Genomic DNA, 134,847 nt, shown 5'->3' with positions numbered 1-134,847 from the left:
GTCCAAGAACGGTACCGGCAACGCCGTGGCCATCGTCATCGGCGGTGCAGCCGAGTCCCTCTCCTGCCGCCCTGGCGTCACCACGCTCATCCTGAAGAACCGCAAGGGCTTTGTCCGCATGGCCCTGCAGCACGGGTGAGTCGCGGGCACCGCTGCCACCATAGAGGGCTGGGGGTCCCAGCACCCTGTCGCCACCCATCCTCTTCTGCCCACAGAGCCTACCTCGTCCCCTCCTTCTCCTTCGGGGAGAACGACCTCTTCCGCCAGGTGGTCTTTGAGGAGGGCAGCTGGATGAGGAGCATCCAGCAGCGCTTCCAGAAGATGATGGGCTTTGCTCCCTGTGTCTTCTACGGCCGGGGTCTCACCTCTGTCCAGTCCCGGGGATTCCTCCCCTACGCCAGACCCATCACCACCGTGGGTGAGCATTACCTGGGGGGGCAGAGGGGACCCACAGAAGGTGGAGGGGAGGACGAGGACACCCCGTGATGGGTGGTGTTGGAAAATGCTCAGCTCACGATCCTGATAAGCCATGCGCATCCCTACACAACCAGCCTCACCTTTTCCTCCTCCTGGCAGTGGGGGAGCCGGTGACGGTGCCCAAGATCGAGGACCCGAGCTGCGAGACGGTGGACATGTACCACGAGATGTACATCCACTCCCTACTAAAGCTCTTCAACGAGAACAAGACAAAGTACGGACTGTCGGAGACGGACGAGCTGCGCATCCTCTGAGCGTGACCGGCGCCGGCGGCCAGATCCTGGCTCACAAGGACGCCTGGCTCTTGTGGGCTGGGATTTCAGCCGGCCCGGGGAACACGTGGGGGACGGTCCCCACTCCAGCCCTTGGCTCCTCTGGCTGAAAAGTCTGTGCAGGAGGTGCGAGGAGAGGAGGAAATGAGGGGTGGGGGAGACTGGGAAAGGATCCCATGCAAAAGGGATTCGAAGGGACTGTGGGTGACACAGCAGTTCCCCCGAGGATGCGGGGCTGATGGGGGGGCTGGTGCAAAGCTGGGGGCCAGCGATGGGCACAGTCCCCCCAAGACAACCAGGAGACCGTGAGTGAGGGGTTGTCACAGGAGGGGGCGATGAGGTGGGCTCTTCAGGGTGGTGTCCAGGCGATGAGCGGGACTGGGCTGGGAAAGGGGAACACTCCTGGACTTGGGGACCTGTGGAAGTGGCCTCAGCTGGGGCCATGTGGCACTGGGCAAGGGGTGGGTGCTGCTCTGGCCCCAGAAGAGCCTTTTCTGAGCCTCTGTACCCAATACAGATTTCCAATCCCCCGCTGCTGCTTGTGTGTGCTTGGGGGCAGGATGGGTGACACCGCAGCCTTACCCCCCGTGCTTCTCATATGGGTGGACCTGCCACCCGCCCGTGTCCCATCTCCAGGGCTGGGACCATGCTTGGTGTGGTCCTTGCACCTCTCAGGTGCAAGCGAGCAGCTCAAGGGTCCACCTGGACCACATCAGGTGTAACGAGAGGTGAGAAACCGTCTCTGCTTTTACTGGTCTATCTGGGCTCGCGAGGGACGTCTCCTCCTGTCTCTGCCTTCAGCTCTGTGGTGAGTCGAGGGGCTCCCTGGGAACCACTATCCCATGGGATGGGGATGTGGGGTCGGGATGCGGCATCCCTGAGGTTTTTTCCCTCTTCAGGTGATGTGGGCAGCTCCTGGTGGGATGTGTGTGGTTGGTGCCCCGTGACCACGGCTGGGGGGACACCTAGATGATGCTATGGGCTTCCCTTCCCTATGCTGCACAGACTCGAGGGGGCAGGGACAGCCCTGTCCCTCCCGTCCCCAGGCTGGTGTTGGGAGAGTTGGCAGCACTGATAACCATCTCTGTCCTGCTCCTCTCTGCGCAGGCACTTGGTCAAACAAACAGGCTGGGTAAACATTTGGAAAGCAAATACCCATAAAAGCAGATTCACGGGGACTCTCCCACCACCCCGGGTGTCGCCGCTCAACCCCCAGCTCTAAACCTGCCCCGGCACCAGTGCTGAGGCAGCGAGGGGCTTTTCTCTGCTCTCAAATGCTTTCTGGGGCGAGGGTGGGTGTCTTGTCCCTCCTCTTTCTACTGGGGGGAGAAACGGGGCTGGGTGTAGAGAGAGAGGAAGGGGCTTTATTAGGGGTGATGGGCAGCAAGTGCCCCGTGCCGTGTCCTTGCTCTCCCAAGTGCAGCAGTGGGACAGGGACATCCCCGAGAGCTGTCACTGGGCACACCGGGACCCCAGCAGCAGCTCCCTGCCCCGATTCCCACACGTCACCGTCGAGCAGGCTGGAAGGGCTGCGTGTGCACCGGGAGGGACGAGTGTCCCTTCTCTTTAGTGTCAGCCCCCACACATCCCCACCATGCCACCAAGTGGGATGCCAGCCTGCTTCCCCAGAACTGGCTTTCTCAGCATCCTTCCCATTCCCCCAGGGAGCCAGTGGCCGTCCTGCCCCGAGTGGCACCGGTATCGCCCTCCCATGGCATCCCGGGACAGCACTGGGACAGCCCTGAGATCTCTGCCCGCCCAGAGGCTGGGCAGGGGGTCAGGTTTGGGGACGTGGGAGTGCCTGCACAGAGCCTGGACAGGCTGCAACTTTTGGAAACCAAGGATGAAGTTACTGGAACCCCTTCTGGCCCCTCAGCAGCCGGCTCTGCTCCGTGCTGTCCCTCGAGTGTCACTGGCAGTGTGGCTGTCACCCAGGCCATCGTCCGTGGAGGGGGACACCAGTGCCAGGTCACACGTGGGCACGGGCCGGAGGCGCTGGGCTGGCCCCCGGCGCATCAGCCCCCGGTACTTGTCCCCAACCAAGAAGTACAAGATGGGGTCGAGGCAGCTGTTGATGCTGGCCAGGGGCCGAGTGATCTTGTAGGAGAAGTTGATGATGTTGAGGGTCTGGCAGTCAGCTTGGAAGTAGCGGGAGGTGTAGTAGATGGTGCGGGTGATGTGGAAGGGCACGAAACAGATGGCAAAGACCGTGAGCACAACGACGATCATCTTGATGGAGCGCTTCTTGTAGGAGGGCATGCGGGGGCCAGGGCTGAAGAAGCTCGACTTGCAGAGTCTCTTGGCCATCAGGCAGTAGCAGAGGACAATCACCAGGAAGGGGACGCCGAAGAGGAGGGCCATGATGGAGGAGCTGTAGTGCACGTAATGGTCGAACTCCTCGGGCTTGGTGGTGTCGTGGCACAGGGTGCTGTTGCCCCTGGAGCTGGTGGTGACAAAGATGAGGTTGGGGATGAGACAGATGATGACGACGAGCCAGGCACCCACACAAATGATGCGGGCGTGCTTGGTTTTCACCCATTTTAGGGAGCGGATGGGGTGGCAGATGCCTACGTAGCGGTGGACGCTGATACAGGTCAGGAAGAGGATGCTGCTGTAGAGGTTCGCGTAGAAGAGGAAGCGCACGATCTTGCAGAGCCATTTCCCAAAGGGCCAGTTGTTGCGGTCAGCGTAATAGTAGACCAGGGTGGGGAGGGAGAGGACATAGAGCGTGTCAGAGACAGCCAGGTTGAACATATAAGTGGTGGTGGCGTTCCACGGCCTCATCCTGCAGGTAAACAACCACAGGGCCCACGAGTTTAGGAGCAGCCCCACCACGAAGACGAAACTGTAAGAGACGGGCAGCAGAATGAACTTGAACTCCTCGTTGAAGACGCACTTTGCCTCCTCCACCGCGGTGGTGTTTCCTCCCAGCCAGGGAGCCGGTGTTGGCGTCCACGAGGCAACTGGGAACGTCCTCACTGAAGTGGCCATGTTCTCCAAGCCAGATCTAGGGGAGCAGTTAATAAAAGCACATTAGTTGTTGACCATGACCATTGTCAGGCACGAAGCGTGGAAGGGAGCCAGAGATGCCAGCTTTTTCCCCCCCTCCAGGAGCTCCGGCCGCTTTGATGGTTCTCTGGCTTTTCTCAGCTGGCGCGTTCGGGCCTCGCGGGGAGTGGAGGGGGGTTTGACAAACCCTCCCCTCGGCAGCCCCCGCAATCGCACCCATTAATCACGGCTTTGAGCCGCGCGCAGTGACACCAGCGCCGCGTGGAGCCGGGAAGCGGGCCTGAGACAGAGGGCCCCGCCGGCCAGCAGCCCCACGGCGCGGCGAACAATGAGACCTTTATGAGCAACAGCAGCCCCCGGCCGGGGCCAGCACAGCCTCTTGGAAGCCGGCTCAGCCTAATTGGCACCATCCCCACGGCGCTGCTCGTCCCGGGGGGCTCCTCGGCCCAAGCAAGGCGGAGGGAGAAGAAAGGCTTGTCTAGGGGAATATTGTGGCCCGGAGAAATCCTCGGGGGGCTGTTAAGGGAGCATCCCTGGGCGGCGAGGGGCCTCCAGCTGCCGGGTATTCTCTGCAGGAGAGGGATGATCTAAGCCCTGCGGAGAGGAGCTGTGCCAGAGCCAAGCCCCAGCCCAAGATGGTGCAAGTTCAGAAGGCAGGCAGGACGTTTTCCCTCGCATCGTTAGGATCAAAGTATGGGAGCCACATCCTCCTGGCAAATCGGGCCCCGAGGTATAAGAGTGAGCTGTTGAATTGTTGCATTTGCTTCTTGGGATGTTTGAAGCTCAAACCTGGCTCCTCCAGAGGGAAGAAGGAGCTTCTGCCACCATCGTGGTGTCCAGCAAAGGACCAGAGAAGGCTGACCACACCTTGGTCCCTCCTCACAACCATCACTGACAGCGATTTTGGAGTGGCTGCTTCTGCTGACCAATTCAGATGCTTGGATGAGGAACCTGGGAGCAGGAGCATCTGCTGTGGGGCCAGCAGAGATGAGGGTGCAGCTGACAACCGAATCTGATGGTGGAAGTGCTGATGTGCCTCCAGTTTCTGTTGGCCCAGGTGATGGGTGCAAGTTCAGGGGAGGACCTGGGGCTCAGGGAGAGGATGCACATTCATGGGATGCTGGTGGTGGTGCGAGGTGGAAAACAGCATGCTCTCAGGTTCCTTCATCTCTTGGCTTCCTCATCATTCCCCTCCTCTTTGCCCCTTGCCTTCATCACTATGATGCGTGGACGTGGGCTGCGGAGGGTGTATCCACACATCAGCTGAGCTGCGATCCATCTTCCCCACTTCTTCCTGCAGAGCCTCACCCAGAGAGACATCCCTGAGTTTACAGAGATGATCGTAAATGAATCAGCAGGCAGATGGGCAGGCGGGTGGCCGCGGGACCGGCCCCTCGGTGCCGCACGCACCTCTGTGCTCTGTTTGAGTTGTGGGCTGAGCTGCAGCTTTGGGCTCCCATCAAACACCCCACAGCTTCCTTCCCACCGTGGCCAGCACGGGCAGGTGCCTGGCTTTATTGCAGGGGTGAGTTCAGAGAGCAACAGGCAGATCCTGATCAAACATTAACAGTGGGAAGAACTCGCTGTTTTCCCAGAATCAGGAGGGAAAACCCTGAGCCCCCGAGCACCAGCAGTGGCCCCACGGGGCTGGCTCTGATGCCAGGAACGCTGTGCTGGTCATACTGGTTCCAGCCTAGCAGCAGCATCTCCCCAGGCTGCAACGCTGCCAAGGGCACGAGGCACCGGCTGATTTATTTTCCTCTTCCAGCCTCTGAAAGCAAGTGTGCATGAAGCCTTCAGCCCAGCCAGAGGTGCTGCAGGATCCAGAGACCAAAGCCAATGATATAGGTCAACAGCAAAGATATGAAGATGCAAACAAATAAAAAGTAATAATCTGGTGTAAGAAATGCATAAGAAAAAGCCTGAGCAGTAGCAAGGTGCTTGGAGAAGATTGCAGGTGTAGGGCTTCTAGTGGCTGATAAAGCCTGAGCAGAGTGATTTAACTATTCCTGGGTGAGCTTCCTTTGGGGAGAACCACGGAAAAGAACCACGGAAAAGAAGGTGGCGTTTGCAAAGGTTTATCTCACCTGGTGTCCTGCTTCCTCATCTTAGTCACGATCAAAATCAGTGCTTTGAATTCCTGATTCACATCAGTTCAACTCAAGGACACGTCACCGCTGGGCCCATTCCTGCTCCTCCCTGATGGCCCCAGCAAGGCTCTCCCTGGCCACAGCCTCTCCAGCTTTTTGAGGAGGGAGCGAGCGCAGCCCCGGTGAGGTCTGAGCCGAGCGCTCGGGCTCGAAGCCGGAGCAGGAGAGGGAAGGCACCGCAGGGAAATGACAGGGAGCTGGGGAGGTGATGCCTGCTCCTGCCCTGCCTGTTTTGTGGATGCACGAGAGATACGGTGCTGGGAAACGCGCATCCCTGTGGGATGGTGCCTGCAGGCTGGTCCCTGCGCACGCCCTGGGAAGCAGCAAGGGAGCTGGTGGATGCCCCCAGCCCAGGCTCAGCTGGCCGAGCCTGCAGACCCTGGGCACTGGTGGCATTGGAAAGGCACCAATGGAATGAATGAGCAGGGCAGCTGAGAGCAGACTCTGCCCTGGAGCCAAAGTCCTGCACTAGCAGGACAGGACGGTGGGTCAGGGACGGTCGTGCAGCAGGCAGGAGCTTCGGAGAGGAGACAGCAGAGCAGATGGCAGAGGGGAGCTCGCAGCCGCCGAGGGACACGGGGCTAGGTGAGCCTGGGACCAGCTATGGCTGGAGCAGAGGGAAAACAGGGCTTTTCTTTTCACTTAAGCTCCTGGAAATTGCAAAACAAGGGGAAATTATGCAAAATATCCTGCAGAAGGACCCTTGGCCCTAATCGCCACGTGGTTCGTGCAGCCAAAGCCCCGGCACAAGGGGAGCGTGACCTAATTTCTTTTCGATCCTTCCCTTCAGCTACAAGAGCAGCCAAGGCACGATCTGCCTGCGCTGCCCGGGCACCGGTGCCTCCTCCCTGGGGATGCCAGCAGGGCTGGGTGCTTCCCTCAGTGCCCATCACACCCCTGCTCTGAGGTGACCCCCTATCTCAGCAGGATGGGGGGTGAGGGTTTCCTTCACCCTTGGGGGCTGTCCCTGTCCCTCCTCCTCTCAGGAAGGGCAGGAGCATGGGGTGAGCTGTGGCAGCCCGAGAGCAGCTTCACCTTGTGAGGACACAGCCATGTGGGAGATGGAGAGGAAGAGAAGAGGTGGCCACGGTGGGAAGGATGAAGGCCCACAGGAATGGAAGAAGCGGTGAATGGTGCGCTAGGGAGGAGGATGCATGGAGGGATTTCAGGATGGTGAAGTGATTTCAGGATGGTGGAGGGATGGGGAGACCTGGCTGACCCTCACTCCGTGCCCACCCACCTCTGGGGATCCCACCTCCATCCCTTGAGCGGCCAAAGCTTCTCCCCACAGGGCTCCGTGGAGCCTGGCTGGCTTCGTATGGTCATGGCACGGCCGTGGTGGGGCTGCCCCACCTGCTGCCCTCCGCCAGGTGCAGGATGCCCAGCTCACCTGCTGTCCTGGGCTGGGGTGGCTCTCAGGAGCGGGGCACCCCTAGGCAGCGCCCGTGCCCCGTGGGGCTGGGGACCATGGTGGCAGCGCTGCCGTGTGCCGTGCCGTGCGCCGAGCCGTCCGTGCCCACTCCTGCCGTCCTGCCGGGAGCAAAGTGCCCCGGAGAGGCAGGGCTGGAGGCGGGCGGAGGCGGGCGCAGCAGCAGAGCTGGCAGTGCCCGTGCCCACCCCCCTGCCCACCCCAGGGGCTGCCCGTGGGGCTCAGCCCTCCACACACCCATCCTGGCCATTGCTCTCCAGGCCTTGGGCCAACGGCAGCCCTCGCAGCCCCTCGGGTGGGAGACGGGTTGGCTTCACCCACACACCGTGGCCCTTTGCCCATGGAGGCCAAGGACCTTCAGCCAAGGGGACCACAGCCCCTCGTCTCGGAGGACCGTGGTCCCTCAACCACAGTGGCCACAGCACCTCGTCTGTGGGCACCGCAGCCCCCTGCCCATGGGGACCACAGCGCATCTCCCTCCCCAGGGCAGCTGCTCTGCCCCTCTGGGGCCACGAGGGTCCTGGCAGTGCCTGCACCCCAGGGGTGCTGCCCTGCTGGCACCCTAACCCTAATCCTGGGGACAAAGGTGGCCACTGCCACCTTGAGGACAGCCTGGGCACAGTGTCCCTGAGATGAGGACAAAACGTTGCTGCAGCCAATGTCTACGTATGCAGACCCTGCTGCCTGGGGAGTTCCAGGGTCTGGGGGCAAGCGGGTGCCCTAATGCCTGCAGAGCTGCTCCTTCTCCAGGGGGTTTAACCCCTTGGGGAGCACGCAGGTGGGTGCAGGGGGTGCTGTGCTCCTGGCAGGGTGTGGGGTGCGTGCTGAGACACGGGGGACGGTGGCCACGAGCAGCCCAGCTCAGGGTTGGGTGGCAGGTGCAGGAGCAGCGCAGGGATGCTCAGCCACGGGCGGAGAGTGCGGGAGACTCCGGGCGTGCAGGGCTGAGAGGGCAGCGCCGGCGCCTTTGCAGGGGAACCGCGGCACCGCAAAAGCTCGCCAAGGCAGAGCCAGCCCAACCCTGTGTGGGAGCCGCACGGGACACTGGGCAAGGGCAGCCTCGAGGGTCAGGGTCATTGCAGCATCCTCAATTAAACAGGGGGAAGGTGGAGGCAATGGGAACTGGTGTTCTCTGCACCCAGCTCACCCATCTCGGCTTGGCAGCTTCCTCCTTGGCCCCGCACAGAGCCAGGCGTCGCACACACCAACCCAGTGTCCCTGAGACTTTATTCCTGGTGGGGACAGCAAGGGGGATCTCGGGAGGAAATAGCGCCGCAGCCTCAGGAGCAGCTGCTGTAGGAGAAGTCTTCTGGGAATGTCATCCAACAGGGTTGAGCCTGGGCAGGAGAGAGCGGCCAGCGAGGCCGAAGGCACGTGGTGTGTGAGGCTGGGCCAGCCGCAGATGCCGCTGCACCCACGCAGGCTGCAAGTCAGCTGCCTCAAGAGGCTGAACCTCAAGGTCCACAGCTCCCAGTGATCTCCACTTTCCAAGTGGCCTCAACATCTCCCATGTCTCCCATCGCTCCTTGCTGGTGAGACTCAGCGTGGTCCTTCCATCGGTTTTGGAATGGAGGATGGAGACAGGCAGCAAGACCCAGAGAATGTCTATCCTGACGGTCACAAGAGCATCCTGAGGCTTTCCAGCTGAGGAACACTAGTCGCTTAGTGGTGAAGCCAGACAGATTGGGAGCGTAGCCAATAGTTCTAGCCCTGGGGTGCCTGGTCCTCCTTGTCAGCTCTGCCCAAGCCGGTCACTCCGCAGAGGAGAGCACAGGCGGGTGCTGGAGCCCCAGCTAAGTGCTGGGTCCAAGGTCAGGTCTCCACGGCTGGCTCACCGCCATGCCCTCGCCGGGCTTGCTGTGGAGGTGCCAGGGATGGGTCAGGTTGAGCACCCCAGCCTCCAGCAGGTCCCGCTCCTTGATGTCTATGTATGCAGGATAAGAGGAGCAGGGAGCCTGCACAGCCCCAGGGCACCCATGGAGATGTAGGTACTTGGTATCCTCCTGGTGTGCCACATACCCATCCCAAGGCTCACTTCTCCTCCCCCCCAGGGTGCAGGGCTCTGCCAGGGACCCTGGGGCCACAAGAGCTGGCTCGCATGGTGCCCCCCTTTCCGAGCTCCAGGGCCTGGGGGTACCTGAAGGTCTCCAGGTGGTCCCAGCCATGCTTCTGCAGCCCTTCCATGTCCTGCCGCAAGCCAAGGTGGCCCAGGCACCCGGCACCGAGGGAGCGCTCACTCCTGTCGCAAGGCCGCTGGGGAAAAAAGAAAACAGACACATGCCAGCAGCATCACACCAGGACCACGAAGTCCTCATCTTTACATCCTTCATGATGTAACTTCACATGAACTGGGTGCATTGCTGCTCCTCTGCCTTCCACCACATCCCACTGCCTGTGCTGTGGTGGTTCCACCGGGCAGTGCACTGCCATGAGGGTGGTGCTTCCCTCTCATCCCTGAGCTACCCAGGCTCCACAGCTGAGCTCCAGAGCCGCATGGTGCCCACAGCCGTACCTCTCGGGGGCGGCCGTGCAGGTGAGAATCCGGCGAGCACCTTGGCACCTCGCGGTAGGGTCGCGGGGGCGGCTCCAGGGCGCTGTGAGTCTGGTGCAGCAGAGTCTTGGGGGTGTCTCCTCTGCGCTCAGGGGATGCCCGGTCCAGCTGGCTCAGGTACGTGGCCATGTGCAGTGCCGTCAGCGAGCAGTCCCCCAGCCCTGGAACATCCCTCGCCACGATGGCCGATTTGGGTCTCTTCTGCTGGCCGATGGCTGGGGGGCTGTGTGGGTGCCCGCGGGACGGAGCCCCTGGCACACAGAGGGGCTGGGCACCGCGCTGCTCCGGGCTCTCCTTTTGGCTGTCGTGGGCTTCGCCGCTGCCAGAGCCCGGTGCCCACATGACGCCCTCAAAGATGAAGTAGGCTGGGTTGGTGTAGCTGGCAGCCGGCTCCGGGAGGCTGCGGGGACGGCTCCTGCGAAGCATGGCAAGGGTGGGTTCAGCATCACCCCACAGCGGCAGCACCCTCAGCCAGGCTCGTGGCAGGGCTGAGCCCCTCCGGGTACCTGAGGCGCTGCAGGGGTGGCTTGGGGCACGGCGGTGCGTCTGCTGCCGGCTCAGCATCCTCCTCTTCAAAACTGATCCACTCTGCAAAGGCACCAAAGTCTACCGTGTCCCCATCGGGCACCGCCAACCCCTGCCCTAGGGCCGCACCATGCCCAAACGTGGCCCTGAGCCCCGTGCCCGGGGCAACGAGGGGGCTGGCGTGTGTCCCCTTTACCGTAGAGCCTCTCGCGGGTGCTGCGCCTGTCCTTGGGGACCCGGACCTTCATCCAGCCCCGCATGGAGCCCGTCTCCTCACCGCGGTGGAAGAGGAAGGTCTCAAACTGCTGAGCCATGCTGCCAATCATGGACCTCATGGCGATACAGCACTCGCCTGTGGGCACAGCACACACCTGCGTTAGCACCTGCGTGGCCCCCGTGTGCAGCGGCTCCTCAGAGCGATGTGGGTGCCAGGCTCCCTTCTGCTGATCTGCAAAGCCTCGTACCCACAGGCTGTTACCCAAGCCCAGTGGGACTATGCTTGGAACCCCAGAGCCACCACCCCACACACACCATAGGACTCGCAGCTCTCCACGCCCTTGATGCTGAGGAGCAGGTGATGGTCCCCCAGGTACTCCAGGTCTGGCAGGATGGGGTTCAGCTGCAGGCAGAGAGGGGTGCTCAGGGGGTGCTGTAGGGCAGGTGGCACAGAGGGGTCTCTGTCCTTGGGGTGACGGTGACAGCCCTGGCACCTCATGGGACTCAGGGTGCAGAACTGGTGGGAGGGATGGGGAGGGAGGAGGATGCTCAAGGGGGACAAAGGGAGGGATGGGGAAGAGGGAAAAGGACAATGCTCGAGGGAGACAGGGAAGGTGAGGAAGAGGAAGGAGGAGGATGCTCCCTGAGTGCATACCACGGGCAGATGCTTTGCGGACCAGCCCAGCTTGAGGAAGCCAGGGATGTCGCAGCTCTGGGAGGTGTTCTCCCCGCTCCGCTGAGCTTCTGCCAAGGGGGAGAGTGGGGGGCACAGCTCCAGACGGGGCCGGCTCATCCCCTTGGTGCAGCCCCGGCACACCAGCACCCCAGCACCCCGGGGCCCCCTCACCCTCCAGGCAGTAGGAGTGGAACTCGATGTAGCACTTGCTGCGACTGGCGGTTTTGACGATCACCTCAATGCTCTCCCACTCGATGCAGGCCAGGGGCTCAGGGCCGGAGCCAGGAGCTGAAGGCACCAGGAGGTCAGCACCCGTGGCCAAGGCTTGCCCCAAACCTAGCACGGGGGCTGACAGACCCCAGCTCCTTACCCTTCTTGGGCACAAACTGAGACGTCACTCCCACCTCAAAGGTGGCGAAGACGGGTGAGTGGTCGCTGGTGACGATGTCGTCGGTGCAACCTAGATAGTGGGAAGGGGCAGCTGAGTGATGTCTCCAAGCCCTGGGGTCCCGAGCAGTGCTGACCACCCCAGCTCCCTCCAGCCCTGGGGTCTCACCATAGGAGTTGCAGACCACATGGGTCTCTGGGTGTGACTTCCATAGGATGCGGTCACACCATGAAGGGACGTTGATCCTCATCTAAAAATGAGGAAAGCATCAGTGCCCTCTCAGGTCTGTCTCCCCGCAGCCCAGAAATGCACCCCAAAAAGAGAGCTGCTTCCGTCCTGGACCTGCTTTGGAGAGGGAATGGACTGGCACAGGAGCTGAGAACCACTACGCAGCCCTCCCACCATCCCTGTTGTCCCTGTCCCCTGGTGATGTCCTGCAGCTTGGTCGGAGGCTCCAGAACTTACCCCAGTGGGCTTGAACTTCTGCCACATGTAGCTGTCCCGGGAGCCCCGCTCATACCGGTACGTGGGTGGGAAGGAGATGTCACCCTCGCCTGGGAACCAAGACACAGAGGTGGTATGTGATCAGCATCCCAGCTTGTCCCCAGAGCTGCACCAGCCGGGGAGAGGCCCCTGGGGTGTCACGGTCCCATCCGGGGCTCACACCAGTGGCTGGCACCAGCCAGCCCGGCAGGGACAGGCTCTGACTGTCCTTGAGCTTGTGTGCTGTCGGGACACAGAGCCCCGGGACTTGCCGCATGGTGCACATCAAGGACTCCCAGGCTTTTGGCCCCCTGTGCCAGGACAGGGCATCGCTGCGTGCCAGAGCTGGATGCCAGGACCCAGAGGGCTGCAGTGCCCTTGCCCTCACACTCACTGAATCGCAGGAACACCTTGTTCTTCTCCCGCTCCAGATTGAGTTGGTCGACAGCCAGGAGGGCTTCAAACTCCTTCTTAGTGATGTGGGCGAGGATGTCCTGCAGCGGGGCAGGGAAATGTGGTGAGCCTTGGCTCCTGGCACCCCTGCGGCTGCACCAGCACTGCCGCCAGCTTCTGCCATCTCCTGCGGGACCTCAACTACCCACCTGCACATCCATGTCGAGGCGGTAGTTGAGGTCTCCGAACCAGAAGAGGTGGTTGAAGCGCAGGGTGAGGTCGAAGGCGCTGAGCCGCTTGTCGCCCAGGACCAGGGAGCGCAGGATATCGCTGTAGTTCTGGTTACGCCTGCGAGGAGGTTGACAGCACAGATTGAACCTCCCTGGGGACACCTCATTCTGCCCCTGCCAGGTGGGGACAGGAGGGGGACAGTCCCCCAGCCCTCCAGGCTCCTCCAGCTCCTTTGGACACCCACCTCCCCCTGGGGCAGCCCCGTCCCACCCAGCCCTCCTTCACCTGTGGGTCTTCTCGCTGCCAGAGGCCAGGTGGCAGTTGACGAAGCCAAACGAGGTCCCGTTGAAAAGGAAGGAGACGCCCACAGCTCCCTTGTTCCCTGCAGGGTTGGGCCGGGCGCTGAGCTCCAGGGAGGCTCAGAGACCCTGAGATGGTCCCCAACTCCCTCTGGATCCAGGGTATCCCCCTCACCCCACCCCTACCCAGCGTGTTGGCGATCCCGGTTTTCACGCTGGAGGTGTGGACGTGGCTGATGCGCCGCTCGTGCTCGGGCTTCACCAGCACCACGATCTTGATGCTCCAGAGGCACTGCAGGGCGATCTGCAGGGGAGCAGGAGGTGAGCCTGTCTGCTCCCCACGTCACCCCGCGGCCGACCCCAGTGCTGACGGACAAACAGCAAGGTCAGCCCACCCATCCCTGAAACGTGGCATCCAGGGAGGGCACCTCCTGCGTGGCACCCACCAGGCATGGGAGGTTCCCTGGGCTGGATTTAGCGTGGGAGAGGACCTGGGTTTGGGGTAAGAGCCCTTTTAGCTGCCCAGCACTGGGTGCCCCCCCTTGGCACAGCCAGGGAGGTCCAGGCTGTGACCCGCCGTTACCACTCGGTAGTCGATGGCCATCAGGGTCTTTAGAGACGCACGAAGGAACTCGACCCACTCGCGGTCGCCCAGGGAGTTCTCCTGGGTGCCGATGACGTAGATGTCGTGGGGGATGCAGGCGGTGGTCTCGTCCTGCGTGCGCCCCAGGCCCCTCGAGGTCAGCCAGGAGGCGAGGGAGCGGGGCGGCGGCGTGCTGCCTGTGGGCAGGGGACAGCGGGCGCTGGAGGGGACAGCAGGGCAGCTCCTCTCTAACCTCAGACCCTGCATATCTCCAGGACCCAGCGGGGACAGGGAGCATCGTGCCAGTTCCATGGCTCACCCGGCTGCATGCAAGATTGATGTGCTGCTACCACCCAGAACCCCCCAGCTCCTCCGACAGCCACAAGGTGAGTGGATCGTGAGTGGAGAGACAAACACAAAAGGAGCCGGGCCAGGAGCTTCTCCAGCCTCCTTCTCCCACCAAGGACCAGCTGTGACCTCAGGTTTCCTCAGGGCAGCTCCCCACAGCCTTCACCTCCCAAAACCCACCTGAGCTCACAACAAGCCATGGCAGCCTCCCAGGAAAACACAAACTTATCGGGGCCCCTTACCCATGTTCCACGTCCCAACGTACACCGAGATGAGGTCGGGCTCATCCAGGTTGGAGTGCTGGATCTTCATCAGCTGCAGCAGCTGGCAGAAGGCCTCTCGCTTCTGCACGATGATGTGGGTGTCTTAGGAGCTGGGTCGGGGGGACGTCAACCCCAGGGGCGGGAGCTGGCTCTCACAGGTGGTCTGATCCCTGAGACCACCCCTTCGCTGCATCCCTACCCGAGGGATCTGTATCCCCTGGGGCACCCAGCAAGCACAGCTGGTGTCGCTCACCCGCGCGCTGGGGAAGATGAAGTCTCTGTTCAGGCTCTTCTGTGGGTCCCGGTCGTACACCAGCCTCACCTTACTCTGCACGCTCTGGTATTTGATCAGCTGCAGGACTGAATGCCAGGTGTGATGGTGGCATCCCCCCTCCTGCCACGGGGCCAGCAGGCAGTGTGGGATGGGGTCTCGGGGTGCGACTGGGTCTGCAGCCCATCACCCTGGCATCAGGCCTGCACCAGGGAATCCCACAGCGCTGCAGGTGGTTGATGGGGGGTTGGCAGCCCCTTACTTTTGTCCTGTGGGATGGTCTCCTCCGGGGCCCCGCTGCCCCGCTTGGTGATGGCGACCGTGCCCGCCTCCACATCCACCATCAGGGTTGCCCGCTGCGACTTGCCCACCTTCACCTGCAGACAGGGACGCGGTTCCCGGCTCGGCCCTGTGCCCTCCCTGCCCAAGCAGCGGCACCGAGGCCCTGCTGCGCCCTCACCTCGAAGCTCTGCACGGCCAGAGGCTTGGTGGCTGGTGGTGGGGCTGCGGCCACGCTGGGCAGCACCAGGTTGTGCCTTGACATCGTCTCCTGCAGCGACTTCAGCACCTGCCAGAGCGATGGGCACTGCTGTGGGGGCACTGGGAGAACTGGGAGCCCTTCCTGCCCCAAGAGGTGCCCCAGGGCTGTGCCACTGCCAGCAGCTTCTTCTGCTGGAGGGTTTAATTTAGATGAGGGGTTTGCTGGAGCAGAGGGAGGTTCTCCCCAGACCACAGTGCTGGCAGAGCCGAGCAGTGGATGTGATTTGCCATGTTCCGCCTGCACCCAGCCAGGCTTCCCCCCCCGGAATGCTGGGGGACAGGCACCTTCTTCTCCAGTGAAGAGAGGAGTTGATTGACAGTAGATATCTTGTTGAGGAGGAGCTCAAGATCGGGATCGCTGGTCAGTGGACCCTGAGGGGAAGGACAGACACTTTTGGAGCAGCACAGTGGCACCAGGCCAGTGGATTCCTCCCCATGGGTGCTGCTGCACCTCTGGGTGCCACCAGATCCGCTGCATCCAGCCTCACATAAGGAGTCAGGCGGCAGGAGGCTTCAGTGGCCCAAGGGGTCTCACCTGCTCCCTGCGTGGGCTGCGAGGAGATGTAGGGGGGTCAAACACCTTGGCCAGTGTCTCTAGGCCTGCCAGCGTGAAGTCAATCTCACTGCAGAGGAGAAGAGGGGGTGAGAGCCCATGAAGGCATCTCCCAAGCCTTGGTGGTGACGCTTGGTCACCACAAAGAGTTTCAAGATGAGGTGGGTGGCTCTGGCGAGGAGCCCCACCACGCCCTGGTGCTCCCAGAGCACTCGCCTGTGCAGCCCCCGGCAGGCTGTGACGAGCGCGGTGCTGAGGTGCCGCAGCTGCGGGTGCCCGTGGCGCAGCGCCTCCAGGTCCAGCTGCACGTGGTGGTTCAGGTACTCTGCCATGAAGCCCATGAAGTCGTTGGCTGGGCTGCAAGGTGGGATGGACATTTTTGGAAAGGTGGTTTTCCCAGGGCATGCCACTCGTGCCATGCCCACCCCACTGCCTCCATCAGCCTGGGGCCAGCAGGGTGCGTTACCTGCTGTGGATCTGCTCCTGCAGCCTCTGGTGAAGCTGCTGTGAGATGTGGGTCCGGCTGGTGACGGGAGCGCTGAGCCACGCGCCCACCCCGGCTCCCCCGGCCGGGACCACGTGCCCGCCACCTCGGCCGTCCTCCCCATCTGTGGGCAGAGGGCAGGTGGCTCAGCAGGACGCCCTCCCTGCTCGCAGCCCCCAGGGTCCCCACCAGCCCCTCCCCAGCTCACCCGAGTCCTCGTCGGCCGCCTGCCGTGCCCGGTGCACGGGGTAGAGCAGGGGCGTCACCAGCCCGTTGTTGGGCTGCTGGTAGGCACCGATCAGGTCAGGGAGGGTGCGAAAGCACTTGGCCTGGATGCCCTGGATGGTCTGGGGATGCAGAGATGGGAGGAACGCATCATGTACCCTCCTCTGCCAGCTCCGTGTGCCAGGGCAGCCCCCCAGCCAGTCTGCAGACCAGTCTGCCATGGACAGCAGGTCTGTCCCCCAAAATGTGCCCAGGGCGAGCTTTGGGGAGCTCAGCCTGGCCCCTGGCAGGGCAGCAGGGCAAGGAGAGGAGTGAGATGTCCATCTCATGCAGCAGACGGGGGCGCTCCCTAGAAACCCTTGGGATGCTCTTTTTAGGGGCTGCAGAGAGCTGGGTACCAGGAGAAGCAGTTGAAGTGACACCAAAGAGGGGAAGCGAGGCTGAGCTGGTGGCCAGGAGAAATATCATGGGGACAGATGTGGCAAGGATCAGGCCTGCGTGACCAAGGGACAGAAGCAGGAGGGGACAAGCATTTTGCTGTGCCACCCTGGGCTGGCTGGTGGCAACCATGGGGCTGGCAAGTAGACAGCCCTCCCAGGTGGCCCCGTGCTGCCGGGGAGGCTGCGAAGCGCTCACATCCTGAGCTGCAGGCAGCTCATGCAAAAACCAAACCGCACTGATTGCTCACAGTGCTGCGAGGCCAGGCACACAACAACTCGTTGGATGCTGCGTGGGGGAAGAGAGCATCCTGGCCCCTTTGCACCTGCATCCTCCCCGAGCCCCAGCTGCAGCCGGTGGCCCCCCCGGCACCGGCACTAGCCAGGGCAGGGAGTGCAGCCCAGCAGCACCCAGGCTTCGGGCACCCACCTGGACAGAGAGCAGCCCCTCGTCATCAGGGAGGATGCGGTAGGTGTGGACGTGCCGCTGAAACCTGGGAGAGAGCAGACGAGGGTCCCCCATCACGCCCCCCACGACACCGCGGGCACGTGGCAGCGATGAGGGATACCCAGCCCTGATATAAACACCCCGTGCCCTCTGCAAAGAAAGGAACTGAGCTCCCACTGCAGGAAATCAAAGCATCACCCTCAGCTCTGCATCTGCACGCGTTTGCAGGAGAGGATGTGTAGGATCCCTCTGCCTCCAAAGAGCACCCTGCACGCACGCTGGGGGCTCAGCCACATCTCCACCAGCATCCCCTTCAGTGAGCCGGTGCCAGGCAGGGCTGCTGGCCCAGGCTTCTGTCTGCTCCAAGGTTTTCCCCTGGTCCAATTCAGGGATCCCCCAAAAAGCCCGTCCAAAGAGAGCTGGCACCCCGCTGGCATCCCCGCGGAAGGCTTTTCACCAGGTTTTGTGACGCCAGGAGCCGCGTGCCCAGAGCAGGGAGAGGGACCCCAGCAGCAACCAGAGAAAGAAGCCACGAGCAGAAGGCAGGCAGGGCACTCACAGGAGGCAGAGGGCATACGCCCCTGCGACCGACTCGCTGTCCCGCACCAGGAAGCAGCCGTCCCTCCCGGCCTTGGCCAGCAGCTCCTCTGCCACCACCCGGCTGATGTCGCGGTGGTACCAGCTTGCCGCCGCCATCCTTTGACCGAGCGGGATGCTGGCAGCGCTGTGCCCCCGTCCCAGCCCTTCATCAGGGCTCAGCAGGGGACGCTGGCCATCGGCCGGCCCGCGGGCTTGGCTGCGGAAGGAGAACGTGGGGGTGGTCTGGGGGTCCAGCCCCCCGGTACCCAAGCGAGCCGGTGGCTGGAGGTCGCAGCGGGTGCTGGGCAGCGGCCGAGGCGATGCTCATGGGGACGAGGCGCCCCACAGCCGGGCAGCGCAGCTGGACACGGGGGGCAGCTGAGGGAGGCTGGGGGTCCTGATGCTCCTCATCACGGGGGGCTCCAGCCTGTGGGGCGCAGAGGGGAAGATCGGCGAACGATCCTTTCGTGAGGGAGGATCTCCCCGAGCTGCAGCCCCAGTGCCGGGGCCACCATCCTGTCCCGCTGCACGGCGAGGACAGGCCACGCTGACGTCCCAGCAGCACACAGGGGCCCAGCCCTCACCCGACACTCACTCACCGTCCCGCGCAGACCCCGTGCGGGGCTCCTGTGGCTCTCGCGGGGTGCCGAGGGCAGCGAGCCGAGCTTTTGGGGTGCAGCCAAGCAGAGGCAGAGCCGCGATGCTGCACGGGCCGCCCTGGGCTTCCTCCCACGGGACGTGGCGGCACTCGTGCCCGCTACACGCTGCCCGTCGGGGCGGCAGCGCGGGCTCAGGCGTCGCCCACCGCGGGGTCCCCACGCCTCGGCTGCGCCAACGGGGCCCACTCGCTCGCTGCTCCCTGCCGCTCGCTTGGCAAAGCAGCAGCCACTGCCTCTTCCTCCTTCGCTGCTCTCCCCGCTGCCAGGACCAGCCTCCTCGCTCCTCCTCCGGCTCCAGCTCCGCTACAAGGGGAAGCCTGCGGCCACGCAAGGCTGAGCGTGGCAGGGCGCAGGCACAAGCAGCCCTGGAGCAGGGGCTCTGCCTGCATCCCGCTGCTCATCACCCCTGGGCAGGGGGCGATGGAGTGGAAAGAGCCCCATCCCTCAGGCAGGACCCCCAGAGAGGGAGCTGCCGGAGGTGTGGGATGGCAGTGAGCCCCCAAAATGAGTTTGGGGTGGGGGACAGTGACTCCTGGGGGCTTTGTCGCCGGCTTTGGGGCTGGGCTCTGCCGTTTGCTGCCGGCTGTACAGACACGGAGATGCTGCAGCCATCAGGGCCCCCACGACGGCACCCGCATCACGCAGTTCAGGGGCTCCCAGGATGGATTTGGGAAGGAGGGAGGCTTTTCCCAGCAGTACAGGGCTGCAAAAAGCAGTGGGGTTCCCTGCAGCTCCTGTGTGCAGACCCAGGGGGTTTGGTCCTCATGGCAAGGAGCAAGCGGGCTTTGTGCATAGAGCTGTGCTAGGGTGATTAGTGCCAATTAATTACAGATGAACATCAGCCACTGAACGCTGCCAGGGTGACCAGGAGCACCAGTGCTGCTCCAGGGGGACGTGGGACAGCGAGTTCCTGCCAGAGGAGAATGGATGAGGATGGGGATGGGGATGGGGATGGGGATGGAATGCCATGCCGAGCCGTGCTCCCAGCCATCCAGCACCCTTGGCATCACAAGCTGACCACTGCAGCCGTGAGGCCAACCCGAAGAGATCATCCCCCCTCTCTGTCTGACCAAGGTTGCTGGCACAGACGTGCCGAAAGCCCCTGCCAAGGCTTCCTGCTGGGTTCCCGGCTGCGAGAGGAACTTCTGGCCAGGGTCATCAAGTCCAGTAGCCTGCTTGGTATCGGGCTCCAAGCCTCAAGAGGAACCTGTGGCCAGGGCCACCAAGAAGTCAGGCAGCCCGTTTGGTTTTGGGCTGGTGGCTCAGGCCACACGGCAGCAGTTTTGTCTTTCACCAGCACCCACCACGGGAACACACGGCAACTGGGGGTCTGGAGACCCCATCCTGCCAGCGCCCCGCTCCCACCGGCGCTGCTCCCTCCCGTTACTTAACGAGGCAGCAGTAATTCCGTGCCGCTGCGGAGGCGCCTGCCTTCCAATTAATGCCATCCGCGACGCCTAATCCGGATCAGGGGAGGAAGACCTGGAGCTCTCAGGGACTTTGAGGAATCAGCTGCCGGCTGTGGGTGTTTACGTAAGGCGGCTGCGGTGCACGGTGCCAGAGGATGCGCCGGGATGGGGACAGAGGCACCAGCACCCAGGGGCTCTGCCAGTACCGGGGATGGGTGTGTTTTGGGAGGGGATATGGGTTCGCCAGAGCCAGCTTGCTGGGCTCCCTTCGGAGGGCAGACCCTGCAGGCAAAGGGCACTGAAGTGGGCAGACACAGGATGACCCATAACCATCCCCAGGGAGGCAGGAGACTGCAGGGCACTGTCCCCCTGGCATTCGGAGCCCCCATATGCTCCACCGGCCCCACATCCTCCAGCATCGTGCCCCACTGGAAGGGGATGATTGTGCCATGCTCCACGCAGCACGTGGACCTGGAGAGACCGGTGGGATGAGGCAGATGAGAGGACCCTGTGGCCCTTTATGAAACAGGAAAAAGGAAGAAGTCCTCTCTCATTTCCCTATTATTTTTAACACCACGCTGCATCCGCAGCTTCCTTCCCCAGCGCTCGGTTCAGAGCGCGGTGCGAGCGCGGGAAGGGATGTGGTCTGTGTGTCTCACCACTGTTTTGGGGGGACAAACATCCAAACCGCAAGCCTGGACAAGACCTGCCTGTCTGAGTCCACCCAGTCACGATTAATCCCAGCTGAAGCCGCCCATTATGAAATCCTCTCCCTATCCTCCCCGCGCTCTGCAGACCCTTCGGTCACAGCCCTTGTGAATGGCACCAGTCTCACAGGCCTTATTAAGCGCCTAACGATGAGCTACAAACAGAGAGCTCAGGATTCGTGCCTCGGGCAGGGTGCCGGGGGCAGCTGCTCCATCATCCCCCCGGCCGGGCAGCGGGTGTCCAGGTGGGGCTGCCACCTCCTCCTCCTCCTCCTTATTCCACCCACCCGCGGGAAGGTCACAGTTCACGTGTCCCCTTGACCTTGGCAGAAATAGCGCTTGCTAATCTGCAAATTAAGCAGCTCTCCTGTGTGCAATTAAAGAGATCACAAGTCCTGGTCTTGGACAACGTGTGCTGACAGCTAAAGCCCTGGGTGGTGGGGCTGGTTCGCCGTGGTGGCTCCCAGTGGCCCGTGGGGCCGGGGCACAGGTGGGCTGCATTTGGGAGGGGTTGGTACCCAGGTGCTGAAGGGTGTTGAGCTGATCCAGGCTGCTGGGAGGATGCTGCTGGCAGCTCTGGGATGGAGGTAGAGCAGCGAGCAGGGGCATCTTGATGTCAGTGCTCTGGGAGGCTGAGCCAGAAGCAAGTGTGTGGTCAGAGAGCAAAGGGTCTGGCTGAGCAAGCAAGAGCTTGAGGGATGCTGGAGGTGTGAAGGTGAGTGGGGCTCACTGGAGCAGTTTGCAGGCTGCCCTGGGCCCCTGGAGTCTGTGTCCTGGCCTCAGGGCCAGCCAGGGGCAGCATTCCCACAAGCATCCTCCAGCCAGCCCTGCCAGAGGGATCCCACCCTGGCAGTGGCAGAGGAAGGGCAGTAGTGGGGGGCCCTTCTCTCCTAGCTGGCCATGAGGCAGATCCACTCTGTGCTTTCAACAGTTTTCTATTTGCAGCGGCAAACTTTGAATTAATGATGTGCTAATCGGGTCAGGTGAGGGCAGCCCGCAGTGTTATGAAATGATGCGGAGCTGAGCCGCTTGCCCGACAGTGCTGGGGGACAGTGACAGTGTCCCACCACCAAGGGGTGGACAGCCTTTCCTTACCACTCTGGCGGAGCGAAGCCTGGTGTGGGAGCTGCTGCTGCGGCCTCGAACCTCGCTTGTGCCTTCACCCCACCTTCTTGTACCCTTTTGTCCCCGTGGCAGGGGTGTCCCGTGCACCCTGGACCACAGCAGGTGACCTCTGGGTGACCAGCAGATGGGTAAGTTGGCCATGCAAGGAGCTGCACCTCCTCTCCATCTGTTACCCATCCAACAAAGTGCGTAAGGGAGGGATAAAACCAGGCAGGTCTCTCCCTCCCCTCTGCCATCTCCACCAGCCCTCGTGCCCAGGGCTGGCCCAGCTCCACTTGCTGTGGCAGAAGTTGTGAAGAGCCTCCGTGGGAACGCTGCCCGTGTCCCTGCCCACCGGGAGCAGAGCTTCCACCTCAATTACCATCACCTTGCTCCTAAGCCCGCTTTGCCAATCTCTGTAAGCTGCTTTCTTGGGGCTCCAGCAGCAGCTGGATTTATAGCCCACTCTTACTCACGAAGCGTCTCCCCCGTTAATAAACTAATAGGATTCTTCCCGAAATCACCTTTCCCACAGTGCGCACACACATGCCCACACAGCCACTGCGCGTCCCCAGCCGGGCGGGTGAGATCAGGTGCCAGGGGAGGGACTGCCGAGAGGGTATAAGAAGCCACAGGACCAGGAGCAGCCCAGAGTGACTGAGTCACGGTGGGACACACTGGGAGAGGAAGAAGAGAGCATCTGTCCGTCCATCCAGCCTCCAGGTGAGTGCTGCCTGCACCACCGCTCTGCTGCCCGGGCCTGCCAGCACTCTGCGCACGGATTCTGCTGTTCCGTAAAGCACTTTGGGGCAGGGAATTTGGTGCCGGGACTTTGGTCTCAGACAGTGGCTGGAAGGAGGGTGGTTTGGGGCTGAAAGTGGAAAAATGTGGCTACAAGGATTTCCGCATGGCCAAGCTAAGGCATGGGTGGGAGGGTTGGGCAGCAGCAAAGGAGAACTTAGCCAAGCCAGGAGGCGTTCGAGTCCCCTTCTCTGTGGCCTGGGAGATGCAGAGGAGGAGTTCAGCTCTTCTCTCCTCTGCTTTTCACCACCTTGTCCCCAGTTCCCGGGCTCTGGAGCAGCTGAGCCCACAGAACTGCTCTGCTCCTGCTCCCTTTGCATCTTCTCTTGCTGCTGGCCAAGAAACCCTGTGGGTGGGGGTACCTGAGCTTCACATCTTGCAGAACCTGAGAGTATCGGAGATCCTGTGTTTGGGACTAATCCCTTGTTTTTCTGTGGGGAAGAGGATCATCTCCTCCCGTCTACATCAATTTCTTCCTTCTCCCCAGCACCCCTGCGGTTGCATAAAGAGGTGACTCTGCCCACGTGCCCCTGGGGCTTAAAATCCTGCCTGGGCTTAAGCTCTGCTAATGTCAGAGCTGCCTAACTTTAAGAAGCTGGGCTCATCCCATATAATCTCCCATCGAATCAGCTGGTGGTCACTGCGATATTTACGGTTTCATTCTGAATGCCAGGCTCGAGCGAGCACTGGGGCAAGGCTGCCAGCGCTGCCCTCCCAGAGCCGGCTCTGGTGCTGCTGGACGGGGATGGGGACAGATGGGCCATGGGGCAGGGCAGGACAGCCCGAGACCCCCTGCCGCGGGGGGATAAGCTGCCCTCGACCTTCCTGCCCAGGTGATGGGACAAAACAAGCCCACTCCGGCTGTTAAGCCAGGACAGCCAATTTCCTGCAGACAAGAAAAATTCATTAAAATAAAAGTCTGTAAGCCCTTTCATTCATTTTCTTGCCTCCCCCAGCCTTGGATTCACTCCCTTGGGAGTCTGCCCCGTGCTTTCTATTTTCTGAAGCCTACCTGCCTGGGCCACGCTCTCCCTTTCCCTCTTCCACCTCCTCTCCACCACCTATTTGGCCAAGGCCAAGGAGCTCCCTTGACTTGAGAGCCCTGTGAGGTCTGTGCTGCTCCCGTGTGCCTTGTGTGCTGCCCCGATGAGTCCCGAGCACCCCAGCTCTGTGAAGGTGAAAGACCCAGCCGCGCCGTAGCCCTGCGGTTTGTTGGGATGTGAAGGATTCTGCCCCTTCCCTGTGGTTTCACCCAGCACCTCCTCTCCATCTCTCCCCACAGATCCCTGCCTGAGAAGCCACTGACTTAAAATGGCAGACGGAGCAAAGTAAGTATCTTTATTTTCCTTTTCTTTATTTTCCTTTTTTATTTTTTTTCAATTGGGATGGAGCTGGTTGCTGTGGGGCAGGAGCAGAGGGTCAAAGTGAGCCCCCCAGTCTCCCCCACGCTCTGCACTGATGGGATGGTACGGGAGCTCACTGCAGAGATGCAGCGACCCATGGTGGAGCCAACAAAGCACCTTCTCTTCTCTGCTGCGTGGTGGTGCTTTCTCACTTACCCTTAGGACACAGGCAGCTCCTGCGCCCTCCCCTCTGCGGTCACGCGCCGAGCTCAGGAGCACGACATCCCCCGGGACAGCCAGACTGGATGGGTTAGGGCTCTAAATCTGCAGAACACTGAATTGCCCAGGGCCGGGACACCCTGTGCATGCTCTGGTGTAGCTCTTGGAGATGCACCACGCTCGCAGGGAAACCCTCTCCTTCCTCACCCCAGGGAGATGAATGGTCATCCCCTCCCTCCCTGCCCCTGAGCAGGCTGTGCCACATCCAGCCTCATCCAGGGCCTTCCCAACCCATCTGTCTTGTGTTTCCTCCGCAGGGTGTTCAAGAAGACCAGCCCCAACAGCAAGGTGAGTCCCTGCACGCAGAGAAGGGTCCGCCCGAGGCGCAGGCTGTGCTGGGGCTCCCTGGGGCAGGACGCAGGCTGGGGTTTCTGTCCTTTGGTGTCTGTTCAGCTCCTGCTGTTGCTGCCACACGGGCACCACAGGGCTCACTTTTCAATTAAAAGATCCCTGTATGAATCCTTTAATGCAATGCCTGGTCCAACCTGCCACCAGCAGGTTAAAGAGCCCCCCGACACCACCCAGGGCTCAAACCCCCAGCTGGTTCAATGGCAAACACTAACCCATTTCCCTCTTTCCTTTCCCCATGTGCTGCCTCCAGTTATCCATCTACCTGGGGAAGAGAGACTTTGTGGATCATGTGGAGTCAGTGGAGTCTGTAGGTGAGCGGGGCTGTTCCCACCATGCAGGGGGAAGCGCGGGCAGCAAGTGCTACAGGGTGACCGGTCCCTGTGCCGGTGGCTGCTCACCTCTGCTTCTCACCTCAGCTCTGGAAGAGCAACATCCCATTATCCTGCAGCTTCCCTTACAGAAAAACAATGGGGAGAGGGACAAAGTCTCTTTGCCAAACAACTTGGCCCTGCTGCTGCTGGAGATGCTGGAGGCAGTGTTGTTGTCTCCCCACCTGGCAGCTCCCCTTGGTCACCTCCTGAGCTGATGAGCAGGATATGTGAACCTAAAAAGCACTGTGGTTTTGCAAGGATCTTCCCAGGCGGCTGAGCTCACCGGCCCTTCTTGTCTGCTTGTTTGCAGATGGTGTCTGCCTGATCGATCCGGAGTACCTAAAGGACAGAAAAGGTATGAGCACAGAAAACTCCCAGTTACACGGGGAGGGGATGGAAAGCGATGCAGAGCTCCCCAGCAGCCTGGGACTGTAGTGAGGTTAAAGCTGCAAGGGGTCATCTGCAGCTCATTGTACGTCCTCCTTGACCTAGAGGGCAAGGCTGCCTCTTCCTTCTCATCTCTTCCGCTTGGGGCACCGGATCTGAAGATGCTTGTGCCTTGCCAGAGAGTGTGATGAATCTCATTAACTTTTGTATTTTGTGTTTGAGGTCCAGGTCCTGATAACAGTCTCATATTTCTGAAATTTTATTAAATAAGTTTTCCTTTGTTTCCTCTTTATTCAACCCCTTTCCCCCATGCCTTCCCTTTATCCTACCTTTCCCCTAACCCTGCTCCTCTCCATTTCCACCTGGTTTCAGTGTACGTGACACTGACTTGCGCATTTCGCTACGGCCGAGATGACCTCGATGTTATTGGATTGACCTTCAGGAAGGACCTCTATGTCCTGACCACCCAGATCTTCCCACCAGTGCCGGACCAGACACCCAAAACCCTCACTCCTTTGCAGGACAAGCTGCTGAAGAAGCTTGGGGAGAACGCCTACCCCTTCACCTTTGAGGTAGGGGCTGCTCAGCCCTCTCTGACCACACACCTCCCTGGGGCACACCAGGGCTCATCTCTGGACACGCTTTTACTTTATGATTTTCACTCTTCCCTTGTTCTGCCTAGATTGCCACCAACCTGCCCTGCTCGGTCACCCTCCAGCCTGGACCAGACGATGTGGGAAAGGTGAGATGCTGTCCCCAACCCATGTTCTCTGGCTCCCTTCTGCCTGGCAAGGGGTTAAGGTCTGGGGTGCCAAAAACAAGAGCTGCTTCTCTTCCTTGGGGATGTGGCCCATGGGGTGAGGGTTGGGGGGGTGGGGAAAGGTGGCTGGAGCTGGGACCAGCATCTCTGGGGATGCAGTGGAGGACGGAAGGGAGTGAACCTAAACCTCAGGCAGCTCTGAGCTCTCCTGCTTAGTGACTGTACCTGCCCCCCCAGGCCTGTGGCGTGGACTTCGAGGTCAAAGGATTTTGTGCTGAAAATCTGGAGGAGAAAATTCACAAGAGGTAATTGCAGGGGACCTTTTCCTTCTGTGTGGCCCCGAAAAGAAACAAGCAGGTGATTTTGGGTGGCCAGCTTGGGCGTCAGGCTGAGGACCTGCTGTCAGCCTGTCCCATGCTTGGGTCAGGTGCTTTACCCAACGGCAGAGCAGTGCTCCTCACATCAGCACCCACCACATCCTGAGAGCAGGCTGCAGCTTGCATCCTTTGGCCAGAGACACTGCCATGTCCCTGAAGACAGCCAGAGTGTCCCCCTTGAAGGCCACATCAACATGTCCCTGCTGGGGGGACTGGGGACAACTGCTTCTCACCCTGCAGGAACTCGGTGCGCCTCATCATCCGCAAGATCCAGTTTGCACCCGAGAAGACAGGGCCAGGCCCGAAGGCGGAGACCACCCGGCAGTTCATGATGTCTGACAAGCCCCTGCACCTCGAAGCCTCCCTGGATAAGGAGGTCAGTACGGGGGAACCCATCCCCTGGCTTGTGCCACCATGTGTTTCCCCAGAGACAGGGACTGGGATGTCCCGTTACGTAACTGAGCCTCTTACCGCTGCAGATCTTCTACCATGGAGATCCCATCAATGTGACCGTCAACATCAACAACACCACCAACAAGATTGTGAAAAAAATTAAGATTTCAGGTGAGAGGGGGAAAGAAGGACACATCCCAGCGCCCACCGCATCCCGGCCCCCCTGTCGGGAACGGGACCGTGCGCCCATGCCTCTGCCGAGTCACCAACGCCGATCCCTCTTGTCTCTCCTCAGTTGATCAGATCACAGACGTGGTCCTCTATTCACTGGATAAATACACAAAGACTGTGTGCAACGAGGAGATAAAGTAAGTAAAAAGGGGCTGGGGTGACGTGGCATCGTGGCCAGAGGGAGAAAGAGAAAGGAGGAGGAGGAGAGAGTGATGGAGAGAGGGGGTGGGGAAGATGGTTTTACACCAGGCAGCAAAAATTAGCAGGGCTAGAAGAGCACTTGAAGAGGAAGCAGTTGCAGAGGAAGAGCCGAGGCGGTGGACACCTTCTCCTCCAGAGCAAGGCGGTGTGGGCTGGGGTGGTCCCTGGGGACGGTGCACAGCTGCCCCGGTAGCTTCCTCTCCTCGCTTTGCATCTCTGAGGCCAGCTGCAGCCTCTGGTCCCCGGGAAGGAGGAGAGGTGCAGCGAAGGTGGAGGGTAGAAAAAAAGAAGTGGCTGTAAAAGGGAACGAAAGGAGGAACCGGGCCCAGGCAGCTGTGTGGGGTGGCACAGGTGGGGGGGTCTGGCCCTGCCCAGGTGCCTGGTGTGACGCTGAGCACCCACCAGGCTGATGCTGGCTCTGAGCTCTCTCTCCCACCCATTCCAGCGAGACCGTGGCAGCCAACTCCACATTCACTAAAACGTACTCGGTCACCCCCACGCTCTCGGCCAACCGCGAGAAGCGAGGGCTTGCTCTGGATGGCAAGCTCAAGCACGAGGACACCAACCTGGCCTCCACCACCATGTAAGAGCTGGTTGGGCTCCCCTTGCTCCCCACCACAGCCCAGACCCGTGCCTTCCCTCAACCCCAACAGTTTCCCACTGCTCAGGATGTTCTGGGCTCCCACCCAGGGTCCCACACACCTCTTGTGCCTGAGCCCACTCCATCCAGCTGGGATTCTGTGACATGAGCACAGACCCGCTTGTCCATCTTGTAGTAGACGTAGCCTCCTAGTCCCAGCTGTCATCCAAAGCCCCTTTATCCCTCTGCAGAGCAGCACTGGGTCTCGTCTCAGGATTAACCCCAGTTCAGACAGCTGGAGTGACCTCCAGAAAGTACTCTGTGGCTTCAGCCAAGTGACATGCTCTCCCCTTTCCTTTCCTGCCACTTTGTGTTGTCTTCTGCTAAGCCCCAGTGCACCCCACACAAAACGGGGCATGGGGACAGCCCTGAGAGCCGCTGTGGGGGGAGCAGATGGGGTCTGCACCAGCACTGCCAGCCTCACCACCCCGCTCTGCCTCTCTCCTAGCCTGAGACCCGGCATGGACAAGGAGGTGCTGGGCATCCTGGTGTCCTACAAAGTGAAGGTCAACCTGGTGGTGTCCCGAGGAGGGTGAGGCTCTGTGGGCACAGGGCGGGGACCGTCCTCCTGGGCTGGGCTGTGGGACCTCATTCCACCAGACGATGACAAAAGGACTCACACCATGGGCCCCCTTGACCCTGCCCTGCGCCCCCAGGCCATGGGGCTGCTCTCTGACTCCCTCCTCACTGGCCCTATCACCACCGCCCTTCACCCCTATTACAAATCACCTTCTACCTCATTATAAAACAAAGCCTAACACCCCCCCTCCTCTGCCTTGGCTGATTTCTGTCCGTTCTCTCCCACCACCGCAGCATCCTGGGGGATCTCACTGCCAGGTAAGAGGGGAGCCACCTGCGGGGCTGAGCACGGTGCAGCGCTGGGCTGCTTTATCAACAGAAATGCTTTTCCTTCCAGCGACGTTGGTGTCGAGCTGCCTGTCATCCTGATGCACCCGAAGCCTGCGGACGGTAAGCAGTGCCTGGGATGCTGCCGAAACACAGGGAAAAGGCAATCCCCGTTTAGAAGGGAGCTGGTAAAAGCAACACTGATGCAGCTGTCTCCATGCTCTGCCCCAGCATCCCTGGCTGTGGGATGGGAAGTGCTGCCACCCATCCTAGCACCTCCCTTTCCAGAAAATCACCCAAGCATTAAGAAGAGATGTTAGTTGAAACGTCCTTTATTAACTCACATGTGTCTCTCTCTCAATCCTTGCCTCCCTGCGCTGTGCTTATCAATGGACTACAGATAAGCCAAGGTAAAGAGATGTTTCAGTACACCTGAAGCCAGAATTTCCTCCAATACATGAGCCATACAGATCCATTGCAGACAGATGTGACAGATCCATCACAGATGGATGTGGTGGCCCATTCCAGTTTGAGATTACATCCTGGGATTAAATTCTCCAGGCTTCAAAGTCCTGAGCCCCCGTGACACAGCAGACAGCATGACAGCCTCCGTGGTGGCGTGGGGGAGCAGGAGCATTAGCCTAGGCTGGGAGGATTCAAATGCTGGGCTTGGCACGTGGTCTGCACATTCCCAGGGCATATTTGGCAACTCTCCTTGCTCCAAACAGAGCAGCCTCTCCAGCTGCCGGCCCAGACCTTGCCCTGGCCCTCGGAAGCAGCCAGCAGTGCTGCACCTCCCAGTCACAAGAGCCACCACCAGACACCACAGCTCTCATGGCTTCAGTCCCCATCACCCTGCGCTGAGGTTCCTCGGTTGCTGGAAGCGGCACCGGTCACAACCCCGTTTGCTCCCCATTGCCAGAGCCCCCATCTCCCCCCACCACATGAGCTTATTCCAGCTGAAGCCACAGCTGGGGTTGCTTCCCCTGGGAAGCCGCAGCGTGCCAAACCCATTCCCGGCAGCCAGAGTTGCCAGCCGGCCCTGGTTTGCCAAGGGCCAAAAGGCTGGGGTTGTGTCTGGTTCCACCCTGCAACGGGACATGAGCGCTGGGCTGTGGAGCCTGGAAACTCGGGCTGCAACGGCAGGGCTTTTGCACCAAAGCCCATCTGTTTCGCTGCTCAGAAAACGCCTTTAAACTTCCAGAGGAGGAAATTTCTTGGCCTGTCCCCACCATCGCTCCCTGTGGACTTCGCCAAGTTTGTTTCACATTCACGAGCTTTTGGAATCACTTTTGCTGACTCTTTTTTTCCATTTGCTTCCCCCGCTTTTCATTTTGCGGCTCTCCTTTCATGTCATCTGCTGCTTGCCTTTCGCAAGAAGGTAACTAATCTCTTTGTCTCCACTTTAATTTCTTTTCCTTCCCCTTTTTCCCTTGACAATGCAAAATATTGTCTTTAACAAAACACCGATCGCTGCAGGCAGGAGCCCAGCTCCTCTGGTCACGCACGCTCGCAGCCGAGCCAGCAATCTGTGCTGGATTTCTGTGCTCAGCTCCGGCTCGCAGTGACCCGACCGTTCCCTGCAGCACGCAGGGTGACAGGGCTGGGCTGAGCCCCAGCAGGATTTGTGCACTGTCCCCTTCAGAGAAACAGGGTCTGGGTGTCAGCAAGGATTCTCCCTCTTCCCTGCGGTGCATTCTGGGCAGCTGGACCCCGGGCACCCCACAGGGCTCACCATGCTCTGCTCTCCCTTCCAGTGAGGAGGACATCGTCATCGAAGAATTTGCTCGCCAAAAACTCAAGGGGGAGAAAGACGATGAAGATGAGAAGGAGGAGGCTGACAAAGAGGAGAGCTAACCTGCTCACACAGACAGCCCCAGATTGGGACGTAGATGCCCGTAGCGTGCTCCCCACTATACCCTACGCAGCGCGGCCACCTCAGCCCTCTCCGCGCGGTGCCATCTGTTCCCTTAGGTACATCCTCATCCCCCGGGCTCCTCGCACCGGCTCCAGGCCTGGGTTGTGGTGGCAGGAGCCCTACTGTCTCCTCCTGGCACACAGCCTGTGCAGGCTGATGCTGTGGTCTCCTTGCATCCATGGGCACCTGCGAGGGAACAGGGGCAGGGAAGCTGCACTGACGCCCGGCCTGAGCGTGTTTGTCCTCTGCTCTGTGACATTGTTATCAATAAACCCGCCCTGGTGGCCCGCTGCAGGCTCTGTGTCATGGTGCCGGGACGACACCAGGGCTGGGGGAGAGTGCGGAGTGGGCAGACGGTGCCTCTGCCTGCGCAGGACGGAGCGGGAGGGTGAGGCACAGGGGAAAGTGGCCGCAGGGACCCCGATACCATGGAATCACTTGGTTGGAAGACACCTTGGAGATCATTGTGTCCAACCATGCCTGTCTTACCCCTGAACCTCATCCTTGAGTACCTCATCCACCCATCTTTTAAACACCTCCAGGGATGGTGGAAACACCAGCTGTGTCATGTAGATGTTCCAGTCCAGTGCCCGATAATTCTTTGGCTGAAGAAATTTTTCCGTATGCCCAATCTGAACCTGTCCTGGGGTAACTCGAGGCCGTTTTCTCTCATCCTGTCAAGGGGCCATGGTGATGGGGCACCCGTACAGCCCGTGATGGTCCGGCCTCGCAGCACCGGGGCTCCCCAGCCCAGGCAGCATTCGTCAACCATGGCGGCCACGGCAGAGGTGGTGACCCTTGTCCAGGCAGTTCCTCTGCTACAGGCAGTGCCCCCAGTACAGGCGGGGATGCCAGTAGAGGCAGTGCTCCCAGTAGACACAGTTCTAGGGCTCCGTGGCCCCAATACAGGTGGTGCCCCTGGTCCAGGCAGTGCCCCCGGTAGACACGGTTTTGGGGCTTGGTGCCACTGGTACAAACGATGCCCCCAGTACAGGCAGTGGTGGTTCTGGGGCTCAGTGCCACTGATACAGGTGGCACCTCTGGTAGGGGTGGTTCTGGGGCTCGGTGCCACCAGTACAGCCAGTGCCCCCAGTACAGGCGGGGATGCTGGTAGAGGCAGTGCCCCCTTGTAGACACAGTTCTGGGGCTCGGTGCCACTGGTACAAGCAGTGCCCTCAGTACAGGGGGCAGTGGTTCTGGCGCTCGGTGCCCCTCGTAGAGGCAGTTCTGGGGCTCGGTGCCACTGATACAGGTGGCAGCCCTGGTAGAGGCGGTTCCGGGCCTTGCTGCCCCCGGTACAGGTGGGGATGCCAGTAGAGGCAGTGCCCCCCGTAGACGCGGTTCCAGGGCTCGGTACCACCAGTGCAGGCAGCGGTGGTTCTGTGGCTTGGTGCCCCTGGTCCAGGCGGTGTCCCCACAGGAGGCGACCCTGGGGTCGATGCCCCCGGTAGAGGCGGCCCTGAGGCTCGGTGCCCCCGCAGGAGGCGGCCCTGGGGCCCGGTGACCCCGGTAGAGGCGGCCCCGGGGCTCGGTGCCCCCACAGGAGGCGGCCCCGGGGCTCGGTGCCCCCGCAGGAGGCGGCCCTGGGGCCCGGTGACCCCGGTAGAGGCGGCCCCGGGGCTCGGTGCCCCCACAGGAGGCGGCCCTGGGGTCGATGCCCCCGGTAGAGGCGGCCCTGGGGCTCGGTGTCCCGGTAGAGGCGGCCCCGGGGCCCGGGGCCCCCGGCAGGGCGGATCGCAGGCCTCGGTGTCCCGGTAGGGGCGGTGCCGGGCTCGCTGCCCCCGCAGGAGGCGGCCCCGGGGCTCGGCTCCTCCCCGGCAGAGGCGGCCCCGGGGCTCGGTGCCGGTGACGCGGTCGGAAGTGACGGGCGGGGCGGTGCCGGTGCGGTCGGTGCCTCTCGTCCTCCCTCAGTCACGGCTCCGGCTCGGCCCCCCCGCGCCGCCATGTCCGGGCCCGGCAGCGGCGGCGAGTTCGGCAACCCCCTGCGCAAGTTCAAGCTCGTCTTCTTGGGCGAGCAGAGCGGTGAGCGGGGCGAGCGGCGGGGGGCAGCGCCCGGGGGTCCCGGGGATGGGGGGGGCAGCGCCCGGGGGCGCCGGGGATGGGGGGGGAAGAGGAGGAGGAGAGCGAGGGGGGAGCACCCGGCGGTCCCGAGGATGGAGGAGAAACTGAGGGGTCGAAGGGGGGGGGGCGCACCCAGGGGATGGTAGGAGGAACGGGGGGGCAGCCAGGGGTTCCGGGGATGGGGGGCAGCGCCCTGGGGTCCCGGGGATGGGGATAGCTGGGGGGGGCAGCACCTAGGGGTCCTGGGGAACGGGGGGGGACACCCAGGGGTCGAGGGGTGGACACCCAGGGTTTATGGGGATGGGAGGGGATCGCCCAGGGGTCCAGGAGGCTTAGTTGGGGTGGGGGGGATGCCATCCAGTGCTCCTGGGGAGCTGGGGGGACACTCAGGGGTCTCAGGGCGGTGGTGGCACCTGGGAGGGTCTGGGGACAGCAGAGGAACCGGTGAGGAGTGGGTATGGTGAGTGCCCCCTGCCCTGTCTGTCACCATCCCAACCCTGTTCCCCCCGAGTTCCCAGGGCCCGACTCTCCACCTTGTTCCATGCCACCCATTTTCTCCCCTCAGCACCTGACCTGGACCTCCTGTCCCTCGCCACCCACTTCTTCTCTCCCTTCCTTCCCTAGTCCCCCTCACCCCATTCCCGATGCCCTGACTCTGCCTCCCATTCCCTGCCCACCCCACCAGCCCTGGGAGAAGCACCTGGTTCCCCCGGTGCCACCCCTTGTTGCATCCCTGGCCGGTCCCATGCGGAATCAGAACCGTTTAGGTTGGAAAAGACCTTTAAGGTCATTGAGTCCAAACCTCACACTGCCAACCCCACTACTGAACCACATCCTGAAGGGCCACACCAGGGATGGAGGGAAGAAAGGGCAAAGCAGGGGTGTTTGTTCTTGCATCTCTTACATCTTCAGTTTATTGTTTTATAATCATGGAATGGTTTGGATTGGAAGGGACCTCAAAGCCCATCCAGTCCCACCCCCTGCCACGGGCAGGGACACCTCCCACTGGATCAGGGCTCCAAGCCCCATCCAACCTGGCCTTGAACCCCTCCAGGGATGGGGCAGCCACCCCTGCTCTGGGCAACCTGGGCCTACTCACCCTCACAAGAAAACGTTTCTTCCTAAGATCTCATCTCCATCTCCCTTCTTTCAGCTGAAAACTGTTCCCCTTGTCCTGTCCCTGCACTCCCTGATCAAGAGCCCCTCCCCAGCTTTCCTGGAGCCCCTTTCAGCACTGGAAGCTGCTCTAAGGTCTCCCAGGAGCCTTCTCTTCTCCAGGCTGAACAACTCCAACTCTCTCAGCCTGTCCTTGTGTGGAGGTTACCTGGAAGATGCCTTCCTTTCCTCATTGCATCTCTTCCCCCCAGTTGTGTCATTTTCTTGAGGCCATGGTTCTTCGTTGTACGGCTCTCACCGCTCACCCTCCCCTCTGCCCCAGAAGTGCAAGTCTGGGAGGAGTTTCCAGAAGTTGTCCAGTTTCCTGGCCTTACCAAAGCGGAATCAGCACTGCTGCTGACAGACTTCTATCTGACCTGTTCTTAAGCCTCTCCAGTGTTCCCAATTTCACAGCCTTTATAAGGCAGTGCATTCCTTTTTCCTCAGCCATCCATGCCCTTTGAAGTTTTCTTGGCTTCCTGAGAGAGAATCAGAGATCTTACCTTGGGTTCCTATTTCTTATCAGTCTTTGTCTCTTGATGGTATTTGGAGACATACATTTAAAGTGTTCAAGCAAGCCACAAACGTTTACCCTGTGTCTAAAATCCTGTTATCCAGGAAGGATGAAAATCTTGAATGCTGCTTTTCTCCTCAGTCAGAGGCAGGTGAGCAGTGTCCAGGCCATCGTCAGGTCCTGAAGTCCAAGACTTGCTGATCGCATAAGTAGCGAGTAACAAAAAAGAATTATTGTTTGCTTAAACTGAATAATTCTTTGTCATCACAGCGCCCTTAGTTTGAGGACCAGGTTTTCATTGCAATTACTTATTGACCTCCTGGGATTGTTTGAGCGTAATGGTTCTGTTACTTTGTGAATGGGTTTCTTAAGCGGTGATTTCACAGGGCTGGTATCTGTAGGTTGGCATCTTCATCCCGATGATCAGTGCTGCCAGCGTCTCACTCCCAAAGTGGTCGTTATTTTTTTCCGCCGCTGCTTGACAGTAATTTTTTTGTTCCTTTGTAGTTGGGAAGACCTCACTGATCACCAGGTTTATGTATGACAGCTTTGATAACACTTACCAGGTATGTGGTCGTCTTTTGATCCTTCTTTTTTAATATCTATATGGCTAAATCTGTTCCCCGCTGTTAAATTATGTGCCTGTGAGAACTGTTGGGGACAAGCACATTTCCCCATGAGGTGTCAGTTCAATATCATATGCGAGGCTGCAGTGTGCCCTGAAATGGAGATGAGGCTTCATGATTAAGCCAAAGCAGCTAGTACAATGCCGGGAATTACAGCATATGACAAAGAGGCAAGCTATAGGTCCTGTCTGGGTATGTGAGAAACCTTGGGGCTGAAACAAAGACTGAGGTCCTTGTGCTGTTGAGAAGTGTTGTAAGAGCGATGTGAAATGAAGATGGTGCAGATATGCAGATTACTTTGTATCAATGATACTGAAGGCAAACGACTTCAACAGCTTAATTCTAAGTTGGTGAACGTTTCTGAGAGTTTGTATGGAACGCTCTGAGTTGCAGATGGCAGAAGGCACGTTGCAGTTACTAATGCTTTCCTTCTTTCCAGGCAACCATTGGAATTGATTTCCTGTCAAAAACAATGTATCTTGAGGATCGCACGGTAAGTGAGGCATCTGTCTGATAGCGTGGCGGCTGCAGTCAGGGCAGCAGCGCTTGCTTTGCCTCCCCTTTTCCCTGGCCCTTCCTTCAGAGGCCACCGAGTCCCACAGCAGCCTTTGCAGGGACAGCTTTTGTTGAATAAATCGCCGTCCCATGCTCCTCTTTCCGAGACTCGTTACTATCTGTTAACTCTAGAATGAAGTAAAAATCTTAGACACACAGCTGGTGCAAGCTAATGCCCGTATCCCAGGCAATGGGCTGTCTATGTGTGCCTCAGGCATAGTTTGCTCCTGGGATTTGCAGCTCTGCCTCTGAGATTGTTGGTAAAAACAGGTCTGAGCAGACCCTGGGTCGTTCCAAGCCTTGCAGTCATTCATGATTTCCAGTGGTGGCAGAGCCTTCTCCTGGAAAGGCTCCCTTTGTCACACAGTTCTGACGTGCTGTTGAAGAAGTCTCTTTGGGTTTAGCTTGCATGAAATTCCTTTTTGCATAAAGATATCCCTACCATCCCTCTCCTGTCTTCGAGTATTTGTCTTTGAATTAGTCCATGTTTTGCTAGCGCTTACCTTTTTGCTGGTTTTACTGCTGGATGGGGAGTACAAAACTGCTGGGGGGAGGAGGGCACTGATAGAGTGATGGGAGCCCTTTGTGTTGGGTGGCTTTGGGCCTGTTGCTGCTGAAGTCTGACTGGGGTGTGTGGTGAGCTTCCTGAGTGCTCTTCTGTTAGAAAACCTAACAGCTCTTCACTGTTAGAAAATAGCTTGGCTAATCCTTGTTCAGGAGAAACTGTTTGGATAACATTCTGAGTGGTGCTGGCAGTAGCAGAAGAAGAAAAAGGTCTTGGAAATGCTGCTTGATGCCAGTGAGAGCAGGTTGGGGTGCCTGTGTGCTGTTCTCGGCAGCGTGTTCTTGATTTGGTGTGGTTCTCTGGGTCAGGATGTCATTTGCCTCCTGCCTGCTATCCAGAAAATAGCATTTTCTTTCCAATCCTGGAAATGCTGTTAGCTTTCCTGATTATGGTCCACAGAGCCCATAAAGCCTGTTTAAATAACAGAGAGGTGATGTGTATAGATAAGAGGAGGGCGAAATACAAGCACACAAGCTAGAGGAATTCAGACATGGAAATGATTTCTCCAATACAGCTAATGCTGTGTTTTGCAATGGGCTTTGGCTGCTGTGCTTTAAATGGAGAGCTCTAAACCTCTGACTGCAGCATGTGCCCTGGCATATTCATATGTCCTTACACCAAATAAGCCATCCTCATATTGGACCTGTGCCAGATCACTCAGCTCTAAGTTCAGCCAGGGTGGCACTGGCCAGCAGAAGGGACAAATACCTGTGGAACTGGGTTCTCCAAAGCCATCCCTTGTAGCCTCCCTCCCACAGCGGGCAGCTGTGAGAAGGCAATTCCCAGCATGGGAGCTGTGGCACTGGGTGAACTGGGACCACGAGAAGACCCATCCTCACTCCCAGCTGTCAGGCCAACAGTTCTATGTTACAGCTCCAGCCTCATCCTTGAAGGACCAAGTACTATTTCCTTTGCTGTGTCTCGGTATCTCCCCAGACCGGCTGGATTTCAGCCAGAGATAAGCTAGTCTAGAGGGTGTTTGCTCTCCTGGCCTGTACCCCGCTGTGGTTCAGTAGTGGCATCGGGCTTTTACACGGATCCATCTGTAGTGGGGCGATGTGGTCCTTGCAGTGAGGAGGGAGCGTGTCACTCGCTGTAGACTGTGCTTGGCTTGTGTGGCTGTTAGAGCCTGGGTGCTGGTATGGTGGGAAATGCTGAGGTAGGTGCGCTCACTTCCCTTGGGAACAGGTGGTGTGAGAAGGTATTTTTCAGGGGTATCTTGATTTTGTGAGTAATTGTTCATTCTGTGTGAGTTACTAATGGGTCTGTGGAGGGGGGCGGTCTCTCAGACAAGCGAGGATGCGGTTGGAAGTGCCCTTGGCTCTTTTCACGTTTCTGTTCCATTTTAACTTTCCTTTTATTGTGTTATTTTTGCCTTGCAATTTTTTTTCCTTTAATTTTCATTTCACTTGAGTTTTGGTTTTGTTTTCCGTTTTCCTGCTCTTCCCCTTCCCTCCTCCCCTACGCTTTTCCATTTCCCAGATCAGGCTGCAGCTGTGGGATACAGCCGGCCAGGAGAGGTTCTGCAGCCTCATTCCCAGCTACATCCGTGACTCTGCTGTGGCTGTCATTGTCTTTGACGTTACAAGTAGGTATTGAGCCGGAGTGTCTGCAGGGACCTTGCTTTGATCTGTACCTTGTCTGCCTTGGAAGTGGTGCTGTTATCCAAAAGGAGCTGAGATAGGCTGTCAGCCCCGGGACTGTGGGTGTTTCATGGGCTGAAGGGAAGTAGGAGAGCATCTTCCCCTACCACCAATGGTAACTCCATCCCATAACACAGACATGGGGAACTGTGAAACTGCTCAAAGCTCAAACAATGGGAGTGAAACACACAGGACTGGCAGGTAGGTGAGCAGGGACTTTGACTTCTTGTGTGCCTGTGCTGATTGGAATGGAAGGTGATGGGTGGCCTTTGGAAAGCTTCACACTTTTCTGCTTTGGAGCGCTTGAGGTTTTTTTAACCTGAGTGATGGGGTTTTTTCTCCTTTCTGGATAATTAGAGAAGTAAAACAAGCAATGACTTTGGATGCCAAAGCAAGGGAACGCTCTCAGAGCAGACAAGACTACAACACATAAAAAACCCCCTACAACTGAAGTGTTCTCTCTGGGGTCTCAGGATCGTGAAGTATATGATGGAACTCATCCTGGTGAGGCAGCATGGCAGGCAGCATAGGCTGGCATCTTCTCTCCCCACTGTTGTGACAGGTAGAGGATGCTGTTTATCCATGCAGGTGGAAAAATCTGGCCAGCCTGGGCTGATCTGAACAAGTTGCAGACGTGTCCAAAATCATTAAGTGGCAGCTGATCTCATCAGACTTCAGTAATGGCCTGATCTTCTCAGATGATTTAGCTTTTTCTCATTACCATTCTTTGTTCTGTTCTTGGTGACTGAGAGGTTTTTTATTTTCTTGTGTTATTGAAGAAACATGCTCATGTGCTTGAGCGGGTGTGATGATGGTGAGCACTAGTGCGATTAGGGAAGCACAGTTCCCTTCGCCTCTCTGAAGAGCTGTGTATTCACGTTGCTTTCGGAGGTGACTCCATTTGGGAACCTCAGTCCCCTGTAGGTAAATGCTGCTCAGGGTAGTGGAAAATAGGGACAATCCCATGGGACACCCTGAAGCATCAGCCAAGGTATTCTTAACTAGTAGGGAAAAAATGTTAACCAGCATGTAGGGAGATGAGAAGAGAGAGAGAAATTTCTTAATTATCACTAGTCTGCTGGGCATCTTGAAATGCAGGCGGCCTGTGGAGAGATCTGGGATGAAAGTCCATACCATAGCGTGGACCCCTTTCCAAGGAGCTTACCTTGTTTCTGACCCTTCACTGCAACCAGCTGACAGGGACCAGCGCTTCCCCAGGTCTGTAGTGATTTTTCAGTCTGAGCGTGAGGGCTGGAGCGTTTAAGCGTTGCCTCTGAGCACTTCTTGGGTGACCAGTGTGGTGTAGCAGCAGTGCCTTGGAGATGCTCTGGAAGCCTGGGACAAGAACCTGAAGCTGTCGCCATCAATCCTGTCTGCCAGCTCTGCCATAACATTGCCCAGGTGTTTGGAGTTTGCCACCTTGAGTTTCCTAGGTTAGTGAAGAGCCCTGATTGCTGCTGCTGTAATCAAGGCTGCCTTCAAAAAGAAGCAGGAGCTGATTGCTTTAATTGTAAGCCCTAAGATTCCTTAAGCTTCAGGGCATCAGATCTACATACCCTGATGCAGGTACAGTGTAGTTTTAAATCTGACACTTTGCAGACCTGTGCTCTATCCAGGTTCTGTTTCTTTTCTAAACAAGCCCATTGCTGGTCCTTCTGAAATGGCTTTGTCCCTTCTAGCTGGTCTCCAGGGAGCTGCCCTGTTAACTACCCTTCTGTGCATAAACAGCCACTCTCCCTCATCACTGAGCAAGCGGCTGTGTGAGCACATGAATCCAACTCACATAACTGAGCTGGGAACCAGTATCTGCTCTTGTGGAACTCAGACCTGTTGAGAGTGCCCAGGGTAATCTTGTTTCCTGGCAGTGTAGCACTACTTGCACAGCTAGCTGTGTCAGGTAATGCTTTGGAAGGAGGTGGTACCTCTCCCAGTTGTGAAAAGCTCTTGCTAGCATTCGCTGTGGGAGCTGTGTGTGGTTTGACCGTCGCTGTTTCAAAGGGGCAGGTCCCAGACCTTGGAGCTCTTGTATGTAATAGGTCAGTTTGTGCTTGAGTATGGTTCTGGAGATCAAACTGTGCCTCTTGTAGCATCTGGGCTTGGTTTTGATTCTTGTGCTTATCTGAAAGGGCAAACCCAATGCTCTTCAAGTCACATGAAGCCTACAGTGTGTGGAATTTGCTTTTGTTTCTGCTGGAATTTAAGCTATTGATTTGCCTTAATCTTCCATGAAAATCCCCATCCCTGTCTTCTGGATGCTTGGTGCTGGAAAGTGGATGCTGTTTTTCTGCGTGGGGTCTGGGCTGCAGGAATTGCATGTCTGACATGTGGGAATTGCCCAAAAGGCTTTGATCTGAGGTGCTGTAGGCCAGGAGCCCTGTGGAACTCCACAGGTTAGATTGGGAAGACCAGCTCTGCATTCCTTGTTAGCTGCCAGTGTCAGCAGTGAGGTAGTAGCCATAGCCAGGAGCCCTTTGGGAGCAGCAGAATCTGGAGACAGGCAGAGGCGGGTAATTAAGGCACATTATCTACAGCCAGAGTCAGGAAAGCCAACTTCTGTGGGGTCTGGAAATGTGGGGCAAGATGACAAGGTCAGCCTCAGCCCCTCAGACTGCACTGCATGTGGTGAATTCCAGCAACGGCCTTTTCTCTAAAGGACAGTTTCCTCCTTTCTTTTCCCTCTCTGTCTCTCTCTCTCTCTCTCTCTCTGTGCTCTCCCTGGCCTGGTACCAGCAGGTTCGGCTGCAGCTTTGGGACACGGCAGGCCAGGAGCGGTTCCGGAGCCTCATTCCCAGCTACATCCGTGACTCCACCATTGCTGTGGTAGTCTATGACATTACAAGTGAGTGATGCTTTGGTCTCTCCTTACTTACAATGCTACCTTTAAGCAGAATAAATACATTACAACCAGAAGTTCTGCTAAAAAGATGATTTGTGACAGCAACGGTTCCCCCCACCCTTTTTTTTTTCCTGTCTTTATGGATTATTTGTACGTGGTGTGGGGAGATGTGCAGAAGCACCTGAGTAGAGGCGTGGTGTTCTTCCTCTCTGAAAAGAAGTGTTATCCTCAGCGCTCCCATTTCCTTCTTCCATACAGACTTGAATTCTTTCCAGCAAACCTCCAAATGGATCGATGATGTCCGGACAGAGAGAGGAAGCGATGTCATCATCATGTTGGTGGGCAACAAAACTGACCTGGCAGACAAGAGGTAATGGAGAGGAGTTGGCGGCCTGGCTGCCCTGACCAGGGGAAGCAGGGAACTGCCCCACTGGTCTGTCCTCAAAACAACTGTTGGTTTTAAATGAAGCAGTAATAGCTTGTTGGGAAATTCACATCTCTGGTGGCACAGTATGGGAAGTTAGTCCATTTTGCTGTTCTACAGACAGTTTTGGTTAGAACAAACTCACCTAAGAAATCCCTTTCTCAATAGTCTGTTTTGTCTGATTTTTCTTCTTTATCTCTATATGAGATAAAGCCAAAAATCTTCCTTTTTTCAGTAATCACATTAACGTGACTCTTCCTGCATTAAGTGCATGGTGAAGCTTCTTCATGTCCTAAGATGTAGCATGAGCTTTCACTGTATCAGTCCAAAAGGTTTCCCTCTAAGCCTAAATTTCATAACATAACTGTGATGTTATGGATGTGTGAGAGGAAACTAGATTAGCAAAAGCAGACTTCTTAAGGGACTTAAAAAGTTAATTAGGCACCTAAAGTCACGTGGACTTGAAGTTTTGGGACACAACATAAAGCATTTTGCTCTTAAAACTAATACTACAACACCTCTTGAAGCAACATAACCATAAAAGAGTGGCTTAGACACACAGGCTTGCGCTTCTGCATTTCTAGTTGAAATTCTTCTCTTGATTGTTGATTTAGCAGTTTTGTTTAATGTCTTCAGAGATTTTCATTCTTTATGGAGACATCAGAAACAGTGTAGATGAGGAAAGATCTTTATTTTAATGCTTGGTGTTGTAGTAATTGATAAAGGGAAGATGAAGGCACTCAGTTCCTTGCAGTACCAGTACTTCAACATCTTCACATACACTGGGTACTCTACAATGCGTGCTTCGTATGTCACAGGAAATACTGGAATGATGGGGGATTTTTATCTGATGTGAAAGAAACACTCAAAAAAAACCAAACTGGGAGAAACCAGGTCTTTGTTAAATCAAACCCTTATCCCTTGGCTGTTCACAAGACACTTGTGACCAAAAGAGAACAGCTTGAAAAGCCTTATAGGTCTCTGTTCTTCCTTCCTGCCTTTCTGCTTGTCTCCGTCTTTGTCCAGGCAAATCACTACAGAAGAAGGGGAACAGAGAGCCAAAGAGCTGAACGTGATGTTCATTGAGACCAGTGCAAAGACTGGATACAACGTGAAACAGGTAGATCAGTGTTCTGTCCTGACAACAGGACATCAGTTTGGCTATTCTGGATTGAATCCCCTTTAGTGTTGGTTCTCACTGCAGCTTTATCTGCCTAGTGGGTGTTTCCAGTGAGAACTTCTGTGATTGAAAGGATGTGAACTGCAGCACCTTGCTGCTACCTCAGTGGCTCAGTTTTTCAGCGTAACGCAGTTGGGAGGGGTGGATAAGAAGCCCTTGCCAAGCTACTGGGAGAAAAATCATCATTAGTTGCCGATTGCTCTGGTTCTTTATGCAGCACTTGTCACCAGACCACCTCGTGGTGGCTGTGCTGTGTTAGCTGCTGCGTTGATGTCAGCAGGAGGAGCTCTAAGCACCGACTTGAAAATCATACAAAGCTATTTTCTGTTTTTATGGGATATGATAGTCCTTCCCTGCTCCAGCACAACCTTGATAGCTCAAACACAGCTCACTTGAGCCAGCTGTTCTGCTCACAAAGGATTGTTTCACAGGAGAACTGAACTGAAAGGATGGGCTTCCAAACCTCAATTATACCATAGGCTTCTTACACCTTTTGATTCTTGTGAGGCTGCTTATCAAAATTCCAGAGTCACGTGCTGTGACATTGCTGGGTGCAAGATCGTTTGAGGCTGGGAGTGGCAGATAACACCTCCTGAGTGCATGAGGGAGCTGTTCTGTGCATCCCTGGAAGAACTGTCATTGATTCCATGTTCTGTTCAGTAGGAACAGATAAAGTTTACCAAACAGGAAAATAAACCTGTCTGGTTTGCAGGCATCGAATAATTCCTTTAATAGCATGTGATACATTTCTTAGGTAAAATTCTCCTGGCATTTGCTGATCATTGCTTTGCTTGCGGAAGCACTCATGGAACAAGTCTGTACAACTCGGACTCTCAGATCTGCTGCAAAGCCATGGTTTTCAATGTGCATTCTTATCTAACTTCAGCTTAACTGTCTTTACTTTTCAGCTTTTCCGTCGTGTGGCTGCTGCCTTACCTGGGATGGACAGCACACCAGAGAAGAGCAAAGAAGACAGTATCCTTGCTTTTCTTACCACTAACTTTCCTGCCCTGTGGAATTTGGCAATTATCTTCCGTTATGCTGGGCTTCCTGGCTTTGTGGCCTGTTTTGAGGATGGGGTTTTGCAGAGGGGTTACTGCAGTGCAGCTTGGTACTCAGCTCTGGGCCTAAGTTGAGGACCCTGCTTGTGGTCTGTACATAAATATTCCTTCTCTGAAAGGGTTGTCATGCACTGGCAGAGGCTGCCCAGGGCAGTGGTGGAGTCACTGGAGGGATATGAAAACCATGTGAATGCAGTGCTTAAGGACATGGTGTAGTGGTGGGGTTAGCGGTGTGAGGTTTATGATTGGACTTGATGATCTTAAAGGTCTTTTCCAACCTGAATGGTTCCGTGATGTACCCAGTCCACTAGTTTTGCAGTTCATCCGCCTCAGGCAGGATATGTTCTCTTCTGCTAAAACACCCACCCATATCAAGGGAATAGCCTTTTCAGATACTGATCCCTCTGCCTGTTCCCTCCTCCTCCTTTTTCCTTGTGCCGGGTGATTTCCTTAACCTGTCTACCGCAGTGATCGACATCAAACTAGAGAAACCTCCTGAGCAGCCAGTAACGGAGAGTGGGTGCTCCTGCTAACAGGCCCGTTCCGTAGCAGCACATTCCCCGACCGGCCAGTCTCGCTGAAGAACATCACCGCTCATTGGCTAGGCAACCCTACTTTGTGGGCTGAAAAACCAATCTACTAAGCGAGCGAACTCCCCGTTTCCTGGTGGGGAGCAGCCCCGGCCGCCCCTCTCACTGCATGGTATGAGCCCCGAGTGCAGAATGAGTGTCCTGTTGTTTGTTTTACTTTTTTATGTTGTTGCACTTTGGCACGGTGGTGCCCTTCACACTCTCTCCCTTTCCTCCTCCTTCCCCACCTTGAGCCTGTCTGCTCAGATGTATTTGTGAATGCGATGGGAAAGCCACCAAGTTAGGGAAGACAAAAATTAAGCTTGGGGTTGGGCTTTCCACCTTCCTTACTGCCTTGCATCTTAACTAGTTCCCTGCCCACTCCAGTCCTCTGTCCTGCATCCCCACTTCCTCTGGTGAAAGGCTGTTTCTTTTAAACCCATCAGTTTGACCTGGCCTTGCCTTGTTGGACAAAAGAAGTTATCCCTTTCTAGGCTTTTGCTTCCTACACAATATTAGCTTCTTCGGTTTCTCCTTTCTGTGGATGGCCATGGCTAACTCTTCCTCAGGACTTCTGAGTTTTGCCCTCCACTCAGCCCCTCGTGTTCCACACAGCACTGGAAATCCCCAACCTCTGATAGCTTTGGCCTTGTTGCTGCCGTTTGTGTAGCAGAGACATCCTGCAGGCTGCTCTCCTCAGCTGGAATATCTTCCTGTCCAGAGGATGCTGGTGCTCGGTGAGTGTTTGCTGTCGGATGTGGAGAAGGAAGAGGGTATAGAGGCTTTTCAGCAAGGCTGGGTGGGGAGAGATCCTCAGAGAGGTTTGGAGAGACCTGCGTCCTGTCTGTCAACAGTGAAAGCACACTGTTACCTGAAATCCATCGCTCCAGGGACAGTACCTGCCCTGGAAGTTACGTGGATGCTTTCCTGGTCTCTGTTCTGTTTGCTGCCAAGTGGGAGCTTCTTCCTGTGGAGCAGGAGAGCTGCCGCAGGTGGAAGGGCAGTTGGTAGCTGTTCTGCTCTCGTACCGAGGCAGCTGCTTGATGAAGTTTGTACGTAGCTGCCTCTGCCTGTGCAGTAGCCATGGGGCTGGTAGCCATTTCCCGTGGAGCAGTGCCAAGCTGTAACATTGCCAAAGCTGAGCTGAGGAGTGGCAGGGATTTGTTGTCAGACCCCAGCAGAGCAATGGAGGAATGTGTGCTGCCAAAGTGAATTTTGGTGTCACTTCTCAACCTTGGAGGTTGGGAAATGCCTCCTCTCCCCCTGCCCTCTCCCTCCAGTCTGTAACTACATTAACAGAGCTCTTCAGAGACTTCTACTGGGGTTGATTTGTCCATCTGTCCTAAACAGAAGTCGGTAGGTTTGTCTAGACAGAGAGAACAAAGCAGTGGGATGGCCCCAAGCCCTTCACTGTTCCTTTCACCACCTGGCCTGTGTCTTGCTAAGGGGCAGGGATGCTAGCGGGCAGGAGAGCGACTGGCCACAGGGTGAGAGGTGGAGACAAAAGTGTCTGGTGACCCTCCCTAGCAGGATGCCCACTGGTGATGTTGAGGGAGGGGAAAGGGCGGCCTTGGAGCAGGAGCTGGCAGTCCCTGCTTGGCTTAGTGGTGGCAAGTCACCTCTGTTTGCTCCCCTCCCCTCTGGGTGAGCCAGCCTGCAGGAGGAAGCTGGGATGTGGTTTCCCATTTCACTCTGGAGTGTCCCCCTTTACCCCCAGTCCCAGCTCCGGCGGGAAGCTCAGCCCCCTCCTCTGTACATACCCCCGTTATGTGGGAATTGCTGATGTTTGTCGGTGTGTCCGTGTCTGCCGTAGAACAGGTTGTGCCGTCCCCTTCTCACAGGCAGGTGTGCGCTGCTCTGCTGTCGTGTTGTTCTGAGTCACGGGCCTGGGGGGAGGGAGGGGGGAGACCCTAAGTAACGGGGGGGTAACTCGTGAGATAAAATAGTTCACTTCCCACTGTCTTCTCTATGGATGTGTATAATATTGAGTGTGTGTCTGGCCCTGCTGTCTCCTAGCTGTTAGCCGAGTAAGTGTGACTATTAATATGAGTATGGACTGTCTGACCACAGCCATGTATCACACTAAATAAAGTTATTTCACCAACACCATCGCTGTCCGCCTGCCAGACTGGGGCCTTCTGCTCCCTCCTGTGCCTCTGACAGGCTGAGAGAGGTGGGGTTCTTCAGCCTGGAGAAGGCTCCGAGGAGTCCTTATAGTGACCTTCCAGTACCTGAAGGGGGTGTTACAAGAAAGCTGGGGAGAGACTTTGTAAAAAGACTTGGAGTGACAGAGCTAGGGCATGTCCACTTTCTTTTTTCCCCTGAACACATTTGCTGCTTCCAGGCCGTGTTACTCTCACACGTTGTGCTCCACGTGTTTTCCTTGTGGGGTGAGGTTCTCTCTTCACTGCAGAAATGCAGCCAGAAGGCAGAGGAGAGGGGGATTTGTGGAGAACGATGACCTCGGGTGACCTCAGGTATCTGTTGATCCGTGGTTTCTGCTGGCCTTAGCCCCACAACTCAAAGTCGGAGGAAAAGGTGAAACCCCAGCCGCGATCTTTGCTTTGTCGGTCTCTGAGGAGCCGCCCCGCCAGCTGTCCCGGCGTGGAGCAGCTTTGCTGTGTGTTGGATGCCGTGGCAGCTGTCCTGGCCCGCAGGGACCTGGCCAAGGGTGGATGGATCCCTGAGCTCCGCTGCAGGCGGCTGGCTCAAAGCTTTGGGCACTTGCAGATGCTTTTGTGGAACATCCAGATCCCTGGCCTGCTTGCTGGGTGAATTTAATGTGGTTTTGTAGGTGCAGCAAAGGCCAGGGGGGTGTCTGTGCCAGGCTGGAGCCTGCGGTGCCTCTGCTGGCGCCCTGCTTGGCTCCAGCCACTCCAGAGCTTGGGCTGGTGAGGTGAGCCGCGTTTAGAGCAGCGAGCTCAGCTTTTCCCTCGTGCTGTGACTCAAAAGTCAGGTTGCTCAGCCTGGAGAAGGCTCAGAGCAGCTTCCAGCGCTGAAAGGGGCTCCAGGAAAGCTGGGGAGGGGCTTTTTTTCCAAGGGCATGGAGTGAGGACGAGGGGAAACGGCTTTAAATTGGAAGGGGGAAGATGTAGACTAGAAATAACTTGTTCCCAGGGAAGGAGGGAGGCACGGGCGCAGCCTGACGCTGCTGGGCGCTGCGCCCCTCACGCGGCAGCCGCGGAAGGTTCCGTGTGGCCGGGGGCGGGGGGGCGGTCTGAGCGGCCCCCCCCGGGGCGAGGCCAGGGGGCGCGCGGCCCAATCAGAGCGCGGAGTGAGCGGGGATGAGGAGGCGTCCGACCAATCAGAGCACGGGGGTGGGCGGGGCTGGGGGCGACCGGTCCAATCAGAGCGCGGGATGGGCGGGGCTAGGAGGCGACCGGTCCAATCAGAGTGGGGGGGGGGGTGAGAAGGTGCAACCAGTGCGAGGGAGGGGAGGGGCAGAGCGGAGCCCTCACGGCTCTCTGCAGGTCCCTGAAAGGAGGTTGGAGCGAGGTGCGTGTTGCTCCCCAGGAATAAGTGAGAGGACAAGAGGAAACGGCCCCAGGCTCCATCAGGGGAGGCTCAGATTGGCTATTAGGGAAATTTCTTTGCTGACAGAGCGGTGAAGCCCTGGCAGAGGCTGCCCGGGGCAGGGGTGTGATCTCCATCTCTGGAGCGGCTCAAAACCCGTGTGGCTGTGGCCCTGCAGGACATGGCGGGGCTGGGCCGACAGTTGGGCTGGATGAGCTTAGAGGTCTTTTCCAACCTTAATCATTCCACGATTCTGTGAAAAATACCCTCAAAAGCAGAGCTGCACCTCATAGAATCATAGAATCACTAGTTTGGAAAAGACCCACTGGATCGAGTCCAACCGTTCCCATCAATCACTAACCCATGTCCCTCAGCGCCTCGTCCACCCGTCCCTTAAACCCCTCCAGGGAAGGTGAATCAACCCCCTCCCTGGGCAGCCTCTGCCAGTGCCCAATGACCCTTTCTGTGAAGAATTTTTTCCTAATGTCCAGCCTAAACCTCCCCTGGTGGAGCCTGAGGCCATTCCCTCTCGTCCTGTCCCCTGTCCCTTGGGAGAAGAGCCCAGCTCCCTCCTCTCCACAACCTCCTTTCAGGTAGTTGGAGAGAGCAATGAGGTCTCCCCTCAGCCTCCTCTTCTCCAGGCTAAACACCCCCAGCTCCCTCTGCTGCTCCTCATAAGACTTGACCTCGTGTTGGTCCCACCCTTTCCTCCCAGAGGCTGCGAGGGCAGCCAGAGCCCCTGTTCCCAGCTGTCCTTTCCTTGGGGTAGTGCCCCACAGACACTCCCCGAGGGGGAATTCAGTGAGGTCAGGTTGCTGTACTTGCTTTATTGTTTTGGTTTTGACAGACAAGCAGGAAGCACTGCACGGAAGGGCAGAGCGAGGGCTGTCCCAGCACCTCTGACACTGGGAAACCACCAGGCGTTCACGCTCTGCTGAGAACTGGCACGTTGTCACCGTTCTCTCCCAGCACAGGGGACAGCGGGCCTCCTCCCCAGCTTGGAGAACAGGGACGGGGAGAAGTTCAGGGAGAGTTCTGATGGAAGCATGTGGCAGGGACAGGGCTGTACCCAGCGAAGGAAGCAGGTTCAGCGAGTGACACCCTCAACCATGCAAGCACCACGCCCGAGCGGACCTGGCTGAGTGCCTGCAGCCCTTGGGAAATGAGCACCAAGCACCTCGGCCCTGCACCGCGACAGGGGGAAGCAGCAGAGAGGTACAAATGTGCCTCGCAGACCAGCACAGCTAGAGACAGACACTGACTTTGACTGGGCTTTACTGCTGTTCCTCGAGTCCCAGGCAAACCCCGTAGCACAGAGCAGAGTTGGACAGTGAAAGAAGGAATGTCAAGTCACCAGAGAAGTGAAGAGGAAAACAAAGGCCATGCCTTCCTCACGCACCCTCCTGACCTTACATCTAGCAACAAGGGTTGAATCCAGAGCCAGCAGAGAACTCTGTTAAGTCCTGCTAGAACAGAAGCACAGATCTTGCCAGAGAAGCTGCCCTCCTGCACCCACTTCTACATCAGTGCCACCCACTTATTTCAACGCCCAGTTCAAGAGTACAGACTAAAGTCCTATCCATCTTCCAGCTAAACAGGACCCTTCCACACAGGAAACAGAGCTGGCGCCTGTGCAGCCAACAGGACAGTTGTACCCTGACACCTGAAACTTGACGTGTTGTCACCCATGGCGAGAAAAAGCAGTGAAGAGATGTTTGCAGGACGGCTGCTCCGCAAACCCAGCTGCCTCCTAGTGAACTGTTCTTTCCTTCTGTCTCTGGTAATCTGGAAGGAAAAGGAAAGGCATGGCTGAAAGGGCAGGAGTAGCTGTTGCTGATGGCAAGGGAGAAAGAACCAAAATGTTTAAGGGAAAGCATTTGTTTCTGTCTCACTAAGGAGAGGCAGCGTTTGCTCCCCGCTCCCAGCACCCTCACACCCAGCCAGCCCTGTCCAGTTATTTCAAGGCACTTAGAACCAAAGTTTGCTTCAAGTCTTTTCCTGCTTCTTTCTTTCTTCCTTTAAAAGTGAGTTCCATTTTATGACGAATCCTTCTCTGTCTTGACTCCGCCTCTATTTTCCCCCACCTTGTAGCTATGATCTTCATGGGTGCAGAAACCAAGAGTTAATCCAGCCTTTTCCCTCACTCGGGATGTAACAGTTCTTGGGGAGGGATGAAAACCACCAGCAGTGCCCACCACTGGCCCAGTCCCACTGCTGACAGAACAGACCCCTCTGTTATTCAAGGATAAGTAGCATCTTTTCCAGTTCTGATGTAAATACCTCCACCCAACCGGCATCCCAGCTTGCAGCACCGGGCTGCCGTGCCCTGCTCCACAAGTTCTATGGGGACAGCTGAAGCCAGTCCTTACTGGTTTGACTTGGAAGCTGCTCTGATCCCCAAATCAAAGCCTGCTCTTCCTTCCGATCTGCAGGCTGCTGACTTAACATCACCTGTGGCCTCAGACTCTGAACCAACCGCTAAGCTCGGCTGGAGCTGCCAGGGCTGCATGGCTGCTGTGCAGCTTGGGTAGGAGCAAGCGGGCACTTACTGTAGGGGAAGTAACGCACGCGCATGCTGATCTCACGGGCCGTCTTCAGGATCTCCACAGCCTGGAAGCAGAAGGGGTTGCTCAGTGACTACGCAGGGATGGAGGATAGGGAAGAGGAATGCGTTGATTATGTGGTGCCAGCTGAGGGGCCGAAGGAGCCGGTGTCTGCACGCCTTGCCCATCCTGTCCCTGCTCCAGCAGCTGGGCCACAGGATCCCTCACCTTGCTGTGCTCAATGTCCTGGAAATCCACATCATTCACCGAGAGCACCTGGTCCCCTTCCTGCAGCCCAGCTCGGTGTGCGTCCGAGTCAGGGATCACCTGGGAAGCAAAGAGCAGGGACAGCAGCAGTGACTGTGGGCACGGCCAGCACCGCAGCTCCCCTCCCACGCAGCCAAGGCGGCCTAGCCCCACCGCTCCCCACCCGGTGAGCTCACACCGGCCTGGGGAGGATGGGGAGAGGGACTGCGGCACTCGCGGGCTGGGGAGAGACCAGGAAATGCCTGGTGCCAGAGCACCTCCCATACAACAACAGAATGAAAGAGTTGGGGTTGTTCAGCCAGGAGAAGAGAAGGTTCCGAGGAGATCTTATAGCGACCTTCCAGTACCTGAAGGGCTGGAAAAGGAAAGCTGGGGAGGGACTTTTTATAAAGGCATGGAGTGATAGGACAAGGGGGATTGGCTTTAAATTGGAGAGGGGAAGATTAAGACTGGACATAAGAGGAAATTCTTCACAGTGAGGGTGGGGAGGTCCTGGCACAGGCTGCCCAGAGCAGGGGTGGCTGCCCCATCCCTGGAGGGGTTCAAGGCCAGGTTGGATGGGGCTTGGAGGCCCTGATCCAGTGGGAGGTGTCCCTGCCCATGGCAGGGGGGTTGGAATTAGATGATCTTTAAGGCCCCTTCCAACTCAAACCATTCTGTGATTCTATGAAATTACACTGATGAGCTCAGAGATGCGTGCACGGCACACAACAGTCTCCATACACACCCCAGGCTCAGCAGCACCCAAGGGAGCAGATAGAACATGGGGCAGGAATAGCAGAGACAGACACACCTTAGAGATGAAGATCCCCAGCTGTGAAGCTTTTCCTCCCCGGATATTGAAGCCCAGCTGTGAGAGAAAGCAGCAGTGAAATGCAGTCACCGCCTCCTCAGACTGGGACCCTTCCTGCTGCTCCTGCATTTCTTCCAGACGGAGCAGGTGTCGGTGTGGCAGCGTGTGGGGAAAGGGGGGGCAGATCCAGGGGATGGGGGAGTGGATCCAGGGCCGGTGCTGGGACAGGGCAGGGGATGCAGGGGGCAGGGGAGGGGGGCCAAGGGATGGAAAAGTGGATCCAGGGCCGGCGCTGGGACAGGGGAGAGGATCCAGGGGGCAGGATCCAGGGGACGGGAGAGCAGATCCAGGGGAGAGAGGGGTGACTCCAGGGCAGGAGCCGGGACAGGGGAGGGGCTGCAGGGGACACGGTGGCACGATCTGGGGAGAGAGGGGGCAGATTCAGGGGACGGGGAAGCGGATCCAGGGCCGATGCTGGGACAGGGGAGGGGATCCAGGGGGCAGGAGAGGGGACGGGAGAGCAGATTCGGGGGACACGGGGGCACAATCTGGAGAGGGGCGGGGGCAGAGCCAGGGGACAGGGGAGCGGATCCAAGGCCGGTGCTGGGGCAGGGGAGGGGATCGGGGGGCGGGATCGGGGGGCAGGGGAGGGGATCCGGGGGGCAGGGGAGGGGAACGGGGGGGCGGGGGGGGGGATCGGGGAGCAGGGGAGGGGATCCGGGGGGCAGGGGGAGGGGATCGGGGGGCAGGGGGAGGGGATCCGGGGGGCAGGGGGAGGGGATCCGGGGGGCAGGGGGAGGGGATCGGGGGGCAGGGGAGGGGAGGGGGGAGCGGACCCAGAGGAAGGAGGGGTGACTCCAGGGCAGGAGCCGGCACAGGGGAGGGGCTGGCGGGGCCGAGGGCTCAGGGCCAGGGCCCGGGGCTCACCTGGGCGCCGGGCGGCTTCCTGAGGAGCACGGTGCGCGGCAGGAAGCGGGTGAGCTCGCTGCTGTACTCGGGGTGGTCGACGCGCTGCGGGGCGAGCGCCGCGCGGTCAGAGCGGCCCGGGCCGGCCCCGCCGCGCCGCCCCCGCCCTGGCCCTCACCTCGTGCGGCGGCACCCAGGCGGGCGGGCTCTCGTACGGCGGCAGGAACACCACCGGGAACTCCTCGTACGGCGGCCGCCCCGCCATGCTGCGCCCCGCGCCCCGCCGGCAGCGAGACCCGCTGCGATTGGACCGGCCGACCCCGCGTCCCGCCCCTCGGGCCCGTACCCGGCTCTGATTGGACCGGCTGGCGCGCCGCCCCGCCCCTCGGCCCGATACTCAGCTCTTATTGGACTGACCATCCCCTAGCCCGGACCCTCTGCAGGATACCCGGCTCTGATTGGATCGACGGGCGATCGTCCCGCCTCTCTTCTCGAAACGCGGCTCTGATTGGGCCGCGCCGCTCTCGCCCCGCCCCCTCTCCGGCTCTCGGCTGTGATTGGCCAGCCCTCGCGGCCCCCTCCCCGGCTCTCGGCTGTGATTGGTCCCCGCGCGGCTGGCCCCGCCCCCTCGCCGCCGGCCCTCGAGCCGCCATTGGCTGCGGCGGCGCGCGGCGCGGTTTGAGCGGGGGCCGTTGCGGCGCCATCGCGGCGGGCCGGGCGGGCGATGTCGCGGGAGGACGAGCGGGCGATCCCGGTGCGGGTGGCGCTGCGATGCCGGCCCCTCGTGCCCAAGGAGCTCAGCGAGGGCTGCCAGATGTGCCTGTCGTTCGTGCCGGGGGAGCCGCAGGTACAGGCCCCCCCCCATTCCTCCCCTTTTCACTCTCGGGTCCCCCCCGCCTTTTCTCTCTTTCCCTTCTCCCCTTCCTCTCCTCCTCCTATTTTTTTTTTGCTTCCCCCTCCCTTTTTTCTTCCTTCCCCCCCTTTCCCCCACCCCCTTTTTTCTTGCCCCACCCTTCTCCCTACTCGTCCCCCTCCCCTTTCAGGTTTTCCCCCTTCTTTCCCTCCTCCCCCCCAGCCCTTCTACCCTCTACCTCTCGGGGTCCTCCCCTCCTTCACCCTCCCCGGCACCTCCCCCGCCCCCTTCTCCCTAGTTACCCACCCCCTCCCTTCTACCCTTTGACCCTCCACTCCCCTCTCACGGTTTCCCCCCTTCTCCCCTCTTCCTCTCGTTGTTCCCTTCCCCTTCTCCCTCTACCCTCCTTATGATCCTCCCTGTCCCTTCACTCTCCTCCCCTCCTGGTCCCTCTTTCCCGCAGGTGGTGGTGGGGAACGACAAGTCCTTCACATATGACTACGTCTTTGACCCATCCGTGGAGCAAGAGGAAGTCTTCACCACAGCCGTTGCCCCCCTCGTACGGGGCATCTTCAAAGGTCTGTGCTCGCCTGGCTGAGCTCTGTGTTAAAACACCATTGGTTTGCTGGGCTCAGCACTGTGGGAGAAGGTGCTGCCCTGATTGATTCTTTATTCCAGCTCAGCTCTTCTTTGATCTTCTCCGAAAGTAAAGCCCTGTGCTGCCTGGACATTGACTTCAGGCTCGGGAGAAGTGCCAGGTCCTGCCTGTTTACAGCCTGTCCTACTCCACAAGGCTTGCGTGTGGCTCATTGTGGTACCTGAAGCTATTTATACATGGCAAAAGAATTTTACTGGCAATGTGCACTCATAGTTCAGAAAGCCAACCATGTCCTGGGCTGCATCCAAAGCAGCACTACCAGCAGGGTGAGGGAGGCAATTCTACCCCTCTACTCTGCTCTCGTGAGACCCCACCTGGAGCCTGGTGTCCAATTCTGGAATCCCCAACATAGGAAGGATATGGAGCTGTAGGAATGGGTCCAGAGGAGGCCACAGAGATGATCCAAGGGCTGGAGCACCTCTGCTATGAGGACAGGGAGACCCTTCAGCAGTCTTCCAGTACTAAAAGGGGCTGCAAGGGAGCTGGGGAGGGACTTTTTACAAGAACATGGAGTGACAGGATGAGAGGGAATGGCTTTAAATTGGAAGGGGGAAGATACAGATTGGACACTAGGAAGAAATTCTTGATGATGAGGATGGGGAGCCCTGGCCCAGGTAGCCCAGAGCAGTGGTGGCTGCGCCATCCCTAGAGGCGTTCAAGGCCAGGCTGGATGGGGCTTGGAGCCCCTGATCCAGTGGGAGGTGTCCCCACACGTGGTGAGAGGGTCAGAATTAGATGATCTTTAAGGTCCCTTCCAACTCAAACCATTCTGTGATCTGCATGTTCTTTGTTCCCTCAGGGTATAACGCTACTGTCTTAGCCTATGGGCAGACAGGATCTGGAAAGACATTTTCCATGGGAGGCACCTACACTGCCAGTCAAGAGGATGATCCAAGCGTAGGTGTCATCCCTCGGGTAATCAACCTGCTCTATAAGGAGAAGGAGCGACGGCAGGACTGGGAATTTGTCCTCAGAGTTTCTTATCTAGAGGTAAAAGTTGGTTAGATTTTCAAACCCTTATGAAGTCATGAATAGCACGTGAAGTGAGTTTTAGCGAGGCCACCTCCTCCAAGGAGTAGGTGTTTATTAAAAGCTAGGACCACATAAAGTATTGTCAGGAACTGGATTCGAAGTCCTGGGCATCTTTTTCTAAAGGCAAAATGAATAGGAGGTCATGCAATGTCAGCTGACTTTCAGCCTATTCTTTTAACATATTGATCCCTTGCGAGGCTGCTAATTCTGAGCTGCTGTTCTGATGCTTTCAGATCTACAATGAGGATATTCTGGACCTGCTGTGCTCATCAAGAGAACGGTCTCCTCAGATCAGTATACGGGAAGATCCCAAGGGAGGCATAAAGGTCTGTTGCCCTGTTACACAGAGGTATATGAGCAGGTGACATGGCCAAAGACCAACATTTTGATTGAGCGTGGCCTCATAGAAATCGAGCAGTTGAGGATCCTTAAATTTACTCAAAGGGAACACCAGTGGGCTTAGAAATTCATGACAAAGCGACTTGCAACTCCTGTTCCGGCTTTTTTTTTGAAGCCAGATTTTTTTGATTCGGGTGACTCTCCGAGAACGTAAGCGAGAGGGTAAATAATGCTTTCTTCCTGGGTACAGATTGTAGGGTTAACAGAAAGAAGAGTCACCTCTGCCCAAGATACTGTGTCCTGCCTAGAGCAAGGGAACAATTCCAGAACGGTGGCCTCCACAGCGATGAATTCCCAGTCTTCACGGTCCCATGCCATCTTCACCATTAGCATTGATCAGACAAAGAAGAATGACAAGTAAGTGTGATTGTGCAGCCACTCCTAGCAGCTGTTAGGAGTCAGACTTACTCCAGATGTCATGGTCTTGTTCTCTTCTGGCCATGGATGAGCTTGGCCGAGCTACTCTTGAGGCAGTTCCTGTATTTCGCTGTCTGATATGGTCTGCTTTTCAGCGCCGTAGCTCAAGAGTAGTAACCACTGGACTGCTGCTTTCCTACCTGCACGTTTCCCTGAGAGAGTAAATTTTTTTTTTCTGCCACAGGAACAGTGTTTTTCACTCCAAGCTGCACCTGGTTGATCTCGCTGGTTCCGAGAGACAGAAGAAGACCAAGGCAGAGGGAGACCGACTCAAGGAAGGTCTGTAGGGAAAGGACTTGGTATGGCTTCGGCTTCTTAGCACTCAGGAAAAGCAAAACAGTTCTCTAATGATTATGATTTACTTTTATAACCTTAAATGTTTTTAAAAGGGCAGGAGAACATTGCGGTTGGGGTGGACATGACACATAGAAGTTGTGAGCGAAAGGACATCTCTATTGGTTTTACCACCAACTTGTTACAGATATACTTTTTATACCTTTTCTGGGACTGTGTGTTCATATATGATTGGTTTAGCCAAAGACCAACAGTTCATAATTGGATGACTCTCTGTTGTAACTTCATAATTGGATGATTCCACCTGCAGCCTGGCAGTTTCGTAATATTGTTTACTCAGCTCTTCTTGGCACTTTCCAGCTTCTTCAAGGATACACGGGTATCTATTCAAGGCCAATGTTACGCTCGCATTCCGATCCCTTGGAGCAGCCGAGTTTCCCACAGGAGAAGAGCGCTTGCTGGCTGTGGAGGCAGCTCTGCTCACTGTCATCTGTTTGTCTGCAGGCATCAACATCAACAGAGGTCTCCTCTGCCTGGGGAATGTCATCAGTGCTCTCGGTGACGAAAACAAAAAGGGTGGGTTTGTCCCCTACAGAGACTCAAAGTTAACAAGGCTGCTGCAAGGTAAGAGCCAGGGGATGATAAAGTCTAGATCTGCAGATGCGCTTGAAATAGTAAAAGAGCAAATAACTGACTTTGGGACTTTGGCTTCCAGAAAAAGCTCTTTGGTCTAAAACTGGCTGAAGTGGAGGACAAAGTAATCTAGCTAGAAAATAACAAGCTATAGTTAACATGCCAGCACCATCTGTTTTGTCTGTCTCCTGCTAGGTATTTCAGTCTGTAGCATGGAGATGCGCTCATGTGGTCGTGGGTACCTCCATGAGGATCTCCCACGGGTCATTCTTGCTCTCCAAGCTCTGATTATGCCTTGTTTTCCTCCTCAGACTCTCTGGGTGGAAACAGCCACACTCTCATGATTGCCTGCGTAAGCCCAGCCGATTCCAATCTAGAAGAAACTCTAAACACTTTGCGTTATGCTGACAGAGCAAGAAAAATAAAAAATAAGCCGATTGTCAACGTTGATCCCCAGGCAGCTGAGATTCATCATCTGAAGCAGCAGGTACTGGGCACTTTCTTCGTGCCAGAGGAGTAGAACTGTCCTTTTGGTGTTAACCTCAGTAAACAGCAAGTAAAGGCACAGGTTGTGTATACGTGCAGCTTTCATGCTGCCTCTCCAAGGGACAACTCAGAAATCTAGTGCCACAGTGGAGTGAGTGGTGGTACTTACGGTGGGAGACCAGCAAGATCTGATGCACAGAACAGTGTGATCTCTGGGGGTGATTTGACATCCTCTGATCCGAGCATTCCTGAGGAAGAGAAGGTGGCCTTTTGAGGAGTAAATTACTTGAAATACTGCAGCCACCTGATTTCTTTCCGCAGAAAATGGTAAAAGGGCAATTGTGAAGCTGGTGACTGGTATGAAGACTAAAGGTCTTAGTAGTGTTTCTTTAATTGTCTAGTTATTGTGCGATTGAGATTAACTAGTGGTAATTGTTTGTCTTTCTAGGTTCAGGAGCTGCAGGTGCTACTGCTGCAGGCCCACGGAGGGACCCTCCCAGTGTCCATCAAGTAAGATCTGTAGATGAATGTTCAGTCTGTCTGATGGCCATCACACACTAGTGAAAGCTGTAGATCTTTGCTTCAGACACTGCTGGAGGGCGAGGGCAAAGCAAAATGGTTTTTTTGCTAACAGCAGCAGGACAATTTTTCCCCTCTCACCTTGTTCTTTTGTCACAGCTGCTGAAACTCCATGCACCTACAGGTCACTCAGTTTTGTAGGAAACCCTTTAAGACTGCAAAATCAGTTGTAGAAAATACAGGAGAACTAGGCTGTATCGCCTCAGTACCTGTTCCTCAGACCCACCCACCCCTCTTTTCTTCCTCGCCCCTCTGCTTCGAATTATTTTGAAGGTGATTTCAGTGCTCTTACAAACCTCTCACAAAGCCACATTCTCAAGCAAATTGGTTCATAATGTTTCAGTAGTATGTCACCTTCGGAGAATCTTCAGTCCCTGATGGAGAAGAACCAGTCGCTAATGGAGGAGAATCAAAAGCTGAGCCGAGGGCTGAGTGAGGCTGCTGGGCAGACAGCACAGATGCTGGAGAGGATGATTTTGGTAAGGTTCAGTTACCCAGGAAGAGCTTTGAGTTGTATGACTTCCCTCTTTTAGCTGAAGACTAATCGATGGCAGCTCCTGTACAACTTCCACGTTAGGAATCTCATTAATATTCCTTTCACATTTATTTCACATATCTAGCTATAAAAAGTCTTTCAGAGCCTAAAGATCTGGTCACTTCATTGGGGAAAAGTAGACTTGAATCTTCCAGCTGTTTTAAATACCAACAGTTGTGCATGTGCTCCTCTTCCCCACCCCACTCTGCGTTGCTTTAATTCATTGCAGCATACATGCCTCTGTAAAAGGGTGTTAAGGCTGAACAAACTAGTGGTGATGATCATGCAAGATCTTTCGGGGCACTGATTTCTCACAGACTGACACCATATCATTTGCTGCCAATAGCTTGGCTGTTTTCTGGCTTCTTATCTTGCTTTTCCAATAATTCTGACTTCTTTTAGGCAGAACAAGAAAATGAGAAGACGAATGCCAAGCTAGAACACCTTCAACATACTGTGTAAGTGTTTTCACACCGTGTTCATGCTGAGGAGGTCTTTCAGCATTAAATGCTTTTGTTGGGATAAGCTGGGTACAGTCAGTTCGTATTTGTTCATCCAGAACTCATTTGTACGATCAGCGGGGAAAGCTGATTCTTACTGTCAAGTGACACAGATATGCCATGTAATCCTCGTGGACTTAAACCCACGTCTGCTTGCAGGTGCACGCTTGATCTGCAGAAGGTGGTAGAGACTGTGGAAGATGAGGAACTCAAAGAGGGGATTCGTGATCTGCAGCAAGCGTTGGCTCAGTTGCAGGTAGGACTAAATTCAGGGAGAGAAGAGTGTGCCAAGCGAGTCAGCTAATGAAACCTAGAGCTTTTCTGCTGAGCACTGGATTCCGCTCTGCAGAAACTGTGCTTCAGGAGCCCAGGCATCAAGAGTATGAAATGACTCTTGATACCCATTTAAATATAAGCTGTCCGGCTAGGCTTTTAATGCTGCAGAAAGGCCACTTGTGCTTGAATAGCTGCAGATCATAGAATCATGGAATGGTCTGGGTTGGAAGGGACCTTAAAGCCCATCCAGTTCCAACCTCCTGCTGTGGGCAGGGACACCTCCAGCTGGAACAGGCTGCTTGTGGGGGGAATAGGAAGAGTCTCCATAAATTAATCTGATAGTGGGAGATTACGGTGGATTTACAATCCAGCTGTTGGAAGTAGGGTTACAAACTTCATCATTGTAACGAGAGACCCAAATTGCTGAAATTGTTAAAAAGGAGCTGGCTGCCAGGGCTGGAATTCAGGGAAGACTGGAAAGAACATCCTGTCCTGCTAGCCTAGGAGTATGTTCGCCTCACTAAAGGAGGAGGGCAACGACATCCTCTTTCCGGAGGCAGCTTTCTGGACAGTGGAGGATAATATTACTCTTTCTCATTGTGGCCCAGCAGAGTGTTATTAGCCTCATTTTATTTCACATTTCACTTTGGTAAAATGTTTTCCTTTTTGTTCTGTATAGAGTGAAAAAGCTGCTGCTATGGAAGCTGCTGCAGAGATGGCAAACTCAGAGCAGAGTGCTACAGCTGTAAGTGAGGGGAGTCCAGCTGTGCAGGCCTTGACAAGGACATCCCTTCATTTCTCTTTTTTTCCTGCATCCTTGTGCTAATTTTCTAATCCAAATGTTTGGCGAATCATATATGTCACTTTTGAATGTGGTGCCTTTCTGGCCCTCATTTGCTCGATGTGATCAATAAGGTGTTTGCATTTGAGAATACCTAATTATTTATGTAAAAAGGGGATTTGTAGCGTTCTGCAAAAAAATGTTGTTGAGGTTAAAGAGCTTTTGACTGGCCTCTCCAGCTTGTTGCTATATCTCCTCCAGGAAGGTGAAATGGGCCAGGATACCAAGAGATCCTCAGACGACTTCACCACTCGGCATGCCCTCCGTCAAGCACAGATGTCCAAAGAGCTGCTGGAATTGAATAAAGCCCTGACTCTGAAAGAGGCACTTGCCAAAAAAATGACACAGAATGATAGTCAGCTGGAGCCCATTCAGTCCCAGTACCAGGTAAACCCTGCCAAAATAGTTCTGGTAAGAAGACGTTCGTTCATTTTTCCCAGTTAATGCAGTTCCTCCATGATGAGGAGGGAAGGGAGGAGATCTGTCCTTTGCTCTCGTTGGGTCTGTTTACTTCAGCTGTGTTGCTGCCCCCTTGGGCATGGAAGGCGGGAGGAGGGTTGTGACAAGCTATCTCTGGCTGTAGCTCTAGTGCCAGAAGACAGTCTTTTTCTCTGAAATAAGCTGTTAGCCACTGGCTGTCTTCTGTGAAAAGGGCTGCTCTGCTTTGTACCTGAAGGTTGGCTTGGCTGCACCAAGCCAGGATCCAAGTTACCATTGTTAACTCGGACAGTACAGCTGATATGCCTTCCCTGTTCAGTAGTTGTGCTGGCCTGTCTCTGAAATGGTTCAGTTATAACTTCTAGTTTGTCACAAGGGTTTTGTGGACCAACTAAGTTTTCAATCTATAGAGGACCTGCCCTTTTGGCACTCTTGCTGCTTTTAGACAAGGTGCTATAAAGCCTGTGGAAAGGAACGTGGTTTCTCAAGGCCTCCTGCCTTAAAGCTTTGTCTCAGACCTGTCTTGAAGTGGTTTTTATTTGGAGGCTTACTACTCTTGTCCTTTCTAGACTAATATCAAGGATCTGGAATTGGAGGTCAGCAATTTGCAAAAAGAAAAGGAGGAGCTGGAACTTGCTCTGCGCATGGCAAAGAAGGATGTTAACCAAGCCAAGTAAGGGTGACCACACAAGCTGTGCGGCTTCTAGCACTGAAAATAGGGATAAAGTGCCTGTGAAAAGTCATTGTCTTGCACTTATTTCAGCTGTTTGCAAAAGTTCTTTTATTTGGATGCAAATGCATCATTTTAATATGACACTCAAATTGTGTAAATTGCTGAGAACCCTGGTAGGATCAGTGGGAAAGATAAGGCACCATTGCTCCGTTTTTCATATGGTGCCTCTAAAGCTGGAGAATTCTTGTTTGGGAAGGACGGGAATCGAGGGGGGCTGTTTTTAAAGTGTGGTTTCTTTACAGACTGAGTGAACGGCGTCGGAAAAGACTTCAGGAGCTGGAAGCGCAAATTAGTGAGCTGAAGAAAAAGCTAATTGAGCAGTCAAAGCTCTTGAAGCTGAAGGAATCCACAGAACGCACTGTCTCCAAACTGAACCAGGAGATCAGGGTAAAGAGCTCGAGCAAGCGGTTCTGGGGTTTCCTCCGGCATAGACAAAGCAGCTTGCTGACAGAAAGCTCTCGTGCTTTTGGTTTTGTTTGTCCTTTGGCTGCTGTTGCTGGTGTAATACAGTCATAAAAGATGAATTCCTGGGGTTTAGCAGTAGAGTGTCCTCAGCATCGACTCTGAGAGCGTAGCACATTGGAATGTTTCCCGTCTGCCCCCACTGACCTTGACAGACAGACCAGGGGAGCATGGGTTGAAACTGCCCAGGAGGCAAATATAGGACAGCTCTTCCAGCCATTTCTCTCTTTCAGGAAATGAAAAATCAAAGGGTCCAGCTGATGCGCCAAATGAAAGAGGATGCTGAGAAATTCAGGCAGTGGAAACAGCAGAAGGATAAGGAAGTGATCCAGCTGAAAGAACGGGTGAGCAAATTATAATCCCCCAATCTGTACTGCCCTCTGAAGAGGGCACACAAATCATTCCAGTGTTTGCTGCAAGGCTTTGTTTAACTAGTAAGTACCTGGAAAACAGAATGATAGAATGGTTTGGGCTGGAAGACACCTTGAAGTTCATCCAGTTCCACCCCTCTGCTGTGGGCAGGGACACCTCCCAGTGGATCCAGTTGCTCCAAGCCCCATCCAACCTGGCTTTGAACCCCTCCAGGGATGGGGCAGCCACCACTGCTCTGGGCAACCTGGGCCAGGGCCTCCTCACCCTCAGTGTGAAGAATTTCTTCCTAATGTCTAGCCTAAATCTTCCCCCTTCCAAGCTGGTCATAACCCCTCATCCTATCACTGCATGCCTTTTCACAAAGTCCCTCCCCAGCTTTATTGTAGCCCCTCAGTACTGGAAGGCTGCTAAAAGTTCTGCCTGGAGCTCTCTTTTCTCTGGTAATACTGACAGCCGTTTGCTCTCAGAGTCCCTGTGTCACTTAAGCCTGTAACAACCCGTGGAATCTTTATCATGAAGTGCTTGCATTGCCGGCAAACGTAATGTTTCTGTTCCAAGTAGTATGAAACCAGCTGTAAGTATTTGTGATGTGATTTTTTACATCTGTCCAAATACTTTTTCCTTGCAGGATCGCAAGAGACAATATGAGCTCCTTAAGATAGAACGAGATTTTCAGAAACAGGCCAATGTACTTCGGCGTAAAACAGAAGAGGTAAGGAGCCAATATCTGCTAGGAGCTCCTGAGCAATTCCTAAAGATCTGCAAAGCGTGATTGGAGGTTGTAACAGGATATGCAGAAACCCCTTAAAAGCAGTTTAGAGGTCTGGAAATGGGTGCTTTTCTTTCTGTAGAGAAATACCGTGTTTCTGTCTTGTAGCCTTTGATGGATTCTGCTCTTTGAAGGGTATATTACCCTTTGAGCATCTGCTGCTGTGGCAAAGCTATTACTGATACCCAAACTAGGAAGTGTAAAATGAGCGTGGGTGGGCCTCCGATTTGGATGCTTCCTTCTACCGTTAGGCCTAGAAGCAGGGGAAACAGAGTCACAGACTCCCATCTTTGATTAATCCTGAAGTTTTATTAGCAGTATGCTCTCTTCTCGCTGTCTCAATGCCTGCTTGCATTGCGGATCTCACGCTTGTAACCATTGTGGATTAAGTGAGGGAACAACTGCTCAACTTGTGTGTAAAATATTTTGCAGGCAGCAGCCGCTAACAAGCGCCTGAAGCTTGCTCTGCAGAAACAACAGGAGGCTGCAGATAAGCGGAAAGCGACTCACAATCGGGAAATGGAAGGAACTGCTGCGCGAGTAAAGGTGTGTGTGAATGTGTTGTGCATTCCAACGAACAACAGGCAAGCTTGGCTTTGTTAACTCAGTAGGTGCTGCTGGGGCTAGAGAGCAGAGGGGAAGGACATGGGGTTCCCGATTAAGAGAGGCAGTGTCATTATTCAGTTGATCTGTGAAGATATTTCAGAGAAGGATTCAGCCCTGAAGCTGAGACTGCAGTGAACAGCTGTAATGGGTGTTGATGGCTTTTCCTCCAGAGCTGGCTTGCAAATGAAGTAGAGGTTCTTGTTAGTACTGAAGAAGCTCGCCGGCACCTTGCAGACCTGCTGGAGGACAGAAAGATCTTGGCACAGGAGCTCCTTCAGCTTAAACAGAAGAAAGAGGCTGGGGAAAGCCTACTTGTAAGCAACCGGGTAAGAGAGGGAAATGCCATTTTCTCTGTCTCAAGTATGGTAACTTACTCACTCCTTTTGACCTTTTCCCTCAGAAGGTAGGGAGGGAGATGGTTCCCTTTCTGGAAGAAAGGGTTAATGTTACTGTTCTCTGGCATGTCAGGGAGCAGAGTTGCTCTGGTAACCTATTAATTAGTGCAGTGCATGCTTTGGAATGTCTACTGTGGAGAGATGCTGGGAGGTCTCTATAATAGCATGGCTCCTCTTTTCTGAGAAGTCTGTAAATGGAAGCCCTATGTCGCGTGCATTCCTTCACCTCCTTCACTTCTGTTCATTGCTGTAATTCTGCAGAGACGCACCTACGCCCTCTCAGATGTGCAGTCATCGGAGATGGATGTTTCCTTGTCAAAGCAGATAGAAAGCCTGGAGACTGAGATGGAGCTCAGGTAGGGCAGTACGACAAGGCTGATTTGCACTGCCTTGCCTCTGTTTTATTCCTCGTCTTGCTCTGCAACTCTTTGGTGAAATGGAAGTAAAATAACTTCTACACAAGTGATGAAATAAGATCATGTGGTTTTCCTGGTTTGAATTTTTCTGAAATGAGGGGATATGAGGATGCTACTTGGTCACTGAGATTGCCTTGTTCTTAGCTGTTTCTGAGCATCTCTGTATGAATGAAACGCTAATTGGAAGCGTGGAAGGGAAGATAAACTCCCTGGTAAAACACTGTAGTCTCCAGCCACTCAGCTAAGCAGCCAAAACTGTAACTTGAATTGTTTTGTCTAATATTCTGGTAGCCCAGACACTAGCCCCAGTTTTCTCCTGTGCTGTAACCCCCAATACGTGTGTCTTTCCAAAGGAGCGCCCAGATAGCAGATCTACAGCAGAAACTCTTAGACGCAGACAGTGGAGATCGTGTGAAACACCGTTGGGACAGTATTGCAACTATTCTAGAGGCAAAATGTGCTTTGAAGTATCTCCTTGGAGAGGTAAAGTATGAATTTTCCTATTGTATCACTAAAACCAAAGGCTCTAAGTGTGTAGGCAGGAACAAAAGGAAGGGACTAACGGGCTGATAGCAGAGGTGAAGTCAAGAGGAGCATCTCTGTAATGAGCGAGTTTTAGTTCTCTCTCAGCTTCTGATTAAAATATTTGGCACTGTAAATACTTCTGGTCAGGGAAGTCCAAAAAGAACAGGGAAGAGGGAAGCAGAATTGAGGCAGTTCTGGAGATCTCTGCTAAATCTCTGCTTACAGAAGGCTTGTGTGGGATTAGTGTAAGAGAAGAGACAAATTTCAGAGTGGAAGAAAAGAGAAAGTGCCTAAACCTTCATGAACAAGGAGGCGATGTGCAGGGAAATGAGGGGGATGCCTCTTTGAGGTTGAAGGGGAAGCAGTGTAATGGATGTTGGGATGGGAGAAGCTTGAACAAGAGTGGGGAGAGGAGAGAGAATGAATTGGGCTAATGTAGAATTGAGCTGGAGCTTGGAAATTAAAAGAAAAGCGTGAAGGAGGTAATACTGAGAGCTCTAGCCTCCTTGTTTCTGATGGCCTGTCCGGTTCTTAGGGTGGTTGGAAGTGAGGTAGAAATGCTTTGCCTTCAGACTGAGGTACTTGTGCCCCAACAGACATGAGGAAATGTGGAATTCCTTGACTCAAGCAATCATCTTGCTTCTGTCTCGCAGCTGGTCTCCTCAAAAGTGGAGAAGGGCAAGCTGGAGAGCAGCCTTCAGCAGAGCGAGGCCGACTGTTCAGACATACAAAAGATGCTGACGGAAGAGCGAAACCACATAACGGAGATGGAGGCCGAGTTCCAAACTCAGCTTTTGGTGCAGGAACAACACCACCAGGAGAAGGTAAAACGTAACTGATGGAAATTCCGAGAGTTTCTGTTGGGGCTCCAATTCTCAGTTCTGCTGAGAGACAAAGGGAAAGGGGATGTGCTGAAAGCAGTCTGTTGCTCTATATCTGATCCGGATGCGCTAGACTCTTGTGGGATAGATAACAGAAGCCCAAGAAATCTCCCTATTCATCTTCTGCCCTGTGTGAGTTAGTTTGTTCAGTAACTATAGTGCTTTAAGAGAGGCTGTCACACCTGAGCACAAGATCACTTTTAAAGTGGATCGGGGCAGAGTCACGCAGAGGTGACAATCTTTTTGGAATTGTCAGGCCTTCGCCTGCACTTCCAGATGGCTCTTGAGGAATTCATGCCTGTTTTGCTACTGTAACATGCTTTTAGGTTCAGTACCTGCTTAGTCAACTTCAGCAAAAGGAAGCAGTGGAGAAGAAACTGGAAGATTCACTGAGTGAGCAAGAGAAACAGCTCCAAGAGCGACTCCAGTTCCAGGTAAAGAGTCTGGATGCAGCTTGGGGGCGGGGAAAGCTGTGCTCATTAGGGCTGCTTGTTACCTGGAAGAGAAGCTGTAGAGTGAGGAAGGTGCAAGAGGACTGAGAGTATTTCCATTTGTGGCTAGGGTGGCTCAGTTTGGTTGGTTACAGGGAATACTTGTTATACAGGTTTTAATAAGCCTGTGCTTTTTGTTCTTGGGCTTCTTCTTCAATTAAATAAATGTAAATGCAGTGACAAGGTTGACCACAATCTGAGCAGCTCATGCAACTTCTGTGCTCAGAGCAGCTTTAGCTGGAATATTCAATGTGCTCTTCCTCATCCTTTCCTGAGCACAGCTCCACTGTGCTCTCAGCAATGGGAGGACTCTAGCTTGATTATACAAACATGTCCTCTTGTTGCTAAGACAATTAAGCAGGCTGCTGCGGGAGGGTGTGTTCAGTGATGAATTAAGGCAAAGTCAGTCCTAGGTGCATCTAAATTGGAGATAAGCCTTGGAAACAGAGGGAGGTTTAGATCCTAAATGGTTACTCTGAAAGGATCCCATTCTCTCAGTGTTGTTGGCAATGTGCTGCGATCCTTTCAGATCAGTGCTAACAGTTTTCCTGATCCCTCGGAACTGATCTCTTGTGGGAGAACACAAAGAAACTCCTCTGGTATTGCAAAAAAGATCCACAAAGAAAAATCTGCCCCAAATAACTCTTTGTGGCACCCACCCCCAGGTAAGCCTGTGGATTTTGTCTTGTCTTGCAAACAGGAGGAAGAGATGGAGAAAATGAGGGAGAAGCAACAAGGTCTTCTCCAAGAAAATGACACCCTTAAACAGGTAGAGAGCTGTACAGGCGAGTCATCAAAGCTGCTTGGTAGTTGGATTAATGTATTTCGTGATGCTAACACTTGTCTCTCTGAATAGAAACTGCTGCTCCTCCAAGTTGCCAGTGGACAGAAGCTCCATCGTGTTCAGCAAAAGCCACCTGAGTCCCCAGATTCTTCTTTTGATTACATTCCACCCAAAGTAAAGATGCTATTTACCAGTTTGAATGCTTGTATCATACTTGGGTTCTTGTCAAAAGTTAATGGTGGCTACTAATAACCTTGATTTCTTTCTCTCAAGCTGCTTTTTACAAAGCATCGTGTTCTGCTTATGGAGGTGGCCCTGCTCTCTACTTCAGGCAGTCCTTAAGGGTGCTGTTTGCAGAACACTTGTGAAACCAGCTGGCACTACGTTGTGATCTTTTCCTTTAAAAAAAAAAAAAAAAGCAAACAAAATGCCAAACCTGCTCCCTCAATCTAATTACGTCTGACTTTGTGTCCCCCTTAGGAGCCCAAATGTTTTCTCTGTGGCATTTTCAGTCTCCGAATCACGGAGCAAGCCACCTGTCCTAGAAAATGTAATCATTGCCTTGCAAAAGAGCCAAATACAGGTGCTGGGAGGAATAAGTGACCTAAAACTGCTCCACTGAGACACAAATCTATTAATGTTCCAAGGATCTATCAGTTTAAATTGACAACTTGACCTTTGTCTCCTCCTTAACCTCCTCTCCTTGTCTGCCTGAGAGGAATGGGGCTCTGGGGGTGGGACTCTGAAGTATCTTCTTAACATGCAAGCCCACTGCTGTTTCTTCTGGGGCATCAACCGTTGTGATTTGTGTGCGTAGCCAAAGACTCGCCGGCAAACAACAGCAAAACGCCGAGCGCCAGCCCCAGAACTGGATGTGGAAGAGCTGTTCTCTGACTCGGAGTCTGGAAGGGAGACGGAGGACGCAGACTGGGTTCCAGTAAAAACAGCAAAAGGAGCAAAGAAAAGCATGATGGGGGTAAGATCCATTTACCTTTGACTTGTTGTCTGTTTGGGAATCGCTTGCCTGTATCCCTAAGGCTCCGCTCTGCAGTGTCTCTGCTGTTGGTCTGAAAGGCCTTGATGCGACAGCACTGCTGGCCCTGGTTAGTCCTCGTCTCCTGACAGAAAGCACAAGTTGCCCATGGCCACTGCAGTGACACCAGCGTCCTTTGGGGAACCTGGAGTTGGGGACAGAGTCACTGACGTTGCTTCTTGGGCTGCTGAAGCAAGAGAGGGCTCTGTAGGTGGAGAGATTCCCTTTCTTTTCCAGGGGAGCAGGATGGGCCATGCAAGGTCCGTGGCTGCTGGGGGCTGCACTGGCCTTTAGGTGGCCTCAGGTAGTGCCAGCTGTGGCAGTCCAGGTGCACTCTTTGAAAGGGCGAAGCTCTTTCCACACCACATTCTCTTCTCTCTCAGTGCTCCTGCAAGGGCCGCTGTGGAAACCGCATGTGTGGCTGCCGCAAGCAGAAGGTGGGCTGCTCCGACGGCTGCAGCTGCGACTCGGCGAAGTGCAGGAACCGGGAGGCTGGCTTTGCGGTGAGTAGCAGCAAGTTTGGGGGCGCGAAAGGGCAGGCACCCAGCATCCAGGCTGCACAGTGCGTTTACGCAAAACTGGATGGAGGGGTAAGCATTTATGCTGTTACCATACGCACACGGTTTGTTGAGCTAAAGCATGTGCACCTTTCTGAAACATATGTAAACACCACTAATTCCTTGTTTATCAGTGGTGAGGGAGTTCAAAGTATTCCACTGCAGTATCAGGCTCTTGCATGACATCTCAAGTCACATCAGTTTACCCCCTGCCAGCCGTCTGCAGCAAATCCAAGGACAAATAATTTAAGTCTTTTTTTTGCACTTGGTAGATAAGCTGTAACTTTTGGCTTCAGATGGCACAAAAGCTTAACTCGGTTTCAGAGTATTTCTTTTTTAAAAAGTGGAAGGGATAACTTGGGAGGAGGCTGTAGCATCAGGAAGGCTTCTGAGCAGCTGATGTTCATTTGAATTCTTGCTAGAAATGTCTGCCTTCCTCTTGGATCTTGGCGATCTCGTAGCACAGACCTGTACTATGAAGTTTTTCCCAACTGGAGAGAAGGTGGCTTGGGGCCCCTTCTCTTCTTCAGCTTTTGGTGGGTAAGGGAGGGATGGATGCTGTAGTAGCGCTTCAAAACAGTACTCACTGCTCCTCAGGGCGCCGCGCTGGGCGAGGACCAGACGAGCAGCTCTGGTTCCTTCAAACTCGAAGATCACAGTGAAGAGGCTGCAGAAGAGACCTTCTTTACACCCCTGCCCGTCACATCATTTGGACAGGTACTGCCTTCAGCTGTGCGAGTGGTTCTGCATATTTGCATGCCTGCTTTAGGGCCAGGGATGGATCTTAAAGAGGAAAAAAAACCCAGATCCCCAAATCCCAGGGTGGCGGGGTTAGCAGGGCCCTCTAGAGCTCCCCGAGTCCAACCCCTCTGCTAAAGCAGGGTCACCTCCAGCCATTGCACAGCAGAGCATCGAGGCGGCTTTGGATTATCCAGAGAAGGAGACTCCACGTCTCCTGGCAGCCAGTCCAGGGCTCTGGCAACCACATAGGAAAGCTTTTCCCCATGTTGAGGCAGAAGAAGCCTCTTCAGGCTGAGATGATTGGCTGCTGCTAGAAAATAGTGAAGAGCCTACAGCTGTCAAGCAGCTTATATTTAAGCACAGAAACTGCCCCATTCCTAAGGTTTCGGTCTTGAGCTTTGTCACACAGGCTTGCCCTGCTTTCCTCCTGCACCTTCCAGCAATGAGAGATGAGTCAGGGAGGAGCTCATGAGATAAAATATCTGTTCCCTGTCCAACCTTCCTGTTCTAAAGCCCTTGTGCACGCTGATGTGGCAGCTGAAACTTTGCCTCAGCCAAACAACTTCCCTTCTCCCCCATGTGCCCTCTGCCCGCTACTCCAAATGCTGCTTCCTGCTCAGCCTGCGAATGTGTCCTTGGAGTTCTGAGTTAAGAAACGAAGCCCCTCTTGCTGTTGGCCTGGCAGCTGCTGCCTGGCCCGCCTCACTTCTCCAGGGCAGTGACCAACTCTACTTTGTCTCCCTTGCTTTTCTGCTAGGTGCTGAAGGACATCCCTGACCAAGATGTTCCCATGAAGAAGCCTGGCAGCACTCCCTCCCCGCTCCTGAGAGATGAAGAGACCAGAGAGAACCAGGTGCCGCTTGTAAAGAGAAAGAAGAAAATGCTGAGCAGCAACACCAGCTTCTTCTCGGGCTGCACCCCCATCGGCGCAGGCCTCGAGGGCTGAGCCCACACCCCGCCCCACGCGGGGCCGTGCTGCGCTGCTCTAAGTCACCGTCACCTCACCGTGGGCTGAAGCGCTGACCTCTCTTGCTGCAGCAAAAAGCCCGATGCCCATCCTGCCTCGCTGCCGCCGGCATCAGCAAGGGAGTTAAGAACTAGTTTGTGGTAGATTGTGTCCTGTTCCTTGTAAATACTTGTATGTGTGGTGCTTGGGGCAGTGGAAGGAACTCTCCCCTCTGGAATTCTGTAGCCAGGGGAGGGAACTTAGCCAGGTTGATTCCAGTTGCCTTCCTCATCCTAAGCTGTGAACACAGTGGGTACGGTTTGATCTGTGAAAGACCTTCACGCGTGCCCTGGGCCTGGGGGCGCTCTCCCTGCAGCACAAGGAACCGCTCCCTGCTGTCCCGTGCCCTCCCCTGGCACCTGAGCCCCAGGAGCAGGGAGGCTGCAGTCTTAATCAAGCGAGCAGCTCTGAAAGGGCCAGAGCGTGGCTCTGTCATAGTTCGGTGAAGTCAAATGTTGTAATTTAACTTGGTTTTTTAGCTTTAATAAAGTAACAAATAGTCTGTGACTTGTGGTGTGATGTTACTGTGGGAAATGCATCATGAGGCCCTTGGTGCTGACCCCCAGCTTTTTCCATCATACTTTACTTTACTCCAAAGGAAGGCACCCGCAGCAGCTCCTGCTGCTTCGCTTTCCTCTCTTTGCTGCTACAGGGAAGGGTTGGGGGCAAAACAACTTTGAAACCCACCCTGTCCCACGGGCAGGGACACCTCCCAATGGATCAGGGGCTCCAAGCCCCATCCAGCCTGGCCTGGAACCCCTCCAGGGATGGGGCAGCCACCTGGGCCAGGGCCTCCCCTCCCTCACAAGAAGAATTTCTTCTTCATGTCTAACCTAAACCTTCCAACTTAAAGCCGTTCCCCCCTCATCCTATCACTCCACGCCCTTGCAAAAAGCCCCTCCCCAGCCCCTTTCAGGGGGAAGCTGCTCTGAGGTCTCCCCAGAGCCTTTTCTTCCCCCTTTTGAGACACAGTATGAAAGAAAAGCTGGGCTCACCTCTCTCCTGCACTGTTCTTCCCTCCAGAGCTGGCCCAGCCCTGCCCCTGTGCTGCCAGGTGATCGCTGCTCACCCTGCCCGAGCCCGGGCTTTGCCTGGAGCTGGGGTTTGATGTAATTTGAAAGGAATATCCACGCCGCAGCGCCCAGCGTTTTCTAAACACGGTTTTTACTTGGCACAAGGCAGTGCTACGAGAGCCTGGCTCTCCGAGATGCGGACACGCCTGTTGGAACCGAGGCGAGAGAAGAGAGGGGAAGACTCCTCCTCTGAAACAGTGACCAGCGCTTGCCCTCACTGCTGAGGCCCCAGGGAAAAGATCAGGCGGGTTTGCATCTTCCTGCCCTCCCTCCACAGCAACAGGGGACGGGGAGCGATCACAGCGCTTACAGGGAACTCAGGGCAAAACCCGATGGACGCAGCAGGAATCCCTGGAGAAGGGAAGGGGACCGGACAGTCTCTTCACAAGTTATCGTAGTCATCATCATCTTCGTGCTTCCTTTTCAAGGGGTTTGACTCATTAGCTGTAGTCTGTGACGACACCATGTTTGTAGTGATGAGGATGTTCTTTGGTCCAATTAACGAAGGATTAATTAGAACATTCTGAACAGTTGGAGTAGTCGGAGTGGCTGTGGAAAAAAAGAAAAGAATTCATTCAATAAAAAGCTTAGAAAAATGACAGTTGGTTGTCCCACCCTGAAGCAGAGCTTCCAGCCTCGCAAAGACACACAGCACTGGAATATTCCAGGCTGAAAACCCTGGCATGATCCTGAGAGCAAAGCACAGCGGGCAGGAAAAGAGCAGCAGGGCGAGCACAAAGAGCGAGGGAGCACAGGGGTAGCAGCTGAGCTGGAAAGGAAATCTGCCTGAAGCACCAAATGTCCTGGTGGACACCACAACGCTCAGGACGGGAACTGAACCTGGGAGTTACGGGGCCAGAGACAGGGCTACCCGCCATGTGTGTGGAGGCACAGAAGAGGTGAAGTGACTTCCCACACTGCTCCTACAAATTCATTCCCATTCTGCTGCAAAGAACTCCCGAAAGCCCCACGGCCACCCCAGCCCCGGCTGTACCTGACTTGACCGTTGCCTGGGAAGACGGGATCTGCACGGTGAAGCGCTGCCCGCTCAGCGACACGGGAGTGCCGACCTTTGCCGAGACGGCCACGGTTTGTGCCGAAGGTGTCCCTGAAATGTAAAACAACTCGCTCAGGAAAGAAAGAAAGAAAGACAAGTTACACTCGCACTCCTAAGTTTGCTCCCAAATTGAAGCCAGTCATTTTCAAAGCAGTGGGAACACGCTGACGCTGGAGAGGTAGGAGTCAGCTTTCCAGGCAGGACTGCGCCTTCCCTGTTGAACTCTAGGCTACCACCAGACGGGCTCCTAGGGAAGCACACACCTTGTTATGCATTCTAAGAGCCCTTTAAAGCTCGATTTTGTTACGTGCTGTTTGCAGGTGCAAGCAGAGCTCCCTGGGAGGGAAGCCTCAAACTTCTGTCAGGCCCTGGCACAGCCTCTTCACACAGAGGTGTTCTCACCAGCCAGCGAGCCGCAGGAACGTACACCTGCACCAAGGAGTGCAAAACCTCTTTGGGCTGAATCTATTTTTTGTGGCACTCTCAGCAAAGGCATGAAAGGATACCAAGGCCAGGGGACAGCCAACATGCCTGAAGCTCACTTTAAATTACTTCTGACTGCATCTTTCCTCCAAAACATCCACAAGGAAACCCCAGCAGAGCTGTTCCCTACCTAAAGTTGGAGTGCTGGGCCTGCTGCTCACCGCACCAACGCTCAGGCGAGGGACGGTTATTCTTCCCGCAGAGGAAGAGACCTGCTGAGAGACAACATCCAGTTTGGCCTCCCCTTAGGAACTGACAGTTCTTAATGTGAAAAAACAAACAGTTCTTCCTATAAGACCCCAGAGAGCCTATTCCACAGCAGCAGCAGGCGGCTGGAACACCAGTGTCATCCTGAGACTCCTCAAGCACGACTGTCACCCTGTGAGCTAGAGAGATCTGGACACAACCGAACACCAAAGGCAGCCAGTCTGGCAAGCAGCCCTTGGGCCCATCAGGTTCACTTGTAACAGAACAGATAACTGGAACATCTTAATCAAAAACTATTCCGCTCTACCCCTTGCAGCAAGATGCAGCCCACATCAATACATGGAATCTTAAGTCCAACTTCTAAGACTCTTTCTCTAAAATGGAGGAAATAAACCTGAAATCCTACACACCAAGACATTCCGTACTTTCTGGCAAGCAAAGTAAATATTTTCTCTTACGTCTAAAGCAGAAACAATTGAGGCAGCAGTACAAAATACTCTTTAATATCTGCACTAAATACTCTTTAATATCTGCACTAAAGCCTTACTTTGGCCTTTTACGATCTGACATTCAACTCTGCTCTAATGCTAAAGAATCCACAGATGCATTTGATAACACACTTAACATTTGAAGCTAATGAACAATAAGAACACTTGCAAACTCCTAGAGACAAAGACCACTGGCCCGGTTTCAGACACTCTTGATGCCTGGAGAACTCTGATTCCACAACATTCCTGGCCAATGACGCAGACATGAAGGGAATCTTTCCAAAGCTAAAGCCCTTACCTTCTTCTGCAGGGACTTCAGCCTGTAGTTGGGAGCGGTCAAGCAGTACCTGTCAGGTGGAAGCCTGGGCCCCGAATAAGGCTTTATCAACGGCAGCGGCGTCTGGTTTTTCTGCCTTGCAATATCTAACAAGAACTGCAGAGACAGGGTTATTTCCCACCTGCGGTCCCTCACGGCATCCTACAGTCATCCAAAGAGTTTCACTTACGTCTCTTGGAGGGGGAGAGGTAAACGACTGGTCTGTCCGACACTGGATCGCCAGCCTCACGTCATCTGCATCCACGCTGGATTTCTTTGCGTGGCTTGAGTAAATTTTTGCATCTTCTAGTATAGTAGTGACATACCCTTTGAAAAACAGAACCTCCCGTTGTGGCTGGAGCACGAGGAATCCTCCCAACCCTTGCACCGACAAAGACGACAGCTCTGGTTCCGCCACGGCCCCGTTAAAGGCCCACGGGGAACCCAGAAGGGAATGCGGCCCAAGACAGCATTTCCCTGCTCCCTCAGCCTGTCCCCGCCAAGTGCACGGCGGCGGCCAGCCCTGGCAGAGCTGCCAGCAGAGCCCCCTACCCCAAAGGCAGCCCTGTCCCCGGTCCCCATCCTGTCCCCATTCATAGAATCATAGAATAACCAGGTTGGAAGAGACTCAACGGATCATCAAGTGCAACCGTTCCTATCAAACACTAAACCATTCCCCTTAGCACCTCGTCCACCCGTGCCTTAAACACCTCCAGGGAAGGGGACTCAACCCCCTCCCTGGGCAGCCTCGAACAGGGACCAATGACCCTTTCTGTGAAGAATTTTTTCCTAATGTCCAGCCTAAACCTCCCCTGGCAGAGCCTGAGGCCATTCCCTCTTGTCCTGTCCCCTGTCCCTTGGGAGAAGAGCCCAGCTCCCTCCTCTCCACAACCTCCTTTCAGGTAGTTGGAGAGAGCAATGAGGTCTCCCCTCAGCCTCCTCTTCTCCAGGCTAAACACCCCCAGCTCTCTCAGCCATTCCTCATAAGGCCTGTTCTCCAGCCCCTTCACCAGCTTTGTTGCTCTTCTCTGGACTCGCTCCAGAGCCTCAACATCCTCCTTGTGGTGAGGGGCCCAGAACTAACCCCAGGATTCGATGAGCGGCCTCCCTAGTGCCGAGTCCAGAGGGTGAAGAACCTCCCTGGAGGTTCCCATTCCCCCCCCCGGCCCCCCCTCCCCGCTCACTGTAGGCGAACTCCAGCATCTGGTTGATGACGCGCGGCTCGTACTCGGTGATGCCCATGTCCTTCAGGATCTGCGCCATCACCTGCGGGGCGGGGCGGCGTGGCTGAGCCCGTGGCGCTGGGCCCGGCCCCGCTGCCCCCCCACCCAAGGCCCGGCCCTACCTGCGCGTCTTTGGGGGCGCTCTTGGGCGACGCCATCTTGGCCGGCTCCATCGCTGCCGCGCGCCGCTTCCGGGCACGTGACCGGGGCCCCCGGAGGGGGGGCCCCGGTCACGTGCCCGGAAGCGGCGCGCGGAGGAGCGGGAAAATGGCGACGTGAGCGGGTTGAGGGGCGGGAGCGGGTGGTCACGTGATGGGGCTGCGCGCGCTTTAAAAGTGATCACGTGACCAGGCAGGGAGGGTGTGAGGGGAGAAGGGGGAGTCTCTGTTTGCAGGGAGGGAAAGACGAGGGGGCAGGGGGATCGGTTGCTCCTGGGGAGGTTCCTCTTGGAGTCCAGAAGAAATTTGTTCCCCGTGAGAAGAGGGAAACGCTGGAATGAACTCGCAAGGGCGCTGGATCCCTCGCACTGGGCGCTTGAAGGCCTTGAAGGCTCAGCTTGGCAAGGTGCTGAGCCATCTCGTGTAAACTCTAGATCACCTAAAAACGCTGGAGCGGAGGGTCCTTGAGGCCCCTTCCGACCTGCTGTTCTACAAGCCGTTTTCTCTCATCCTATCGCTTGTTACTTGGGAGGAGAGCCCAGCACCCGCCTCACCGCAACCTTTCGATGAGGTCTCCCTTCCACCTCCTCCAGACCCAAACAGCCCCAGGTCCCTCGGCTGCTCCCAGAACCCTGGGCTCCAGCGCCTTCCCCAGCTCCATTTCCCTCTCTGGACACGCCCTAGCCCCTCGGTGTCTTTCCTGTAGCGAGGAGCCCCAGACTGAGCCCAGAGTTCAATTAATCCTCTCCTCCGGCACCCCCAGTGCTTTTCAAAGGGTTGCAGCTGAGGTGATCGGGGGAGTCAGGCCCCAAGCTCCTTCTGCGCTGGTTTAAAGGCGGCTTCTATCCCGCTAGTTAACCCGTACGTCTCTGTGATGCAGAAATTCCTTTTCCTGAAGAGATTTGTGAGGGAAAAAGTGATGCGGAGGGCACAGGCTCTGCCAGACCGGTCAGGGCGCTGTGCCTTGTCCTCTCACATGGAATGGCCAACAGAGAGGACATTGCTGTGGCACCAGGAGCTCTGGTGGCTGTGTTTTTATCCATCAGCATTACCCCAGGCTGAAGGAAAACGGAAGTGCTGGCAGCAGGACTTTTCAAGCTTGTTTTCCTGGCAGCCGCAGGATCTCTGCATTCCGCGCATGTCTTCTCAGAATTTTCTCTCTTACTTTCTGAGGCAAAACAGAACAGAACCAAATTGTTTTCTTGTTTTATCCAACAGGGATTGGCAGCGCTCCAGGCGAAGCTGCAGCAAGTGCTGTTGTCAGCTGTGACCGTCCAATGGAAGCAAGGTCTGGGGGAAGAAAAGATCCACACTGTAATCACGGAACCATGGAATAGCTTGGGTTAGAAGGGACCTTAAATAAAACCCACCTCCCACTGGATCATGTTGCTCTAAGCCCCATCCAAGCTGGCTTGAACACCTCCAGGGATGGGGCAGCCACCACTGCTCCAGGCAACCTGAGAAGAAAAGGCAGCTGCCTTGGAGAGGAAGAAGAAATAAACAGCTGATAACTTGTGGTCCCTCTGATTCATCCCTGTTGCAAAACATTCCAGCAGCAGCAAGGCTCGCTCCGATTCCCATCTGTGCCAAGGGTGACGTTTAACACCCAGAAGCCATGCACTTGGCCTGTCTGGATGTAAATGTGGTGTTTGCATCTGTCCTGGCCCCTGTACGTTCGTACTGAGGTGGCAGCTGTCCCTGCACCAGGGGGTTGTCAGGGATGGAGGTGCAGGACCCTGGAAAATCCATATCCCGGAGGAGCTGGAGAACACACGTCCAGCAGGTGCCGGTGCCAGAGGCGCGGAGAGCGGGATGCTCTGCAGAGGCTGGCAGCGCTGCTGTCCAAGTCATTTGACTTTCATGAGTCAGAGTTTATTACATGCAAACATCCTGCGCAAGCGAGGGGAGGATGAATTCCAGACACTGACCTTAGACAGCAAACAAACCCCACTGTTATCCCGTCTTTTAGGGAAGAGGGGGAAGGGAGCTCTTCTGCTGTAGATGTGATGCAGGCTGTGGATGTTTGGAGCTTGGCATCGTCAGGCTGGGTTGTGTCCGTGCTCAGACTGCCTTCCCGACAGTCCTGTGCACAGCACCACAATCAAGCTGCCTGCGGCAGGAAAACTGCAGCGAGGAGACAACACAGAGAGCCAATTTGTGGAGATATTTGTTCCCAAGGCCACAAATGCCTCCTGTGCAGGCAGCGGAGCTGGAGCAGCTGTGCCTGGGCTTCCCCGGCCGGGCTGCGCTGTGAGTGCGTGTCCAGCCGACCCCATGCACCAGCCCAGGGAAGGAGCTGCCACCCTTGATCTCCGTTTGGACACTGGGATTTCTTTCAGCACTGGAGAACAGGAAATGGGGTGACAGCGCGGCCAGGCTGAGTGCTGGCTTCTCCAGCTGAGCCGGGGACATTCCTCAAAGGCAGCCGTCTCCCAGCTGGGAGCCACTGGCTCGAGGAAATAGGGACGGCAGCCACACGCTGTGTGCCGGCTGGGGCTCAGCTCTGCTCGAGGGGCATCCCCAAAATCACCGATACAGCGTTACGCAGGGGGGATTTCTCCTTACACAGGTTTTGCTGAGGTGTTTAAGGTGCAGCAAAGCGAACACCGGACACGCTGCTTCCCCGTACCCTGCAGACCAAACCCACAGAACCACACAACCACCCTGCAGTCAAATTCGAATACATTTGTATTATTTATTGGCTGTATTAAATATATTATCTATTTGATAGTTACAATTTAGTAATACAATGCATGGCAGCTTACACATAAGTCTGAGATACCTCGAAATGACAATACAAGAAAACTGAAGATCCCTAACCCATTAACGCCACAGGGGCCTCTTGTTCCAGAATGGATAACGGCTGATGGAACATCCGCATGACGGGAGGCTTTCCCGGATATTTTCTGGTTTGTGGCAATTACAATAGCACTTTCCCCCCCTCTTTAGGTGCTGTGACTCGTCAGTATTTACTCTGCAACCCTAATTATCAGAAATATTATTGCCAAATAAACCTCTACCAACATCGTTCTCGGAGTTACAGGAATTACCCTTTGGCAACAGGGATTTGCTGAAGGCAGTTTTATTTGCTAAAAGTAGAGTATGAAGAGAAATGAAGACAGCTCGTAAACTTCTCTGCAAACTAAACACTAACATCTGTATAAAACTCTTTCCATCACTGGAGGGAGAGATTTCTATGATATAATAAATGATTAACTTAAAGTTCTGCTACAAGTAGAACAATACATTCAAACATACATTTTCCAGGACTTTTAATCAAAATAAATAGAGTACAAAAGGAAGAGTACATTTTGAAAAGATTAATTTCAGATTGCACCATAAATCTACGAGTATGAAGTGATACTATCTCATAATTTAGGTTTTCCACAGCTGAAACACAACACAACGCCTCAAACTATAACGCAACATCGTTCACCACCTGCCAGAGGAGAGAGACCCTTACAGCGATCGATCACTGGGAATATTCGCCTGCCGCACTGTCACACCCAACAATCCACATACAAGTGCATCGCTCTGACGGACAGAAAGCGGAGCCGTAGTCTCGGCACCACACGCTACCTCTGCCTCTCTCTGGCATGTTCCAAACGCTCTCGGGAAGACCCATCCTGAAATGCGTTCAACACTTGGGAGTTCCAGCGTTCCCAGCATCGGATACCAAGCAGACATGCTCATCGGGAGGGATCCGTGCGCAGGTTTAACAAGACCAGTCCCATGTAGTGCACATGGTCCACAAAAACCACCCCAACAAACAGGACGAGGTTCAGAAAAGTTCATAGCAGGCCGAACATTCCCATCTAGAAAACCATGGAATGTGAAGCTGCTCCCACTGGGATAGCGAGTCATTTAAAACATTGTAGAAATGTTAGCTAAAAAGAGTTCGTTCATGTACAACTTGATAATTTGGATCGATTTAGAAGGGCATCCAAAAGCAGTCTGAACTTTTTATTTTCAGGTTAATAATAGTACAAAAACATTTGCTCAGTTTGAGCCAAATAGTGTAACATTTATCATAAATGCACTCTTTCTCCTTAAAGGCACCACCTGTGCCTTCCTGAACGCACGGCTGAGATTGAATCCGGAACACAGGGAACTACTTTCCTCTCAGGCACTGAGAGTGAAATGTGGATTGGGCCAAAGCTGCTCCCCACCAGCATTCCAAAATGTACAATTCCAGGGGCCTTTCCTGCAATGTCGCATCCAAACGCCTTCACTGTAGGCACATCACGTCCTGCTAACGTGTCGATTAAAAATGTCGGCACCCTCTACTTCAACACTTGAAATGATTATTACTGAACCCAAAAGATTAAAGTAACTGTAAAGCAGTACTACCGCTACGTCAAAGTCGATGCTCTGCCTTCCGCCTATGGATGCTAAATGTGGTAGCTCTAGCAATGTTCTGCTGTACAGGACTGCTCTAAGCTCAAGCACTTGTGCTGCTGTATTTCACCTATACCAAACTACAATGATACCTGATTAAACACTGCGGATCGACTGCCACTGCTGAGTTATAACTGGAAAAGGACTTGTTCCGTCAATGCCTTCTCTCCCCGACCGGGCAAAGGGCCCCGCTGCGAATTCGGAGAGAGGGCGAGCGCACACACGCCAGTGTGCGCAGTAAGGCAGTTTGTTGCTGTTTCATTAACAGCTCACCCTGATTACAGAGGACCCAGGATTACCCTTTCTACAAGAAATCTGTTCAGTATTTGGAAAGGATCTGCCAACCCAGCCTCACTGTTAGCCAGCAGCAAAAGTGGAAACGCATGGAACTACACGTTTCCAGCTAGGATTTTAATTAGAACTAACCATAAATACCCGAAAGAGCTTCTGTACAAAAAGCTGAGTACTGAACGGGCGCTCATCTACTTGATTACAAAGTACTGAATAACAACAGCAAATAAAATCGCAACCACTGCAAATCCGCAGAGGAGAACGATGGCGATGAAGCGCTCCTCACGCAGTGTCTTCTTAGTCTCTGCCAGCTCCATAGTCACATCGGCACAGGGCGGCACCAGCTCCGGTTTCTGAGATGAAAAGATGGTACTGGGACTGTAGGGTCCATACAGTTCTTGTGATCCAGCAGAGTCCTGGGACTGGCGGCCAGCGCAGACTCTGGCCCGATATTCACAGTTTGTCTGCAAGCTCGTGAGACGGAAGGAGGTCTCTGGTCCCTTGTACACCTGGGCAGAGGAGAGAGAGCAGCACTGCACGTCGATTGACCTCGCAAAAAGGATGCGGCACTTCCCATCCTACTTTATGAGTGAGTGTGCACAGCGTGGGATGCTGCCTGAAGTTGTTCTCTTCAAGCCAACCCAATAAAACCTCTCAGCTTTTATTTCTGAAGTATTTATAGAGTCATGGCGTTGTTTGGGTTGGAAGGGACCTCAAAGCCCATCCAGTTCCACCCCTGCCACGGGCAGGGACACCTCCCATGGGATCAGGGGCTCCAAGCCCCATTCAGCCTGGCCTTGAACACCTCAAGGGATGGGGCAGCCACCCCTGCTCTGGGCAGCCTGGGCCAGGGCCTCCCCACCCTCACAGCAAAACATTTTTTCTTAAGATCTCATCTCTATCTCCCCTCTTTTCACAGGCGTCAGGCCTGTGAAACCGATTCCCTCGCTGAACTGAACGCATCGCTCCTGCCAGCACCAGTGACCAGAACCTCAACCTTCAGATATAGCCCCTTTCTTTTGCAACCACCTCCCAAAGTAAAAGCCCTCGAGTGTTATGTGAACACAAGGTACCTGGTCAAAGTCTCTCCCAGCAGCAAGCTGAAGGATGTAAACAATGGCATCTCCTTTCATCGGCTGTAAAGGTTCCCATGTGATTTCGTAAGTGTTGTCTTCCAGCTGATTTGCTTTGGGTGCTAGAAAAAAAAGTGAGTTGTCGGCATTTTAGAGAGAGAGATCTACGGCCTCTACTGATGTTCTTGTTTTTTCAACCAGAAGAAAAGAGCCAAAAGCACCGGTTCTCACGGGGACTCATCTCCACAGTGAAGGCAGCAAAGGGGCACTGGTTTCAGAGACAAGGAGGACGTTTTCTCACCCTGTGCTCTGCTTTGGTATTTTGTCCATTTAAAATGTTTCAGTTCTAATGCAAGCAGCTCGGCAGGGTAAGCGTAAAATTACACCTTCGTTAACTGTGTTGAAGGTAACAGCCATTCTTACAGGTGACAGCCACTCAAATAGTTTTAAGGCTTGTTACATTCTTTCTTTCCCTTTGCTGTATTTAATTACATAAGCTTAAACACTGATTTCTGTAGGATCTATAGGTTACACATCTGTATTTTCAAGCTGACAAAATAAGCTTGCGATGTCTCATGCTTGCAGAGAAGAGCACATGCTCTCCGTTCACCAGAGGACACAGCCTGGTGTCCAGGTACCTCCAGAGCTGGAATTACACAGCGTGAGCATGGCTGAGTCACTCACGTTCCTGCAGGTAATTAGCGCTCCGATTGTCAGAATGACTTTCTCTAATGGCAATCTTTAATGTTCACACTTGAAGGTGCAGAGCAGAGGAATTATTTGTGTTCTCGTTTGCCTACATACTGTTGTAACTTATGCCAAATAACAGATAACCCTGAAAATGACTTTCCAGCTGAGAATGGGTGGAGGATTCCTCATCATCAGGGGTGGCAGAGCTACAGCATAGGAGCCAGCCACATACCACTCTGACACCAGAAGAGCCATTCTTACACTAGGACAAAGCCCATCACAGCTGGTTTCTGCTTGCTGTCCCACAAAGGCTCTGGGAAGAAGCTGGGCTTGGAAGAGTCAGGATGTAGTATACAACCCTCTACATAAATGTTTGCAGGAGTTCCAGCGCGGTGTAAGCTCACCTTTGAGAGATGCAGGTGGAGACTTTGTTGTAGTGAAAGCGTAAACTTCAGAAAACTCTCCTTCTCCGGCATCATTGTATGCCTGGATTTTAAAATAGTATGTAGTGGATTCGCTGAGCCGCTGTACCTTGTACGTGTGACAAGGGCCGTTATAAACAGTAACAAACCTGGAGAAAAAAACATGCATGTGGTTGTTGTGTCCCAAGCGCAGGACGCGGCACTTGGCCTTGCTGAACCTCAACTCTCAACCCCATGTCTCTCATGCAATCTGGATTTCATCTTAGAACTCCCCAAAAATAAAAAGCTGGGACGATGGCAGGATATTACTGCTGAAACAGAAATACCATTTGCTGCTTAGAAGTAAACCCTACCACAACAGATACTGACAGCATCTCTAGTTGAAAGATGGGATGCAAAAACACAAACCAAGGGGCAAACTCTGGGATTCAAAGAGCATGATACTAAGTTATAAAGCACCAACATCCTCGATGCTCCAATTTTCATACCTGCCAAACCTGTCCTCCATCTGCAAGTTGAACTGTGTCGGGTTGGTGATTAAAGCTCTGCTAGGGCCTTCGCCCCACTTCAGTTTAAGGCTCTGGTAGCTGAAGACCACACATTCAAGATGAGGAGGGTCAGGAGGTAGTGGTTTCGTTTTGGCTTTAATGGAATGACTGAAAGGACCGACTCCAAAGCTGTTTACAGCCTGTATTCTAATTCTAGAAACAGGAGAAGAACAGCTACATGGTTAATTTACTGCGACCCTGAACAAATTCTAGGATTAAGCAAGAGCTGAAGTCTGTACATGATATAACCACAAACAATAAAGCAATTAAAATGCAGTAAGAAATGCAGTTAGTTACAAATTAACTATAAAAACAATCTACCTGAAAATAAACAAACACAATGACATCGATTTCCCCATGATGAAGCTGCAGCTTCAGATGATAATCCCACTGCAGGTACTGCTGCTGAACACACCACTCTAAGCCCAGGAAACTCAGAATATAGCCTTGGCTGCGAGAGAGGATGTTAATTGCAACACAGCAGTCTGAACTCCTGCTGCAACACCACGGTTTGATTCAGGATGCGATAGTTTTACTGCACTTTTTCAGAGGTGAGGAATACCCTGGGCAAATTGTGAGCCAAATGAAACGGCTCCAAAATGTTAAAACACACCCTCAAAGCTGAAAGTCCTAGAGATGCAGGCTTAGAGCAAGCCAGTGAATCGTTACCTGTACAGAGTGTCAGGCAGTAGATTCTCAAGAACATGGCTTGTATTTCTTTCGACAGTGACAAGCTGCTTTTCGCCGTACTCGATGTTGTATTCAGTGATCTCCGACCCATGACAACATGGTTCTTCCCACTGAATAGCAAGGCACGTTGATAAAGGGAAGGAAGTTTCCATTTGATCTTCTTCAAGGAGCTGCAGTACAGACACTGCTGCAGGCACTGATGCAGGGGTGGTCACCATAGTGGTCTCGCCAAACAACCCCACTCCAGCAGCATTCACAGCCTGGAAGAGACCATGCATGGTTTGCCAAATCTTCATTTTTCTGACCAGGGGAGCTTCCTTTTGCATGGCATTAAAGCCATTTGGAAAAGAATGGAAAAGCTCTCAAACAAAATGTAAATAAGGCAAAATGGTATTTAATGTGACACTAGATCTAAGTTTCACTTATAAAAACACAGTTTGGAGAGCCTGGGGGAGAAGGGAAAGCGTTCTTATCAATTCATAAAATCATGGAATGGTTTGGGTTGGAAAGGACCTCTAAGCCCATCCAGTCCCACCCCCTGCCATGGTCAGGGACACCTCCCGCTGGATCAGGGGCTCCAAGCCCCATCCAACCTGGCCTTGAACACCTCCATACATAATTTTGTTCATCTCTAGCTGAAGTCTTTCTTCAGCTTTCTTTTCTTTGTTCATTTGCTTAGCGACACACAACAAAAGCCTTCTCCTACCTGGACTCTGCAATAATAGGTGGTGGCAGGCGTGAGGCCTTTTACTTCGTAGCTCTGGCAAGGGCCCGTGTAGATGATGTGCATCGATCCCTCTGCCTGGCCCCAGTCCAGTCGGTATTCACTGATTTCTGCACCATTGCACCCAGGACTCTGTGGGTTTAAGGGAGACATTTGCTTTCAGCTACTGTGCAAACACGCTCACCATGCGAGCGTGATCTCATTACACCAAACCACAAGCACTGGGGTAGAAAACCTTTTCCACCACAGCCAAGGGCATGACTAAGTTCAGCTTGTTAACAGGTTCCCATCCAGACTGGTGGTTGTAATAACTCAGTCCAGACCAGAGTTTTGAATGATTCACAATCCCTTGCCATTTGGGTAAACTAAATATGTTATATATTAGTGACCATATCAACAGGAGGACTGACAAAATATACAAACCCAGTGTGTATACCTGTATAAAGAAATGTGCTTAAAATATCCCACCCCAACATCCGTTGTTTCTTCCATCTCTGTGTTTCATACATGTGTCACCACAACCCCAAAAGCCTAAGATTAATTTCTGCATTACCAAAACTCATCAAAACCTACCTCCCATGACACTACAACACAAGTGGCACTTTTACAGGTTATCAGGGCTTTGCCGCACTGATCGGGGGGTCCCGGTGCAGTAGAGATCTCTGCTCTGTCGGAGGGAGGGCCGAACTGCAAGAAAACACAGCTGCCTGAATACTGCAATAGCAGCAGAGTGAAAACTAATGGGCAAGCGCCATCAGCTGAAGAAAACAAATTATTTTTAACTTGATACGAGAAATAAACAGACGAGTGCGGTGCTTGGTTCACAGCACCATCTGAAATTCCTTTCAGGTACTCTGCTCTGTGCCTCCAGGATATCTGCAATCCTCCTGTTGTTTTGTAACTCCTCCTCCCCTGTAGTCAGGACCTGGCTGCTGGGAGCACCTGACATTTATGCAACCCACATTCACCCAACTGTTTTCAATCCTGACACTATTTGAACACATCCATCCCGCACCTGCAGAGTCCGCCCTATGTGTAAAACATCAGGCAGCTTCTACAGCCCCAAACATGAGATGTTTTTCCACAGCCAGAGATGCAGGGTTTACGCCCCAGTCAAAGGACTGACTGCAAGCAGCAAGAGAACATCCAACATTTGGACAGGGTAACTTTGGCACTGACAACAGCAGAAATGCAACACACGGGAACATCCCCTTCGCTAGGGATGTTCAGTCCTTCTGTCAGTCCTAATTTACCGAATTTTCTTTACATCATTTTTTATGCTGTAAGACATTCTGGTCCTTCAACAGCACTATGAGAGAACACCGAAGCTACAACATATCATCGGAATCTCACTGTCTCTTGTGTAAAGTCTGATCTCGTTAGCAGAGTGGTTACCCCAACTTTGTTTGCCGCACGTATCCAGAAGGAATATGTTCTCCCTGGAAGCAGACTGCTCACTACGCACTCAGATGCTGGACCCTGGTACACTTGTACATGCTCATCTTGATCAGGGTTTGCCATCTCTACTGTGTATTCCATAATGTCAGAACCTCCATCTACAGATGGGGGACCTAGGGCATAAAAAGAGAAGGGTTTTCCTATTAATTTCACAAAGCACTTTTTCTTTTAAAGAGTTTCTAACCAGCCTTCTCAAGCTAAAAGTTGAATTCTAGAAGTCAGAGTGCAGTCTTCTATCATGTATCTGAGCAGAAACACTTCACAAATCTTGCTTTTCACCCCCAGGTATCAATTAGTTTAAGATGGGTTTAATCAGTATTTCTCAGATATCGTCCATTTTCATCCAAGAAAACAGTGCAGCTTCATCACTTTTTGATTACCCCCTTTCCCGAGATAAAGATAAGCAAAGGAGACAAAGGAGATAAAGATAAGCAAAGGGCTGATTTTTAAACAGCCAAACACACATCAGTAGTGAGGCTGTCAGTGGGAAGATATTTATGTCTGCTACCCTGTCCTTGCACACGCACAAATCCCCAACTTGAGGTGATCAACAAGCTTTGTTCTTCTTAAAATGCACCTAAGGACACGGACTACATATGTATATTGGTATTTTTATCTGTATATTGTTATTTTTTCCCCTGAAGAGTTCTACAGGCTTTTCATTTTTGATCTGACACTTAAAATCAGAACTATATTTTGCTCAGCAACACTGGCGCTTACCCCAGTGCAAAGCGATTTCTTTGGGCTTCGCTTTGCCGGCCAGGCACGGAGCTCGGCAGGGGCCAGGAGGAACGGCCAATGTCGTAACAGTCACAGCGTCAGAAGCCTAGCAGCAACACACAGTATTGTAGAGCAAAAAAACAAAGCAACGTTTTACTGAAACATCAATAGAAATGGTTTTCAGAAGCAAATTTGTTCTCATTTCTCTTACCTGGCTTTCACCTCCTTTGCTGACACAGTAAACTCTCACCCTGTACGAAGTGCCAGGCTTCAGGTGATCGCAGACGTGCTCCCTCTGGGAACCGCTGTACACGGTGTCCCATTTACTCCCTGAGGAAGAAGGAAAAACACTTTATACTACAACGCTTTTGCAAAAATTAGCCTTGAAAATACTCACACAATTATTAATAAAGAAGACAGTGAATCCACAGAATTGAATCTGAAGGATGAGGCGTGCAGAGAACACGCATGACAATAACCACACGTAAAAACAGGGATCAGAGCGCTGCGTTAGCGCACAGCTGAATTACCCGTCGATGATGGCTGCTTACCGGCTGATGCTTCCGAGAGTTCCAAAAAGTACTTGGAGATGTCTGACCCTCCATTATCTTTGGGTGGTTCTGAAAGAAACCAACATCTTAGAATAAATTAGAGAAGATTTAAAAACAAGGCATCACCTTGTCACCAGCTTTTCACATGCTCGTTCACTGTAGAACACAGTCAAGTCAAAAACTCAACTCGAACAGAAACCTCTGTACTCGTACCTCTACAACATGTCTTGCAGAACAGTATTTTGTTCTATTATCAATTGTGATTATGCCAGGAAGAGTAACCAAGAAAAGGCTGACAATATCAGGTACCACCTCTTTATTTTTTAAGAGCATGTGGGAACTATTTAAGCACTACAGTAAATCAAGCACCTGTTAGAGCTGCCAACTGCATTGCCTGCTTCTCTAAAATCAGTAAAGAAAACCATTACTTTTGCATGACAGCCCCAAAAGAAAGCAAGTAGCAATTTTTTTGACAATGCTATGTATTCTGCTACAATAACAACATCTGCAGAGACAAGTAATTATCTTGAGTTCACCTCTGGCTTTAATCTACCCTTAGATCAGAAGCATTTGAGTACCACGTTCACAGACGGTAACGTACCCCATGTCACCTTCACGCTGTGCGAATGGATCTTGCCCTTCACAGCTGGTTTACTTGGTGGTCCAGGTTTGTCAGGATTGGTGCTGTACTCTACCACCTCACTAGGACTACTTTTTCCTTCACTGTTGTAGGCAAAGAGCTGTTTCAAGAATGAATGGAATATATAATAAATGCTTACTTTAACAATGAACAATACGCATCTGAAGTTCTTCCACGCAAAAAAACTCCAACAAGACCCACAAAAAACCCCAGAAGTTAAAAGACAAGTTAGAAGAAAACAAAATTAGCCAGTGCAAAAAAATGTGATTTGTATTAGGATTCCTCCAAAAGCTGGTGGAAATCACCAAAGGTGATTGTCCGGTTCTGCTCTCGTGCAGTCCCACCTCGAGTATCGTGTGCAGTTTTGGGCTCCACAGTATAAAACGGATCTAAACCTACTGCAGAGTGACCAGAGGAGGGCACAAAGTTGGTGAAGGGGAAGTTGTATGAGAAGTGGCTGAAGTCAGTGGGTCTGTTCAGCCCAGAGAAAAGAAGACCGAGGGGGACCTCATCGCAGTTCACAGCTTCCTCACAAGGGAAAGAGAAGGAGCAGGCACTGAGCTCTTCTCTCTGGTGACCAAAGACAGGACCTGAGGGAATGGCAGGAAGGTGCCAGGGGAGGGTTAAGCTGGACATTAGGAAAAGGTTCTTCCCCAGAGGGTGGTGGAGCACTGGAACAGCTCCTCAAGAGGCATCTGGACAATGCACTCAGACACAAGGTGTGAATTTTATCCCGTGTGCAGGGATAGGACATGGCCCTTATGGGTCTCTTCCAGCTCAGGACGTTTTGCAGTTCTGCGTAAAGCTGTTTCAACAGCAAGAGTCCTGCAGGCTAGAACTCCAGGAGAACACACAGGCACAATTAAATGAGAAACAAAACATAGTACAAACCCTGAACTTATAGGATGTACTCCTCCTAAGGTTTCTTAAAGTGCATGAGAGTTCATCTCCATTGTACTGTGGCTGGAAACCATAACCCTGTAAAGGAGGAGAAATCAGAGCACACAGTCACTCATTTTCCACAAAAAAAAAAAAACCAAATAGGTCAGATCAATAATTTTTTTTCTTTTCACGAATTGCCAGCTCTTGTGTGTTTTATTTTAACACACAAAGTTGTTACTTATTGAACCACTGCTGCGTACGGAGGTTTTACAGCTGTAACAAAGCTGCCCAGCACTTACTGAACCCCCTTCCTCCATGTCCAAGCTGTAGGTGAGGGAGTCATCCGCAGACACCCCGGCAGGTGGGCTCCACTTCACCGACAGCCAGGTCACTCCTGCTTCCACCAGCGCTGGGGCCGAGGGGGCCGGGGGCACGATGCCGGCTGTGTAGTACGTCACTGTCTCGCTGAACCCACTGCAAAAGTGTTTTAAAGAACATGAACAAGTGTAGCTGATGAGCCAATAAACACTGTGATAGATGGTGTGCTCGTTACCTCATCCCGATGTCGTTCTTAGCAGCTAATCGGAGCGAGTACTTTGTGGAAGGGGAGAGTTTGGTGAGTTTATACTGCTTCAGGTGCCCGTAGTAGCACTCTTTGAAGGGTCCGTTCTTCCCCTGTCAAAAAGAGAGACCCACGTCACTTGGTGTGGTGACTGTGCGCTCCCTGCTTCACTCTGTTGTAATTTTCATTTCACTAATTTAACAGTAATTTAGGACTGTTAGAAGCTCACGTCATCACAGCCAGGCTGAGCGTGCCTGATGGCAATCCTGAGCATTCTGGGTTATAAAACTACATTGTGATTGAGGGATCTGCTGATTTTTTTTGTGCTGATTTGACCAAATGGTAATATATGACAGCAGTTGAAAACAAAACACATTTTTTTAAAGTTTTTTATAACTTTTGGATACATTTTGGTCAGGCGTTCAGAAGCTGAGTTATTTGTGGCAGCTACTGAAGGTGGGAGCCAAATGCTCATCCATTTAAAGAGAGCACAGGGATCAATGATGCTCTGAATTGCAAGAGATGAATGAGGAAGTTTTAGACTGCCCTCTCAGAGGACCCGGAATGGTTGTCTACTTGAATGGCTGCAATTTGATCCAAGCTTTTTAATTGGCTTGTCCCTTTAAAACTGTCCAGAAAGTTGCACTGAAAATAGCATCTGTACCTATGCAAGAAGTATTTTTAAGTATAATTGGCCTACAGATGTCATTATGACTTTTTTTTGCACTAGAAAAGGTCTTACCTCATCCCATTCTAAAAGAAAATTTGTTATTTTCGAACCATTGTCATTTGAGGCCTGAAAATAAAGAAACAACGAAAAAAAGTTAAAATCAAATGGTTGTACTTTTAGAAATACTTTTGAACAGTAAAAAAACATTTTAACAATTGACTCTAATAGATTCCAACTGCCTTTCGAAACAAAACGTTTAGTGTGGGGCCGAAAGGAATCTGCAGTGGGCACAGAGAACAGGCCTCCTCTCCCATAACTCACGGTGATCACCTGAGCCTCTGCTGTGGCACAGACGCACGTGTGCAGTGACGGGAGTTAGAAAGGGTAAAACCAGCCAGTATTTCCATTGGCTGCTGCTCTTGATTCCGATAGTTTAAAATATCAGTAGTTTTATTGTTCAAGAAGCTAAACCTACAAATCAGCCACAGACATTCACTCTGAGGTGGTCAGAGTGACCTCTGAATTAGAACGCTAAGTTACATCTATTTATCATGCAGGAACCCCAAGCAAAAATCTAAATGCTCTGCCCTTTCCTCTGCTGCCAGTTCAGAAGAGAACTTTCATACTGATTGGTTCCCACACAGAGAGACCTGCAGCCAATTCCACCACACCCAAGAAACCAAGTCAGCAAGGGGAGAGAGAGGAAGAAAACGCTCACGATTTGTTATCGGTCTTAGCTGAGCAGCTTAAAAGCCACTACCTAAAGTACACACCAAGTTCCTGACAAGGCTGATTGACACTCCCCACATGCACCCAGCAACCTGCTTACCTTCCACTGCAAACTCAGGCTGTTTTTGGTTCTGTTAATGAGCTTCGGCGCAGCTGGGCAATCCGGCTCACAACTTTCTGTGGTGAAACTCACTAATTCCGAAATGGATTCTTTTATGGAACTGCTCGTTGCTGAAACCCTGCAGAAAGGACAATTCATTATGCGGTTATTGCATTAGCACATGAAAATTTAAGGACAGAATTGTCAGAAACACTACATTTAACCACGAGCAGTGGCTGCAGCAATGAGACCAGACTGCTCACATTATAGGAAACAAGCACCCAGTGACTCTTCTTTGAGCGCTGATTCTAGAAGGCAACAATTTCAGCCCTTTTCATTCAGGAAGAAACGATAAAAACTGAATTTATGATGTTGCTCCAGGTTCCAGTAACTGATGCCCATGTCATAAGGAAGACTACTGTCCGTTCTGAACTTGGGGAAGACAGGGCTGTGAAGACAGAGGAGTGTGACAGAGCTCACAGGTAACACCTAGTGATCCTGAAGACTCCATCTGGCATCCATCCCTCACCTCCTTCACAGCTGCTCTCTGTCACAGTGCAGGTGCTGCAGGGAGGAAACCTCAGCAAGTGGCACCAAATGGAAACAGAATTAACCTTTTGCTAAAGAGACCTTGAGATTCCAATATGGACAACACTTCCTTGTGCAAGAACACAAGTGGGCTCAATCAGCTGGTCGGGCAATAAAGCCACGTTTATCAGTGTAAGAGGACAGATGTCTGGAACAGTCATGTTCACTTAAGTCTGTTTTTGAAGAGCAACACCTGACTAACTTCTCAGAAATACTGTCCATCCTATCAAACGAACGGCAGGTAAAAGCCAGTTGACCTGCGTGGAAAGCAGCACTGGGAACCACATTGCTTCTCCAGTGGGCAAGTGGAGCTGTGCTGAACATTTAACACGTACAGAACTGCTCTGCAGTTTGAGAACAGGAGTTTTTTTCAGTAAGCCCGAAACCCCATCTCTTCCTGTGCCCAGGCACTGAGGCTCCCTCTTCCATGTCCGGATCACGGTGTTCTCCTGGCTTGTTTAACCAGCTTGTCTTTCCCCTGACCCGTTAAACGCCTTCTCCAGTAACGCTTGTTTACTCTGCGGGGCAATTCCTGAACATCATGCCTTGTTCCCGTGGAACACGGCACCCAGTTCCCACTTACCCCTGCGCTGCTCCCGCACCTTGTAGTTTAGAGACACAACTTTACAAACCAAGCTGACCAGAGACACTTGTAAATCCACATTAAACTCTATGCCATTTTATTTCCCACTGCCTTCGGCCTGCAACAATCTCTTTCACTAAGCCCAATCTTTTCAAACACACCAAGGGAGGATAACCTGAAGTCTGTACTTCAGAGAGGCAGGAAGAGATAGAGGACAGAAGGGAAGAAAACGAGGCAATGAGCCAGCAATGCGTGCTCACAGCTCAGAAGGCCAATCGTATCCTGGGCTGCATCAAAAGAAGCGTGGCCAGCAGGGCGAGGATTCTGCCCCTCTATTCATCTCTTGTGAGACCTCATCTGGAGTATTGTGTCCAGTCTGGAATCCTCAACATAAGAAGGAGATGGAGCTGTTGGAACGGGTCCAGGTGAGTCTACAAGGATGATGAGAGGGCTGGAGCACCTCCCATATGGTGACAGACTGAGAGAGTGGGGGCTGTTCAGCCTGGAGAAGAGAAGGCTCTGAGACCTTATAGTGACCTTCCAGTACATGAAGGGGCTACAAGAAAGCTGGGGAGGGACTGTGTACAAAGACTTGCGGTGATAGGACAAGGGGCAATGGGTATAAACTGGACAGGGACAGATTTAGACTAGACATAAGGAGGAATTTCTTCACCATGAGAGTGGGGAGGCCCTGGAACAGGTTGCCCTGGGAAGTTGTGGCTGCCCCATCCCTGGAGGTGTTCAAGGCCAGGTTGGATGGGGCTTGGAGCCCCTGATCCCGTGGGAGGTGTCCCTGCCAATGGCAGGGGGGTTGGAACTGGATGGGCTTCAAGCTCCCTTCCAACCCAACCCATACCATGATTCTATGATTCTAATTAGCAGATAAGTGGGAATGCAGATGATAACATAATGGCCATCACTACCACACTTCATGCAGAGCATCCCTCAAGTGGTTTGTGATCACACCTTGTTCATGAAGCCACAACAATGTTGTAATTAACACACCACCGAAAGTATGAAGTACTTTGTACCTGGCATGATAATCGGTTGCTGGTCTGAGATCAGGAAGCGTGATTGTCAACTCTTCCCCACTGCAAAAAGGAACGACACATAATAAGCTGCAGCTCTTCCTTGTACTCCAAAGGACAAAAGCTCATTGAAAAGCAAAACCATGTAGCACACATTTAACTTTCAAGTTTCCCATTTGTCCGTGTAACTCTTAGTGATATTACTTAAAATTTACGTGGCAGGAAGTAGGCAGGTCTGCAAGCCAACAACCAGCTCCTGAGAGGGGGATTGCGGGTCAGGTAACGCTTTAAACATCGGAATTGTGCTTAAAGGAAGAAACTAAACTTACACATAGACAGATTTAAATTTTCCATTTTTACCACTGTTGGATATTGCTACTTCAAATGTAAATGCTGCTGGACTATGCCTATGGGTCTCTCCATTCTGTGAACTAACTGGGAGATTCCAGGACAGAACGGCTGATCTTGCTTGTATATCAGAAACCTATTAAAAGCATAAATAATGCAAGTAAGTTTGCTTTCTGTAATAAAAGGTATATTAGTCAATAACATGGCGTCGCTAGTTTGTCTACGAAGTTCCTCACGGGAGGAATTCTTTACCTTTGTAGTGGAAATACAAAGTCATTATTTGAATTTAAATAGTTTCTTATTTTCATTTCTACAATCCCACATTAAAGGATTTCCCTTTGAACGCTAAAGATGTTCACAGACACACAACATTGTCTCAAGGTAGGAAGAGAATATTTCTGTTCTACCTGCACTGTTTTCAGATTTGGAGCCTTGAACATTGGCATCAGATCTCTGTTCAGGCACAGCCTCACATTCTAACTCTAGTACAGCTCTCTTGTCACCTTAACATTGAACCACAAAGCTGTGCGATACCAGGAGGCTCTGATTTTAAGTGCTCACAACTAAAATTTTGGTCCAAGCTTTTTGCTGCGTAGTTCCTATCCTTCAAATTTTCTCTGACAAGGCATGGCCTCTGTTGGCATCAAGCACAGATGTCAGAAGCAGCAACACAAAACCACTACGGTGACAAAGAACAGCGGGAGCAAAAGAACACGGCCCATGCTTAGTGTAGAGGTAACACAAAGACGAGTTTCATTTCGCATGTTCATGGTCAAAATACCAGGCCTGGTTTAGCCTTTAGACATCTAAATTATCGTCACCAGACTCCAAATCCATACCTAAGTCTGCAAATATTCAACTATTTGCTCTGATTACTTAACATAACATAAAAAGATGATCTATTTCTGTAAGTTCTATTCCCACTATTCCTAAATCCTCCCTGCTGAACTAAGGATGGTCCCACAAGTGGACAGACTCCCATCGGTTTAGCAGGCGCTCTGCATGGTACTAAAGCTCCCTCAGATACTGGACAACCTCAGCTGTGGATACACTTTTGGGTTACGGCCTGGGAGACTGAGTCAGGCTGAGAAAGGCGAGGGAAAGCAGGCTTCTATAGCAGGGGTGCCCTTTCCCAGCTATAAACTCTGACAACTAAAACACATTTTCTCTACTTAAAAAATAAACCATTAAGAAAAAAAGACAGATCAACAAGAAACGTGTTATTTAGTAGAAAATATATGGACAGAAATAGCAGTATTTTAAGGATAATACTTACAACTGGCTTGCCGATGCTTAAGTGGATATCGCATTTCCTGGATTCCGTGTCAGATTCTGAAATTTCAAACACAAACCAGATTACTCAGACCCCAGCAGCAAACCAGCCTGTTAGCAAAATGTCACCACAAGATGGAGTTCGCCTCATTAAGTGTTTGACAATAGTGCTTATTGTGCAAAGTTCATTTCCCCTGTTTGTTTTGGCTGCGTGAGGGGTAGAAATACCAACTCTCCAAAACCAACAGTGTTACAAAAACCCTTTTAGCACATCCTGCACAAAGGGTGTATTTTCCTCATCTGAGCAGAAACAGGTTTTCTTTCACAATGTAAAAACACTCCTCCAAAAATGAAAGGTGTAAAAATAATGACAATAATCACAGAATCATGGAATGGGTTGGGTTGGAAGGGACCTCAAAGCCCATCCAGTTCCAGGCTGGATGGGGCCACGGGGCCTTGAGCAGCCTGGGCCAGTGGGAGGCACCTCTGCCCATGGCAGGGGGGTGGAACTGGATGATCCTTGAGGTCCTTCTGACCCAAATAATGACTCTATGTTATTTGATAAATTAACAAACTTGACATTACTGTTATTGCTAGAGACAAAAAAAAAAAAAGCCAAACATAATGAGACGCATTTTGGGTTTCCTCTATTCCTGAATAGCCAAAGACATTCACAATAGCACCTTCTCTGGAAACTGCTTTGCAAAGAGCTTACAGCATCTTCTGTTACAAAATAATCTAGATTTCTCTTACCCTTTTCAGAGCAACCCACCTCCCATCTCTGCATCCGGACTGCCCTTTGCTTTTCCTATCTGCTTCTGCTTTAGTGGTGCCCCTGCCCCTTGCTGGCCCTTTCCATTCCCATTCTGAAGTGTTGCATTGGAAGAATTAAGAGCTTTATGCGGTGAGGATGGAGGACTGTTCAGTTTATTGTTAGTATGACCGCTAGCTTGTCTGTCCTTTAGTCTTTTCTTCAGGTGCTCTTGCATTTTGAGACTCCTTTCATCTCGCTGAATGAAGTTTGTCCTCCCGTGAGAACGTGGTTCTACAAAGAAAGGAGAAATCATTTCATTATTCAGTATGATTTATGTGACAGCTGCGAAACGCTGTGTAAGTTGGAAGAATAACTACAGTGACAGCAGCACCTGAAGCCCCACAGAGCATCACTGTGCTTGCTGTCGATGCCCAGAGCTCAAGGAGTCCAATAACTCACATGAACCCCACAGAAATGCGTGGAAGACCTGCCAACAGAACCCAGCCATCCCCGCCCAGCTGCACTGAGTGGAAAGCGCCTTCTCCCATATGGAACCACCCGCACTCTCACCTTGTTCCTGGAAAACGTGCGGCGGTGGATGCTGATGCATGAACTGCGGCGGCAGCTCCCCCGTGCCAGGAACTGGTGGGTACACCGGGTGAGGAGGGTGAGGGAGCAGAGCGTGGTGGTGGTGCATGTAATGTGGCACGTGGGGGGGAGGAGGAGGAGGATGCATGGAAGGGTGGAATTCGGCTGAGTGAGGCAATACCACCACTTTACGAACCCCATTTTCTTCCACCACCTGTCACACAACACAAGAAATTAGAAGTTAATACGGCAAGCATCTTGTAATTACTGCACATTTAACAAAGGCTCTCCCTGCCTGGGTTCATAACCATACAATCCGACAGTCAGGCATATACACACGGGAATGAATCACAGCTTAAACCCAGCACACGTTACTGGAGGAGACTGGAGCTGCAGGCAGTCAGTTCTAAGAAGCTGAGCTATCATCGAAGCGCTAAGCAATCTCTAATTGATCAATAAGCTATACGTTCTTTTAAATAAGTAATGTGAATTGCTGAAGGTGTAACTCCCAGTCTATTTGTAATTACAGCCAGAACTGCTTTAGACCACATCCGACCGACAGAGCTGTGGAGTGTACGAGTCACTGCACGCCGTCGGGTTCGGGGTACACATCTGCACAGGCGCTCGTAGCCTGTGGGGAGCACAGAGCATTGCAGGTCAGCTCTGCTGTCTCATACTATCATCCAACCCAACTCAAATGTCAAAACAGTTCATGTTTGCCACAGGCTAAGAGAACTCAGACAAGGAACCTATCTGTGTGTCTGAACTCCAGGACACAAAGAGGCTAAGACAGTGCATGCACATCTGTGCACACACGCTTCTAAGCATGTCCTAAACCAGCAATTGGAAGGATTCTTCCGGAGGCTTATTCTGCCAGTGAAAGTGGAAAAGTAAATTTGGGAAAGAAGCCCAGAGTTCTGTTCATCTCATAAGCACAAGTCATAGACACTCCTCCTCACGCTTCTGCTGTAACAGCAGAGTGCCCTGCTGAACAGCAAGGAGGTCAGAGCTGGTAAAGAAAGGGGCACTGAAAACTTTGATAAACAGAGTTGCATTGGAATAGAAAAATCTGAATTCTGAGAGGACATTAAGAAGAAATATCTTAGGCAGTCCAGAAAAAAAATATACCTGTGGGATGAGAGAGAACAACACTAGTAAATGACCCACATAACCTCAATGTAAGAGCCACGAGTCTCATCCCCAAGGCATGTGAGAGACATTCAATGTCGCTGCTGCCCCCAGCGATGTTCCCATCGGAGTGTTTCCAGCAGAGCTCAGCACTGCCTGTCCTCATCAGCCTTGACACTTAGCAGGCTGCGGGCAACAGGGACCATTCGTACGGCCCAGGCGCCTGCTCTCCACTTGACAATGGGACTGGAGGAGAAACAAGATGTGGCTCCTGCTGACGGAGCTCAGACAGCCGATTGTGAGACACCTGCTACTTACATAGAGTAACCTCCTACTGCCAAGCAGTAGTACTGAAAAGCTGAAAACTAGATCAAATTATGCCCAGTGAACAGAAGGTGGTAGAGCCTACAATAAAGTAAGTTAAATAGGTGTCGGGTTCAATGGAAAACAGAGGAGATATGCTTTGAACGGCTGTTCCAGAGAGAACAATCGATAGCCTTATTGAAACACACCGAAATGTAACAATAAGTGAACGCTTACCTGAGATACATAACCGGGAGGCACAAAGATAGGCGGCATAGAACCGTTCGGTGACATCATAGGAACATGTGCTGGACCTGGGGAGGAACGAGGAACCACTTTTAACAAACCAGGATCTCACAAACCCCAGACACCTTCTTTTCCAGAGATGGTGGCTTGCTGTGGTGCCTGAAAAGGCAGCAAGTACACCCAGCTCTGTGTTTAGGGAATTGCTTTTAGACAAGTAGATTTAGAAGCAAGGCTTAAACTATCCAAACCGCCTCGCTTACACAGCATTTCTTCCAACTGCACAAAAATCAGCACAGATACATTTTAGTTCTTGTTTTGTGACAGTTAAGTCTGTAGCAACACTGGCACTGCTGTAACTCTGACAGCTGGTTTAAATAAGAATATATTATTTTCACACCAAGCTGAAGGAAAGCATTCCTGCCTGGGATTTGATGAAAGCAGAATGGACACATTTGATACAGTATCATTCAAAACGGTGAAAAATATTCTAAAAATATAAGTACTGATAGATTCAACCCAACTAACAGGAGGGATTTTGACCTGACTCAGATCTGCAGTTCAGTCGCTGACCCAGAAGGTAAAACAGAGCAGGCAGCCGCACAGAGGGCACTGATGCTTCCCTCGGCAGCGGCCACAGAGAGGGCAGCCACACAGTGGGCTGGCAATGTCGCTGCCTTACAGCAAAGCAAGCTCACACGGCACCTACTGAAAGTGTTTAGATTGGTGGGGACCAATTCCCACATGTGTTTGTATTCTGAGAATTCAACACTCACTATAAGACCAGCTGAGATGCTGACTTTTATAACTGAGCAGAGTCTGCAGAGATGTAACTGTGCCGATTTCCCTGTGCCACCTCGTTTGTGCTTTAAGTACAAACTGAAAAATTGGATAGATCACACTGTAGAACATACAAACCCACATTTGACACTACAAAAACAAACACTGACAGTAATCCCATGATATGTGCAGAATCAAAATATTCGGATTCAGTACTTCAGGCTTTCCTTTACCTTGAATGCACTGAATGTGTCCATCTTCAGTTGTGATTGTAAATGTTTCACCTGGGTTGACCTGCACAAGAATAACCTGTAGGAAACAAAACATAAAAAAGGGTTTGGTTTGGGTTTTGCTTTTTTTTTTTTTTAAATTTTAGAAATCACTCGGGGAAAACCCCAGCTGTTCCTTATACGCATGTGTTCCACTAAAACAATACATCTTTGGCCACTTTAGAAAGCAAAAAAGCAAGATGAGAAACATGGAATGGTGGAATGACATTTCTACATACTTTGACAGAAAATCATCACTTTTGCATAACTGGGACTTTACTCTGATTCCTGCCAGAACTGCTTCCCTTGATATGCCTGAAATAATTAAACAAGTTTTGATTCTCAAACATTTTTACACTGTTTTTTATTCTTCTATTTATACAGTAAATCACCCACAAGTCACTCTGCTTTCTAGGCTTCGTCTTGGAGAGTATTTCAGTCTCAGGGCTACATGTAACACAGAATCATGGAATAGTTCAGATTGGAAGACTGTTAAATACCACTTAACCCTGACACTGTAGCTTCTGCGAAGTGCTGCACTCAGCTTTAATCTTCTAACAAAGGTGCAGAAGCATATATGGACATGGACTCTGCTCCCACGCACACGTGGAACAGGAGATGATTTACTTGAGGTAGAGGAGTTGCTTCTGGACATCAGTAAAACACCAAAACCCTTCACAATGTCCTCCAGCTGTCAGTAATATCTATCATGGTTCCACAAGAAGGACACATGACAGACAATACTTGTAAAAATGGCATAATTAATGCACTGAAGCTTAGGCAGATCTGTCAGTACATAACTAAATTTTTGGCTCAAACTCTGCTGAATTTCTAGTAGTAAAGAGAGAGAAGCGGTATTACTTGCGTACAGAAAATGGACAACAATGGGCTGGGGATTTGCCAGGGCACAAAGAACCAGGAAAGATGAGGCCAACAGCTGCTGGGGCCAGATGTCAGCAGGGAACAGGGCTCTGGAGCAGGTACTGAACCTCTCAGCAAGTCCCATCTTCCACAGCAAGAACATTCACAGGCAGGAATGGGATCCTGCTAGACATTAAGATCTTCAAAACAGGTTTCCATTCACTAAAGGTCTCACAAACAGTTCAGGAAAATATGAACTGAGCGCAGCGGGTGGAAAAGGATCCTGAGTGAGCGGTGCAATCACAGGGTGCAATCACAGGGCTGCTGAGCCGTTTGGAGGCTGGAATTTCAGGAATGCATGGGGCAATGTCTTAGAGGAATGACTCACTCCAACTAATGAAGCAAATACAGTTCCACCTACCTTCCACCAAGGAAAAATTCCAGGACGTCTGTGTATTTCTAACAGTCAATCTGCCAAGGCAGACAGCAGACCAGCGCTGGGAGCCACAGCAAAGTGAATGCCTTTGGGGGGGCCGCAGAACCACTGCAGAGCTTGAGGGATCACCACAGCTTGAAAGCAGTTTCAAAGCACTGCCTAGCATATTGCTGTTATGCCCTGTTCACACACTTCCCACTGCTGAAGCTTTTTCAGAACAAGAAATCCTTCCAGAAAACTTAAAAATTTATCTTTATCATGGCCAACAGGAGCAGGGAAGAGATTGTGCCCCTGTACTTGGCACTGGTGAGGCCAAAACTCGAATCCTGGGCACCTCACTCCAAGAAAGATGTTGAGGAGCTGGAGCGCATCCAGAGAGGGGAATGGAGCTGGGAAAGCGGCTGGAGCCCGGGGGTTCTGGGAGCGGCTGAGGGACCTGGGGCTTTTCAGTCTGGAGAAGAGGAGGCTGTGGAGAGATCTCATCACTCTCTGCTGCTCCTGGAAAGGAGGCTGTGGTGAGGTGGGTGTTGGTCTCTTCTCCCAAGTAACAGGTGATAGGATGCGAGGAAATGGCCTAAATTGCACCAGGGCAGGTTCAGATTAGACATCAGGAAAAATTCCTTCACCGAAAGGCTTTTCAGGCACTGGTGCTGGCTGCCCACTAATAATCCTTATTGATTATTTTACATGAGCTTTAAGAAGAGCTTTCAAAACCTTAGCGTTTTATTAAATCCATATATTATACTTTTCCTTCTATTCTTTGATTTTGTTTAATTTTAAAGCTCTTACATGCGTATAAAAACTTTTCCTTTTATTCTGCGGCCTTTTCACACTTTCACACTATATTAATGTTGAATGGTTTTCTTCCTCTCTGTATCTGCACTTCTATTTTACTGACAGTTATCAGTGCTGAGAGCCACATGCTTTTTTAACTTTGCAAATCAGCATCATAGCTGTTCTATTTCAAGTCTCCCCCTCTCTCAGCCATCACACAAGTTAGAAAAACTATTTGTTGCCCCTCTGGTCTGTTTTCTACACCACGTTTGAGTGTCAGCCTCCCTCCCATGACTCCTGGCACAGTGCTCCACAATGCATAAGCGAGGGCCTGGGATCTACTTGCCTGCTGAATGCTGTCCCCATTGACCATGTGAGGTAGAAGCGGCACTTCGTTGAGGATCGGCGTGGCTTCCAGGGGAGGCGGCTGGTCGGCCATCATGTCTGGGAACCATTCATGGACAACCGCTCACATCAACCGCCTGCTGAAACAATGAGAGTGGCGATATTAGATAAGTCTCTCCCCTCTTCCAAATAATTCCCTCCTTTGTTTTCCAAATGATATCAAAATTTCAGAAGAAAAACACAGCAGAGCCTTCAGGATGTTGTTTTGGTAGGTTTTTTTTCCTCTTGCACTGTGATATCGAACCTTTTAATGACAGCAATTTAAGAATGTTTCAAACTCAACAGGAAAATATTGTCAGACTTCAACACGTCACAGCTTTTCCCCAAGGCTTTTCAAATAAACTGACTTTAATCAGAGACAAGTCACTATAAAACACTGCTTCTACCTTCACTGCATGTTTAAAAACCTGGACAAACAAGACAGTGTGAAAAGCTTGGCGGGGATCGCGTGTCAGATACCTGAGTTCCTCACAGTGCAGCACGCCCACCTACTCTAACGCATGACCAAATACTGCAGTTAAGCAAGAACTTCTGCCAAAAATATGTTCTTTATATATTGCCCATGCATATTCAGCCTGACTTGCCCCGAGTGAGGAAACCAGTACGGAAGTGATGCCCTTACACAGATGCATAACTTAAACCTCTGGAATCATATGGAGCATACAAGGAAGCTGGGGAAGGGCTTTTTCCAAGGGCATAGAGTGATGGGATGAGGGAAAATGGCTTTAAATTGGAAGAGGACGATTTAGATTAGACAATAGGAAGAAATCCTTCACGATGAGGGTGGTGAGGCACTGGAACAGGTTACCCAGAGAAGTTATGGATGCCCCATCCCTGGAGGGGTTCAAGGCCAGGTTGGATGGGGCTTGGAGCCCCTGATCCAGTGGGAGGTGTCCCTGCCCATGGCAGGGGGTGGGACTGGATGGGCTTTGAGTTCCCTTCCAATCCAAACTGTTCCATGATGCTATGCAATCATTTGATTGGAAAATACCTTTGAAAGCATCGAGTCCAACTGTACCAGAACTTCAATCCTAAATCTGTAGTAACAATTTCTACATGGCTGGTACTCCAGAACCAGATAATTCACACATTACTAGTAAATTTCTGTCTCTGTGATGATCAAAACATCCCTCCAAACCATAGAATTTCTCCAACATAGCAATGTGTCACTGACACAAAGTCTGACACAGTGAAAACAAAGCGTAACGGAACACAAGGGAGAAGCGCACGTCGTACAAGAGTCTTTAACTGAGTATCATGAAGAATTGCATCTGGAAAAGTGCTGCATGGTTTCGGGCTTATAGTGAATGATCTGTAATTGTAATAAGCCAAAATACAATCCAAATGTTAGTGAATTTTCACTGCAGAGTTAATTCAGCATCCATAAAAAGCACAGGATAACAGGATACAGGAAATGCTGACATTTCCTTCTGCCTTCCCATTACCTCCTGTAAACCCAGACAAGAGGCAACATGCAGTTAGGACTGTCCAATTCCTTAAATTAAAATCACACCCCCCCCAAATCTGTGCATGAACCAAGCCAGTCTACGTACAGCTGCCAAGTTCTCATTCAGTTCTCCATAACCAGCATGGAATGACAGTGTTTGGGGGGACGAGGGGGAATTAATTCTTCTGGCATGAACTCAGTCCAGAAAGGGTCTGTGATGAAAGCTGAAGTGACAAAGGTTTCTCGTGTGTTACCACCACAAAGTGAAGCAGATGGTAGCATCCATTGGTACAAACCACACTCCTTCCTGCCTGCACACCCAGGTCAAAAGAACGCGCACGATCACAGAGACACAAAACACAGCATGACAAAACGCCCACAGCCGGAGAGCCTGGCTCATTCTGCACACCAGCTGTTTTCCAGGTCCAGCCCAGAAATGACTTAAAGAGGCCAAACAGGACCACGCAGGTGCAAGGGCCAGACAGCCTCTGAAGGTTCAGGCTTGTCCTAAATGTACCCAAGTAGTTCGGCATGGTATTTATTACTTGAATAAAATAATATTCCACCCTATTTGAATTACCTTTGCCGAGGAAACAAACTCATCTGATTGTGTATAACCATTCCACTTAAAGATACCCACACGGGAATGCTGCCAGGCAGCCTGGCCCGTTAAAATGAAGGAGGAGGTTCATCCACTGCACCTCTCCCATCTTCAGAGGTTTAGAGGTTGGATCTAAGCCTCAAATGCCATAATAGGAATTCAGTAGACACGGGCAGCCTCAAAATACGAGATTTTATACATGTATACAGTTTCAATTTCTTTCATCCAAGAACCTCAAAGAGGACAGAAATTAGCACGTAATGTAAAGGGGAAAACCCTTCACCAAATAAAACCTCCATCTGCATTCAAATGTTCACCTAACCAAAACAGCCACCTGCAGAAAACATGTTCTGAAACGAGCCCTGGTGCCATCTGCCATTCTAAATAAACCTTTACAGTTTCTGTCCTGGTCTCCATCCGCTGAACACAACGCTCCGAGCTTTGTTCGCGTTAGCGAGCCGCAAGGTGCAGTTGGTACAAATAGCAGAGCAGAGCATCAGCTCCCACGTGGTTTTTAGAATCACAGAATGGTTCTGGTTGGAAGGGACCTTAAAGCCCATCCAGTTCCAATGCCCTGTCACAGGCAGAGACATCTCCCACTGGATCAGGTTCTCAAAGCCCCATCCAGCAGAGGAATGCTTCATCCATTGCCCAAAGACAAAGGCAGCATTTACATTTACACCTACATACACTGCATTCTACTCACTCCCAGCTGCAATATTGTGCTTTTTAGAGGAAAAACTTAATTCTTGGAGTATTAGGAAACGTGTTAGGGTGCAGCTTCTTTCCTTGAAAACACTTCTAAGAGAGCAGCAAACAACCCTGCCGCTCTCACTGGTAACCAAGCATGGGACAGCCCCTAAAAGCTTTCTAGGGAAACACAGCGTTCCCACCAAACATCACATCAACAGCTTCGCTTCCCAAACAGCTCCATCTCATCCAAGGAAGCAGGTGGTATTAGGGTAAATAAAAAGAGAATTCCTGAAAAGTTATTACATGCTCAGCACAATTTCCTGAAAAACAAAACACAGAAGCAGAGATCTCTCTTGGAAAGTCATTTCCCACACCTTCCCACTGCTGCCCTGCCGTCCGCCAGCTCAGCCCTACAGCTCAGCATAGGCAGCAGCGCAGCACAGCTGTTCCGAAGGACCAAGGCTGCTGCTTCCAAAGAAAAGGTGGAGGGCAACCACAGAGATGGAAGTCCAAGGATCCCAAACCCACCACCATCCACAACTCCACAGCTAAAGGCCTTCCAAGTCTCACAGCTTCCCTCAAACAGTGTCAACGGCACTGGGCATTCTCTGAACCCTCAGATTTCCCCACACCAAGTCAGCTTGGAAAGGTAAATCCAGCAAGGGAGTTGGACACAGCCCAAAAAGGAACAAAATACTGACAGGCAGGAATACATCAAAAAGCTTCGCAGGTCCCCAAAGTCGGGTGGTCAATCCTGGGCTTGGATAGAGACTCAGACTGCTGTTCTCCAGCATGTGCCCACAGCAGCAAGGTGTTTGCCATCACCACTCAGGGCAAAAAAAGAACAATAAAGCGTTTGCACTAAGAATTCACTGGCTGTGTTGACATTACAGACGAGCTAAACCACAACATTTTAAATTCTAGACTGAAAACAAACACGAAAAATCCCATCTGAAAGCATTAAAGACTAATTGTGTAGTTTTCAGAGTTGCCAAGGAATAGATTGAGAGTTAGTGAATCATTCTATATGAATCAATAGCAGGATGTGTAGAAGCCTCTTCTAGAGGTCTGTCAGCTTGCACTGGAGATTTCTGAGTCAGTATGGAATTAAACAGATTAAGTTTTAGAAAGGTTACATTGTGCATGGGTGCTTCTGGCCTCATTCATCCCTTTACAGTGGCTCCTGTTAGCCATTGGCTAAAGGTCGTTCCCGGACCTCGTTTGAGCTGAAGGATGAATTCAGCCCATGGAGCGTGACAGCCATGGGAAAAAAGAACTGGGACCAACCAGCTCAGGAACAAAGCTCCCAAAGCACTGCTTTAGCAAAGCAGAGGGAAGTCACAGGGGATATCGCATTTCTTAGTTAACAGAAACTAACACTGGAAATCTGCTTTCAAAGCTATAGCTCAAGCCGTTTGTTCAAGACACGGGCATTAAACAAGCTGAATTTGTCACAGCAATAAAGAAGAAAACATTTAAATCACAGAATCATAGATTGGTTTGGGTTGGAAGGGACCTTGGAGGCCACCCAGTCCCACCCCCTGCCCTGGGCAGGGATACCTCCCTCTGGATCAGGGGCTCCAAGCCCCATCCAACCTGGCCTTGAACCCCTCCAGGGATGGGGCAGCCACCACTGCTCTGGGCAACCTGGACCAGGGCCTCCTCACCCTCAGTGTGAAGAATTTCCTCCTAATGTCTAATCTAAATCTTCCTCCTTCCAATTTAAAGCCATTCCCCCTCATCTTATCACTCCATGCCCCTGTAGAAAGTCCTTCCCCAGCTTTTCTGCTGTCCCCTTCAGGCACTGGAAGGCTGCTATATGGGTCCCCCTGGAGCCTTCTCCAGAAAATGAAATAAAACCAGATCATACTTAAAACACGCACCCTGAGAAGTGTTAGTGAGTCACTCAGTACTGCGCTGACGGAATATGGTTAATCATGTTCACCGTCTTAAAGAAAAAAAAAAAAAGGCAACGTTTTCCACTGACAGCCTTGTGCTACAAAGGCTTCTAAGAAAAACAGAAAATTGTAATGACTGGCCTTCCAGAAAACAATTACCGCACACAGCGGCTGTGACTGACCTCACTTCCTGACATAGTAAAAATGCCGCGACTCTGGAAGACTGAAACATTGGCCTTCCCTTTTCTCCAGCCCAAATTCTTCTCGAGCAGGGCTGCAGTCATCCTGGCCCTGCTCCAGCTGCTGAGGATTCGCAGTGAGCTCAGTGTTCATTGATTTCTCCCACTCCCGTCTGAAGTCAGCGCCTCCGCTGTGGAAGCTGGGCTCCGGTTTACACACAAACCGGCTCTTGTGCTGCTCAGGCAGAAGGAGCAAAGCCAGGCGAGGTAGCTGGGTGATACGAGAGCATCGCACCTCAAGGCTGGAAAACGGGAAGTCATGGAGCCTCATCAGACATCAAGATCTAAAACAGTCTCAATGCGAAGTGAAATAAATCCACAGCTCCAGCAGCTGGGCATAGTTACTTCAGCAGAAACAACTTCAAGATTACAGTAGTAGTATCTCAAAGAAAAGGTTACGACCAGAATAAGTTTCCCATACAAACACATTGCTCCTGTTTCATCAAGAGCTTTGGAACAGGGAGGAATAAACACCGACACCGCAGCAACTGTTCCACAGACGTGGTTTCTCTTCGGGCGGGAACAATGGATTTAGAGTTATTTATGTGCAGGGCACGTAAAAACAAAGCAGAGTTTGTGTATGCAGTAAAAGTGCTCTGTAGTGCTAGACAAACCAAGAAGAATGTCATACACCGAAAAAACAACATTTCCATTGGGATTCTATCCTTTAAACACATTAACAGAATATGAAATTATCCATTGTGCAAAGGTGTAGCAGCTTTAAAAATCCTGTTATCTCCTATTAAAATAACTTCCTAGAATATTAAAAATCTCTCTGGAGAAGACATCACATGAAAACTAAACGGGGGAAACACTGCAGATAGAAATGCATCGGCTGCATTCCACTGTCCGGAGGGGAAGCTGAAGCAATTCCATACAAAGTAAAAGCAAGTACTTTACAGTCCCACACAGAAGCTGTCACAACACCTGCATTTTCATTACAGCAAGTGCTTCGTTTAAATGCAGAAAGGTCCTACTCCAAGGCACTGATCATTTGAACTGGGACGTGTTTCATACAGCATGCCTGCGCTGGAGAGAACAACACGTCCGGGGCCAAAGAGGAAGTCTGACGGAGCACTAGAAACTGAGCTCAGACTTCCTGATTTCGAGGTTCAGTGCCTTACACAACCTTCCAGCCCGATCACAGCTTACACTGACTGCAGGAAGTAAATGACTTTGATAGTGCTGTTTATTAAAAGCAGTATTGTATACAAACCTAAAGCGTTAATGATACCTTTTCATACTAATAGAATTATTAATCATAGAATGGTTTGGGTTGGAAGGGACCTCAAAGCCCATCCAGTTCCCCCATGTTCAGGGACACCTCCCACTGGATCAGGGGCTCCAAGCCCCATCCAACCTGGCCTTGAACCCCTCCAGGGATGGGGCAGCCACAGCTTCTCTGGGCAACCTGTTCCAGGGCCTCCCCACCCTCAGCGTGAAGAATCTCTTCCTAATGTCTAATATAAGTCTCCCCCCTTCCAATTTAAAGCTGTTCCCCCTTGTTCTATCACTCCATGACCCTACAGAAACTCCCACCCCAGTTTTCCTGGAGCCCCTTTCACTACAGGAAGGTTGTTACAAGGGTCTCCCTGGAGCCCTCTCTCCTCCAGGCTGAACAACCCCAACTCTCTCAGCCTGTCTTCATAACAGCCCTCAGTATTATAGCATTATACATTTACTATAGTTTATAGATATTTATTTTCTCTAAATGGGGGGAAACCAAACCCAACAGCCTCACTATATGCAACACAGTGTCTTTCACCTTGGGAAAACAGCAACATCCAGGACTGGATCTGTGGGCACACACTACACCAACCTCGTGTTCCCTGGTAAAGAAAACGTGGAGACACTGCCACGCCTTCAACTCCGGATCGCTTGCAAACCGGGACGCCCGAGTATTTTAAACACACTCTAACCTGGCAGTTAAATTTTGCATCTCCAAAGGCTGCTAAAAAGAACAGAAGTCATCCCCAACCTCAGGCAAAAGAACAACCTCATCAAAAGACCAAAACTTCTCCATGGATTCTAACCCCCCCTTATCCCTCCAGTTTGAAATTTATGTCCCTCAAAATTTTAAGGCAAGAACTTTTCAGCAAAAAGACACAAGCTACCCTCTCCCACCCAAGTTTTCCAAATAAACAGCATTAACAAGGTTTTTAAGATATCATCCCAATCCTAAAATAGCTCTCCCCTGCCACAGGACCACACAAGAGGTGTTCGAGATGGACTGCGTTACTTTTAGCAAGATTAAGGGAATTTAACAGCAGCTCCATTACAACTGCAGCTCTGCAGAGACCACCGCCGCTCCACAACAGGCATCTGTTCAAAACCAAACATACGGTTTGATTAACATGCTGGAAATTGTTTATAATGACACCCAAGTGAATTTGTCCGCACCGTCCTGCGCGAAGACTGGCCGCCCGCCAGAAGGGTGCCACGACTCTGACACTGAAAGCCTTCTTCACGGCTTATCCAACAAATGTGCTCAGTCAAACAGTTTTCATCCTTCCAGCTGTGAAGCCCAATGTCTTTTCAGTTTAGGGATTACTAGGACCTTGCAATGTTGACCTAGGCAAGGCCTGCGACCCACGTAAAACAGAAACACTCAACAAGGTGCCCACTCCAACTTCACACACAGCACGAGACTTCCGTGTTCTGCACCAAGGGTTATCTCCTAAAAACATTCATAAAATTGGTTTCTTCCCTTTTGACACCTAAAAAAGTGACATTTCACCATGTTTTCTAAATCATTTAACTGTTCCTTAAGTGCTTATTCCAAAGCAGTGCTGATAGCTTCCAGGGTAACACACAGAAGTGGCCACAAGCCTTTTATCACCACCGGATAGACCTTCTGCCCTCACAAACCAGCCCCAGGGATCCAACACATGGGGCTAGTCCCCAGAAGGACCCTCAGGAACCTCTTGAAAGTTGCAGAAACTGGGACGGCTCCTGCAGCCACAGACAAGAATGACCCACGGAGGTGAAGTCAAGGTGTGAACGCTCTGTAGGAGAGGAAGACATGGGAGGAAACAACTACTGAATTGCAGAAGGACACTTTTGTCCTAAAGATGATTAAATTGAGTATTAATGCTCACTTCTCGGGTAACTGTGAGACTTGACTGCCCACAGAAACTCTCCCTGAAGGAGGGGTACGATTGAGATGGGAAAGCCCTCACATCATGGGCACCAAACCCCCCTAAACTCATAGAGAAATGGCAGCTACAACATCATAAAACACGTGGGAGTTCCGACCCAAGTGACAGTATCAACTTTCAGCCTCCCTCACCCATCTGGATTGAGTTCCTGGTATGACTGTGCCAGGAAAGCAATAAAAACCACTGCTGCTTTCCACCCTCAAACAGAAACGACAGAAGCAACCACCCAGAGCACTGCAGAACTATTCTCTAGCCTGAAACGCCATCCCTCAAGATGCCAGAGCTCTACTCTGTGTGGCAGAAAGGCCAACATGCAGTGGGAAGGGTCGTGCACACCCTTCAGGGCTACACACAGTCTCTCTCCTCTTCACAAGAGAAGCTCCACCATTAAGAACTGTGAGCTGGGAAAAAAGAATCTGTCAGTGCCCAGAGCACAGGCGATTTGACTTGATTTGAGCTGTTATTTAACAACAGGCCCATTGATGACATCAGGGCTGTGTCTGTCCTCTGAATTATGCATTTATGAGGCCTGTGAAGTCTGCATTAAGAGTTTCTATAATGCAAACATATTACTTTCAGATAAATATTTTCCTTCATTGCTTGAATTATTTTATGTCTTCACTCTCATTGCCAGAAAAGCAGAGTCATCTCCTAAGAGCTTCTGCGCTGCTTCCGAAGCGTCCAGCCCCATAAAAAGCAACAAAGTAGTTCCTAAAAGCTCCTGCTGCTCCTAGAAAGATTCAAGAGAACTGAACTCCTCAAAGGACTGAGCCCTCAAAGTATTTAATTCTTATTTCAACTTTTTAAAATAACAGGATTAAGGAATTTCCCAGCTGCATCAATGTTGTTAAAAAAAAAGAATTAAATGCAAACCTGCATCTTTCCACCAGTGAGGAAGATGATGTTCTGGCATGAGTGAAGTTGCTCATTTTAACATCCTAAAGCTACACAAAGCAGGACATTTTCAAGCACATATGAAAAAGCTTTTAATAAAAGGAATGTAACAACTGTATTTATTTTAAATATGATTTTCCAGGAGTAACATTGTGCCCCCTGAATTTCAGAACATTGTTCTGGTTGTTTAGGCCTTGAAGGAAACCAGTTGATGTACACATCAGCAACGTGCTACTGAAATTCCACATCCAAAAGTCTATCTAAATCACTTAGAAATTATGGCAGTAACATACCTCGTGGTCTATGGAAAAGTAATTCCAAAAAAGCCTTCTGACCAGAGGCACCAGAATAGAGAGCCCTGCTGAACTGAAAAAATGAGGAAGGAAAACCCCACGCAGAACTAGAGCAGCGTCAGTGGCCTCATAGGACACATGGTGCAGTCATGTTAGGTGGTAAAGAAGAGCTAGAAAGCCAAGAGGGTGTTCCCTTGCAAATAGAATACGCAGCTCTACAGAGACAGCCCCACCAACCATGTCCTGGGCTGCGTCCAAAGCAGCACAGCCAGCAGGGTGAGGGAGGGGATTTTCCACCTCTACTCTGCTCTCATGAGACCCTACCTGGAGCCCTGTGTCCAGTTCTGGAATCCCCAACATAGAAAGGATACGGAACTGTTGGAACGGGTCCAGAGGAGGCCACGGAGATGATCCGAGAGCTGGAGACCCTCTGCTATGAGGGCAGGCTGAGAGAGTTGGGGTTGTTTAGCCTGCAGAAGTGAAGGCTGCAGGGAAACCTTACAGCAGCTTCCAGTGCTGGAAGAGGCTCCAGGAAAGCTGGGAAGGGGCTCGTGTTCAGGGAGCGAACAGATAGGACAAGGGGAATGGTTTTCAGCTGAAAGAGGGGAGATTGAGATTAGAGCTTAGGAAGAAACGTTTTCCTGTGAGGATGGGGAGCCCTGGCCCAGGCTGCCCAGAGCAGTGGCGGCTGCCCCATCCCTGGAGGTGTTCAAAGCCAGGTTGGATGGGGCTTGGAGCCCCTGATCCAGTGGGAGGTGTCCCTGCCCGTGGCAGGGGTGGGACTGGATGGGCTTTGAGGTCCCTTCCAACCCAATTTGTTCCATGATTCTATGCCAGGGAAGCAGTGAACCTCAAACAGTCCCAGTGCCAGAGCTGTGTAATACCTGCCCTGAACTAAACTAGAAAGGGTTATGGGATAGCAGACACTTACACAAAGCTGGTACAATACAATCAAGGTGTGATATAAAGGTTATATTCCAAACACCTCCATTCCAAATTCTGAACAATTCCCTTTTTATTTTAAAGTTGACTCTAAGAGAGAGCACTCACCTGGATTACTAAAAGCAGCTGCAACACCACTACTTCCAGGAGAGGATCCCTGCCGTAAGAGTGGTTGGAGCAGGCAGCTGATAGCAGATAGAATCATAGAACCCCTTTGTAGGAAAAGACCTTTCAGAACATCAAGTCAAACTGTTCTTATCCACCAACAAACCAGATCCCTGAGCACCTTGTCTGCCTGCCTTTTAAATCCCTCCAGGGATGGAGACTCCACCACCTTCCTGGGCAGCTGGTTCCAGTGCCTGAAAACCCTTTCAGTGAAGGATGCCTAATCTGAACTGCCCCTGGTGCAACTTGAGGCATCCAACAGGATCAATTCAAGCAGGAGTTTGCTTTCAGGTCTCCATAGGCACTGAGGAAAACAGAGGCTTATTTTCCATCAGCTCCCATTCAACGCTTCTGAAAATCACAAGTGGGCTGGATGTGCCCTGTCAATACACTGATACAAACAAGATTTCTGTTGAAGAACTCTCTTACAAAACATGACTGCAAACCCAAGCACAACAACACAACCAGCGCAAAGGATTTCTTCAGCCTGTAAGTGATTATGCAAACACCAAGCAAGGAAGAATTATTTTGATACACTAACTGCAGGATGTTTTCCTTGCGCAACTCGAAAAGAGGTTCAGGCTGTAACGCTTTAGCTGCACAGTGGATCAAATCAGTCCAGTTAAACCTGGTTATACTGAAACCTGGTATTTACACGGAAAAGGTGATTTTTGGTTCACAAATACTTTATACTTATTCCGCTTATTTTCCTCTCAGGTAACATTCATTGTTCTAGTCAATCGCTTCTACTTTTCTCTAGTTGTATCTTTAAGAATGCAATGCCATAGTTTCACAAGGGTCTGGCACATCGGAAGGTAATTCATAAGAATCTTCATTTAAAAAAGCCCAGGAACTTGGAGAAGTCTTGTCCTCACAAGTGCCACAAGGAAGAAATTCTTCACACTGAGGGTGGGGAGGCCCTGGTCCAGGTTGCCCAGAGCAGTGGTGGCTGCCCCATCCCTGAAGGTGTTCAAGGCCAGGTTGGATGGGGCTTGGAGCAACTGGATCCAGTGGGAGGTGTCCCTGCCCATGGCAGGGGGTGGGACTGTGTGGGCTTCGAGGTCCTTTCCAACCCAAACCATTCCATGATTCTATGATTATTTCACCTTAAAGTGTCACTTAGAGACTTAACAAGAAAAAAACGCTCCATAAAATCTGGGAGAAGAGTAAGCCGTGTGTAATAATTACCGTTGACCCTCTACTGCCTTCAGCGTACTCCTGTTGGCGTGTTCCACGGTCTGTGCCTCTGTAGTGTGAGCAACGTGCTGTGCTGTACCTCAGTCTTCTTTCTGCAGACAAAAGAAAGCCATCATGATTTCCTTTCTAATGACTTGGCAGGCATAAAGGAAAAAAAGGTGCAGAAAACCACCTACATGCAATAAAACAGCAAGAGACATCAGCGAGCAGCTGGTGATTAACTCCACCAGCACCAGCAAATAAAACTCATGGACGACTCTTCTGGGGAAGGAGCAGAGCACCTTCCCGCACCTGTGCAGGACGCGCAGAACGCAACACTGGACACCTGCGCCCACGTTACGCATGCATTTATCGCTGTACCTGCCAAAGGCACACTGCTGCTTTAGCTCTGGGCTCATGGGCAAAAGGGAACGTGAATGCTATCAAGATGGTTTCCATAGGAAGTGCTTTCTGTGGATATTCAGTGTATTTACTTAGCTATCTACTCAGTGCTTTGCTACTCTATATGACATTAGTGATGAAAAACTCTCCATTTTCAAAAAGTACATGAATGTATCCTTATTTAAATTATCAGACACATATTTATCCTCTGACAGGGGATGGAAAAAAAGACAGAAATCGTACAATCTGGAAAACACAGTTCACTCTTACAAGGCAGCACAGCCTTAGTCTAGAAACTGTTCCACTAAATACGCTCCACCGGGAGACGGTAATGAACACTGTCAGCAGTCACTGAAGCTATTCAAGATGTTCAATTTAACGATGTAAAATCCATTCTCTTTCTCAGGCTACTGGATCCGGCACCAAACCCAAACCGTGTGCACCCCGGAGGAATATGAATTGCACTGGTTTGGCTCTCTAAACTTTGGATGTCTTTACAATCATTAGCCAATTCCCATTATAGTTTTCCTAACGATAAGGCACAAGCACATTGGTTCTGCAGCGTTCCTGGAACTGCTCCAAGCAGTCCCTGCCCCGGTAGCTCCCCGAGGTCGCCTACTGACCACGCTGGCTAACCCTGAGCTGCGCCAGCCAGCAGAAGCTCGCAGCTTCCTCCCGCCAACACAGCAGACCCATTGTTATTTCCCCCAGAAAGGTGATACTGTCTTGAAGCCACAGATGTTTCTGAAGTCACAGCCGAATAAATGTTCCTCCTGAACTACTTTTAATAAGACGTGGGCAAAAAAACCCCATAAAGCAACAGGCCACAATGCTGGAAAAGTGAACCTTGAGCACATAGAGGCATTTTGCACATCAATCAAGACATGGGGGACAACAGCAGATTTACATTAAGACGGAAAGGGAGCGAGGGCTCCAAGCCAGTGGTGTGTCTTTGCTGATCACTACACAGAAAGGATTGTGTTAGCACCACTGAAAGAATAAATTATCGCCGCTTTTACAATAAGCTCTTCAAGAATGCAATAAAGAGTTCAGTGTGCACTCCTCAAGCAGGAATCCAAAACTTTTCAGCTCAGGTCTGGCTGGCAGCACAGATAACAGCTGAAAACGGGCCATCTTGACCTTGGGAAGCATCGGGACAACACGCTAAAAACAGGTAAAACACCCAAAAAGGGCACTTGTGACATTCACCAGCCCTGAACCAGAGCAGTGAGCAGCCACGACTGTAAAAATCAATAGTTCAGACCTGATCCTTATGAGACACAAAGTCAGAAGTGAGACATGCAGTTTTTTTCTTGCCTGTTGCAGGATTACTAATACTGGGGTTTCTCATCTGCTTTCAGAGATAAATTTAAAAGTCTTCTCTGATTAAACGCAATGATGAGAGGAAATTAAGAAAATATGTAAGGCAGGAAGGCATTGTTAGAACATTTCACAGTGGCTCATGATTTTGATGCACAGTACTATAAGAACAACTTCCCAGTTGTGCGATTTTTCTTAAACCTTACAAGCTTCCTCCTGCATATTGACAAGACTTCAAAGTCAGAGAACAAACAGGTCAACAAATAGAAGTGCCAGTTTCAGTCTTCCAAGTTTAAAACACGTATCCAAAGGGATTCCAACCCCTTTTTAAATAACGGGTGTACAAATCATAGAACCGCTTGGTTGGAAAAGGCCTTTGAGATAATCAGGTCCAACTGTATCTGTCAGCTGCTAAACCATCCCTGAGCACATCATCTGCCCATCTTTTAAACACTTACAGGGATGGGGACTCAACCACCTCCAGTGCCTGAGAACCCTTTTGGTGAAGAAATTTTTTCTGACACCCAGTCTAAGCCTCCCCTGGTGCAACCTGAGACCATTCCCTCTTGTCCTATCACCTATCACTTGGGAGAAGAGACCTACACCCACCCTGCTACAACCTCCTTTCAGGCAGTTGTAGACAGTGATAAGGTCTCCCCTCAGCCTCCTTTTCTCCAGGCTAAACCACCCCAGGTCCCTCAGCTGCTCCTCATAAGGCTTGGTCTCCAGCCCCTTCGCCAGCTTCTCTGGACGTGTTCTAAAAGGGCCTACAAACGCAGACACAGCCCCGCGGCACTCCAGCAGGGTTTGCCAAGGCCAGGTGTGCTCCCCCATGAGCAGAATGCTAGAGTCTCTACTGTTTGCTCAGTACATGTGAAATATTGGGGGTTTCAGGACTCATCAAACCTTTCCTAAAAATAAACACAGAAGATGAAAGAGTGCTGGCATGGGTGTGACAGCCCACACAGCCAATACGATGCAAACGCCAGCCTCCAAAACCCAAACAAAGGACAGTAAGAAATTCCATACAAAACATTCACACTCAACTTTGTCGCATATTTGGTTTCAGTAAAACATCAAAGAAAGATACAGTTTGTGACCAGTACATGCATTTGTGTGGACAAAGTTCTCTCTTCCCTCTGAAGGTGAGCACCCCAGGAGTTATTGTTTTAAACGATCCTAACATCCAACCTCTCCAAACCACTGGCAAATAAAACTGTAGTGAAATTAGCTCCCAAATTTCACCAACAAAAATAAGCCATCCTAACGTAACAGGAGTGAAACCAGCCTGCAGTAGGTACCTGCGCAGATACAAAACCCCAGAAGTATAAATTATTCTATTCCATTGTCGAAGTGCTGCTTCACTGCGGTTAAGGCCACGTTTTTCCACAAACTTGCTCACAAATGCTGCTCCAGGAGAAGTTTCAGACCATGTGCAAGTCCTGTTTATCTACAGACTGCTGTTTCAGGAACCTCTAAGATGCAGGACAGCAGTGGACACAAAGTAGACAGATTTCAACTCTGCTTTATGGAATAGTGGATTTGTTTGACCCTAGCTAAGAACAAATTATTCCCAGACAACAACAGCATTCCAAAACTTTCAGAGATTTGGAACACAGTAAGGTAAAAAGACCTAAAAGAGAGGACAGCGTAATAGCTGGCTGGTTTTCAACACGCACAATTACACACACAGGGGCTTGAGAAAGTCAACATCTTTCCTATTTTACCACCTTATCCTTTCTCACATACAAATTACATAAAACAAGGAAAGGAATGCAAGGGTGGGAAGCGACTCGGATTTTTGCTCCTTACCCACAGACACTGAACAAAACACAAACTTATCTTCTTTTACACTGCAATATTAACTCCAAGGTCAATTTATTGGCTTAAAATACAGAGAGGATGCTTCCCTGCTTAAAATGCTAATCTGAGTCTCAGGAAATCTAGATTCAATTCCCTGCCTCACCACATACTTCCTGTGTGACCTTGGGCCATAAATATTTTGGTGCCTCAGTCTTTCCATCTGTGACCGAGATAGTATTTCCCTATTGAACCGAGACTCATAAAGATAAATACACTAGAAGAACATTAGGAATCACAGACCATAGGCATCAGCGCACCAGGCAGCTGAAGAACTTATCGGTGTGTCAATATTCACAGTTAGAGATCAGATAAAGCACAGAAGGATTGCCGATGCTAAAACTCTGGCTACCACGGGGCAGAAAAGACATGAAATCATAGAATGGTTTGGATTGGAAGGGACCTTAAAGATCACCCAGTTCCACCCCCCGCCCCGCCATGGGCAGGGACAATATTCCAAGAATCGACAGAAATTGAAACCTCAATTATGAAAATAAATTGAGCTTTACAGAAAATTTCTGTCATTCCAACAAGAAACCCAAGTGGTGAGTTTTAAAGAGAAAGAAAACTCGTGAAGCAGCTGAAAGCAAACTACTCGAGGAAGCAGATACACCTGCCGGCACCGCGTTACTGCTCTGTTCTCCGAGCTCGACGCCGCGCAGGAAGCAGCTCAAATAAGAGGGATCTGAGGGACTGCTGAGGCTGGGGGCCAGGAACCCCTGGAGCTTCTCCCCCAGCCCTCGGGACGCTGCTGCTGGAGTGAAGTCAGCAGCCTCTTGCGAGAGGCGGTAAAGAGGACTGGGCTGCAAAGCAGTCACAGTAGGGTCCCCACCTTGGCTCCTGCCCCAAGGCGGAGGGGGACAAAGCTGGGGAAGGGGGAGGGCAAGATACGGTCACCACCCAGACAGGGGATGACAGGACTGACCTCCCCCTGCCCCGACCCCAGGAGGAGCTGGGGGAGGTGTCTGGCACCGGAGCTGCCGAGCAGCCAAGGGGAACAAGGAGAAGGCTACGTGGCATTTGCAGGCAGCAGCTCCGGCTGCGAGGAGGGAGAATGCGGGGGGTGGGGTGGGGGGGGAATGGGGAAGGCGACTTCAGATCTCAACACCCTCGTCCCACAGAAACAGAAGAGAAAGGGAAGGAAAAATGGAAAGAGAGGGGGAGTTTGGAGCGGGAAGAGGGAGCCCGGCGAGCAAGCTGGCGTTAACCCCATGCACGGAGGCACAGCGGGGCTGTCCTGTTCAGAGGCACCCTTGCCCCCCAGACCCTCCGGGCTGGTCCCCCCCATCCCATGGGCCTTACAGCCCTCCCGCTCCTGCCCTAGCTCCCCCAGACACTGACACCCCACCTCACCCTCACCCATCCCACCCCACACCTCAGGCACCCCAGCCTTCTCCAATCCTCCAGGCATGCCATCCTCCTCCCATCCCACCCCACACCCCCAGGCACGCCACCCTCTCCCCACACCGTCCCATTACTCTGGGCACCCCATCCTCTCCCCATCCCACCTCATATTCCGGGAACCTCATCCTCCCCCCAAACCCCAACTACCCCACCTTCTCCTTATCTTTCCCCATCCTCATTCATACCCTGGGCACCCCATCCTCTCCCCCACCCTGCCCTATACCCGCACACCTCATCCTGTTCCGTACCCCATGCACCCCATCTTCCCCTCATCCCCCCCATTCCCCAGGCACCCCTCCTCCCGAGCACCCCCTCCTCCCCCTGTACCCCCCATCACTGCCCCACTCCGAGCACCCCATCCTCTCCCCAACCCGGAGTACCCCACTTCCCCCTATCCTCTCCCATCCCCCGGGCACCCCATCCCTGGGTCCCCCGAGCACCCCCTCTTCTCCTCATCCTCCCCCATTCCCCAGCACCCCTTCCTCTCCCCCTCCTCCCTCATTCCCTCAGCACCCCAGCTTTCCCCCTTCCTCTCCCCAACCTCGAGCACCTCATCATTGCCCCATTCCCCGTGCACTCCCTCTTCCCCTCATCCTCCCCCATGCCCCCCGCACCCCATCCCTGCCCCCCAGCACCCCACCTTCCCCTCATCCTCTCCCTTTCCCCTCATCGTCCCCCGCCCCCCAGCCCCCCCTCCTCTCCCCATTCCCCCCCGGCCGCTGAGCACCCCCTCTTCCCCCCCACCCTCCCCCTTTCCCCAGGCCCCCCCCCTCCTCCCCCGGGCCCCCTCCCGGCGCGGGCACTGACCGCGGCCCCGCTCAGCCCCGGCGCTGCCCGCCGCCTCCCTCCCGCGCCGCCATCGTGGAATGCGGCCTCTGCGCCTGCGCCGCGGGGCGGGACGGGGCGCGCGGGCGCGACAAACACACCCCGCCAAGACGCAGCGGCTCTCGGCCGGCCGCGCCCGGGAAAAGTGGCGCGGGGGGGCGACAAGGAGACCTCCAGGGGAGCATTTGATCCTGAAAGGGCTGGAGCGGCTCAGCCTGGGGAAAAGGAGCCTCCAGGAGACCTTAGAGCAGCTTCCAGTGCCGGGGAGGGACTTTTCCCAAGAGCATAGGGTGATAGGGTGAGAGGGAACGGCTTTAAATTGGCGGGGGGAAGGTTTAGATCAGGTATTGGGAAGAAATTGTTGAAGATGAGGTGATGACACACTGGCTCGGGTCACCCAGGTGGTGGCTGCCCCATCCCTGGAGGGGTTCAAGGCCAGGTTGGATGGGGCTTGGAGCCCCTGGGCCATGGGAGGTGTCCCTGCCCATGGCAGGGGTGGGACTGGATGATCTTTAAGGTCCCTTCCAACCCAAACCATTCCATGATGCTGTGATGGGCCACAGGAGACAACAGCTCTGAACTCTAACGCTGTGGAGTATGAAAAGTACTAATGCTGGCAAAGATATGAAACGAGGGGGTGTTAGATGACTGTGGAAGTGGAGGAAGCAAAGAGGAAGGCAAGAGCTCGTTCCTGGCTCGTCACAATAAGGAGCCGGGGATCTTGGCTCCCTTTCCCATATCCACTCTTACCCATCGGTGCATCTTGAGCCGTCAGACGACCAAGCCCTGCTCCAAAAAGAATCAAAGGCAGGCCCCGAGAATCATAGAATCATGGAATCGTTAAGGTTGGAAAAGACCTCCAAGATTATCCAGTCCAACCATCAGCCCAGCACCAACGTGCCTGCTAAACCACGTCCTGAAAGTGTCACTGCAGCTTGGGTTTTGAACCGCTCTGGGGTTGGAGACTGCACCCCTGCCCTGGGCAGCCTCTGCCAGGGCTTCACCACTCTGTCAGTTAAGATATTTTTTTCTAATTTAGTCTAAACCTCCCCTGGCACAAGCTGAGGCCATTTCCTCTCGTCCTGTCACTTGGGAGAAGAGACCAACATCCACCTCGCTCCAACCTTTCCGGGAGCTGCAGAGCGCGATGAGGTCTCCCCTCAGCCTCCTCTTCTCCAGGCTACGCGAGGCACAGTGCAGGCTGGAGATCCCTCTGGCACAGCCATTTCCATGGCAATTAACGCAGCAATAAATTTTGCCCCCTTCAGCTGCTTTCACCGGACAGTTTGCACTGGTACGTTTCTGTTAACGTGCTTTAAGCAACTTGGAGGCGCATTTTTTAAAGCGGAATTTATGGACGTTCTGTGCACAGCATGGGAGTTTGCTTCCGCGTGGATGCAAAATAAATGTGACAGCTCTGCTTGTACAGAAACACCATGTAAACTGTGGATTTCAGCAGTTTTATAGGAAAAAAAGGTCAAACTGGACAGTTATATGCAAGCTATATAATAAACAAATAAAGAAACTGGCCCTCTAAAATGAATATCCATGTGTTATCCATCTTAGATGTGTTTTTAATGAATATAGGAAATTTTATAATGAATAGAAGAAATGGTTCCTTTATGTCAAAGAATTCCTCTCTGGAGACTACTGGAAGTGGTTGATTTGCCGCCCTGAGCAACCTACGCTAAACAGGACGAAAATAAATTCCCATCCATCTTTTTAAATAAGCAAGCAGTGTGAGGAAGGCTGAAGGTGGTGGAGTCCGCTGAATTTCTATATGACTAATAGCTTACCTGGTTAAATAAATGCCATAAAGCCACTCACTGTAATTTTAATTTTATTCATATCAGCCCATTAAATGACTATATTCTCTGCAAATTGATAGCGAACAGCGAAGGAACAGATAAAATCATCCTCAGGTTGCATCTCTGTGTGTTCAGCACTTGTTGAAGAGTTCTCCCTGTCTTCTTTTTCATTGTATTTGATCGTCTAGGCTTCACTAATGATTTTGAATTCTACATTTCTCTGGGGGAGGAAACAAGCTGATACTACCATTACAGTTTAGTATCACTGAAAACGTACCTTTGGTGCGGAACAGCACTGCTGGTGCATGGAAAGGTGGCTTTTGTGAGGAGCCCATTACCTTTTCATTGTGTGATCTCAGCTGTTACCCCTGTTTACTTAAGCTTCTGAACATGCACGAGAAAGTTCTTTGTGTGAGCAGCTCATTGTAAGGTCCTTTGTGACCCAAAAAGTAAGACTTGGTAGCTGGATGGATTGCCAGTTCCAGGCAGAAATGGAATGGGAAAACTTTTCCCCTTCACGGGATAACTGGAAAAATCTCCGTCATGGTCTCTGCACTGACATTTCCTCTTCTTTCTACCCCTTCCACAGGTTTTACGGCACACGTGTGGCTGCTGGCGCAGCCAAGCAGTAGCTCTACTTCTGCCCTGTGGATCAGCACATTGCATGTTTTATGTTGGTTGATGAGAAATTAATAATTCTTCTCACCTATAAAATAAGTGGAAATTTTCAGAAAAGGATTCAGAGGCAAAGTAAGCTGCTCCTCCGTTTTGAGTCACCTCATACTTCTGTCACTAATACTTAGCTCTTCATTTCACTGACGATTCTGAACTAAAATTCCTTAATACCAGCTCAGGTTTAAGGCTTGTGACTGCTTCAGAAAAGGCAGAAGACAAGCCCAGGGCAGGGCTTGGTGAATCCCAACCTGCTTTCTGCCTTTTTGTGCTCTGGTTGGTTTCACCACCATTTCACCTTTGAGAGAATTCTTGGAATCTTCAGCACTCCATCTCAGGAATCTTATAACTCCATGGGATCTAATTAATCTGCAGCGAAGCGTGTGTAGTGCCCCGGAGACTTGCTTTCTAAAGTGGAATATTTGTATTTAATTTTTGGGAGATCCTCTGAAAGAGACCCATCAGGATGCAATTTGGGAATTTGAAATACGTTGCATTAAATGAATGTTGCTGCTGAAGGCAGCAATTCAAGGACTATTTTGACTCCTCAGGCTCTGTATTTATTCATTGCCAGCTAAACTTTAGAAGTTATAACTAGCTGTGTTGTGTGATAGACGGTGGCCTGATTCCCCATCAGGAGCACACTGTGTCCGATACCCGGAATAAAGGAGGTGTTGGGGGGGTGAATGCTGAGCATTCTTTGCACTGAAGGCTATCAGACCTCTTAGCTTTGATTATTACAAGAATTCCTTTGTAGGCAATAATGCAGCATTTTAGCACTCAAAAATCCTTTTCCTGAAGGATTTTATTAAATATTTCTCCTCCCCCCGTTTAGTTTTCCATTCTAAATATACCTTATATCCCAGCAAAGCATTCACTGGCAATTCTAGAATACATGATATCTGATGGAAAAGCTTACAGAGCCCTAGCGAGTTCCTGGTGAGCCTTAGGATGAAAGATCTAAAAACTGCCTGCATTCCACAAGCTCCAGAGCTCCTTTAAAACCGAAATTGCTTCAAGTACAAAATCTGTTCCCACACCATGGAAAAGAAATGACCAAATCTTTGCTGCCTAGATCTAACATGCAGATTTCTTTGGAGTGACAGCAAGGGGAAATTGTTTTTCAACAGAAACTGGAAACTCTACAGCCAAAGGCACGCGGGCATTTGTTCCAGATGGCAAAGATGCATCGGAGAAATATTTGGCGTGTAGTGATTGAACTGCTTGGAAAGAAGGCCGTGATGAGGTGGGTCGGCAATTACAGAGCGGCGTGGAACGAGTCTGAGGGGAGCTTTAGCGATATTTGGAATTCCTGGAGAGCCACAGGGACTGTGCAAGGACAGCGGTGAGGCCAGGTTTCCCCCACGGAGGCAGGCAGAGCTCATCTCGAGTCACCAGCTTGGGAGAAGCTGGAATTTGAGGAAACGATCGCTCAGGCTGTGCTTTCGGTCTAGAGAGGAAGAGGGTAGAGGCACACACAGCAGCGGTATCAGATGAAGAGGTGGATCCGGGCCTGGGAAGAAGGAATCGAAAAGAGCAGAATATAAGCTCAGAGAATATTTGGAGAAAGGAAAAGGAAAGAGAAAAGAAACAGCCAAAATGGGTAGTGGAAATGAGTCAGGAGGGAGGGAAGAGAACACAAATAGGAAGAAATCTGGGCTTATAAAGGAAGGGCAGCCTCAGGAATGGAAAAGGGGAGTTAAGGAGAGTCCATCTTAACAAAACAATGGCAAGGAACACAGCCAAAAACATGCTCATGCTTCTATTAGAAAATTTTGAATTGTAACTTCTATTTTTTTTCTTTGCTAATTTGACTGCTTTAGGTGAGTAATAAAAAAGGGAGGGTAAGAAAGAAAAAAATATTAAAGAAATAGAAAAGAAAAATCTTTTGATGAAAAAGGGGAGAAAAGAGAGATAACAAGAATGCTGCAATTACACCATATTCCAGTCTGAACACGGGCAGGGGAGGTTGCTGAAAGGCATGGATAACAAAAACCCTGCTGCTTACAGGTGGACACAGTAACACCTGGATGCACAAACCCCTTCCAAACCAACAATCCGCTTATCATCGTGATTACCAGCTGCTCTGGGTTTCTAGTGCCAGCCCATAATAAACACATTCCCCACCCTCCCCTACTTTCCTGGCACTAATAATGACGATTATGGTTATTTTAATTAGTGTCTAGCAAAGCCTCCCATCTCTTGAATTCGTTAGGACCTGCGAACGAGGTCTTGGAACGCACTCGATTCATCTTCTCGTGTTCTCCACAAACGCGGTGTGTACACTGCAGGAGGGACCGAGGCAAGGCAACCTGGCAAACACAGTTTTATCAAACAGGGCTTTGTTAGAAGTACCTGTTCTTAGATCCTCAAAAGCAAACAGTGTGCACTGGGGCAGCTTTTCCACCAGCGCAGGCTGGCGTTGCTCCATGCACCCCAGGGGAATTAGGAGTGATTTCTCCAGGCAAGGATTGGGCTCATCGAGAGCAAACCAGTGCTCTGTGCTGTGTATTTTGAAAGAAGCACAGTGGGAAAAGCTGGGAGGGTGTCAGGAGCAGGGATTTCCCCTGCAGGTAGAGGAACCGTGCTGGCTGCTCTGCATGCACAGCTGCGCTCAGCCCCAGCCCAGAGACTTTGCTGTTTGTTTGCTGTGGAACCCCAGAAACAAGTCATCACCAGCAGAAATAGTTTAACATTAATCAACCTAAACCCTATCAGAGGTGATAGATTATACCAGCACTCCACTCCACGTTCTGTGTAGTTTTGTCCACTCTGTCATCAAAAAAATAGTGCCATTTTAAGTGAAGAAATAAACCCAAGTTAGGAGGTTTTATTTTGAGTCCAGAAACGTTCACAGAACTTTCTGCCCTCTCCCTGGTTCATATTCCTGGTACAAGTGAAACGGTAGGAATCTTACAGAAAAAAAGAGATATGAAGATAATGAAGACAGATTCTTGATATCAGTAAGGCAGGCCAGAAGGGGTTGGCAGAGAAGCTTGGCAGGTAATAGAGGTGTAGATGAACACCACATTTTGTCATCTGTACTCTCTCCAAGGTGAACCCAGAACCCCGCTGCAGTATCTCTCCCAGGGAATCCACCACCCCACAGCAGAAACTCATTGCAGAGAAGTTCTCATGTAAAACCCCACACAAACTCATAGAATCATGGAATAGTTTGGCTTGGAAGGGACCTCAAAGCCCATCCAGTTCCACCCCCTGCTATGGGCAGGGTCATCTCCCACTGGATCAGGGGCTCCCAGCCCCATCCAACCTGGCCTGGAACCCCTCCAGGGATGGGGCAGCCACCACTGCTCTGGGCAACCTGGGCCAGGGCTCCCCACCCTCACAGGAAAATATTTCTTCCTAAGATCTCATCTCAATCTTCCCTCTTTCAGCTGAAAACCATTACACCTCATCCTATCATCACTGGATCCACAATGCTGATGGTACAAAGTGATGATAAATGTGCAAAACAGAAGCTCTCCGCCGCACCCAATAATCATACCTCGTGTTTATGGCTGCTGGAAGTGGCGAGGGATGAAGTTCAGTGCCTGGCAATTTGCACCTTGCTCAGAGCATCTGCTTTGTGCTTCTCTCCCTCGCGTAGCGTAGGGCACGGGGTGTGTGCGAACACTGCGTGTGCTGATCTAGAGCTGCAGCCACATCTTCCCTCACCCAGCCGTCAGGTTTGACCGAGTTCAGGGCAAACACATCAGGATCTGTTAGGAAAAATGAATTAAACGCCGGGTTGTTGCTGCTGACCTCTCTGTGTGCAAGAGGGTGAGCGTCGCCCTGTCACCCACGCTGGGAGCAGGGGCAGCCAGAGCTCCCACCTTGCTCGGTGCCAGTAAGAGGGACAGAGGATGTCAGGGAGCACTGAGAGGCAGCACGGCTCCTCTGGAGCTCGACACAGGCTGCAGTCAGCCATGGCAAACTAATTGCACTCCAGCTGCTTTGGAAATGAGGGAGAAAAACAGCTGGAAAGGCCTCCGCAGAGCCGGGAGGATCCCTGGAGGCCGAAGGTGCCTGGTAATTTCTGAGGGTCAGGAGCATTCAGCTGCCTGGGTCATCATCGAACTGCCTGCCTGCTCATATTCAGCAGCAGCTCTGACTCCTCGCTGAACTCAACCCCTGCAATTAACACATTAACATTTGCTCTTTGACATTCCAGGGGAGAGCAACTGGTCCCAGAGGCTCTGCAGAGCCTTGGAGAAGCGTGTGCAAGCGCAGGAGCCGCTGGCCTTCTGGCCGAGGAGGACATGGCACCCTCCAGCTCTCCCTCTCTGTCTAGCTGGTGGCCACAGCCGCAGGCACTGCCTGAACACCAACGCTCTCCTGGCCCGAAAACCTGGAGCAGGGCAGTCATTGCTTGCTTCTCTTGGCCCCAGCTTGGAGCTGCTGCTCTTCTGCAGGAGGAGATGGCTGGGGGACACCTGCTTGTTGTCTCCCACATGCCTTCACCACCTTCTGCAAGGGCTTTCTGCTCCGTTCCTCCTCAGATTATTCAGCAAGGGCCCAGATAGGAATCAAACATCCCAATTCAGTGTAATTGCAAACACTAGCTGTGTTTATCCATAAATTTATAGCTCTCTCCCCCCAAGCCAAGAAGCAAATAAACAAAAAGCCCCAAACAAGCTGAAGAACTCTGTGTCTCAACAAGGTGCTCGGGACAGGCAGGCCCCAGCAAGCGCAAGCAGTACAGCACCGTACCTTTTGCTCCGGAATAAAATGGTTTTGGGGCTTGTCCTATGCAGGGGTAGGAGCTGGACTCGATGATCCTCGTGGGTCTGTTCCAACTCAGGTCATTCCACGAGTCTGTGATCCAGCTGAAGGAAATCATGGTCTCCTTGCAAACAGCATCTCTTTGCTGAAGGGGGCTTATCCCAGCCTCATTCCCTGGCGTTGCAGCACCCCTAGAGCACACGGGAGATGTGTTGGACATTTTAGCAGTGGAAAGGCTCAGGCTCGGAAGGGCTGGAGTGGAGTCATCACTCCCAGGGTAAATACACAGGCAATTCTTCAGCTGACCCGGTAGCCGTGCCAGTAGAGCTAAGTCATGTCTGACGTGAATATAGTCAGTAGTTCGAAGTAATCCGAGTAGCTGAGTCCTCAAAAATACTCAAAACAACCATAACTTAAACATGTTAGAGCTGGAGGATGCTTGACCTTGCTTTGGCAAGAAAAGGAGGAAGCCAAAATGAATTCACCAGTAGCTCTTATAAACCAGACAGAAAATATTTAAAACAACATCGTTGACATGTTTTACTGTTGCTTTACACAATGATAAAGTTTGCAAGCTGCTGAAGAACGAAGATCCTGTATTTTTATACCGAAGACAGAGCATTTGGAGGGAGTGGGTTTGCTCCCTGGGCCAGGCAGGGCAGCGGCTAGTTTCCTGCTACACGGAACTCGGCTGCCAAGGCTCTTTGGAGAGTGGGAATGAAGCATCAGAGCCAGCTTCTGAAAAACAGAGAGGAGGGGAAGACAAGAAAGAAATAAAGCAAGGGGAATAAATCTGAACTGCAACAAAATTATAGTCTGCATTGAAATTTCCACATTTGGAATTGATTTTTTCCATCAGACAAAAGGCTGAGACTTCAGTTGTTGAAATCTCAGCCTCTTTTGAAACTTGCTCTAAAAGCTGTGTCTGGATGAGCTGCAGGTGAACCATAAGCAATAAGGGCCTGATGCAATCCAAACAGATTTTCATTCCCAGTGTAACGTGATGCTTTTTCCTTTGTTGGGTGGTTTTCTCTCCTGCTGTGGATGTGGTACAGGTTTCCCGTCTTCTGTCAGGAGATGCAGCTTCACTCATTCTTGCGGCTGCTCTCCATTTTCTACCTCCCCATCTTCCCCTTCATGCTCGGAGAGTAAAAACTGGCTCCCTCATGCATTGTGTTAGCACTGAAGTTCCAACTTAGCTGCATATGCAGAGAGGTGTGTCTGTATCCCCGAAGGTGTGCGTGCTGGAAGTGAGCAAAACTGCAGCACCTTCATGAAAAATCACTCCATCAGTGATATCCCTGCTCAGATTTAACATGGGGTTTCAATTGTTCCACTCTATTTCTCCATTGTCTTTTCTCAGAGCATCATTTCTTTCCTATCTGGCATTTTCTTCCCTGTCCCCAAACAACCTCTTTTCCTTGCTCTCTCCTACAATAACCTCATTCCTCATTATTGTTTCCCTTCCCTTTTTATTTTTTCCCATTTGCTGGAGGCTCAGGGGCCCCTGCTCTGCGCTGGGGGTTCCTCTTCCAGCCACAGATCCTGGCAGACATGTCCAAGCTGAAGCACCATCACCTTAGCATCACATCACTGTCCGTACCGCTGCAGAAGAGGCTCACTGTACTCTCCAATGAGCACTTTATATCTGCTTTCCAGGAGCCTACGTGATCTATCATGGTGCAGAGCAGCGATGGATCAGGGCTTTGATGCAAATCAGAAGCAGCCACATGGCATGAAGAGTTTGGGAGCACTTCAGGCTAAAAAGAGGGGAGGGAAGAAGAAGAGAAAAAGATGCAGCTGTGAAGAATACAAATACTGGCTCCTGGAGGAAACCTCCACATTGTATCCATTATTGCAATCTACTTATTTGTTTGGGGCTAATCCTTTCCATTCTGAGATTGGCGTGGATCTGGTTTTCCACCCTCAGAGAGCAGACGGGAAGGTCTAAGCAGTGATGTGCTGCAAGAGGTTGCTGCATAAGGAGTCCTTATCTGCTGTCCGGCTGAAAGAACCCATTGTTGAGAGAACCTGTTACTAAAATGAATAAGGACCCTCTAGATCATGCATGAGAAAGCAGGACAAAAAGCTGGCCTCCTCCCACCTTCCCCATTTTCTCTTTCGGTGAAAAAAAGCCTGCACTGCCTTCCGTACTGCAGGGAAAACAAAAACACAGAGCGCATATCTGAGAGAACTACTGGACTCTTGTTTCATATAAAAAATGAAGCAATATGCTTTTCACTTCCTCATTTTGAGGCTCCTTTAGCCTTTCCCCCCAAACCTGGGTGCCACGGCCGTGCCAGCGGCGCATCCTCCAGGAGCACAGGGCACACGTGCAGGGGTAAGACATCCACAAGCCTGGCTTTTTCTGACAGCACCACTCAACAAGGTTTGTTAAAACCTTGTCTTATTAAAGGTTACACAGCCAAGGCTTTAAAAATCCGCTTTCTGATGGAAAAAATGCTGGCTCTATGGGAACCTGCTAGGAAAACAGACCCTGACCTCTGATGGCTTTGGGAGAGGGGGAGAGGCAGGGTCTTTCCAACATTGGGGACTGTTGTTCACCTACAGTGTAGCTGCCTTTTCACTGCTGCCCTTGGATAAGCAGGTTTGCATTTATATATAGAACAGAGGAAAAACAATCCTAAAAGCCGTGAGTATTTAAATATAGATCGCTTCATCCGGAAGGAGCCTAAACTGTGTTTATGCAAGCTGGGATAGTAAAGGAGATTCTGTTCTGTGGTGTTTCTATGCAGAACTTAAAAGAAAAGCCCCTGAAGTTTAACATAAAATAAGCAGAAACAAACAGATCTCCCAATTTACTGTTTTCTCAACCAGCCCCAAATCTCCTCCCTCTCCCAACAGCGCTAGGAGGGCAGCCTGGATGGGCTGCATTGATGTAACCTTTGTAGTTTGGATAAAGAGCCCATAATCAATAAGGATTTCGGTTTTCCAGGGAAACCAGGTGGTTGAAGCATTTGCATAGTTTTTGTATAATTGAACTAAATCTGGGACTGAAACTTCACCTGTTGGGCTTCTCTGATCTGAATTCTTGATTAGTTCTCCACTTCAACTTTTTGTTATTACTAACCTCGGTTTTCTGGTGGTGGTGGGGTGGGTGAGCAGCTTCCCTCTGCTCGCTGCCCAAAGAACACTTCGGTTAGACAAAGCAGGCGAGATATCCTTATCAAAGTCAAGAAGTTCCTTGTAGATGGCATGACCGCAGCTACAATGCTTTGCTCCTTTCTGTCTGCCTTGGTCCAGGAGGACTATCACAGAGAAAGCTTTTCCAGCTGCGATGGCTAATAGCTTATAAAGCTTCTTTCCCCCCCTCCCTTGCAGCTATCAATTAATGCTCCCAAGTTCCTTCTCTCTCCAGGAGTCACTTCACCAGCACAAGGTGCCCTCCGTGAGCCTGATGTGTAATGGCTATCACTTGCTACAGCTCTCCTCATTGGGTCACAGCTGTTTTAGAGGGACAACCTGTAGAAATAAACAGGGGAAAATCAAAATACATCCCGCTGCTGCAGGAGCAGCCCCTGTGGCAGAGGTCGTGAGCTCAGGCAGCCCTAGCTGGAGGCTGATGAGATCAGTGCCTTCGTATTTCTGCAAACTTGGTGTCATATTGAACATTTGCAAGGAGCTGGGGCTATTTCATCAGAACTTGCCACCGCAGGAGAGAGTGATGGTTCTTAGAAACTTGGTTTGGGTGGATGCCACGGCTGAATTGTCGGTGCCGCTTTCTGTATCTGTGGATTCTCCTGCCCAGCACTGAACGGCTGTAGCATCCTCTGCTGTGGACCAGCCAGCAAGGCAGAGCCCACAGAGATGCAGCAGGAGCACTGCTGACCCTCAGAACAAGCTCAAAGGTTAAGGATCTCTTTCAGTTTTAATTGCAGTGAAAACAAACTCCACCATCAGCTTGGCAAGTCAGATTTGACCAGGCTCCTGGTAGATCACAAGATGAAAGTACTCAGGACCTCAGTATGTGCAGACCTGTCCCCGAGGCCGTTGGCAACTGTTTCTTGGTGCCTCTGTTTTATTAGTTCACGAGCCTGGCGTCTGTTTTTCCTGCCACAGGATATGATTAACTCTGACTGGAGTCATCACGCTGCACCCCGAAGCAGAAAATCCACCTGAATTCAGCACAATTGTTCTGCCTGCGTCGACTCCTGCCCAGCATGGGACCGAGCAGACCTCGTGCGCAGCTCGTGGCTCTTTGGGGCAGGTCTGAGCCACCACAACGCGCGAGTGGGACTGTCTTGGTCTCCTCTGGCCAGGCAGGGCAGGAGGCTGCTGGCCCAGGGTCAGCCTGGAGCCAGGATCCCACGCTGTCCTGCGCAGGTGAGGATGCTACTCTAGGTTTGTAGAGAAGCTGCAGGGCTGCCCTTCCCACCTGAGCACCCAGAAAAGGGTGAGGAGGAATATAAACCAGCCCTGAAGTCCCGTGAACCTCTGGCATAGTGAGCGGGGGTGATGAAGGACACGGAGGCATGTGGGAGGAGATGCTGCTGACAGCAGGCAGAGCCTCAAGGCCAATTATGGGGAACTTCTCATTCCATTTTCCTTGAAAAATGGTGGTGAAAGGGCAGCGTTGCGTTTTTCAGCCCTCGCTCACACAAGCAGCGTGCGCTCGTCATTGCAGCCGGCTTCCTGCATGAGTAACGGGGAAGGAGGAAAGGGCAGAAAGGAGGGACTGTCTCATTGCAGAGAGGAAATCCCTGCTGGCTCCTGGGATGGATGCGATGCTGCAGCAGAGCTGGGTCACGCACTGGCCTTTTGCAATCGCCGCTCACGAAAGCGAGCGGCTCTCCAGCTCACCGTTTGCAGCAGCTCCACGCAGGCTTGCTGGACAAGATCTAACACCTGCTGAAACCCCTGCCCTGTGCTGCGAGCGATCCCCAAACCAGCCGCACAGGCCAAGGTCGTGCCTTTTGCCCTCGATCCTGCAAGGTGTTATTGGGGGGTTGGCAGGGGCTGCCCTGTTGAAGTTAAACTCCAGCAGAGCATCACGGCAACTTGCTCCTCATAAATAAAGGCTTTCGATGGGCTAAACCAAAACCAAACTCTGTGTAGCCTTCAACATCCCTAGCAGAGACACGTAGCAGTGTTCCTGGAAGCAGAGTTAATATTAATGACCAAAATAGGGTGTTTTTGCAACCTCATCCCCTTTATCCCCCCCCACCTCATGAACATCCATCTGGAATATATTTCTTAAACTAACAAGGGGTCCTCGCTTTGCCCTGAGAGCAGCCTGGCTGCCTCTGAAGCGTAAGAAGCCGCTTTGACAGGAAAGAAACAGGCACATTTTACCCTCAAGTGAAGTTCCCAAATACTCCAAATATTAGTTTGGATGCATGGCCGCTCACAGAGCTGGAATTAATAGTTTGGGAGAAGCAGGGTTGACTTCCCAGCTTTGCTGGGAGGTGGATTTGTAACCCTGAGTGGCAGGCTGGGCTGTTCATCCCTTAGGGTTGCTCTCAGTAGTGCTCCTAAGAAATTTTATTGCTTACACTGACGGCATGTTAAAATCTGACGTACTTTGCTTCAGTTTTGCTGCTTATTTCCCCCCGCTCCTCGTAATCAGGTCGTACCCTCTGCTGCTGTACGTGAAGGATAAAGAGCCCAGTGTTCTGCCTGCTGCCATATGGAAGAAGTCCCTCTTCTAATGTCAGACCGCAGTGGAAATGGGGAAAAAATGCTAAATTGGGATTCAGCATGAGAATTAGCTCCTGCTGAGAGCCCTGCAGCCTCGGTGCACAGATCCCTCTTGCAGCTGGTGGAGGATTCAGGGAGTGGAAGATACCCCAGAGGCTCAACCAACCCCTCCCACCGAGCCCCTTCAGCCCCTAGAGTCGTGTCCAGGCTCCTGTGGATGATGGGGCAGAAAGCACCTTGCTCAGAGCAGGAAATCTCTCTTTATTGCCAGTGCTTGGAGTTTATTGCTTGTTAAACCGAAGGGTTGCTTGCCGCTCACATCCTGAAAGCATTTTATATGAAGACACTTTGTATAGAATAAGGGTGGTTACATCCTATCTGTAGTTTCTGACTTTCCCAGCCTGTGGTGTTGGAATTTGGCCTCGTAGCAGGAAAAAATGATGTAGAGTCGAATAAACCCAAAAAACTTGCTGAGGTATAAGTATAAACAAAGGGAATACTTTTATTGCCTGAGGAAAAAAGACCACTGAAGGGTTCTGAACAGGACAGACACAGCACTGAGTATTGGAAATATGCCCTTGTCCTCTGTGATGCACGGGACGTTTGAGCACATCATGCGTGCTCAAAAACCATCCCCAAATCTGACTGTTGACTGCAATTCCGACTGACTGGATCTGGGGCCACGCAGCCCGGGGGGGATCAGAAGAGGCTGTCCTCCCACAATCAGGGTCAGATGGTTTTACTGTAGCTCAAGAAGAACATGAATAAAAGCTGAGGGGAGAAGAGAATCCTGCTGGAGAATCCCCTGTGCAGCACCTGCAGACGCTGGGGAGGCTGCGATGGAGGAGATGCCCGGACTGGGGGGTTGGACACCCCAGTGCAGAGCAGTCAAGGCCAGGACTGACTGGAAAGCAAGGTCTGTACTGTTCTCTGGGTAAGAGAAAGATTGTTTTATTTTTGCAAACTGAAATCTAGTTTGTGGTCGGCTTCTGGCAGCAGGTGGCTGCCTGGGACCCTCTCTGGAAACAAGTACAAATAAAACCACAGTTTGGCCTGCTCCGAAGGCAAAACAGAGCCGTATGGTTCCCTTTGCTTGTGCAGAAGTTTATCCTGAAACTCGGACTCCAAGAGGTTTCAGTCTGTCTGGGAGCCCGTGCTCAGGCTCACACCTGCTGGCTGCACACGCTGTTGGGCGCTGGAGGCTTCAGCCCAGGTCGCCCTTTCTCCCCTCCGCCTGGGAACAAACCCTCTGCCCCGGCAGTTGGAGGGAGAGGGCACTGGCAGCCTTGAAGCATCTTTTTTTCCCTACCTGGAGAGGCATCACGCTCTGAATGCTGCTCTGTGCGTACAGCGCTTCCACAGTCGTAAAACACATCAGGGAGAAGAGTCTGCTAAAGCACTTTTTTAATAGTAAATATAACTTTAGATCACATTTTAGCATACAAAATACACTTACCCACCTGCCTGAGCCCCAGGTGTGATTTAAGAAGGTTGCAATGCAGACACACTCACCTTTAGTGGCCTCTCTTCATGGCTTGGCTTAAATTGGAGCTCTAGAGCAGGAGTTTACACTCTCGGTTTGCTTTGGGGAAAAAAAGCCTATTTTGAGCTGTGGGGGTTGCAGAGTGAAGCCTGAAGACGTTACTGGCTTGCACCCTGCAGGCACAGGCACTGAACAGCAGAGATCGACCCAACGCAGCATTCAGGGATGATTTAGAAGGCTCGATTCAAGGTTTTTGAGTGCTCAGGACTGGCAACGTGTGCACAGCGAGTGACGGTCGGAGATGACCGGGCAGCTGGTTGGGAGTGTTTGAGATGCTCCAGCTATTTTTCCATCTTCGAGCAAGCAGGAATGATTAAAAAAAAAAAGTTTTATAGGTCTGAACTTTGTGCCAGGACAGTCGTCCAACAGAGAGAACCTTCTTGAGGCAAGGCAGACGGTGCTGTTGGAGCTCAAGGCAGGCTGAGGGGTCCCTGGGCAGGGACAGGTCCTGCTGGACCCCCTTCCATCTCTGCCTCCTTCCCAGCCTGAGCATCCCTGCAGGAAAAACCAAGAGGAAGGCAGAGAGGGAAACCCCAAACATGAAATAAAATGTAGGCGGGGTGGGAGAGAGGGAAGTGAGCATCACCAGCACTATAGGGAACAGGACAAGGTTCCAGGCAAGGGGCTGCGACTGAAGTATCTAAAAAAAGAAAGAAGAAACCTCATCAAGCAGCTGCTCCGCACTAGGGGACACTGTTGGACCACAAATTGCAGCACATGCAGCAGAAAAGGACCAGTTTCAAGCAAGAAACAGAACACCTCTCCTCATTTTTCAGCATTTCTGATGCTGACATTGCAGCAGGACAGCACCACAACCCCCTGCACATCATCTTTACAGCCTGCGCAAACACTGTGATTTCTACCTGACCTCATGAGGGTCACCGGTCTTACTTCTTGTCACGTATTCCTCCCCAGGTCCCCATTCCTCATCAGCAACCGCTGCCCCAGGGCCGCTTTCCTCTACGCCCTGGGGTGAAGTCACAAGCAGGGGACACCCACCCTCTCCTCACACCCAGTGCCAGGTCTGCGGATGGCAAAGCTCCCTCCTCGCCTGCACAGGCTGGACTTCTACAGCTAAATAACACAATGCAGATCCCACGCCTGTTTGGGGAAAAAGCTGAGCAGAAAATGTCACTCTAAGCAGAGTTTTCTGCACAGAAGCCCCTGTGTGGTCCACAACACATGAAACCCATCGCCCTCACCAAAAGCACCGCATCCAGGTGTCTTGCAACCATTTTCTACAGGTAGATAGAGGTTTACTGAGGTCCCAGCTGCTGTTTGTTGAGGCATTTCACCTCTGTGAGACCCACCGAGGTCCCAGCTGCACCAGCAGTGGTTTGACTCCGAGAGGTCCCTGTGCTGCCCCAAGTCCAGGGAAGATGAGCTACAGCAAGGACCGGTCTGGCTGCACCAAACTCCAGCTCCAAGAGACTGGGCTACTGGGTCCCCAAGCATCTCAGCCCCACTGCAGGTGCTATTATATCTTTATAAATGATCAGTACATAAATCAGAATGGTGTAAGAAAAAAAGAGTCTGTATGCAGAGACTTTAAAATACGACACAGAAACCAGTAATTATTACAACTTGACTCACAGCATTTCCATTTAATTTTCAGCAATCTTTTTTAGTCTTTCCCATTGCACAAAATCCACTGCCGTTTCTCTCACCATAACCAGTCTCATTTAAAAATAAAGGTTAAAAAAAAGGAAAACAATATAGCACTGATACAATAAACTGCTTTACAACACACAGATGTAGCTTTACTGTACAACATTATAAAATTTGGGAACGTGCATGTTATTTCTACATATTCTGGTACTCAGTTTTCCACAAAGATTTGTATTTACAGTTGCGCAGTGCCTTTAATACTTTTGGACACAGTGATACCATTCAATGCCAACCCTCGAAAAGATGTTTCTGCCAACTCTCTGATTCATCACACATTCTCAGAGTGCTCTGCAGCCACATCTCTGAACCAGAGCTCTGCCCTCCTGGGAGTCCAAGGGAACCGTGACACTCCTCTAAGTGAGCAGCCTCCAGCTTGCTCCCACCTTCCACACCCTTAAATGCTTATAAAGGGGTTTCAGATCTCATTGAAAATTCACAACCATAAATCATCCACAGGTGAGGTTGCTTTTTGAAGTGTGTTTTGGTGCTGAGGGATATGCAGGCTGTGTTGTAAAGAGTGAACTTCCACTCTCCTGGGTATCTGCCAGGGGCGTTTCTCAAGCAGACCTCCCTGCCCTCAACCCGAACTCCTTTTCACAGAATCATGGAATGGTTTGGGTTGGAAGGGACCGCAAAGCCCATTCGGTTCCACCCCTGCCATGGGCAGGGACACCTCCCACTGGATCAGGGGCTCCAAGCCCCATCCAACCTGGCCTTGAACCCCTCCAGGGATGGGGCAGCCACCCCTGCTCTGGGCAACCTGGGCCTCCCCACCCTCATCATGAGGAATTTCTTCTAATATCTAATCTAAATCTTTCCTCTTCCAATTTAAAGCCATTCCGTCTCATCGTATCACTCCTTTCAGATACTGCAGGGCACTCTAAGGTCTCCCGGGAGCCACCTCCTTCTGCTCACTCTTACTCCACAGTATTAAACCTCTTCAAGATAACATCAAGTAACATCAAAAATGCCATAACAAAACACACTAGCTATTCACTTCACCAATCTCTTTTCCAACTAAAAGTCTTAATGCTACAAGAATTTCTATTTTTGTCTTGATGCATCACATATCTCGGGCCGGGCTGTGCTCCAGCACAAGGCAGGCAGTGCTTCTTCTCCATGAGTTCACTGAGAAAGCACAGGAATGCTTCCTTCTGTCCAAGGTCTTGAAGTTTCTGTTTCCGCAAGAAACAGCCCAGCCAGGTTTGTCCCCATACTGTACTCCAAATCCACCCAGGTCTCATCTGGACTCAGACTCTTGATCTCCAGGTCTTCCTAGAGATCTTTCCAAGGGCTGCCTCTTTTTCACCAGGTGACCACTCTTGAACAGGGTCAGATATCATACAAAGCTACTTTTAAAAAGGACTTCTGCATTAATTCGTTGTTGATTATTTTTTCAAACCCTTGGACAATAGC

The 134,847-nt window shown here is 52.0% G+C and overlaps 10 protein-coding genes across 20 annotated transcripts in view; 4 read left to right on the top strand and 6 right to left on the bottom strand.

Moving 5' to 3' along the window:
- Positions 1–1,273, top strand: part of LOC138726053 (diacylglycerol O-acyltransferase 2-like) — a 6,434-nt gene extending 5,161 nt beyond the window's left edge. For both annotated transcript variants that reach the window (XM_069867461.1, XM_069867460.1), the window contains 3 exons: positions 1–135; positions 216–418; positions 577–1,273. The exon at positions 1–135 is cut by the window's left edge and continues 40 nt beyond it. In XM_069867461.1, the coding sequence (XP_069723562.1) occupies positions 1–135; positions 216–418; positions 577–731 (493 nt within the window). In that variant the 3' untranslated portion in view covers positions 732–1,273. The remainder of the gene's footprint in view (positions 136–215; positions 419–576) is intronic.
- Positions 1,274–2,582: 1,309 nt separating this feature from the next.
- P2RY4 (pyrimidinergic receptor P2Y4) lies at positions 2,583–7,433 on the bottom strand. 3 transcript variants are annotated; one of them, XM_069867404.1, is made up of 2 exons: positions 7,299–7,433; positions 2,583–3,756 (listed from the first exon to the last, which is right to left on the bottom strand). In XM_069867404.1, the coding sequence occupies exon 2, from the start codon at positions 3,738–3,740 to the stop codon at positions 2,622–2,624; it is 1,119 nt and encodes a 372-aa protein (XP_069723505.1). In that variant the 5' UTR covers positions 3,741–3,756; positions 7,299–7,433; the 3' UTR covers positions 2,583–2,621. The 3 variants fall into 3 exon arrangements, with proteins under 3 accessions (XP_069723505.1, XP_069723504.1, XP_069723506.1); XM_069867403.1 differs by lacking the exon at positions 7,299–7,433 and adding an exon at positions 5,169–5,584; XM_069867405.1 differs by lacking the exon at positions 7,299–7,433 and adding an exon at positions 4,094–4,281.
- Positions 7,434–8,840: 1,407 nt separating this feature from the next.
- LOC138726113 (phosphatidylinositol 3,4,5-trisphosphate 5-phosphatase 2-like) lies at positions 8,841–18,049 on the bottom strand. Its single transcript, XM_069867552.1, has 27 exons — positions 17,811–18,049; positions 17,234–17,297; positions 16,350–16,488; positions 16,124–16,265; positions 15,874–16,014; positions 15,640–15,727; positions 15,390–15,476; positions 15,025–15,132; positions 14,827–14,941; positions 14,547–14,653; positions 14,273–14,375; positions 13,683–13,879; positions 13,286–13,403; positions 13,086–13,182; positions 12,779–12,917; positions 12,571–12,670; positions 12,159–12,247; positions 11,862–11,943; positions 11,676–11,765; positions 11,477–11,593; positions 11,285–11,373; positions 10,945–11,032; positions 10,610–10,765; positions 10,395–10,476; positions 9,850–10,303; positions 9,475–9,590; positions 8,841–9,261 (listed from the first exon to the last, which is right to left on the bottom strand). The coding sequence occupies exons 1-27, from the start codon at positions 17,945–17,947 to the stop codon at positions 9,150–9,152; spliced, it is 3,357 nt and encodes a 1,118-aa protein (XP_069723653.1). The 5' UTR covers positions 17,948–18,049; the 3' UTR covers positions 8,841–9,149.
- Positions 18,050–23,739: 5,690 nt separating this feature from the next.
- Positions 23,740–30,674, top strand: ARR3 (arrestin 3). 2 transcript variants are annotated; one of them, XM_069867620.1, is made up of 17 exons: positions 23,740–23,838; positions 24,390–24,420; positions 24,734–24,794; positions 25,165–25,209; positions 25,614–25,813; positions 25,924–25,983; positions 26,239–26,306; positions 26,619–26,754; positions 26,858–26,942; positions 27,067–27,139; positions 27,649–27,786; positions 28,292–28,375; positions 28,657–28,680; positions 28,760–28,812; positions 29,090–29,099; positions 30,068–30,070; positions 30,447–30,674. In XM_069867620.1, exons 1-17 carry the CDS (start codon positions 23,822–23,824, stop codon positions 30,544–30,546), a joined length of 1,188 nt encoding a protein of 395 aa, XP_069723721.1. In that variant the 5' UTR covers positions 23,740–23,821; the 3' UTR covers positions 30,547–30,674. The 2 variants fall into 2 exon arrangements, with proteins under 2 accessions (XP_069723721.1, XP_069723720.1); XM_069867619.1 differs by lacking the exons at positions 29,090–29,099; positions 30,068–30,070; positions 30,447–30,674 and having other exon boundaries at positions 28,760–29,024.
- A 1,778-nt stretch (positions 30,675–32,452) lies between these two features.
- RAB41 (RAB41, member RAS oncogene family) lies at positions 32,453–45,900 on the top strand. Of its 5 annotated transcripts, XM_069868087.1 has the most exons (9): positions 32,490–32,629; positions 34,845–34,903; positions 35,403–35,456; positions 37,566–37,671; positions 40,457–40,565; positions 40,821–40,932; positions 42,013–42,106; positions 43,075–43,141; positions 43,696–45,900. In XM_069868087.1, the coding sequence occupies exons 2-9, from the start codon at positions 34,878–34,880 to the stop codon at positions 43,758–43,760; spliced, it is 633 nt and encodes a 210-aa protein (XP_069724188.1). In that variant the 5' UTR covers positions 32,490–32,629; positions 34,845–34,877; the 3' UTR covers positions 43,761–45,900. The 5 variants fall into 5 exon arrangements, with proteins under 5 accessions (XP_069724186.1, XP_069724185.1, XP_069724187.1 ...); XM_069868085.1 differs by lacking the exon at positions 37,566–37,671 and having other exon boundaries at positions 32,453–32,629; positions 40,460–40,565; XM_069868084.1 differs by lacking the exon at positions 37,566–37,671 and having other exon boundaries at positions 32,453–32,629.
- A 2,667-nt stretch (positions 45,901–48,567) lies between these two features.
- PDZD11 (PDZ domain containing 11) lies at positions 48,568–52,108 on the bottom strand. The gene is made up of 6 exons (XM_069868103.1): positions 51,997–52,108; positions 51,840–51,923; positions 50,913–50,969; positions 50,081–50,179; positions 49,859–49,919; positions 48,568–49,094 (listed from the first exon to the last, which is right to left on the bottom strand). Exons 1-6 carry the CDS (start codon positions 52,081–52,083, stop codon positions 49,060–49,062), a joined length of 423 nt encoding a protein of 140 aa, XP_069724204.1. The 5' UTR covers positions 52,084–52,108; the 3' UTR covers positions 48,568–49,059.
- Positions 52,109–52,475: 367 nt separating this feature from the next.
- Positions 52,476–70,013, top strand: KIF4A (kinesin family member 4A). 2 transcript variants are annotated; one of them, XM_069868100.1, is made up of 30 exons: positions 52,476–52,665; positions 53,135–53,249; positions 54,129–54,319; positions 54,595–54,687; positions 54,951–55,117; positions 55,362–55,456; positions 55,976–56,095; positions 56,416–56,591; positions 57,039–57,100; positions 57,516–57,648; positions 58,107–58,162; positions 58,364–58,460; positions 59,160–59,225; positions 59,523–59,708; positions 60,329–60,432; positions 60,735–60,879; positions 61,188–61,298; positions 61,955–62,038; positions 62,528–62,641; positions 62,872–63,027; positions 63,358–63,452; positions 63,866–63,995; positions 64,691–64,861; positions 65,245–65,352; positions 66,110–66,178; positions 66,266–66,367; positions 67,011–67,169; positions 67,610–67,729; positions 68,381–68,500; positions 69,282–70,013. In XM_069868100.1, exons 1-30 carry the CDS (start codon positions 52,543–52,545, stop codon positions 69,468–69,470), a joined length of 3,657 nt encoding a protein of 1,218 aa, XP_069724201.1. In that variant the 5' UTR covers positions 52,476–52,542; the 3' UTR covers positions 69,471–70,013. The 2 variants fall into 2 exon arrangements, with proteins under 2 accessions (XP_069724201.1, XP_069724200.1); XM_069868099.1 differs by having other exon boundaries at positions 57,513–57,648; positions 69,282–70,012.
- A 664-nt stretch (positions 70,014–70,677) lies between these two features.
- On the bottom strand, positions 70,678–74,601 carry TAF9B (TATA-box binding protein associated factor 9b). 2 transcript variants are annotated; one of them, XM_069868101.1, is made up of 7 exons: positions 74,500–74,601; positions 74,339–74,420; positions 73,345–73,481; positions 73,137–73,271; positions 72,274–72,358; positions 71,598–71,711; positions 70,678–71,152 (listed from the first exon to the last, which is right to left on the bottom strand). In XM_069868101.1, the coding sequence occupies exons 1-7, from the start codon at positions 74,548–74,550 to the stop codon at positions 70,986–70,988; spliced, it is 771 nt and encodes a 256-aa protein (XP_069724202.1). In that variant the 5' UTR covers positions 74,551–74,601; the 3' UTR covers positions 70,678–70,985. The 2 variants fall into 2 exon arrangements, with proteins under 2 accessions (XP_069724202.1, XP_069724203.1); XM_069868102.1 differs by having other exon boundaries at positions 72,274–72,355.
- Positions 74,602–77,205: 2,604 nt separating this feature from the next.
- LOC138725988 (fibronectin type-III domain-containing protein 3A-like) lies at positions 77,206–117,378 on the bottom strand. The gene is made up of 27 exons (XM_069867339.1): positions 117,343–117,378; positions 111,562–111,662; positions 99,985–100,123; positions 97,532–97,607; positions 96,513–96,589; positions 94,827–95,058; positions 94,275–94,547; positions 93,507–93,562; positions 92,212–92,366; positions 91,886–91,945; positions 89,684–89,822; positions 88,927–88,980; positions 88,176–88,297; positions 87,922–88,096; positions 87,632–87,718; positions 86,702–86,840; positions 86,101–86,169; positions 85,761–85,879; positions 85,550–85,655; positions 84,767–84,942; positions 83,945–84,058; positions 83,354–83,503; positions 82,627–82,907; positions 81,898–82,110; positions 81,392–81,558; positions 80,298–80,419; positions 77,206–79,733 (listed from the first exon to the last, which is right to left on the bottom strand). The coding sequence occupies exons 3-27, from the start codon at positions 100,078–100,080 to the stop codon at positions 79,416–79,418; spliced, it is 3,576 nt and encodes a 1,191-aa protein (XP_069723440.1). The 5' UTR covers positions 100,081–100,123; positions 111,562–111,662; positions 117,343–117,378; the 3' UTR covers positions 77,206–79,415.
- A 15,959-nt stretch (positions 117,379–133,337) lies between these two features.
- The window catches only part of CYSLTR1 (cysteinyl leukotriene receptor 1), a 6,276-nt gene continuing 4,766 nt past the window's right edge, over positions 133,338–134,847 (bottom strand). Inside the window, exon 2 of the mRNA XM_069867343.1 lies at positions 133,338–134,847. This exon is cut by the window's right edge and continues 1,868 nt beyond it. The gene's annotated coding sequence lies outside the window, so the exon portion shown is untranslated.

This window comes from Phaenicophaeus curvirostris, chromosome 13, assembly GCF_032191515.1.
Source record: "Phaenicophaeus curvirostris isolate KB17595 chromosome 13, BPBGC_Pcur_1.0, whole genome shotgun sequence".
Classification (NCBI taxonomy): domain Eukaryota; kingdom Metazoa; phylum Chordata; class Aves; order Cuculiformes; family Cuculidae; genus Phaenicophaeus; species Phaenicophaeus curvirostris.
This window is presented reverse-complemented; position numbering and strand designations above follow the sequence as displayed.

What these genes read in the sequence shown, in the direction of transcription:
- P2RY4 (XM_069867403.1), bottom strand. Translation starts at nt 5,218, where the DNA reads ATGGGAGCCCAAAGCTGCAGCTCAGCCCACAACTCAAACAGAGCACAG. An exon ending in AACTCAAACAGAGCACAGAG is followed by an intron (nt 3,757 to 5,168) that starts GTGCGTGCGGCA and finishes CTGCTCCCCTAG; the next exon opens with ATCTGGCTTGGAGAACATGG.
- LOC138726113 (XM_069867552.1), bottom strand. Translation starts at nt 17,947, where the DNA reads ATGGCGGCGGCAAGCTGGTACCACCGCGACATCAGCCGGGTGGTGGCA. An exon ending in GCAGCCCACGCAGGGAGCAG is followed by an intron (nt 15,477 to 15,639) that starts GTGAGACCCCTT and finishes CCTTCCCCTCAG; the next exon opens with GGTCCACTGACCAGCGATCC. An exon ending in GGCAGCGAGAAGACCCACAG is followed by an intron (nt 12,918 to 13,085) that starts GTGAAGGAGGGC and finishes ACCTCCTCGCAG; the next exon opens with GCGTAACCAGAACTACAGCG.
- ARR3 (XM_069867619.1), top strand. An exon ending in GAAAAAAATTAAGATTTCAG is followed by an intron (nt 26,943 to 27,066) that starts GTGAGAGGGGGA and finishes GTCTCTCCTCAG; the next exon opens with TTGATCAGATCACAGACGTG. An exon ending in CTGGGGGATCTCACTGCCAG is followed by an intron (nt 28,681 to 28,759) that starts GTAAGAGGGGAG and finishes TTTTCCTTCCAG; the next exon opens with CGACGTTGGTGTCGAGCTGC.
- RAB41 (XM_069868084.1), top strand. Translation starts at nt 32,551, where the DNA reads ATGTCCGGGCCCGGCAGCGGCGGCGAGTTCGGCAACCCCCTGCGCAAG. An exon ending in TGTATCTTGAGGATCGCACG is followed by an intron (nt 35,457 to 40,456) that starts GTAAGTGAGGCA and finishes GCCTGGTACCAG; the next exon opens with CAGGTTCGGCTGCAGCTTTG. An exon ending in CTGGATACAACGTGAAACAG is followed by an intron (nt 42,107 to 43,074) that starts GTAGATCAGTGT and finishes TTTACTTTTCAG; the next exon opens with CTTTTCCGTCGTGTGGCTGC.
- PDZD11 (XM_069868103.1), bottom strand. Translation starts at nt 52,083, where the DNA reads ATGGCGGGGCGGCCGCCGTACGAGGAGTTCCCGGTGGTGTTCCTGCCG. An exon ending in GGAAGCCGCCCGGCGCCCAG is followed by an intron (nt 50,970 to 51,839) that starts GTGAGCCCCGGG and finishes TTTCTCTCACAG; the next exon opens with CTGGGCTTCAATATCCGGGG. An exon ending in TGGGGATCTTCATCTCTAAG is followed by an intron (nt 50,180 to 50,912) that starts GTGTGTCTGTCT and finishes TTTGCTTCCCAG; the next exon opens with GTGATCCCTGACTCGGACGC.
- KIF4A (XM_069868099.1), top strand. Translation starts at nt 52,543, where the DNA reads ATGTCGCGGGAGGACGAGCGGGCGATCCCGGTGCGGGTGGCGCTGCGA. An exon ending in TTCATCATCTGAAGCAGCAG is followed by an intron (nt 56,592 to 57,038) that starts GTACTGGGCACT and finishes TTGTCTTTCTAG; the next exon opens with GTTCAGGAGCTGCAGGTGCT. An exon ending in TGAAGTATCTCCTTGGAGAG is followed by an intron (nt 63,996 to 64,690) that starts GTAAAGTATGAA and finishes TCTGTCTCGCAG; the next exon opens with CTGGTCTCCTCAAAAGTGGA.
- TAF9B (XM_069868101.1), bottom strand. Translation starts at nt 74,550, where the DNA reads ATGGAGCCGGCCAAGATGGCGTCGCCCAAGAGCGCCCCCAAAGACGCG. An exon ending in GATGCTGGAGTTCGCCTACA is followed by an intron (nt 73,482 to 74,338) that starts GTGAGCGGGGAG and finishes TGTTTTTCAAAG; the next exon opens with GGTATGTCACTACTATACTA. An exon ending in CCAGGCAACGGTCAAGTCAG is followed by an intron (nt 71,153 to 71,597) that starts GTACAGCCGGGG and finishes TTTTTTCCACAG; the next exon opens with CCACTCCGACTACTCCAACT.
- LOC138725988 (XM_069867339.1), bottom strand. Translation starts at nt 100,080, where the DNA reads ATGATGGCCGACCAGCCGCCTCCCCTGGAAGCCACGCCGATCCTCAAC. An exon ending in AGAAATCGCTTTGCACTGGG is followed by an intron (nt 84,943 to 85,549) that starts GTAAGCGCCAGT and finishes TTTATGCCCTAG; the next exon opens with GTCCCCCATCTGTAGATGGA. An exon ending in CTGCCTGACACTCTGTACAG is followed by an intron (nt 82,111 to 82,626) that starts GTAACGATTCAC and finishes TCCTGTTTCTAG; the next exon opens with AATTAGAATACAGGCTGTAA.